Source organism: Trichomycterus rosablanca, chromosome 2, assembly GCF_030014385.1.
Source record: "Trichomycterus rosablanca isolate fTriRos1 chromosome 2, fTriRos1.hap1, whole genome shotgun sequence".
Lineage (NCBI taxonomy): Eukaryota > Metazoa > Chordata > Actinopteri > Siluriformes > Trichomycteridae > Trichomycterus > Trichomycterus rosablanca.
The window spans coordinates 48,058,699-48,176,874 of NC_085989.1; the positions used below are offsets into that span (position 1 = coordinate 48,058,699).

Sequence of the window (118,176 nt, forward strand, 5' to 3'; positions counted from 1 at the left end):
TGTTGTTGTCTATCCACCTTGACCCTTTCATGCATGAATTATAACAACATTGGTTTAATTTTCCTTTCAGGCTAATAAAACTATTGAATTGCTTATTTTAATTTTAAATGTAATTTATTAAGAGTTATTCATGTGTCCACTCAGGTGGACAGCATGCATTTGAGTTTCACTGAGAGTGATATTTCATTAACAGCCCAATGAATAGAACAATAATTTTTAGAAATAAATAAAGTAAAATACAAACTTTTAATGATGTACAACAATTGCTATCATGTCTTAACATGTACTGGACCTGCTATGAAAAGACATGAACAGTCTACTGCCCTGTAAAAACATAGAAAAAAATGAATTGGCTTGCATGTAAAATCTATTTACGATACGTTAGCCAAGCAGCCACGGCACAAAGGCACGACGTGGTATATGGCATAGAGCATCTTGGCATCTGTGTGCATTTTTGCTTCCTTGAGTTGAGGCCAGTAGTTTCCAGGCCCAAATCTGATCTCAGTACATCTCATATACAGTAGGTACAAATGGTAGAAAGAACACCTTGTGATTCTCTTCTGTATATAATCACAGAGACGCAAAATTAAAAATATGGAAAATGGAAAATGACTTTTAAATAGCTACCATGCATGAAAGGGTTAAGGTTCGACATGTGTGCTTTAAGATGATTTTTTGCTTAACATGACTGTATATAATGGTTATTTGAGTAACACCAGTCTAAATAACTTGTGTATTAAAATCCCAAGAGATGAGTAGTTTCTTCAAAACTCAAACCGATAAGATGGTCAGTGAATGTACAGGGGTTCCTAAGTAGTGTTTACATACCCTCAACGGTCAGGTTATTAGGAACACCTGTAAATATGTTCATTCAGCCAGTCAAACGGTATGCAGAACAGCTATCTGACAGAATGTAATGAATTAAATTTTGGTTTTTTTGTTTCTACTTTTTGTCTTCTATTCTCGAATGATCTCGGATTACACTCCAAACCAAACTGTGGCGGTAATGCACCAAAAACCGCCATGAAAACCAGTATAAAGAAGCACAAGCTACTGCTTGTTCTGTGATTCAAGTTTAATAGTGTCTGTTTATTCATCACGCTTAATTCTAATGCAATATAATATAATATAATTATTACATATGGTTATTTTGCGGATTTTAAGAGCTTTAATTTCATTATACATTGAACACAGGGTAAGTAACACTGGAATTGCTAGCTTCTCAGCTAACTGTCAACATCCCAGGTACATTAACAACCTGATGCAATATTATGAAGACCCCTGGTCCAACTCCATGTACTGTTGATTTATTAGGTATATAAATATTGCATGTTGTACATTTATAATGCTGTAAATTGCCAATCTTTCTCAGACAGGTGCATCACACAAGTTTATACAACATGCTCTCAGACAACTGAACACTCACTCCAGAGTAGTTGGACGACCTGAGAACAGCAGGAACAACAGTTACACAAACAACTATGAGCACTGAACTGCGGCATCTGCAATCAATTACGTCTCTTCATCCAACAAAAATACAGTATTACTCCACATCCACGTAAACGTTCCTGTTTTGTAATCTAGCTTCCCCATGTGTTTTTTTTTTTCAGTACTTTAGCTCCAATAATGTGTCCTTGTTCAGTACTGCAGCTTCGCCCATGTCCTTGTTCAGTACTTTAGCTTGTGTTTCAGGAAGAGTTTGAGTAATGATCAGGTATTCATGTGCCACTGTTCAGTATTCTTGTGTTCTTGTTCAGTACTCTAGCTTTAGCTCATTGTTCTTCAGTACGGTTCAGTTCTTTAGCTCTATTCATGTGTTTTTGTTCAGTAGTCTTGCTCCATTCATGTGTCCTTGTTCACAACAGTAGCTCCACCCATGTGTCCCTGTTCAGTAGTCTATTTCCAATGATGTGTCCATCTTTATTATGGTTCAATACTTTAGTTCTATTTATGTATTGTAGTTTAGTACTCTAGCTCCATTTATGTGTCCACCTTCAGTATGGTTTATTACTTTAGCTCCATTCATGTGTCCTTTTCAATATGGTTCAGAACTTTAGATCTAGTCCTGTCTTTGTTTAGTACTCTAGCTCCATTCATGTGTCCATCTTTAATATGGTTTAGTACTCTAGCTCCATTCATGTGTCCATCTTTAATATGGTTTAGTACTCTAGCTCCATTCATGTGTCCTTGTTCAATATGGTTCAGTATTTTAGTTATAGTCATGTGTTATAGTTTAGTACTCTAGCTCCATTCATGTGTCCTTGTTTAGTACTCTAGCTCCATTCATGTGTCCTTGTTCAATATTGTTCAGTACTTTAGATCTAGTCCTGTGTCTTTGTTTAGTGTTCTTGCTCCATTCATTTGTTGTTCTTCAGTATGGTTCAGTACTTTAGCTCTATTAATGTGTCCTTGTTCAGTACTCTAGCTCTATTCATTTGTTGTTCTTCAGTATGGTTCAGTACTTTAGCTGTATTAATGTGTCCTTGTTCAGTACTTTAGCTGTATTAATGTGTCTACAGTACTTTAGTTATAGTCATGTGTCCTATTTTAGTACTCTAGCTCCATGCATGTGTCCTTGTTCAATATGGTTCAGTACTGTAGTTATAGCCATGTGTCCTTATTTTGTACTCTGGCTCCATTCATGTGTCCTTTTTCAGTACTTTAGTTATAGTCATGTGTCCTTGTTTAGTACTCTAGCTCCATTCATGTGTCCTTCTTCAATATGGTTCAGTACTTTAGATCTAGTCCTGTGTCATTGTTTAGTGTTCCAGCTCCATTCATTTGTTGTTCTTCAATATGGTTCAGTACTCTAGCTCTATTCATTTGTTTTTCAGTATGGTTCAGTACTTTAACTATATTCATGTGTCCTTGTTCAGTACTGTAGCTCCACCCATGTGTCTTTGATCAGTAGTCTGTATCTAATGATGTGTCCATCTTCAGTATGGTTAAGTACTTTAGTCCTAGTGGGGGGCAATGGGGCTATTGGACGCGCTAAAAAGGGGAGAAAATGTATAAAAAAAATATATATTTAAGCAATAGAACACTTGAGGTCGTGTGTTATCGCGAATAACATCACGGCTGTGATTCGGTCGCAAGCACGAGCCGAAGGCGAGTAGATCATCACAGCCATGATGTTATTCGCGATAACACACAACCTCAAGTGTTCTATTGCTTTTATACAACAGTTTTTACAAAATAAAGAAAGAAAATAAATCAAAGAAGCCCTAAATTTAATAATAAATATGCTTTAATATTGACAATACCTTCCGCCAAAAAGTAGTTCCACAACGAATATAAAGTTTAACACTACAAAGCAGACATCCCAAGTTGCAAAAACTCATTTTAGGGAGGTAAGAACAAGAAGAAGAAAAAGGCAAGAACCTCCGAAGGGAAAAAAATAAATAAAAAAAACTTGCACACACACCAAAGGATTATGGGTGATAACAGAACTTTTAAGAGCTGCTAATTGGGTTATTAAGCTAACTGTTCGCGTTACAAACACATTAATGTTCCCTACATAGTGCACTAGATTGTGTATCAGATCACGGATATATGTTCCCTACATAGTGTACTAGATTGTGTATCAGATCGCGGATTTATGTTCCCTACATAGTGCACTAGATAGTGAATTAGACAATTGATTTATGTTCCCTACACAGTGCGCTAGATTGTGTATCAGATAACGGATTTAAAACGCGATCGGGGAAAAAGTCTGTGTCGCCTGCGTGCGTGTTTGTGTGCATGAAGCTTGTCGTTACTGGCAACGCGTCAGCGGAGTAATACAGTTGTGGTGTGAAAAGGCCGTGCTGTTATCACGAATATCAGCACAGTTAGAACGCTTCTCAACCAATCAGATTGTAAGGTCAGAACTAACTGTTGTATAATAAAAAAATAAAATAATTAGGTTGTTTTTGACACTTATGCATTGAAAATAACACAAATATAATATAAAAACACTAAAATACAATTAAACAAACTTGCACTTTAGCTTTAATTCCTTATGCTTCTTAATGGTGGAGATGCTTGATCTGGGAATATCGTACAGTAATCCCTCCTCGATCGCGGGAAGTAAAAAACGTGTTTATATGGTTATTTTTATAACCCGATTCCATCGGCTTTAGCATTTAGCATCTTGTCATTAAAACCAATGGATTGAGGTAGCACAGCATGCTAACGTCAATATAACATCTCTCTTCATGTAACGATAACGGTTACAAGCCCGAACTTGCAAATAAAAACACTCGGTACAAGTTTATACAAGTTAAAAATCAGTAATATTTTATTTACGTTTGAAAAGAACTCCATTCGTTTGTCCGTACCTTCAGCCATGTTTATTTTTCTGCGAGAGAGGAGCGCCTGACCCGCAATGAATTCTGGGATTGTCTTGATCACTAAGAAAGCGTCGGATGCACACTCATCTTTGAGTGAAAATAACGTTGAAACGTTAAGAAGTGAGGATATTAAGGCATCTAGGATTTGGAACAGCCTCCTAATCAGGAGCGCGCACAGGATGACGTAAAATGCGTCTATGTAGAGAGAGAGCTAGCTTTTCAAACACACCCCTTGTCTGCAGAAATCCGTGAACCAGCGAAAAATCCGCGTTTTATATTGCAAATAAAATCCGCGATAGAGTGAAGCCGCAAAAGTCGAAGCGCGATATAGCGAGGGATTACTGTATTCTGTTCAGCACCGGCTCATTCACATAAGAGGCGACAAAACCGCTTTTGCACTGCTGTGCTGCTATTTCCTATGAAGTGTGATGGTGCACAAAACGTAACGTATTGTACTAAAACAACGAGTGAGGATTTTGATTAGTGGAGGAACTTATGAGCAGTAATAATGAAGAGAAGTTTAGTGCTCCTGTCTCCTTCTTTTAGTACATTAAACAACATTAAGTTTTATTTTTAACCAGAAGCGTTTTAGACTCTGGGAAAAGCTGATTCTGATTCTCACCATTTCTCAGAACCTCGAGCTGTAACACAAGTTTAAAAGTGAAACAGGGAGGAAAATCCAGATAAACACAGATACACGTGGAGCTTTCAGACTGGATCTGATGGTTATTCCACACTAATGCAGATTCGTCTCATATTCACACTTTGATGAGGTTTTAATGCACCGCACCGCATGGCCTCACCCTGTGTCTGCAGACGCCCTGTGGTACCATCCGTACTAACAGAAGTTAGTACGGATGGACAGAATCAGCAAAAAGATCACAGCTGCTCAGATTGTGGAAAGAGCTTTACTTTCCAAAGTGCTCTGCTAACACACCAGCGCATTCACACTGGAGACAAACCATGTAAGTGCTCGAAGTGTAGGAAGAGCTTTCCTTTCCAAAGTGATCTTCTAACACACCAGCGCATTCACACTGGAGACAACCCATATCATTGCTCAGACTGTGGGAAGAGCTTTACTTTTCAAACTGGTCTTTTAAGACACCAGCGCATTCACACTGGAGACAAACCATATAAGTGCTCAGACTGTGGGAAGCGCTTTACTTTTCAAACTGCTCTCCTAAAACACCAGTGCATTCACACTGGAGACAAACCATATAAGTGCTCAGACTGTGGGAAGACCTTTACTTTCCAACGTGATCTCTTAAAACACCAGCACATTCACACTGGAGACAAAACGAATAAGTGTTCAGACTGTGGGAAGAGCTTTTCTTTCCAAAGTGATCTCCTAAAACACCAGCGCATTCACACTGGAGACAAAACAAATAAGCGCTCAGACTGTGGGAAGAGCTTTACTTTTCAAACTGCTCTCCTAAAACACCAGTGCATTCACACTGGAGACAAACCATATAAGTGCTCAGACTGTGGGAAGACCTTTACTTTCCAACGTGATCTCTTAAAACACCAGCACATTCACACTGGAGACAAAACGAATAAGTGTTCAGACTGTGGGAAGAGCTTTTCTTTCCAAAGTGATCTCCTAAAACACCAGCGCATTCACACTGGAGACAAAACAAATAAGCGCTCAGACTGTGGGAAGAGCTTTACTTTGCAAACTGCTCTCCTGAAACACCGGCACATTCACACTGGAGACAAACCATACCAGTGCTCAGACTGTGGGAAGACCTTGACGTCTCATAGTGCTCTTCAAAATCACCAGTGCATTAGTGGAGACAACCCATATCAGTGCTCAGACTGTGGGAAGACCTTTACTTTCCAAAGTGATCTCCTAAAACACCAGTGCATTCACAGTGGAGACAAACCATATCAGTGCCCAGACTGTGGTAAGCGCTTTACTTTTTAAAGTGCTCTTCGAATACACCAGCGCATTTACACTGGAGACAAACCATATCAGTTCTTAGACTGTGGGACGAGCTTTCCTTTCCAAACTGCTCTCCTAAAACACCAGCGCATTCACACTGGAGACAAATCATATCAGTTCTCAAACTGTGGGAAGAGCTTTCCTTTCCAACGAGCTCTCCTAACACACCAGAGCATTCACACTGATGTGAAGCCATATCAGTGCTCAGACTTTGGTAAGAGCTTTACTTTTCAAACTGGTCTTTAAAGACACCAGCGCATTCACACTGGAGACAAACTATATCAGTGCTCAAACTGTGGATTGAGCTTTAAGACATACAGTGTATCACAAAAGTGAGTACACCCCTCACATTTCTGCAAATATTTTATTATATCTTTTCATGGGACGACACTATAGACATGAAACTTGGATATAACTTAGAGTAGTCAGTGTACAACTTGTATAGCAGTGTAGATTTACTGTCTTCTGAAAATAACTCAACACACAGCCATTAATGTCTAAATGGCTGGCAACATAAGTGAGTACACCCCACAGTGAACATGTCCAAATTGTGCCTAAAGTGTCAATATTTTGTGTGACCACCATTATTATCACTGCCTTAACCCTCCTGGGCATGGAATTCACCAGAGCTGCACAGGTTGCTACTGGAATCCTCTTCCACTCCTCCATGATGACATCACGGAGCTGGTGGATGTTAGACACCTTAAACTCCTCCACCTTCCACTTGAGGATGCGCCACAGGTGCTCAATTCTGTTTAGTCCATCACCTTTACCTTCAGCTTCCTCAGCAAGGCAGTTGTCATCTTGGAGGTTGTGTTTGGGGTCATTATCCTGTTGGAAAACTGCAATGAGGCCCAGTTTTCGAAGGGAGGGGATCATGCTCTGTTTCAGAATGTCACAGTACATGTTGGAATTCATGTTTCCCTCAATGAACTGCAGCTCCCCAGTGCCAGCAACACTCATGCAGCCCAAGACCATGATGCTACCACCACCATGCTTGACTGTAGGCAAGATACAGTTGTCTTGGTACTTCTCACCAGGGTGCCGCCACACATGCTGGACACCATCTGAGCCAAACAAGTTTATCTTGGTCTCGTCAGACCACAGGGCATTCCAGTAATCCATGTTCTTGGACTGCTTGTCTTCAGCAAACTGTTTGCTGGCTTTCTTGTGCGTCAGCTTCCTTCTGGGATGACGACCATGCAGACCGAGTTGATGCAGTGTGCGGCGTATGGTCTGAGCACTGACAGGCTGACCTCCCACGTCTTCAACCTCTGTAGCAATGCTGGCAGCACTCATGTGTCTATTTTTTAAAGCCAACCTCTGGATATGACGCCGAACACGTGGACTCAACTTCTTTGGTCGACCCTGGCGAAGCCTGTTCCGAGTGGAACCTGTCCTGGAAAACCGCTGTATGACCTTGGCCACCATGCTGTAGCTCAGTTTCAGGGTGTTAGCAATCTTCTTATAGCCCAGGCCATCTTTGTGGAGAGCAACAATTCTATTTCTCACATCCTCAGAGAGTTCTTTGCCATGAGGTGCCATGTTGAATATCCAGTGGCCAGTATGAGAGAATTGTACCCAAAACACCAAATTTAACAGCCCTGCTCCCCATTTACACCTGGGACCTTGACACATGACACCAGGGAGGGACAACGACACATTTGGGCACAATTTGGACATGTTCACTGTGGGGTGTACTCACTTATGTTTCCAGCTATTTAGACATTAATGGCTGTGTGTTGAGTTATTTTCAGAAGACAGTAAATCTACACTGCTATACAAGCTGTACACTGACTACTCTAAGTTATATCCAAGTTTCATGTCTGTAGTGTTGTCCCATGAAAAGATATAATGAAATATTTGCAGAAATGTGAGGGGTGTACTCACTTTCGTGATACACTGTATGTGTTTCATCCAAAAGTTTGTATGTTGTGGTCAAAGTCCAACTTTTGCACATTGTAATGCACAATTACTGTTTATTTACTGGATTTATTATGATGAAATAAATAAAATGTAACTTGCAAAAAGCACGACACACTATGTTCATTCATGGATGTTTGTCTTCTGTATACATTTTGCATTTATATGTAAAAAAAATCCGAAATCTATTTAAAAATAGTAGGGAAAACATCTGGTACTTATTGCAAGGATGCCGTTGGTTATTACTGGAGCAGTCACACGATAAAAAATTTTAATCGAGATTAATTGTGATTAAGGAACCAAATTCATTGCGATTAATCAACTGCAAAAATAACTAAATTTGTATTTATGCACATTTTTATTGCAAGAACGTGTTTACCAATAAAAAATTAATAAAATTATGATATAATCATTAAATCAAATGATTTTTAGAAAGCCAGCCAATGCCTATATAGAATTGTAAACAGCTACCCATCTTTCAGTCAGTTATTCAGAATGAGTCTGTTCACATTATCTGACAAAAGTGAGGATCTGTTCCTGCTTATAACCCTGCCACTGAAAACAGGCACTCGGGGTAATAATATCAACCATTTCTAGATGCAACACGTATAACGTCATGTCGACCCACATCGTTAACTACACTATATTGCCAAAAGTATTCGCTCGCCTGCCTTCACACGCATATGAACTTGAGTTCATCCTGAAAAACTTACCATATAGAAGCACTTTGTAGTTCTACAATTACTGACTGTAGTCCATCTGTTTCTCTCCATACTTTTTAACCTGCTTTCACCCTGTTCTTCAATGGTCAGGACCCCCACAGGACCACCACCTGCTTTCACCCTGTTCTTTAATGGTCAGGACCCCCACAGGGCCACCATAGAGCAGGTATTATTTAGGTGGTGGATAATTCTCAGCACTGCAGTGACACTGACATGGTGGTGGTGTGTTAGTGTGTGTTGTGCTGGTATGAGTGGATCAGACACAGCAGCGCTGCTGGAGTTTTTAAACACATCACTGTCACTGCTGGACTGAGAATCGTCCACCAACCAAAAACATCCAGCCAACAGTACCCCGTGGGCAGCGTCCTGTGACACTGATGAAGGTCTAGAAGATGACCAACTCAAACAGCAGCAATAGATGAGCGATCGTCTCTGACTTTACATCTACAAGGTGGACCAGCTAGGTAGGAGTGTCTAATAGAGTGGACAGTGAGTGGACACTGTGTTTAAAAACTCCAGCAGCACTGCTGTGTCTGATCCACTCATACCGGCACAACACACACTCACACACCATCACCATGTCAGTGTCACTGCAGTGCTGAGAATCATCCACCACCTAAATAATACCTGCTCTGTAGTGGTCCTGTGGGGGTCCTGACCATTGAAGAACAGGGTGAAAGCAGGTTAAAAAGTATGTAGAGAAACAGATGGACTACAGTCAGTAATTGTAGAACTACAAAGTGTTCCTATATGGTAAGTTTTTTAGGATGAACTCAAGTTCATATGCGTGTGAAGGCAGGCGAGCGAATACTTTTAACAATATAGTGTATGTTAAAGCGTCTACAGTCCATTGAGATCGATTTAACATCAGTGTTTGTAATGTTCCCACGACGTGTTCAGTTCATGCGCTTTACATCCAAATTCATCTGAAATAAAGTTAGACTCAGTCTGAGCTCATTTAGCCTGTAACGCGTATCTGTGCACGCAGACGCCCGAGACAAATGCAGCTTTGACCAAAGATAATGAAGAGTCAAAGACTTCGATTTAATAACTGTAATTTTGTCTAGTGATGATTTCTCACGCTTTTTAAAAACAAAAATTATTTTTTTAAATATCCTGTATTTCCCAATATGTAGCAGCAGCAGCTCGAGTAATTTGTAACTCACGACCGCAAACTGGAGGTAGACCCGTGTTATCTATAGTCCCAGAGATCCTATATTGTAGTGGCAACGGAAAGAGACCCTGTCTGACTTCCCCTCTTTTGAAAAACGGCCAGTCGTGTTTGTGTAGATGCCCAGACATGTTGGTGGATCTGTGGGAGATGGACGTGCTAACTCTTTAGACAGCTTCACCACCCGAGCATCAAAATTAATAACAATTTACAGAGTAAGTAGTAACAATAAACATGAGTAAGAAGTTAAATGAAGAATAATGTAAAAAAGAAAAATAGAAAGAAAAAAAAAGAAAAAAAAGGAAGAAAAAAAAGAAAAAGAAAAAAAAAGTTTAAAAATAATTTAAAAATATTATGGTTACTTCATATCAATAAGAGCTTTAGTCAGACCACTTTACATTTACATGTTCAGTATTTAAAAGATTTTGCAATAAAAACAAAACGTAACATTTGAAGCACAATTTGAATTTGCACAATGACTAGGAAAGTAAAGGCACAAAGTAAAACGGCTAAATACAGTCACTAATCTGTTGTTGTTTTTGATCTGAACTTGCAGATTATTTGTTTATTTCTACACTACATTTCCAATATATGTTTTGTGTTTATTATATTGACTCGTGACTTGCCTGGGACTCTAGCCTAAAGACTTGTGACTTGACTTGGACTCTAATCTAAAGACTTCTGACTTGACTTGGACTCTAGTCTAAAGACTTGTGACTTGCCTTGGACTCTAGTCTAAAGACTTGTGACTTGACTGGGACTCTAGCCTAAAGACTCGTGACTTGACTTGGACTCTAGCCTAAAGACTCGTGACTTGACTTGGACTCTAGCCTAAAGACTTGTGACTTGACTGGGACTCTAGCCTAAAGACTTGTGGCTTGACTGACTCTAGTCTAAAGACTTGTGACTTGACTCGGACTCTAGTCTAAAGACTTGTGACTGGACTAAGACTCTAGCCTAAAGACTTGTGACTTGACTCGGACTCTAGCCTAAAGACTTGCGACTTGACTGGGACTCTAGCCTAAAGACTTGTGACGACTGGGACTCTAGTCTAAAGATTTGTGACTTGACTGGGACTCTAGCCTAAAGATTTGTGACTTGACTCGGACTCTAGCCTAAAGACTTGTGACCTGACTTGGACTCTAGCCTAAAGACTTGTGACTTGACTGACTCTAGTCTAAAGACTTGTGACTTGACTGGGACTCTAGTCTAAAGACTTGTGACTTGACTCGGACTCTAGCCTAAAGACTTGTGACCTGACTTGGACTCTAGTCTAAAGACTTGTAACTTGACTGGGACTCTAGTCTAAAGACTTGTGACTTGACTGGGACTCTAGTCTAAAGACTTGTGACTTGACTGGGACTCTAGTCTAAAGACTTGTGACTTGACTTGGACTCTAGTCTAAAGACTTGTGACTTGACCGGGACTATAGTCTAAAGACTTGTGACTTGACTTGGACTCTAGCCTAAAGACTTGTGACTTGACCGGGACTCTAGTCTAAAGACTTGTGACTTGACTTGGACTCTAGCCTAAAGACTTGTGACTTGACTGACTCTAGTCTAAAGTTTTGTGACTTCACTGACTCTAGTCTAAAGACTTGTGACTTGACTAGGACTCTAGTCTAAAGACTTGTGACTTGACCGGGACTCTAGTCTAAAGACTTGTGACTTGACTTGGACTCTAGCCTAAAGACTTGTGACTTGACTGACTCTAGCCTAAAGACTTGTGACTTGACTGGGACTCTAGCCTAAAGACTTGTGACTTGACTCGGACTCTAGCCTAAAGACTCGTGAACATCTCTTGTCAAGGGGGTGCCAAGGTTGAGAACCGCTGATGCAAAGCATCATAGGAGGGAAACAGAATTACCAACAAGCAAAACCGGCTCCTATATTCCAGTAAACAAGGATCTTACTCAGGATTGGAGTCATGGTTCCACCCAGTCCTACAAGACTTGGCGCGACTGGACGCTTCTACAGAGGTCACCCAAAGCTACCACTGCCCAGGGTAGATCTTTCCGCTTCAACTGTCTCGATTGAGGAACTCGCTGAACGTCATCACCTTCGCCGACTACGCGTTGGCGCACTTGTGACTCTTAAACGTCGTCGAATAATTAAAGTTTCGTCCGCAGTCCGAGCAGTAGTAGGGTTTCTCTCCCGTGTGAATGCGCTGGTGTACGTTCAGATTGCTTTGCTGACTGAAACTCTTCTCACAGTGTGAACACTGATAGGGCTTCTGTCCAGTGTGAACACGCTGGTGCAGCTGAAAAGTACCCAGTCGATTAAAACCCTTCCCGCACTTCACGCACCGGTACGGTTTCTCACCGGTGTGAATGCGCTGGTGTATTTTGAGAGTGCTCAGATGACTGAAACTCCTTCCGCAGTCCGTGCACTGATAGGGCTTCTCTCCTGTGTGAACGCGCTGGTGCTTTTTGAGTTCACTCGGGAAAGTAAAGCTCTTCCCGCACTGCGGACAGCAGTACGGCTTCTCACCGGTGTGAATGCGCTGGTGCGTCTGGAGATAATCCTGTCGACTGAAACTCTTCTCGCACTGTGAGCACCGATAGGGCTTTTCTCCCGTGTGAACGTGCTGGTGCTTTTGGAGATCGCTTGCTTGATTAAAAGTCTTTTTGCACTCCGGGCACTGGTACGGCTTCTGCCCCATGTGAACGCGCAGGTGCTTTTGCAGTTCGCTGGGGTAAATGAAACTCTTTCCGCATTGCGAGCAGGAATACAGCTTCTGCCCCGTGTGAATGCGCTGGTGTGTACTGAGATGACTCGCTTGCTTAAAACTCTTCCCGCACTCAGAGCACTGGTACGGCTTCTCTCCCGTGTGAACACGCTGGTGCTTCTGAAGCTCACATGGGTAGATAAAACTCTTTCCACACTGTGGGCAGGAATACGGCCTCTCTCCTGTGTGACTGCGCTGGTGCGTACTGAGGTGACTGGCTTGCTTGAAGCTTTTCCCACACTCTGAGCACTGGTACGGTTTTTCCCCGGTGTGAACACGCCGGTGCTTTTGGAGTTCACTGTGAAAAGCAAAACTCTTTCCACAGTGCGAGCAGTTGTACGTTTTCTCCCCAGTGTGAATGCGCTGGTGGATTTTAAGAGCGTGCTGGTTGTTAAAAGTCTCCCCGCAGTCCAAGCAGCCGTGTGCTCGTCCGAGACTTCTGTTGGGCGTCCGACTGTGGTGTTCAGGCTCTCCAGGTATCACCAGCGTGTGGTATTCATTATAGTGGCTCCTGCTGATGTGTTTGTGGAGAAAGATCTGGGATGTGAAAGAAATTGGACACCAGGAGCAGGAGAAGACTTGCAGCCGGGTGTCGTTCGGTTCTGGTGCAAAAAAACAAACGTTAAAAGTTAGAAAACAGCACCAACCGTTTATCTGAGGGTAAAAGTCTGTATACCTTTGGTCATTCAACACTTTTCAAAATGTAAAAGGGGAAAATTAGCTGTTTTTATTTAAAAAAAACTAAATGTAAAAGGGGAAAATGAGCTGATTTTATTTAAAAAAAAACAACATTTAAAAGGGGAAAATGAACTGTTTTTATTTAAAAAAAAACTACATTCAAAAGGGGAAAATGAGCTGTTTTTATTTAAAAAAAAACTACATTCAAAAGGGGAAAATGAGCTGTTTTTATTTAAAAAAAAACAACATTTAAAAGGGGAAAATGAACTGTTTTTATTTAAAAAAAAACAACATTTAAAAGGGGAAAATGAACTGTTTTTATTTAAAAAAAAACTACATTCAAAAGGGGAAAATGAGCTGTTTTTATTTTAACAAAACTAAATTTAAAAGGGGAAAATTAGCTGTTTTTATTTAAAAAAAAAACTAAATTCAAAAGGGGAAAATTAGCTTTTTTTTTTTTTTAAAGCAAAATTTTTAAGGGGAAAATGAGGCGTTTTTTTGTTTGTCATTAAAAAAACTAAATTGAAAACGGGGAAAACGAGTCGTTTTTTGTTTTAAAAAAAAAACTACATTTAAAAACAAGGTGGTTTTTTTTCATTTCAAGATCAAAAATCAAATAACAAACAGAAACTGAATAACGAACTTTAATTTAATTTAATTTTCTAAATTCAACATTTCTCATCATTTTAACCGGAAATTATTCAGCTAATTATAATCATGAAAGTACACAATTCAAGCCACAGAGGGTTAAGTACCTTGTTTAGGGGCCCAACAGTGGCATGCCGCAGTGGTGGGGCTTGAACCAGAAACCTTCAGATCTCTAGTCCAGTACTTACTACTGAGCTACCACTGCAAACCTCGACCCACCAAGACGCCACACATTTCCACTGAGAGACAAATCATTTAACCACAGACAACAATAAAATCTCACCAGTGTCATCATCACCATCATCACCATCGTCATCACCATCGTCATCATCATCAGGTTCTTCATCTTTTACAGGCTTCATGTGGAATTCTTCTTCCTGTTTTTCCACCAAGGTTGATGCTTCTCCACCTGAAATTCCATCATTTAGCATTAATGACTTAACAAGCTGAGAGGAAAATCAATAGTTGGACTAAATTGAATGGTTGTGAGTTTTTTTTTAAAATACAGATATGCGATGATAACTCGCTCATATTTAAATTTCATCCAGAATGGGATGTGAAAACCCAAGACAAAAAGTCACATAACAAAATGTTTATGAACCATGTTTATGTTTATGCTGAAACACACTGGTGAAAACGTGGTATAATAAAGCAGATTTACTTACAGACATAACCTTCATCTTCAGGTTCTTCCTTTATTAATTTCTGTAAATCCGGGTCGACATGGTCCTCAGGTTTAAAGTGTTCCACGCCGGAGGACGTCCCCTCACCTGACGTGGTGCACGTCTCTGTCTGCACGTCCTCACATACGAGAGAACACACAACAACAAAACCGGTTTAATTAAACAACTCAGTGCTCTTTATATCAGTCACACAGGAACAGTGAAGCTCCTGGAACCCAAATTCCATCCTGACGTTAGGACGCACTCAGATGAGAAGTGGCAAAACGGCTTTCCTGTGGAGTGTGGCGGTGCCGCTTTCCTGATGTGTTGGGCTCGTGATTTCAGCTCTGGCCTGATTGAACTTTGACCCGGTTTACCGCTGACCTAATTAAAGCTCCTCTAATGAGACCAACTGTTTAATATGACGTAGTAAAAGCGATTCAAACAGAACGAACAACACTTAACACGCTTTTTTATTCTTGTGAAACCTGTTATAAGGGAAAACCTACGCAGTAATTATTACTTTCCTTCTGGATCACAGGTTGGTCATTTCATTAGTGGAGAGAACTTATGAGCAGTAATAATGAAGAGAAGTTTAGTGCTCCTGTCTCCTTCTTTTAGTACATTAAGCCATTTTTTTCACGATAAGCATTTAAGACTATCAGAAAAACAGTTTTTTAATTTTTAAGAACCTCGAGCTGCAACACAAGTTTAAAAGTGAAACAGTGAGGAAAATCCAGATAAACACAGATACACGTGGAGCTTTCAGACTGGTTTGACGGATATTCCACACAAATGTATACAGTGGTACCTTGTGACTCAATGTCCCCTAAACTTGAAATCTCAAAAACGCACTTCGTCAATAGATTTGTACCCTTAAACTCTCTGTTTACCTTAAACTCGACGTGTGTGTGACAGCTGCTTTGTTCAGTGCTCGGCTTGAGCGGTAAAACATGAATATGAGACGAATCTGCATTTGTGTGGAATAACCATCAGATCCAGTCTGAAAGCTCTACATGTACAGTGGGGGAAATAAGTATTTGATCCCCTGGTGATTTTGTAAGTTTACCCCCTTACAAAGACTTGAACAGTCTATAATTTTTATGGAAGGTTTATTTTAACAGAGAGAGACAGAATATCAACAAAAAATCCAGAAAAAAAACAATAAATAAAAGTTATAAATTAATTTGTATTTAATTAAGGGAAATAAGTATTTGATCCCCTACCAACCAGCAAGAATTCTGACCCCCACAGACCGGTTATGTGCCCATGAGGCACACAAATTAGTCCTGTCCCTGTATAAAAGACTACTGTCACAGAATCAGTTTCTTCCGTTCAAATCTCTCGACCACCATGGGCAAGACCAAAGAGCTATCAAAGGACGTCAGGGACAAGATTGTAGACCTGCACAAGGCTGGAATAGGCTACAAGACCATCAGCAAGAAGCTGATGAGAAAGAGACCACTGTTGGTGCGATAATTTGAAAATGGAAGAAATACAAGATCACAGTCAATCGCCCTCGCTCTGGAGCTCCATGCAAGATCTCACCTGGTGGGGTAAGTATGATTCTGAGAAAGGTGAGGTCAGTCCAGAATTACACGGGAGGAGCTTGTCAATGATCTCAGGGGAGCTGGGAGCACAGTCACCAAGAAAACCATTAGTAACACACTTCACCGTAATGGATTGAGATCCTGCAGTGCCCACAAAGTCCCTCTGCTCAAGAAGGCTCATGTACAGGCCCGTCTGAAGTTTGCCAATGAACACCTGAATGATTCAGAGAAAGCTTGGGAGAATGTGATATGGTCAGATGAGACCAAAATTGAGCTCTTTGGCATCAACTCCACTCGCCGTGTTTGGAGGCAAAGAAATGCCCTGTGGGGATGGTGTTCTTGGGGTCATATCCAGCATTTCTCTGCTCCCAGCTCCCCTGAGATCATTGACAAGCTCCTCCCGTGTAATTCTGGACTGACCTCACCTTTCTCAGAATCATTCTTACCCCACCAGGTGAGATCTTGCATGGAGCTCCAGAGCGAGGGCGATTGACTGTGATCTTGTATTTCTTCCATTTTTGAATGATCGCACCAACAGTGGTCTCTTTCTCACCAAGCTTCTTGCTGATGGTCTTGTAGCCCATTCCAGCCTTGTGCAGGTCTACAATCTTGTCCCTGACGTCCTTTGATAGCTCTTTGGTCTTGCCCATGGTGGTCGAGAGATTTGAACGGAAGAAACTGATTCTGTGACAGGAGTCTTTTATACAGGGACAGGACTCATTTGTGTGCCTCATGGGCACATAACCGGTCTGTGGGGGTCAGAATTCTTGCTGGTTGGTAGGGGATCAAATACTTATTTCCCTGAATTAAATACAAATTAATTTATAACTTTTATTTAATGTTTTTTTTCTGGATTTTTTGTTGATATTCTGTCTCTTTCTGTTAAAATAAACCTTCCATAAAAATTATAGACTGTTCAAGTCTTTGTAAGGGGGTAAACTTACAAAATCAGCAGGGGATCAAATACTTATTTACCCCACTGTATCTGTGTTTATCTGGACTCTCCTCACTGTTTCACTTTTAAACTTATGTTACAGCTCGAGCTTCTGAAAAATTGTGAGAATCTGCTTCTCCAAGAGTCTAAAACACTTATCGTTAAAGCATAACATGGTTTAATGTATTAAAAGGAGACAAGAGCACTAAACTTCTCTTAATTATTACTGCTCATAAGTTCCTCGACTAATTAAATTCCTCACTCGTTGTTTTAGTATGTGTAGCAACTTAATTATTCACCCAAGTGAAGAAAGTAACTCACATCAGTGATGTTAACCTGTAGGTGATCAGAATCAGGAGTGTGTGCAGGTTTGCAGAATGAAGCTCGTCTCACTTCTGCTGATTCCATTCTGAACAATCTGAAACAGAAACAAATCCACAAATTATAAACAACAACCTTTATTTTTTAAATGATGAGGTCACGCGGCACAGCAGAGATTTTCATTTTGAATGAAACACACAGAATTTATTCAACTGTAAATAAATTATTAAATTAATACAGAAACTTCACTGCTTCATCCAAGAACCACTCTCATTAATACAGAAACTTCACTGCTTCATCCAGGAACCACTCTGATTAATACAGAAACTTCACTGCTTCATCCAAGAACCACACTGATTAATACAGAAACTTCACTGCTTCATCCAAGAACCACACTGATTAATACAGAAACTATACTGCTTCATCCAAGAACCACACTGATTAATACAGAAACTTCACTGCTTCATCCAGGGACCACTCTGATTAATACAGAAACTTCACTGCTTCATCAAAGAACCACATTGATTAATGCAGAAACTATACTGCTTCATCCAAGAACCACACTGATTAATACAGAAACTTCACTGCTTCATCCAAGAACCACATTGATTAATACAGAAACTATACTGCTTTATCCAAGAACCACACTGATTAATACAGAAACTTCACTGCTTCATCCAAGAACCACACTGATTAATACAGAAACTATACTGCTTCATCCAAGAACCACACTGATTAATACAGAAACTATACTGCTTCATCTAAGAACCACACTGATTAATACAGAAACTATACTGCTTCATCTAAGAACCACACTGATTAATACAGAAACTATACTGCTTTATCCAAGAACCACACTGATTAATACAGAAACTTCACTGCTTCATCCAAGAACCACACTGATTAATACAGAAACTATACTGCTTCATCCAAGAACCACACTGATTAATACAGAAACTATACTGCTTCATCTAAGAACCACACTGATTAATACAGAAACTTCACTGCTTTATCCAAGAACCACTCTGATTAATACAGAAACTTCACTGCTTCATCCAAAAACCACATTGATTAATACATAAACTTCACTGCTTCATCCAAGAACCACACTGATTAATACAGAAACTATACTGCTTCATCCAAGAACCACACTGATTAATACAGAAACTTCACTGCTTCATCCAGGGACCACTCTGATTAATACAGAAACTTCACTGCTTCATCCAAGAACCACACTGATTAATACAGAAACTTCACTGCTTCATCAAAGAACCACATTGATTAATGCAGAAACTATACTGCTTCATCCAAGAACCACACTGATTAATACAGAAACTTCACTGCTTCATCCAAGAACCACATTGATTAATACAGAAACTATACTGCTTTATCCAAGAACCACACTGATTAATACAGAAACTTCACTGCTTCATCCAAGAACCACACTGATTAATACAAAAACTATACTGCTTCATCCAAGAACCACACTGATTAATACAGAAACTATACTGCTTCATCCAAGAACCACACTGATTAATACAGAAACTATACTGCTTCATCTAAGAACCACACTGATTAATACAGAAACTTCACTGCTTTATCCAAGAACCACTCTGATTAATACAGAAACTTCACTGCTTCATCCAAAAACCACATTGATTAATACATAAACTTCACTGCTTCATCCAAGAACCACACTGATTAATACAGAAACTATACTGCTTCATCCAAGAACCACACTGATTAATACAGAAACTATACTGCTTCATCTAAGAACCACACTGATTAATACAGAAACTATACTGCTTCATCTAAGAACCACACTGATTAATACAGAAACTATACTGCTTTATCCAAGAACCACACTGATTAATACAGAAACTTCACTGCTTCATCCAAGAACCACACTGATTAATACAGAAACTATACTGCTTCATCCAAGAACCACACTGATTAATACAGAAACTATACTGCTTCATCTAAGAACCACACTGATTAATACAGAAACTTCACTGCTTTATCCAAGAACCACTCTGATTAATACAGAAACTTCACTGCTTCATCCAAAAACCACATTGATTAATACATAAACTTCACTGCTTCATCCAAGAACCACACTGATTAATACAGAAACTTCACTGCTTCATCCAAGAACCACATTGATTAATACAGAAACTATACTGCTTTATCCAAGAACCACACTGATTAATACAGAAACTTCACTGCTTCATCCAAGAACCACACTGGTTAATACAGAAACTATACTGCTTCATCCAAGAACCACATTGATTAATACAGAAACTTCACTGCTTCATCCAAGAACCACACTGATTAATACAGAAACTTCACTGCTTTATCCAAGAACCACACTGATTAATACAGAAACTTCACTGCTTCATCCAAGAACCACACTGATTAATACAGAAACTTCACTGCTTCATCCAAGAACCACATTGATTAATACAGAAACTATACTGCTTTATCCAAGAACCACACTGATTAATACAGAAACTTCACTGCTTCATCCAAGAACCACACTGATTAATACAGAAACTATACTGCTTCATCCAAGAACCACACTGATTAATACAGAAACTTCACTGCTTCATCCAAGAACCACACTGATTAATACAGAAACTTCACTGCTTCATCCAAAAACCACATTGATTAATACAGAAACTTCACTGCTTCATCCAAGAACCACACTGATTAATACGGAAACTATACTGCTTCATCCAAGAACCACACTAATTAATACAGAAACTTCACTGCTTTATCCAAGAACCACTCTGATTAATACAGAAACTATACTGCTTCATCCAAGAACCACACTGATTAATACAGAAACTATACTGCTTCATCCAAGAACCACACTGATTAATACAGAAACTTCACTGCTTCATCCAAGAACCACACTGGTTAATACAGAAACTATACTGCTTCATCCAAGAACCACACTGATTAATACAGAAACTTCACTGCCTTATCCAAGAACCACACTGATTAATACAGAAACTATACTGCTTTATCCAAGAACCACACTGATTAATACAGAAACTTCACTGCTTCATCCAAGAACCACACTGATTAATACGGAAACTATACTGCTTCATCCAAGAACCACACTAATTAATACAGAAACTTCACTGCTTTATCCAAGAACCACTCTGATTAATACAGAAACTATACTGCTTCATCCAAGAACCACACTGGTTAATACAGAAACTTCACTGCTTTATCCAAGAACCACACTGATTAATACAGAAACTTCACTGCTTCATCCAAGAACCACACTGATTAATACAGAAACTTCACTGCTTCATCCAAGAACCACACTGGTTAATACAGAAACTTCACTGCTTCATCCAAGAACCACACTGATTAATACAGAAACTATACTGCTTCATCCAAGAACCACACTGATTAATACAGAAACTATACTGCTTCATCCAAGAACCACTCTGATTAATACAGAAACTTCACTGCTTCATCCAAAAACCACACTGATTAATACAGAAACTTCACTGCTTTATCCAAGAACCACATTGATTAATACAGAAACTTCACTGCTTCATCCAAGAACCACACTGATTAATACAAAAACTTCACTGCTTTATCCAAGAACCACACTGATTAATACAGAAACTATACTGCTTCATCCAAGAACCACTCTGATTAATACAGAAACTATACTGCTTCATCCAAGAACCACACTGATTAATACAGAAACTATACTGCTTTATCCAAGAACCACACTGATTAATACAGAAACTTCACTGCTTCATCCAAGAACCACACTGATTAATACAGAAACTTCACTGCTTCATCCAAAAACCACATTGATTAATACAGAAACTTCACTGCTTCATCCAAGAACCACACTGATTAATACAGAAACTTCACTGCTTCATCCAAGAACCACACTGATTAACAGGAACCAAACTGATTTAATGATAAACCACTCTGCTTCATTCAAAAACCACACTGCTTCCTACAGAAACGTCACTGCTTCATCCAAGAACCACTCTGAATAATACAGAAACTGCACTGATTCATCCAGAAACTGCACTGATTTAATGATAAACCACTCTGCTTCATCCAGAAACCATACTGCTTCATTTAAGAACCACACTGCTTCATCCAGGAACCACACTGATTAATACAGAAACTTCACTGCTTCATCCAAGAACCACACTGATTAATACAGAAACGGCACTGCTTTATACAGAATCTGCACTGATTCATCCAGGAACTGCACCGATTTAATGATAAACCACACTGCTTCATTCAGGAACCACTCTGCTTCATTCAAGAACCACACCGATTCATACAGGAACTTCACTGCTTTATCCAGGAACTTCACTGCTTCAATGATAAACCACTCTGCTTCATTCAAGAACCACACTGCTTCATACAGAAACTTCACTTCTTCATCCAGAACCTGCACTGATTTAATGATAAACCATGCTGCATTATCCAGAAACCATACTGCTTCATTTAAGAACCACACTGCTTCATCCAGGAACCACACTGATTAATACAGAAACTTCACTGCTTCATCCAAGAACCACACTGCTTCATACAGGAGTACTCTATGTAAAGTATATAAATCCCTTCACTTATACTCTATGTAGTGCACTATGTAGGGAATATAAATCCCTTCACTTATACACTATGTAGTGCACTATGTAGGGAATATAAATCCCTTCACTTATACAATATGTAGTGCACTATGTAGGGAATATAAATCCATTTACTTATACACTATGTAGTGCACTATGTAGGGAATATAAATCCCTTCACTTATACACTATGTAGTGCACTATGTAGGGAATATAAATCTTTCACTTATACTCTATGTAGTGCACTATGTAGGGAATATAAATCCCTTCACTTATACACTATGTAGTGCACTATGTAGGGAATATAAATCCCTTCACTTATACACTATGTAGTGCACTATGTAGGGAATATAAATCCATTTACTTATACACTATGTAGTGCACTATGTAGGGAATATAAATCCCTTTACTTATACACTATGTAGTGCACTATGTAGGGAATATAAATCCCTTTACTTATACACTATGTAGGGAATATAAATCCTTCACTTATACACTATGTAGTGCACTATGTAGGGAATATAAATCCATTTACTCATACACTATGTAGTGCACTATGTAGGGAGTATAAATCCTTCACTTATACACTATGTAGTGCACTATGTAGGTAATATAAATCCATTTACTTATACAATATGTAGTGCACTATGTAGGGAGTATAAATCCATTTACTTATACACTATTTAGTGCACTATGTAGGGAATATAAATCTTTCACTTGTACTCTATGTAGTGCACTATGTAGGGAGTATAAATTTATTTACATACACACTATGTAGTGCACTATGTAGGGAATATAAATCCCTTCACTTATACAATATGTAGTGCACTATGTAGGGAATATAAATCCATTTACTTATACAATATGTAGTGCACTATGTAAGGTAAATAAATCCATTTACTTATACACTATGTAGTGCACTATGTAGAGAATATAAATCCTTCACTTATACACTATGTAGTGCACTATGTAGGGAATATAAATCCCTTCACTTATACACTATGTAGTGCACTATGTAGGGAATATAAATCAATTTACTTATACACTATGTAGTGCACTATGTAGGGAATATAAATCCTTCACTTATACACTATGTAGTGCACTATGTAGGAAATATAAATCCATTTACTTATACACTATGTAGTGCACTATGTAGGGAGTATAAATCCTTCACTTATACACTATTGTGGATATACAAATTGCCATGGTGATGGTGGACGCTGGCGCATTTGGCTGCCGCTACCGTTACCGTATTTTACCGTATTTTACCGTATTTTATTGTATTTTTATCGTTTTTCGTTTTCATCTTTTTACACACCTTGTGGATCTATTTCTTTTAAGTTACTTTTGATACTTTTATTTGTGCTTTTGATACTTTTTGTTCTTTCTACTGTACATCGCGTCTGCGGCCGGTGGTGAACGGTGGATGAGTTTTCCTGGGATCGGCACGATGTTGAACTATTCCGTTGACCAGCTGAGGAAGTTCAACAACTGCACTACTCCATCGTGTATTTCAGTCATCAAACAGCTTGGACTCCTTCCCCGGCCTCGTTATATTCACAGGGGCTCCCGGAGAAAGCTTGTTTATCTTCGAAACGGTAACGCTATTCCATCCTTCTGGTCAGCCGTGCGCACTGTCGCTCCGCAAACACGTCATCAGAGCGCTGCTGCCTTGCACACCAGTAGCGGTGTAGTCTCCATGACAACGCTGTCCACGGAGTGGGATGGGAAACGCGGAGTGGACTTAGCAAATCTCCGTTCTCTTCCTCGTTCCTCACAGCCAACTACACAACAATACCACTTGAAAATGGCATTGCTTAATGTTCGTTCACTCAACACAAAAAGTACTGTACTTAGTGAATTTATATCTGACAGTGAACTAGACTTTTTCTGTCTCACTGAAACTTGGCATAAACCCTTGGATTATTTTACGTTAAATCAGACCACGGCAATGGGATACTCGTATATTGATGAACCTCGTATGGAAGGGCGAGGTGGTGGTGTTGCTGCAGTCTATAGGGATGATATTAAAATAACCACTTTGTCTTTTCCTGCTGCTCTTTCTTTTGAACACCTGGCTTTCAAGTTGTCAGGGCCTTCTCCTCTGGTCACTGCTGTAGTTTATCGTCCGCCAAAGCCAAACGCTTCCTTTCTCTCTGATTTTTCAGATTTTTTAACCCAGCTTAGTGCCCTCTCATCCTCTGTACTGCTTATGGGTGATTTTAACATCCATATTGATGACAACAACTGTAAATTTGCCAGGGAATTTTTGGAATTGTTACAGTGTTTTAATTTCACACAACATATACATTTTCCAACTCATAAAAAAGGTCATACTCTTGACCTTGTCTGCTCTACTGGTGTCCTAGTTCATCAGCCGTCCAGCCATGACCTTACTGTCTCTGATCATTTGACAATCATCATGGACATTGAGGTCACTAGGCCCATCACTAGAGCTAAACGTAAAATATCCTTCAGGAATCTTCAATATATCTCTCCCTCTGCTTTCTCAGATTCTCTTGTTAAAAAGATGTCTGTCTGTCCTGTACTGTCTAGTAATTCATCTGACCTTGTCGATTACTATAATGACATACTCGCCTCATGTCTTGATGAGCTGGCTCCTTTGAGAACCAAATTTGTTTCATTTAGTCATTCCGCACCATGGTACACAATTGAGCTTCACCAAATGAAATCCCGTAAACGCCAGCTTGAAAGACTTTATAAGAAAACCGGTCTAACAGTACATTATCAGATTTATTCTGATTATCTTCAACATTACAAAGACGCTCTTACGGCAGCCCGATCCACTTACTATTCCGAACTCATACATGCTGGATCAACAAATCCTAAGACTCTCTTTTCCAGAATAAATAAACTTCTCAAACCAGTTGACAATACTACCAATTCCTTTACAGTTGACAAGTGTAACTCTTACCTCTCATTTTTTCAAACAAAAGTTGAGAATATCCACAATTTTCTGACAGTTTCCCCTGTCATCTCTGTTTCTCCGCCTATCTCATCTCAATTTATTACCCAGCCTCTGTCTCAGTTCTCACCTGTGTCTCTTTTGGACCTATCTGAGATCTTAACAGGGATGCGAAGCTCCACTTGTGTTTTGGATCCTGCTCCATCAAAACTTGTTAAGGGTTGTTTTCCAGTTATCTCATCACTTATCACAGAGATAATCAATTCCTCTCTTAGTTCTGGCTCAGTCCCTCAATCACTCAAATTGGCTGCTGTTACTCCCATACTTAAAAAACCTGGACTTGACTCTAACATTATGAGTAACTTTCGGCCCATTTCCAATCTTCCATTTCTGTCGAAAATACTGGAACGTGTTGTTGCCTCACAGCTCAAAGATCACCTAAATTCCAATAATCTATTTGAATCATTTCAGTCTGGTTTCCGCCCCCAGCACAGCACTGAGTCAGCCCTCCTCAAAGTCACAAATGACCTTCTTCTTTCCTCAGACTCTGGACAAATTAATATTCTCGTCCTCCTTGATCTTACTGCAGCTTTTGACACCATTAATCACTCCATTCTTCTGTCCCGCCTTGAATCCTCTGTCAACATCACTGGTACTGCCCTTTTGTGGTTAAGGTCATATCTCATAAACAGACAACAGTTTGTTAATATCAACAATTGTAGTTCTGCCATTGCTCCACTGTCCCAAGGCGTTCCCCAAGGCTCAGTGTTAGGTCCCCTTTTGTTTATTCTTTATATGCTCCCCCTTGGTGACATCATACGTCGGCATGGTTTACATTTCCACTGCTATGCTGATGATATTCAGCTTTACATCTCCTCCAAATCCATTAATACTGAACTTCACTCCACTCTGACAAATTGCATCACTGAAATGAAATTGTGGATGAAAGCTAATTTCCTCAAATTAAACTGTGAAAAATCAGATATGATCATCGTAGGTCCTACAACCCTGGCAAAAACCACAAAAAATTTTCAAATTACCATTGATAATGACACTTTGTCTCCGTCTTCTAACATCCGAAATCTTGGTGTAATTTTTGATAGCAACCTCTCTTTTGACCGCCATGTAAATCACATCACCAAAACTGCTTTCTTTCATCTAAAAAACATAGCACGTCTACGTCCATCACTCTCCTTTTCTGCCGCCGAAACCTTGATTCATGCTTTTATTACATCCAGAATTGATTATTGCAATAGCATCCTTTATGGTACATCTAACAAAATCCTAAAAAAACTTCAGTATATCCAGAATTCAGCTGCTCGCCTCCTTACTCATACTCGCTCCCGTGATCATATTACACCTGTTCTACAAAAACTTCATTGGCTTCCCGTTGCTCAACGCATTCAATTCAAAATTCTTCTATTCACTCACAAAGCTCTCCATAATCAGGCCCCATCCTACCTCACCGACCTGCTCCATCAGCACATTCCCTCCCGTAGCCTTCGCTCTTCTGAGGCTAACCTACTGTCCATACCCTCTAGGACCAAGCACCGGACCTGGGGTGACAGGGCCTTTTCCATAGCTGCTCCATCTTTATGGAATGCTCTCCCCAAACACCTACGAGATTGTCCTGACCTGTCCAAATTCAAGTCACTTCTCAAAACTCATCTATTCAGAGTGGCATTTAACTTGTAACAACACAAAATAAATGCTTTTATTTTTGCTATTCTTTTTAATAGTTTTTATACTTAGATCACGACAGAAATGTGAAGTCCTAGATCCTAAAACTTGTAAAGTTTTCAGTTTCCTGATTGCATGTAAATCTGTCCTGTTTCTGTCTAATTTTAAGAAATTGTTCTATATTTGTTGTTCTCTCTCATAATTTAGCTAATTTTTAATGAACTGTCTTATGCTGCTCTCTTTGTTTTTATCTTAATTATTCTTGATGTTGATGTACTATTTTGATTTTGTACTATGATTTGTATGGTGTATGTACGTATTTGTTTTGATTATTTGTCTTATGTAAAGCGTCTTTGAGTATCTTGAAAAGCGCTATATAAATAAAATGTATTATTATTATTATTACTATGTAGTGCACTATGTAGGGAGTATAAATCCTTCACTTATACACTATGCAGTGCACTATGTAGGGAGTATAAATCCTTCACTTATACACTATGTAGTGCACTATGTAGGGAGTATAAATCCTTCACTTATACACTATGCAGTGCACTATGTAGGGAGTATAAATCCTTCACTTATACACTATGCAGTGCACTATGTAGGGAGTATAAATCCTTCACTTATACACTATGTAGTGCACTATGTAGGGAGTATAAATCCTTCACTTATACACTATGCAGTGCACTATGTAGGGAGTATAAATCCTTCACTTATACACTATGTAGTGCACTATGTAGGGAGTATAAATCCTTCACTTATACACTATGTAGTGCACTATGTAGGGAGTACGAATGTATTTGGTATGTTGACAGAAGAGCAGCTCGCATTTTCAGTGTTACTTACCTTGTATGTTTAAGGCAGGACGAAGTGAAAGCTTCTCAGATCCTCACAACATTAATATTTAATTATTTAACGATATAAAGCTTAATAAGTTAAACCGTTATGAAATTAAAAGTGTTTTAAACTCCATTAAGCCTAAATAACAAGCAACTGCAGCTGTGCATCCGCCTCCATCTTCTTCTTCGTGTTTTGTTTTTGATGGTCGATCACATACTGTGTGCACATTCTGCCATCTACTGTTTACACGTGAGGCTGTCCAGGATCGCGGTGGACACGGTACCACCCAGAGGCAACGTGTGCAAGGCAGGAAGGCATCCAATCACTCAATCAATCAGTCAGTCAAATCCAAACAAATACTTCATTTCTCAAGTATAAAAATGTGTTTATAGTATGAAGTTGGTTTGCAAAGCTTCGTCTGTATAAATTATTGTATAATCTTCGGATATCTGTTCCTATTTTCTTTAAATAAATGTTTATTATTATAGTTTTAGAGTTGTTTTTTTTTATTATTATTTCGAACAGGCAGAGTTGTGGAGAGCCACAGGCGAGGTCCTTCAGACAGACTTCATCATGGCGGCCTCCATAGTGAAGCTGTTGAAACCTTGGACACCGAGGTAAATAAAACAGTCGTTTTTATTTAATCTTACATCAGTATTACAATAGAGCGTTAAACATTAAAGTAACGATGCACTTAGTACAAAGTTATTATGGAACATTTGAGGTACTATAAATGCAATGTCCCCGTGTGCTCAGCTCTTACTGCGCATGCGCATTAATTCTATAACATAATAATGATACAGAGTTTTATTATAAATTCTGTTTGTTTTACTTTATTGTGAGCAGAAATGGGGGATTAATGACTAACGTCTTATTCTCCACCTCAATGTCATTTTATGTCATGTCTCTATGATTATATGTTTATTATATATGTATCCGTATATGTATAGATGGATATATTCTACACAGTCAAGTCACATTATTATGAGCACCAGTTAATATCCAGAATAACGTGTGCAGCACGGACAGCAGCTAGACGGGCTTAGAGTGACTCAATAAGGTCCTGGTAGGTTGTCACAGGTATCTGGAGCCATACTGACTACAGTGCATCCCACATCTGCTGGAGGGGGTGTGGGGGAGGATCCAGGTGGTCCCACAGATGCTCAGTTGGATTGAAGTCTGGGGATTTAGGGGATAGTACTTGGAAGTCTTGGTCATGCTCTTCCAACCAATGTGGGACACTTCTAGCCGTGTGAGATCCCACCTGTCCCAGGGCAAACAATCAGCATGTATGGGTGTACCTGATCTGCATGGATGGATTCATACCCAAATATGCCTTCCACATGGATGAACGGGCCCAGAGGATGGCATGAAAACGTTCCCCAGACCATAACGCTGCCACCACCAGCTTGTTTTCTTCTAGCAATGGTTGCAGGGTGTTTGTTCTCTGATTTTTCCTTTCTGACACAGACACATCTATCCGTTTGATGAAGCAGAATAGAAAACGTGACTCATCAGAGACCCAATCGGAGGTTCAGTTCTGATACTGCCATGAAAATTGAAGCCTTGAAACCAGCCGTCTGCTTCAGAGCCCCATACACTGTAGGGTTCATTAAACTGTTGTTTTAGACAGACGCCTGGTAGCCCCCTGGTTCATTTTGGTGGTGAGCTGCTATATATTTATATTATATAGCACATTGCAGTTTTTGCACATCTTGATCACACTCAAGTGCTTTATTCTTTTATATTGCACAACTTTGTATTTTCTGTGTTTAATTTGAATCGTTAATTAATTTTGTAATTAATTAAATGAATTGTGTACATTTCTTTTTCTCTGTTTTTCTCACTCATTAACTGGGCAGCTATAAAAGGCATTTCACTGCTAGAGATGTACCATGTATGACCTGTATGTGACAAATAGTTGTTGTTTTTTTCATGCAAAAGTTTGTGCATCTCTGTTTAAATTCTATGAGATCATAGTCTGTGGGTCATAGTACCAGACGTCTGCAGTGCCAACATTGCTGCTCCTACTAGATGCACCAAAAATTTTCGGAACTTACAACGGACTTTATCACGGACTGGACTGAACAATGAAGAACTCCAATTTTTTTTGCTAGCTATATCTTTCAGTTCAATTTAATTCTGTGTTTGTATGATTTGTGTAAATCATATTTATTTAAAGTTTCCTCCAGGCTACCCAAAGCGGATGGAGGTCCCTGCTGTCTGGTTCCTCTCAAGGTTTCTTCTTGTCATTTTAAGGGAGTTTTTCCTTGCCACTGTCGCCCTCGGCTTGCTCAATAGGGGTTTTTGGTCTGTTGGTCCTGGATTCTGTAAAGTTGCTTTGAGACAATGTCCATTGTAAATAGCGCTATATAAATACATTTGACTTGACTTGTGTCTTTGTTTGGAGAGGCAAATGATTTCACTCAGGTTGACAGTTATGCCATCTGACCAAGTGTTTTGTTAGGGTTATTGATGTTTCCTTTTTATTTTGGCTTTAACAACAATATTGAAACTTTTGAATCTATCATTGTTTTTTGTTGTTTCACTCTGGGATCTATTCAGTAAAAATGTGTGTATATGTATGTATGTATGTATGTATGTATATATATACAGTGTATCACAAAAGTGAGTACACCCCTCACATTTCTGCAGATATTTAAGTATATCTTTTCATGGGACAACACTGACAAAATGACACTTTGACACAATGAAAAGTAGTCTGTGTGCAGCTTATATGACAGTGTAAATTTATTCTTCCCTCAAAATAACTCAATATACAGCCATTAATGTCTAAACCACCAGCAACAAAAGTGAGTACACCCCTAAGAGACTACACCCCTAAATGTCCAAATTGAGCACTGCTTGTCATTTTCCCTCCAAAATGTCATGTGACTCGTTAGTGTTACTAGGTCTCAGGTGTGCATAGGGAGCAGGTGTGTTCAATTTAGTAGTACAGCTCTTACACTCTCTCATACTGGTCACTGAAAGTTCCAACATGGCACCTCATGGCAAAGAACTCTCTGAGGATCTTAAAAGACGAATTGTTGCGCTACATGCAGATGGCCAAGGCTACAAGAAGATTGCCAACACCCTGAAACTGAGCTGCAGCACAGTGGCCAAGATCATCCAGCGTTTTAAAAGAGCAGGGTCCACTCAGAGCAGACCTCGCGTTGGTCGTCCAAAGAAGCTGAGTGCACGTGCTCAGCGTCACATCCAACTGCTGTCTTTGAAAGATAGGCGCAGGAGTGCTGTCAGCATTGCTGCAGAGATTGAAAAGGTGGGGGGTCAGCCTGTCAGTGCTCAGACCATACGCCACACACTACATCAAATTGGTCTGCATGGCTGTCACCACAGAAGGAAGCCTCTTCTGAAGTCTCTACACAAGAAAGCCCGCAAACAGTTTGCTGAAGACATGTCAACAAAGGACATGGATTACTGGAACCATGTCCTATGGTCTGATGGGACCAAGATTAATTTGTTTGGTTCAGATGGTCTCAAGCATGTGTGGCGGCAATCAGGTGAGGAGTACAAAGATAAGTGTGTCATGCCTACAGTCAAGCATGGTGGTGGGAATGCCATGGTCTGGGGCTGCATGAGTGCAGCAGGTGTTGGGGAGTTACATTTCATTGAGGGACACATGAACTCCAATATGTACTGTGAAATACTGAAGCAGAGCATGATCCCCTCCCTCCGGAAACTGGGTCGCAGGGCAGTGTTCCAGCATGATAATGACCCCAAACACACCTCTAAGACGACCACTGCTTTATTGAAGAGGCTGAGGGTAAAGGTGATGGACTGGCCAAGCATGTCTCCAGACCTAAACCCAATAGAACATCTTTGGGGCATCCTCAAGCGGAAGGTGGAGGAGCGCAAAGTCTCGAATATCCGCCAGCTCCGTGATGTCGTCATGGAGGAGTGGAAAAGCATTCCAGTGGCAACCTGTGAAGCTCTGGTAAACTCCATGCCCAGGAAAGTTAAGGCAGTTCTGGGAAATAATGGTGGCCACACAAAATATTGACACTTCAGGAACTTTCACTAAGGGGTGTACTCACTTTTGTTGCTGGTGGTTTAGACATTAATGGCTGTATATTGAGTTATTTTGAGGGAAGAATAAATGTACACTGTTACATAAGCTGCACACAGACTACTTTTCATTGTGTCAAAGTGTCATTTTGTCAGTGTTGTCCCATGAAAAGATATACTTAAATATCTGCAGAAATGTGAGGGGTGTACTCACTTTTGTGATACACTGTATATATATATATATATATATATATATATATATATGTATTGTCCAGCTCTGATGTACCCTGGTGTATTTGCTCTTTCAGTCTGTATCCGGTTCGGTGGAGCCGCTACAACCCGTACTACCTGGAACCAGAACCATGTAAGGATGTGTACTCGATCCCGGAGTCAGAGCTCACCCCGGAACAGAGAGAGGAAAAAGAGCTGAAAACTCTCAGACCAATTAAAGCTGCGACATCCAGCAGCACCAGCTCACCGTTCGACGATCCTGTCATCAGGTCACATGATCTTTACATCATCTTTACATTAAAGCTTTACGCCGCATCATTTATGAACCATACTGATTTGTAAATCCTGTCTCATCTACCCATCCATCTATCTATTCATCCATGCAATCATCCTTCCATGCAATCATCCATGCATCCATTCATTCCTCAATCCATCCATCTATTTATCCATCCATCTATTCACCCATCCAATCATTCATTCATTTATCCATCCAACCATCCATCCATTTATCCATCCAACCATCCATCCATCCAACCATCCATCCATTTATTCATCAACCTATCCATCTATCCATCCAAACATCCATTCATTTATCCATTCAACCATCCATCCATTTATCCATCCATTTATCCATCCAACCATCTATTCATTTAACCATCCATATATCTATTTATTCATTCATCCAACCATCCATCCATCTATCCATTTATCCATCCATCCATCATCCATCCATCCATCCATCCGTCTATTCATCCATACAACCTTTGTCAATTCCTTTGAGTCCATACATACAGTCTATATCTATTTATCCAAACACTTCAACTATCCATTAATCTATTCATCCAGGATACAGCGCTGGTGAGTGAATGAATGAATGAATGAATGAAACTCTAATATTAGTTTATGTTCCCTCACAGTAAGTTCACCAACATGATCATGCAGGACGGGGATAAAGTTCTGGCTCGAGGAATCATGACGCAGGTGAGAATAAAGTTCTAACAACACACAACATGCTGATAGATCAGGACCGACCGCTGAACTCAGACTGTATAAACACTCATTACTCAATACTTATTTTGGTTCATTTGGAATTCGGAACACTTCTATTGGAACTTGTATCAGTTATGCTGTATGATTGTGTGTATGAACTAGAGATGCATGAATACCGATACTGGTATCGGGTATTTGCCCGATACCGCGCTCATTAACTCGTACTCGTACTCGCAAACGAGGCTCCGATACTAAACATCCGATACCGTGTGCCTAGTGCACGTTGCTGCGTTATGCCCGGTTCACACTACACGACTTTTGCCCTGATTTTCGCTCGGCGACTGGTCGGCGCTAGATTTGCCGGCTCGGGAGCAACTCGGCTCTCGATCGCTAAGTGTGAACTATCCAACAGCTCGATCCGACCGGCTCGCCGAGCGCTTGGCGACCGGATCGAGTTTTCTAGCATGTCAGATATTTGATCCAATAGGTATTGGTATCGGTATCGGCAAGTACAAAAATACATGTACTTGTACTCGGTTGGGAAAAAAATTGTATTGATGCATCCCTAGTATGAACACACACTGTATTTAATATTTTTGCTCGTCGTATAGTGTATTAATACCTATACTAAATATACTTTTGTACTTTCCTGTAGAGGATGTTGTAGAGCCTAAATGTCAGCAGCCTAAATGTCACATTTCTTTTCCTCTCTCAGACTCTGGAGATGATCAAGAGGAAGCAGGTGGAGAAATACCACCGCGCTCCAGCAACCGACAGGGAGGCGATGGAGTGTAACCCGTACGCCATCTTCCACCAGGCCTTAGAGAACTGCAAACCCATCATCGGTCTGGCCAGCATACAGAAAGGGGGGAAGTTCTACCAGGTGAGTGAGGGTTAAATGTTTAATGTATCTAATGTATCTAGTCAGTAAACACACACACGATTAAATGTTTAGTAGAATGTTAGTGTGATCGTGCATCTGTTTATACCAATCCTCATAATGTAACAAAGAAGGAGTCATTCACTGAGTCATTTAGGGAGATCCTTAGCTTTCATGTATTCATTCAGCGTTCAGGGAGTCTTTATGGATTCGGATGCCTAATAATTAAAGAAAACATAAAGCATTGATACGAGAAATCAGTCCTGAAGTAATGTATGGAGTTATTCAGCACTCAGAGAGTCATTTAAGGACATCTTTAGCATTTATGGAGTCATTCAGCACTCAAAGAATCATTTGAGGAATCAGATGCATTTTTGGATTCGGAGCAGTAAAGGATCCAGATGCAGAATCATTTAAGAAGACATTGAGCATTCAAAGACTCGTTTGGGAAATCAATTCTGGAGTAATTTATTGAGTTATTCAATATTCAGGGAGTCATTTAGGGAATCAAATTCAGTAATTCAGGGAGTCGTTGAATCTTCAGGAACTCATTTGACAGATCAATTGTGGAATCAATCAAAGAGATATTTAGCATTTATGGAGTCATTCAGCACTCAAAGAATCATTTGAGGAATCAGATGCATTTTTGGATTCGGAGCAGTAGAGGATCCAGATGCAGAATCATTTAGGAAGACGTTGAGCATTCAAAGACTCGTTTGGGAAATCAATTCTGGAGTAATTTATTGAGTTATTCAATATTTAGGGAGTCATTTAAGGAAACGCAGAGTAATTCAGGGAGTCATTGAGTCTTCGGGAGCATATTTGGCAAAATATTTATGGAGTTATTCCACTTATAGGGAGTCATTTAGGGTGTCATTTAAGGAATCAAATGCAGAGTAATTCCTCGAGTCATTGAGTCTCAAGGAACTCATTTGGCAAATCAGTTATGGAGTCATTTAAGGAGAAATATAGCACTAATGGAGTCATTTAAGGTGATATATTGCATTCCATATATTGCACAGATGATTATATTGCATATATTGCATTTGGAGTCATTTAACTTTGGGTGAATCATTTGGGGAGTCATTTAGCTTTTGGACGGTAAGTGAATTAGGATTCAAAGAGTCATTTAGTTAAATATTAATCATAATTTAAGGAGTCATCTATTGAATCGTTTAGAATTTAAATACTCCTTTTCAAATTTGATAGTGCACTCATGTCCTTCGTCTCTCTCAGGTTCCGGTCCCTCTGACGGACAACCGGCGGCGTTTCCTGGCCATGAAGTGGATTATCACAGAGTGCAGAGAGAACAAGAACCGGCGGACGCGCATGTACGAGAAGCTCTCGCAGGAACTGCTGGCCGCGTTCAACAACGAGGGGAGCGTCATCAAGCGCAAACACGACCTGCACAAGATGGCCGAGGCTAACCGGGCGTACGCGCACTACCGCTGGTGGTGATGAGGTTTCGGATTCTTTGTTGGACCGGTCATGACGGGTGTTTGTGGTTGGACGAGCTTGTTTCTGTTCTGACTGACCTGCAGATGCAGGAGAAGGGAATGGGATGAATTAGAACCACGCTGGACTCTGTTTGATTAAATGTGAGACTCAAATCATCTCACATACAAGGAGTGTTTGTTTTTTCTATTTAATTTTAACAGTTACAATAAATAAAAGATTCAAATCGTCTCCGGGGATTTTTTTTCTATCTGTTAGTCTTTTCATCTGTTCGTTGTTAGATCTCTAAGCTGTGCTATCGCCCTGGCCGAGTGTCCATCAGATACAAGTGGCCAGGCGGGAGAGAGGGACGGATAAGGCCAAAAGTATAGTGTTGGCTGCAACTTTGCTGATATTACAACTTACTCTATTTTGGAAAAGCTTTTAAGCACAGTCTGTAAGAACTTGTGCCCATGAGGTCAGAAACTGGTGTTCTGATCTCTTCCCTGGGTGTTCAGTAGTGCTGAGGTCAGGGCTTTAAGCAGGCCACCCAAGTTCATTTCTTTATTATTCTTGCTCTGTGTACGAGGCACAGTCAAACTAAGGCAGGAAAGGGCCTTCCTCAAACTGTTGGCACACAGTTGAAAGCATAAAATACGTTTTCTGTCAATAAGGGCCCAACAGTGGCAACTTGGCAGGGGTGGGGTTTGAACCAGCGACCTTATGGATTACTAGTCCCGTACCTTAATCACTATGCTCAGAACATCTGAACTTTTATAGATTCAGCTGTTTATAAACCAGTAAGAATGCAGACACCCTGAACACAGCACCAGCCAATCCACCTACTGGTATAAAGTTGAGGAATTCCAAGGTACTACTAGGTAAACACGTCAAAAGTATTTGGACACTTGTTGGACGTGCCATTTCAAAAACAAACAATTCACATAACATAACAGAGTGACCTCTATGTGATCTGCTCATCTTTAACAACAGTGCAATGGATTAGGACCCTGTCCAGTGTATTCCTGACCTTTCGTGAGACTGGACCCACTGCATCCTTGACCAGGATGAAGTGGTTGATGAGAAAAAAAAATTGTATGGCCAAATGTATGTGGACACCTGATCATTGTTGGTCAATGCTTCTCACAAGACTTTGAAGTATGCAGACATCCCAAGTGTCCCGGAAGTTCCGGGAGTCTCCCGCATATACACAGCGGCTGCCTGATGCCCGCAAGTCAGATAAAATCTCCCGGAATCTAGAACGAGCGGCCAAGAGCGCACGCACGCGTATTAAATCCGTTATCTGATATACAGGGTGGGCCATTTATATGGATACACCTAAATAAAATGGGAATGGTTGGTGATATTAACTTCCTGTTTGTGGCACATTAGTATATGGGAGGGGGAAACTTTTCAAGATGGGTGGTGACCATGGCGGCCATTTTAAAGTCGGCCATTTTGGATCCAACTTTAGTTTTTTCAATGGGAAGAGGGTCATGTGACACATCAAACTTATTGAGAATTTCACAAGAAAAACAATGGTGTGCTTGTAACTTGTAACTTTATTCTTTCATGAGTTATTTACAAGCTTCTCTTTGTTTACAGCCATTGACATGTCGCAGAGGTTAACACGTGAGGAGCGGATAGAAATTGTGTTGATGTCTGGTGAACGCAGTACCCAGGTCATTGCAGCAGATTTCAATGCAAGACACCCTACGAGACCACCCATCTCCCATGCTACAGTTAGCAATCTGCTAGCCAAGTTTCGTGAAACTGGTTCAGTGTTGGATTTGCCAAAATGTGGACGCATGAAAACTAATGAAGAAACATCAGTGGCTGTCCTAGCTTCATTCAGCAAGAGCCCACAGCGTAGCACTCGCCGCATGTCACTGGAGAGTGGCATCAGTCGAACATCCCTTCGGCGGATATTAGCTACTCACAAATGGCACCCTTACAAACTCCAGCTGCTGCAGCATCTCAACGAGGATGACCCAGATCGGCGCACTGAATTTGCAGAATGGGCAAAACAAAAATTGGAACAGTACCCTCAGTTTACACAGAATATTTTGTTCAGTGATGAGGCAAACTTTTATGTGAATGGTGAAGTTAACAAACAAAACCACCGCTATTGGTCTGACACTAACCCACATTGGATAGATCCCTCCAAGACTGTTGGAACACAAAAATTGATGGTGTGGTGTGGTATATGGGGTACAAAGATAGTGGGGCCATTCTTCATCAATGGAAACCTCAAGGCCACTGGATATTTGAAATTGCTACATGATGATGTGTTTCCCTCTTTATGCACTGAAGCTGGCACGTTCCCTGAGTTTTTCCAGCAAGATGGTGCACCACCACATTATGGGTGTCAGGTCCGAGCATTCCTAGATGAACAGTTTCCTGGAAAGTGGATTGGTCGTCGTGGGCCAGTCGAATGGCCCCCAAGGTCTCCCGATCTGACCCCCTTAGACTTTTATCTTTGGGGTCATCTGAAGGCAATTGTCTATGCTGTGAAGATATGAGATGTGCAGCACCTGAAACTACGGATACTGGAAGCCTGCGCTAGCATTTCTTCTGCGGTGTTGCTATCAGTGTGTGAAGAGTGGGAGAAGAGGGTTGCATTGACAATCCAACACAATGGGCAGCACTTTGAACACATTTTATAAGTGGTCAGAAACTTGTAAATAACTCATGAAAGAATAAAGTTACGTTAAAACCAAGCACACCATTGTTTTTCTTGTGAAATTCTCAATAAGTTTGATGTGTCACATGACCCTCTTCCCATTGAAAAAACTAAAGTTGGATCCAAAATGGCCGACTTCAAAATGGCCGCCATGGTCACCACCCATCTTGAAAAGTTTCCCCCTCCCATATACTAATGTGCCACAAACAGGAAGTTAATATCACCAACCATTCCCATTTTATTTAGGTGTATCCATATAAATGGCCCACCCCGTACAATCTAGTGCACTATGTAGGGAACATAAATCTGTTATCTGATATACAATCTAGTGCACTATGTAGGGAACCTAATTAATTATGTAATACACTATCTAGTGCACTATGTAGGGAACCTAATTAATTATGTAATACACTACCTAGTGCACTATGTAAGGAACACAAATCATCATCTAGTTATACTTTCTAGTGCACTATGTAGTGAACATGAATGCGTTATCTAATATACAATCTAGTGCACTGTGTAGGGAACATAAACCAACTGTCTAATTCATTATCTAGTGCACTACGTAGGGAACATAAATTCATATCTAAAATACTACCTAGTGCACTATGTATGGAACATAAATCCGTTATCTGATATACAATTTAGTGCACTATGTAGGGAACCTAAATCCGTTAACTAATACACTACTTAAAGCATTATGTAAGAAACATAAGTCTATTATCTAGTACACTATCTAGTGCACTAAGTAAGGAACATAAATTCTTTTCTAATATACAATCTAGTGCACTATGTAGGGAACATAAATCTATTGCCTTTCACGCTATCTAGTGCACTAAAGCATTAACACATTAATGTGTTTGTACCGTGAACAGTTAGCCTAGTAGCTCACTTAGCAGCTCCTAAAAGTTCTGTTATCACCCATATCCTTTGTTGTGTGCGAGAGGTTTTTTAGCTTTTTTTTTCCCCCTGTCCAGGGGTACCTCCATGAAATTAGTTTTTGAAACTTGGGATGTCTGAGTATGTCTGTGGGAATTTCTGCCCATTCAGTCACAACATGATGGCATTTGTGTATCTGGGAAAGTTGTAGCCTAGCGGTTACGGTACTGGACTAGTATTCAGAGGGTCACTGGTTCAAACCCCGCCAATGCCAGGTTGTCACTGTTGGGCTCTTGAGCAAGGCCCTTAACTTAGAGACTTAGACAAGCTTTATTGTCATTCATTACACACCCATAATTGCTTAGACACTATACGGTCACAGTACTGTAGGTCGCTTTGGATAAAAGCGTCTGCTAAATGCCGAAAATGTAAATGTTTGACATTCCAGTTCATTCACACAGGTGCAGTCATGCTGAAACAGGAAAAGACCTTCCCTAAACTGTTGCTGCAAAGTTGGACGCATATAATTCCCTTTATATGATTGCTTTATTACACCTGATAAGGATTGCCATGTCTGAAGGACATAAATACAGAAATCAAAAGGGGCGTCCAAATACTTTTTTTCCCCACATAGTGTGTTTAGCAAGTTCTGGTTCCACAGGTAAATAAAAGTGACGCAGATAAAAAGGTACAAAGGCCGGTAGGCATCGTTCAAAATCCAGCATCATGTTAGATTAACTAACGAGGTTAAAAACTGTCCGTGGGTCCTCCTGCCCCCTCCTGACTGGCGGGGGCGTGGGGTCAGTCGCTCACTTCGCTGTAGTAGTACTTCTGCGCTGTGTCGCTGAGGTTCCAGCCCCCCGCGTGGTACTCCAGGATCTCCAGCAGAAGGAGACGGGAGAGCGAGGAGAGGCCGTCCTGTAACAGGAAACCGTCCCGCAGCAGGACGAAGAGCTCGTCCATTTGGTCAGCATCCATCTTCTCTAACTGATCGCCGATACGGTGAAGCTGCAGGACCAGACAGTCCACCTGGAACAGGAGAAAACACCATGTGATGAGGTTCCTGCACGATGACCCTCGCATGTTATAACGGTCACTTTCAGCTCTGTAACGCACTATTCAAACCACGTGTATACTGTATATACACCCATCAGCTTCTCCAGTCAATGGTCAGGACCCCCACAGGACCACTACAGAGCAGGTATTATTTAGGTGGTGGATCATTCTCAGCACTGCAGTGACACTGACATGGTGGTGGTGTGTTAGTGTGTGTTGTGCTGGTATGAGTGGATCAGACACAGCAGCGCTGCTGGAGTTTTTAAACACCTCACTGTCACAGCTGGACTTACAATAGTCCACCAACCAAAAAAAAAAAAAAAGCACCCCATGGGCAGCCAACTAGGTAGGAGTGTCTAATAGAGTGGACAGTGAGTGGACACGGTATAATAAAAACTCCAGCAGCGCAACACACACTAACACACCACCACCATGTCAGTGTCACTGCAGTGCTGAGAATGATCCACCACCTAAATAATACCTGCTCTGTAGTGGTCCTGTGGGGGTCCTGACCATTGAAGAACAGCATGAAAGGGAGTAACAGAGCATGTAGAGAAACAGATGGACTACAGTCAGTAATTGTAGAACTTAAGTGGAGCTGATATAACGGACAGTGAGTGTAGAAACAAGGAGGTGGTTTTAATGTTATGGCTGATCAGTGTATATCGATCATCATGTGAACGTTTATTTTTATATTTTTTATATAGTACCTAGTTATTTATACAGAGGTACCTTGTAACTCAACGTACCCTAAACTCAAAATCTTCAAAACTCAACACCCTTCGTGAAGAAATTTGTTCCCTTAAACTCGACGTGTGTGCAACTGTTGTGTTGTTCAGCTCTCGGCTTGAGCGGTAAAACCTCATCAAAGTGTAAATATGAGACAAATCTGCATTTGTGTGCAATCACCATCAAATCCAGTCTGAAAGCTCTATATATACAGTGTATCACAAAAGTGAGTACACCCCTCACATTTCTGCAAATATTTCATTATATCTTTTCATGGGACAACACTATAGACATGAAACTTGGATATAACTTAGAGTAGTCAGTGTACAACTTGTATAGCAGTGTAGATTTACTGTCTTCTGAAAATAACTCAACACACAGCCATTAATGTCTAAATAGCTGGCAACATAAGTGAGTACACCCCACAGTGAACATGTCCAAATTGTGCCCAAATGTGTCGTTGTCCCTCCCTGGTGTCATGTGTCAAGGTCCCAGGTGTAAATGGGGAGCAGGGCTGTTAAATTTGGGTACAATTTTCTCATACTGGCCACTGGATATTCAACATGGCACCTCATGGCAAAGAACTCTCTGAGGATGTGAGAAATAGAATTGTTGCTCTCCACAAAGATGGCCTGGGCTATAAGAAGATTGCTAACACCCTGAAACTGAGCTACAGCATGGTGGCCAAGGTCATACAGCGGTTTTCCAGGACAGGTTCCACTCGGAACAGGCTTCGCCAGGGTCGACCAAAGAAGTTGAGTCCACGTGTTCGGCGTCATATCCAGAGGTTGGCTTTAAAAAATAGACACATGAGTGCTGCCAGCATTGCTGCAGAGGTTGAAGACGTGGGAGGTCAGCCTGTCAGTGCTCAGACCATACGCCGCACACTGCATCAACTCGGTCTGCATGGTCGTCATCCCAGAAGGAAGCTGACGCACAAGAAAGCCCGCAAACAGTTTGCTGAAGACAAGCAGTCCAAGAACATGGATTACTGGAATGCCCTGTGGTCTGACGAGACCAAGATAAACTTGTTTGGCTCAGATGGTGTCCAGCATGTGTGGCGGCGCCCTGGTGAGAAGTACCAAGACAACTGTATCTTGCCTACAGTCTAGCATGGTGGTGGTAGCATCATGGTCTTGGGCTGCATGAGTGCTGCTGGCACTGGGGAGCTGCAGTTCATTGAGGGAAACAAGAATTCCAACATGTACTGTGACATTCTGAAACAGAGCATGATCCCCTCCCTTCGAAAACTGGGCCTCATGGCAGTTTTCCAACAGGATAACGACCCCAAACACAACCTCCAAGATGACAACTGCCTTGCTGAGGAAGCTGAAGGTAAAGGTGATGGACTAAACCCAATTGAGCACCTGTGGCGCATCCTCAAGTGGAAGGTGGAGGAGTTCAAGGTGTCTAACATCCACCAGCTCCGTGATGTCATCATGGAGGAGTGGAAGAGGATTCCAGTAGCAACCTGTGCAGCTCTGGTGAATTCCATGCCCAGGAGGGTTAAGGCAGTGCTGGATAATAATGGTGGTCACACAAAATATTGACACTTTGGGCACAATTTGGACATGTTCACTGTGGGGTGTACTCACTTATGTTGCCAGCTATTTAGACATTAATGGCTGTGTGTTGAGTTATTTTCAGAAGACAGTAAATCTACACTGCTATACAAGCTGTACACTGACTACTCTAAGTTATATCCAAGTTTTAGTTCTATAGTGTTGTCCCATGAAAAGATATAATGAAATATTTGCAGAAATGTGAGGGGTGTACTCACTTTTGTGATACACTGTATCTGTGTTTATCTGGATTTTCCTCCCTGTTTCACTTTTAAACTTGTGTTACAGCTCGAGCTTCTTAGAAATTGTGAGAATCAGAATCAGCTTCTCCCAGAGTCTAAAACTCTTATCGTTAAAAATAAAGCTTAACGTGGTTTAATGTACTAGAAGAAGGAGACAGAAACACTAAACTTCTCTTCATTATTACTGCTCATAAGTTCCTCCACTAATCAAATTACTCACTCGTTGATTTAGTACAATAAGTCACGTTAAGCTTTGTGCATAAGTGGTTTTGTCACTTCTCATGTGAATGTGAACTGAAGGGAATACAGTATTCCAAGATCAATCATCTCCACAATTAAGAAGCATAAGGAAACAATAGATAAGTAAAGCTGCATGTTTTACTGTATTTTATACAATAAAACAACGAGTGAGGAACTTCATTAGTGGAGGAACTTATGAGCAGTAATAATGAAGAGAAGTTTAGTGCTCCTGTCTCCTTCTTTTACTACATTAAACCACATTAAGCTTTATTTTTAACGATAAGTGTTTTAGACTCTGGGAGAAGCTGATTCTGATTCTCACAATTTTTCAGAACCTTGAGCTGTAACACAAGTTTAAAAGTGAAACAGTGAGGAAAATCCAGATAAACACAGAGTGGATTTGATTGTTATTCATCTCATATTCGCACTGTGATGACGTTTTGTCGCACCGCTCAAGCCAATCGCTGAACAAAGCGACACTTCTTTGTTTATTTTAAATGAAATAAATAAAATGTATTAAAAGGCTGAATACATTGAGTTTAAGACGACAAATTTCTCTACAAAGGGCGTCAAGTTTCAACGATTTTGAGTTTAGGGGACGTTGAGTAACAAGGTACCGTGGTATGTTATTTTTTTATATTTTTATATTTTTAATCTTAGCTCAGGGGTGTCCAAACTATAGCATGGGTAATTTAGAAATTAAATGACCTGGCCCACAGGTGTAAAAAAAGTAACTCCTAGTATAAATCAAAACGGCTACGACGTTACACCTGCGTTAATGTTCCTGAACTTCATGGTGGCTCCAAAAAAAAGATTTTCTCTCTGATTTCAGAGGGGAAGTGGGTATGTTTAATGTGTCAGGAGGCTTCGTAGTTGGCGTTCGAGTGGCGCAGCGGTAAAACACGCTAGCCCACCAGTGCTGAGATCCTGAGCTCTCAAGTTCGAATCTCAGCTCTGCTATCATGATTGGCTGTGTGTCTGTAGGGGCGGGACAATGGCTAAAACAGGGCCAATTATGACCTCTGCCGACCGGTCGAGGCGCCTGCACGCGATTGGTGGCGGCCAAGCTCAAGCATAACAAAAAAAATAGCCAATTGTGACTGTTCTCCTTTACACTGAGAAATGGTGAAGCAAAGAATTGTGGGTAACCTGACCTCCTCTTCATTACTGAGTGCATCGGGTTGAGCGAGTCTGAGAAGACAGTCGTAGACCGGGTGAACCAGAGCCACCATCGGTGTGTTGTTCACCTGCACAACACACACACACACACACACACACACACTTTTAATAAGTACATAAATACATACAGTGCCTTGCAAAAGTATTCAGCCCCCTTGAACTTTTCAACCTTTTGCCACATTTCAGGCTTCAAACATAACAATATGAAATTGTAATTTTTTGTGAAGAATCAACAACAAGTGGGACACAATCGTGAAGTGGAACGAAATTTATTGGATATTTTAAACTTTTTTTAGAAATAAAAAACTAAAAAGTGGGGCGTGCAATATTATTCAGCCCCTTTACTTTCAGTGCAGCAAACTCACTCCAGAAGTTCAGTGAGGATCTCTGAATGATCCAATGTTGACCTAAATGACTGATGGTGATAAATAGAATCCACCTGTGTGTAATCAAGTCTCCGTATAAATGCACCTGCTCTGTGATAGACCTGTGATAGACCTCTGCTCATGATGCATCATGAAGACCAAGGAACACACCAGGCAGGTCCGAGATACTGTTGTGGAGAAGTTTAAAGCCGGATTTGGATACAAAAAGATTTCCCAAGCTTTAAACATCTCAAGGAGCACTGTGCAAGCGATCATATTGAAATGAAAGGAGTATCAGACCACTGCAAATCTACCAAGACCCGGCCGTCCCTCTAAACTTTCAGCTCAAACAAGGAGAAGACTGATCAGAGATGCAGCCAAGAGGCCCATGATCACTCTGAATGAACTGCAGAGATCTACAGCTGAGGTGGGAGACTCTGTCCATAGGACACAATCAGTCGTACACTGCACAAATCTGGCCTTTATGGAAGAGTGGCAAGAAGAAAGCCATTTCTCAAAGATATCTATAAAAAGTCACCTGGGAGACACACCAAACATGTGGAAGAAGGTGCTCTGGTCAGATTAAACCAAAATCGAACTTTTTGGCCACAACGCAAAACGTTATGTTTGGCATAAAAGCAACACAGCTCATCACCCTGAACACACCATCCCCACTGTCAAACATGGTGGTGGCAGCATCATGGTTTGGGCCTGCTTTTCTTCAGCAGGTACAGGGAAGATGGTTAAAATTGATGGGAAGATGGATGGAGCCAAATACAGGACCATTCTGGAAGAAAACCTGTTGCAGTCTGCAAAAGACCTGAGACTGGGACGGAGATTTATCTTCCAACAAGACAATGATCCAAAACATAAAGCAAAATCTACAATGGAATGGTTCACAAATAAACGTATCCAGGTGTTAGAATGGCCAAGTCAAAGTCCAGACCTGAATCCCATCGAGAATCTGTGGAAAGAGCTGAAAACTGCTGTTCACAAACGCTCTCCATCCAACCTCACTGAGCTCGAGCTGTTTTGCAAGGAAGAATGGGCAAAAATTTCTGTCTCTCGATGTGCAAAACTGATAGAGACATACCCCAAGCGACTTGCAGCTGTAATCGCAGCAAAAGGTGGCGCTACAAAGTATTAACGCAAGGGGGCTGAATAATATTGCACGCCCCACTTTTCAGTTTTTTATTTCTAAAAAAAGTTTAAAATATCCAATAAATTTCGTTCCACTTCACGATTGTGTCCCACTTGTTGTTGATTCTTCACAAAAAATTACAATTTCATATCGTTATGTTTGAAGCCTGAAATGTGGCAAAAGGTTGAAAAGTTCAAGGGGGCTGAATACTTTTGCAAGGCACTGTACATCAATGATTCTTAACCTTTTTTGGTCATTTTTATGACCTCCATTACAACCAGTGCATTATCACACTGTGCCAAAAGTATACAGACACTTTTGTTTGTTTGTTTGGGTTTTAACGCCATGTTTAACACGTGTGTCATTTAATGGCAACAATAGGTATCATATTTTTATGGCTGCGAGGTAGGTTAGGACTGTTCTTGTGTTGTCTTGTGTAAGAATTTCTTTTATGGTTTCAGGCATGTGCACTTGTTCTCTTTCCTTGGTGCACTTGGGGCATTCCATCAGAACATGTCTTACTGTTACAGGTGTTTGGCAGGTTGGGGGGTTTTCTCCTTTTACCAGGTGTTGGTGGGTTATTCTGGCGTGGCCGATTCGGCACCTTGTGTATATGACCTGATCTGTGCGTCGTCCCTGGTGAATTCTTGGTTTAGCATTGACATTTGGGTGTATTTCACTGAGTTTGTTGGTGGTCTGGGCATTCTATTAATTTTGCCATTTTTCCTTGATGTAGAGCTTTATTGATGATTTTAAATTTGTTGATGGGATTTTGATGTTTCTTGTATTTTGTCATGTTTTTTCTTCCTGCTTTTTTATTCCCTGCGATCCCGCTGTGTCCTGGTACCCAACATAGCTGTATGTCATATTCCAGTTCTGTTAAATTGCTAATTGTCTTTTGTATGTTATTATGATGGGGTGCTTTAAGGCATGATTGCGAGTTTGTGCATATTAAGATTTTGTGTTTTTGTTCTTTTTCTGCATACTTTAGTGCCATAAGGGTTTCTGAACTGTAGATGTAGGTAACTTTTCTTTGTCTGTGTATCTGTTTGTATATACAGCTGCTGTTGTCTGGTCTGTGGTGTTTGGAGCCATCTGTGTAGATTGGTTGGTGGTGTGGTATTTTTCTCTGACTCTGAGAAAATTGTTAAGATATATGTTTGGGTGTGTGGTTCCTTTCCTCTTGTCTGCATTGTCGAAGATGATGTTGGGTTTTCTGATTTCCCACAGAGGTATGGTATTGTTAGGGTTCTGGGCGATTATATTTCTTCTTCTTCTTCCTTGGCCTTTGTCCCTTTCGGTTGTGGGGTCGGATCTTGGCGGATGGTGATCCGCATTATTGATTTGGCACAATTTCTACGCCGGATGCCCTTCCTGACACGACCCTCCCTATTTTGTCCGGGCTTTGGACCGGCACCACAATGCACTGGTTTGTGCATCTAGCGTCCGGGTATCTATAGGACAATTCAGTGTCTCCAATTAGCCTGGTGGCTTGTTTTTGGACTGTGGGAAGAAACCCGAGCACCCGGAGGAAACCCACGCGGACACGGGGAGAACATGCAAACTCTGCACAGAAAGGACCTGGACCGACCCACCCGGGGATCGAACCCAGGACCTTCTTGCTGTGAGGCGACAGTGCTACCCACTTAGCCACCGTGCCGCCCTTCTGGGCTATTATATTTGAAATTAGTTTTAGGTCATCAATGTATAGTTTGATTCGAATCCCAATATCTGTTGAATTGAGGTTGGTTGTATTATTCTGTATACTGAGTTTTTGGGGTTGCAGACAGTTGTATAAAATTCATGATACAGCAAATTCAGAGACTCTGAGACTTTTTGCACATTTTATCTACATGTCATCACCCGTAATGAGAAAAAGAAAACATGTTTTTATTTATTCATTTATATTATAACGTCATGTTTTACACACTTTGGTTACATTCATGACAGGAACGGTAGTTACTGGTTACACAAGATTCATCAGTTCAAGTTTAATGTCAAACACAGTCATGGACAGGGATGTAACGATGCACCACAAGACAGTTAAAAATCTATTCACATGTGTAACGATTCAAACCGGTTTATATATATAATAAATCGATATTCATTTTAAACAGCAGAGGGCGCTGGCGCTATTCACCTCGTCTGGTTGATGTCACTACAGGGTTGCCAGGTTCGGAATTTTCCAGCTAAATTTATTGATGTGAGGATACTTTCTTTATTTGTATTATTCATTTATTTATTTAATGTGGGATTTATTTTATTTCAGTTTTTTTTACACAAAAAGGGAAATGTGCAGCATTGTTTTGCATAGTTTGTACCTACCTCAAAAATAAAAGTGCATTCATTATTTAGATAAATAAAGGATAAGGACAAATACAGTATTTTATTTATTTTTTAAGAGAAATAATAAAAGGAAACTTTATATGCATAATTTGTCTTTAATTTCATTTTGTTTAAAAAAATCGTGAACAAATCATATCGTGAACCCAGTATCGTGAATCGTATCGCATTGTGGGTAGTGTACCGTTACATCCCTAGTCAAGGACAATTTTGTATCTCTAATTCACCTCACTTGCACGTCTTTGTACTGTGGGAGGAAACCGGAGCTCCCGGAGGAAACCCACACAAACACGAGGAGAACATGCAAACTGCACACAGAAAGGACCCCCACCCGGGGATCAAACCCAGGACCTTCTTGCTGTGAGGCAACAGTGCTGCCCACCGAGCCACCGTGCCGCCCAAAAAGCAAATAATGTAATTTATATAATCAATTTTATACACGTCAGCAACTACTAGTGTTACTGAAACACCCGAACTTAATAATAAGAAGAGCTGTCCACATACTTTTGGCTCTATTCTGCTCTGAAATATAGCGGTCGGCGTCTCACCTTCAGGTAGTCGAAGATGTTGCAGATGAAGGAGACGAGACAAACCCACTCCTGCGTGGATCTCCTCCTGGTTTCCTCTCGGCTCCCGAACTCCTGCTGGAGTCGGATCAGGAGACACCGCCGGAACGCGCTGCTGCCGTTCTGTTTCGCCTCGGCCTTCGGGGGAACACGCCGGAGAATTAGATACGTCTCAAACCAGAGTTCTTACAGACAAAGGAACTAAAATCTGCTGAATAATATACACCGATCAGGCATAACATTAAAACCACCTCCTTTGTTTTTACACTCACTGTCCATTTTATCAGCTCCACTTACCATATAGAAGCACTTTGTAGATCTACAATTACTGACTGTAGTCCATCTGTTTCTCTGCATGCTTTAATAGCTCCCTTTCACCCTGTTCTTCAATGGTCAGGACCCCCACAGGACCACCACAGAGCAGGTATTATTTAGGTGGTGGATCATTCTCAGCACTGCAGTAACACTGACATGGTGGTGGTGTGTTAGTGTATGTTGTGCTGGTATGTGTGGATCAGACACAGCGTTTTTAAACACCTCACTGTCACTGCTGGACTGAGAATAGTCCACCAACCAAAAATATGTGACCACTGATGAAGGTCTAGAAGATGACCAACTCAAACAGCAGCAATAGATGAGCGATCGTCTCTGACTTTACATCTACAAGGTGGACCAACTAGGTAGGAGTGTCTAATAGAGTGGACAGTGAGTGGACGCGGTATTTAAAACCTCCAGCAGCGCTGCTGTGTCTGATCCACTCATACCAGCACAACACACACTAACACACCACCACCATGTCAGTGTCACTGCAGTGCTGATAATGATCCACCACCTAAATAATACCTGCTCTGTGGTGGTCCTGTGGGGGTCCTGACCATTGAAGAACAGCATGAAAGTGAGCTAACAAAGCATGCAGAGAAACAGATGGACTACAGTCAGTAATTGTAGTACTACAAAGTGCTTCTGTAAGGTAAGTGGAGCTGATAAAAAGGACAATGAGTGTAGAAACAAGGAGGTGGTTTTAATGTTATGCCTTATCGTGTGTATATCTGTTCTTGTTTAGTCATGTTCAATTCCCTGTTGCACTCATGACTTCTCTTTTCAGCATGTACTGAGGAACACACTACGCTCTCTGTATTCTCCATCGTCTCTGCAATTACCACAACCAGACAGCTGGAGGTGCTGTTCAGCAGCAAAGCGACTCCCAATCTGACCCTCCCTCCCTGACATGACCAGCTGTGTCTGTAGGGCACCGAGGCGGTGGACTAGCACACGCAATTCGTTGGCTAAGTTTACCTGGACGATAGTGAAGCAGATGCGTCCGGCCTCTTTACTGAACGCCTGTTCCTTCAGCGACTGATTCACAACGATGTCACACACCTTCTCCAGATCCACCGAGCCTGGATCTAACACACACACACACACACACACACATTCTGTCATCACAACAGCTTCAGGAAACGTTTACCGACACTGAATGAATCCACAGATCTGATCTGAGCATAAAGAAGCTAACTGCTAGCCTTTTTATTTATTAAAATGAGTCTTTTTTTCCCCCTTTTTCTCCCACTTTGACGCATCCAATTTCTGCCTGTCAATCATCCTCTCACTAATGCTGGTCCCTGCTCCTGATTGGGGAGGACGAGGCTGTTCCCCGCCCCCTCCAACACGCCCAAAATAAGATTTTTTTTTTAATGCATTTTTATCTTATCACCCGCACATTCACGAGTGTTGCGCCACCTAGCGTTGTGTACGGAGGGACACACCCTAAGAGCACTCCTTCCTCATCTCTGTGTAGTCACCTCTAATCAGCCAGCAGAGGTCGTAATTGCACCATTCTGACAGAGAGAGACCCATATCCGGCTTTAGTCCCACCCATCTGAACAGCAGGCCAATCGTTGTTCATGTAGCCGCTCAGCCGGCAAAGGCAGAGCTGAGATTCGATACGATGTATTTGAGATCCAGCTCTGGTTGCAGCGTATGTTTTTACCGCTGCGCCACCTGAGCAGCTCAAAATAAGTCTTAACGTCATGTTTAACACATATCTGTGTCATTTATGGCACGATCGGTGCTATGTTTTATTCTTTTTATTATTTCTTGTCTTTATTCAGCTATTATCACGGCTGAAAAACAGATTCTGTCTTCAAAACGTTGGGGGTCCATTTGTTTACGTGTGTACCCCAGAGATGTTCACAAGTCACAAAATACGAGTCCCAGTCAAGTCACGAGTCTTTAGACTAGAGTCCCAGTCAAGTCACGAGTCTTTAGGCTAGAGTCCCAGTCAAGTCACGAGTCTTTAGGCTGGAGTCCGAGTCAAGTCACGAGTCTTTAGGCTAGAGTCCCAGTCAAGTCACGAGTCTTTAGGCTAGAGTCCCAGTCAAGTCACGAGTCTTTAGGCTAGAGTCCGAGTCAAGTCACGAGTCTTTAGGCTAGAGTCCGAGTCAAGTCACGAGTCTTTAGGTTAGAGTCCGAGTCAATATGATCTACACAAAACATATATTGGAAATGTAGTGTAGAAATAAACAAATAATCTGTAAGTTCAGATAAAAACAACAACAGATTAGCGACTGTATTTAGCCGTTTTACTTCGTGCCTTTACTTTCCTAGTCATTGTGCAAATGAATGTAATTTCTGTAATAATAAGGTACCAGTTAAAAGCTTAAACTCATACGTTTTGTTTTCATTGCAAAACAAAAGCGCTCGATAAATCACGGCACAGCGGCCAACATCCAAAACACAGCAAAAAAATCATAACCACTGCTTAACTTAGCTTCTGTTCTTCCAGATGCTATTAAATTTATAACCGTGTGTCCCATTAGGAATAGAATCCGTTATTTTGTAAATGTGCTTATAATTAAAAACCTCCAAACTTTTCCCGGTCGTGAAGTAAAACACGAACTCGTTAAAAAGCCGATCAAGCGTTTTATTAACATCATCTGTGTGACGCAAACTGAATAAATGCAAATAACAGCATTTCTTACTAAAAATTACAATCAGAAGGTCCGATTGGTTCAGAAAGCGGTCTTCAACCATTAGCGCCAATTTTGTAGGAGCGTTCCATTCACCCCAGCTGTCAGGGCTCTAGACTAACTTTTTGCACTGGTTGCACTGGTGCGCCTAACTTTTTTTCTTAGGTGCACCAGCACAACAGTTAGGTGCACCCAAATTTTCAACCACATCGCATTTAACACTGCAGTTTTACAGTTTTTTTTTTTTTTTTTTTTTTAATTCGCTGTCCATATAGGCAATATTGACTTGTAAATAACTAACAATCTGGTCAATATAAAGTTCTTTATTTGAAGCACAAGTCTACAAGAAAGGGGTGGCAGGGTGGCTAAGTGGGTAGCACTGTCATCTCACAGCAAGAAGGTCCTGGGTTCGATCCCCAGGTGGGGCGGTCCGGGTCCTTTCTGTGTGGAGTTTGCATGTTCTCCCCGTGTCTGTGTGGGTTTCCTCCGGATGCTCCAGTTTCCTCCCACAGTCCAAAGACATGCAAGTGAGGTGAATTGGAGATACAAAATTGTCCATGACTGTTTGAAATAAACTTGTGTGAAATGATGAACCTTGTGTAATGAATAACTATTGTTCTTGTGATGAATGTAACCAAAGTGTAAAAAACATGACGTTAAAATCTTAACAAACAAACAAACAAACAAACAAACAAACAAGAAAGGGGGGGGGGGGCAATACCTGTCTGGGGGAGCGCGAGTGCCTGTCCAGGGGGCGTGGCATTATGAGATTTTTTTTTTTTTTTACTTTTAAAACTAAAGCAATTCATTTTTCATCCACAGGAGACACATTTGATTAGTCTTGCTGACCACGCACAAACGCACGTTTAATGTTATCCAGATTAAAAATACGGCTAACTGTGAAGGATGGCGAGTTTGCGCGTGCGTGCGGGCGTGTGCATGTGTGTGTGCGTGCAAATCCGCGGTCGGCACACGGAGCGGGGCGCATGTCCAAACCCCTGGTTTACAGTCGCGGACACTTTCTTCCCTCGAACGGCTGGTCGCACCGGTGCGACCTCAGATTTTTTTTTGTCGCACCATTGAGAAATTAGGTCGCACATTCGACCAAATTGGTCGCACTCTAGAGCCCTGGTTGTTCTTGTGAAGTGCACTACGTTGTGCATTCCACCATTTAAAGTGAGATTCCAATCCAGAGGTAATGGAAATGTTCAAATGAAGTGAACTTCAAACTGTGTAGGGAGTAGGGAGCGACGCTTCATCACTACACCGGAAGCTGGTTGTAACATTTACCCATTGCGTGCGTTGCGGGTAAAGACGGCCAGATATATTATATATGTTCTTCCACATATACATATACATATACACACATGTATACACACACCCATCTCTGGTGTACCCAGGGTGTCATTAGCTTGACGTGAGGGTGTGTGCCTGCAGTAGCGACATGTGCTAACCTTTCAGAGCGGTTTTGAGCAGTTTCTGCGTCTCTGCGTCTAAGGACTGGATCTTGTAGTCATGACTGGATGAATCTTCCATTCTGTGTGTGAGGCTGAAACACAAAAATAATATAAATAGTCAGATATGTACTGTACAGTGATTTATAGTGAGAGTCTAAAGCAGGGGTTCTCGACTTGATCCCATGATCCTTTTACACCCCTAAGCAACGACACTAATATGTAGTTCTATGTTAAAGGTCTAGAGAATTATTTATAGTAACCTACAATAGTGTAGTGTTTTTAAAAGCATTTCTAAATACAACTGGTTATTCTTAAATTATATTCTAAATACGAATACAAATTACAACTCCACATGTAAAACATACTAGATCTAACACCCCAGCATTACATTTATCATCACCCGTTTCTCCCCTGCTAATGTCAGACCTGTGGAAACGTGACTTTTTTTTACTCTGTAGTCATAGAATAACCTACAGTATGTAAATTAATCTGTATTAAGGTGATTCACAGTACTAGATATCAGTTAACAGTAATGATCCTCAGTACTACACATGGATCTACAGTAATGTCTAGTGATCTATAGCACAGTACATTGATCTGCAGTAATGTGTAGTGATCCACAGTGCTACACATCAATCTACAGTAATGTGTAGTGACCCACAGTGCTATAAATAGATCTACAGTCATGTCTAGTGATCCATAGTACTACTGTATATATAGATCTACATAAATGTGTAGTGATCCACAGTACTATATATCTAGATCTAGTCATGTGTAGTGATTCACAGTACTATATAGTGATGTACAGAAATGTCTAGTGATCCACAGTACTACCGTATATATGGATCTACAGAAATGTGTAGTGATCCACAGTACTATATATGGATCTACAGCAATGTGTAGTGATCTACAGTACTATATATCAATCTAGTCATGTGTAGTGATCCACAGTACTACATATTGATCTGTAGTAGTGTGTAGTAATCCATAGTACTACTGTGTGTGTGTGTGTGTGTGTGTGTGTGTATATATATATATATATATATATATATATATATATATATATATATATATATGTATGTATGTATGTATGTATGTATGTATGTATGTATGTATGTATGTATGTATGTATGTATGTATGTATGTATGTATGTATGTATGTATGTATGTATGTATGTATGTATGTATGTATGTATGTATGTATGTATGTATGTATGTATGTATGTATGTATGTATGTATGTATGTATGTATGTATGTATGTATGTATGTATATGGATCTGCAGTAATGTTAAGTGACCCACCACAGTATTATACAGTAATCTACTGTCATGTGTAGTGATCCTTATACTGTATAGTGATCTATAGTAATGCATAGTGATCCACAGTACTATATATGGATCTACAGTCATGTGAAGTAATCCACAGCACTATATATTGATCTAGTCAAGTGTAGTGATCTACAGTACAATATATGAATCTGCAGTGACATCTAGTGATCCGATGTACTATACAGTGATCCACAGTACTATATTTTGATCTACAGTTGCCTGTAGTTGTACACAGAACTATACATTAATCTATTACAGTAATGACTAGCATTGATCTAGTATTGATATTGATCTACAGTGAAGTGTAGTGATCCACAGAACTATAGTGATCTACAGTTGTACCATATATAGATCGTCATGTTTAGTAATCCACAGTACTATACAGTGATCTACAGTCGTGTGAAGTAATCCACAGTACTATACTGTACAGTGATCTAGTCATATCTAGTGATCCACAGTACTGTATAGTGATCTATAGTTATGCATAGTGATCCACAGTACTATATATGGATCTACAGTTGTGTGAAGTAATCCACAGCACTATATATTGATCTTCAGTCAAGTGTAGTTATCCACAGTACAATATATGGATCTGCAGTGACATCTAGTGATCCAATGTACTATACAGTGATCAACAGTAAAGCATAGTGATCCACAGTACTATATTTTGACCTACAGTTGATCTAGTCATGCACAGTAATCCACAGAACTATACATTGATCTGCAGTAATGACTAGTTATTCACAGTACTGTATATTGATCTACAGTAAAGTGTAGTGATCCACGTTACTCTACAGTGATCTACAGTAATGTGTAGTAATCCACAGTACTATACTGTACAGTGATCTACAGTCATATCCAGTGAGCCACAATACTATGTATCGATCTACAGAAATGTGTAGTGGTCCCAGTACTGTATAGTGATCTATAGTAATGCATAGTGATCCACAGTACTATATATGGATCTACAGTCGTGTCAAGTAATCCACGGCACTATATATAGATCTACAGTCAAGTGTAGTGATCCACAGTACAATATATGGATCTGCAGTGACATCTAGTGATCCGATGTACCATACAGTGATCAACAGTACTATATTTTGATCTACAGTTGACTAGTGATCCACAGTACTGTATATTGATCTACAGTAAAGTGTAGTGATCCACGTTACTATACAGTGATCTACAGTAACGTGTAGTAATCCACGGTACTATACTGTACAGTGATCTACAGTCATATCTAGTGATCCACAGTACTATGTTTCGATCTACAGAAATGTGTAGTGATCCACAGTCGTGTGTAGTGACCCACAGCAGTATATATTGACCTATATGTTTAAGTACTGTATCTTACTGGGATTCCAGAATAAACACTCTTACATGTGCAGTGTGTATACAGGAGGAATAAATCAGGATCAGAAGACCCAGCTCAGAGCATTTCAACACTTTTACAAACACTGAAGCAGGAGGTGAGATCCGGGTCACATTATATACCATTATATACAATCACCAACAATCACACATCAGCTGTTTCATTCTGATGGTGCATTCATTAACACTTTAACTGATTTCTCACCCGGTTACAGACTTGTTTGATTATTTTACCCTGTTTTACTTTGTGAGTTTAAATCTGAACAACTGTTTTTGAAAAGCAGCAGTTTCTTTTGTTATAAACTACCTGTGACCTGAAACAATGGGCTCAAACTCGCTAAACAAAGTTTATAGTTTAACAAAACGTTTATTTCCTGCTTTTGGAATGCATGCACAAACTTAATCCTGCTTTTATTTTCATTAAAAAGCTTTATAGTAAAATAAAACACTTACATTAGTAAAAGTGGAGCATCGAACTGTCTGGTGGCTGCAGGATGTTTGGCTTCCTAGTATAGGATTAGGCTGTGTTCCAATCCTACACTCGACTCCTAGCTAGTGCGCCTACATAGTGAGTAGTGCGGTTCTGTAAAAAAGATATTAACGCCGTCCTGATTGTTATGATCGTTTTTGCTTATTTGTCGCAATTAACGATATAAAATCATTAAATTAAACAAAATTGCACAAATAACAAAGTTATTAAACACTTAAATCACTCTTTTGAAAAAGTAATTGCACCCTAATTTTAATTTAACAGAGTAGTGGTAGCTTAGTGGTTTAGGTACTGGACTAGCGATCAGAAGGTCATTGGTTTAAACTTCACCACTGCTAAGCTGACACTGTTGGGCCCCTAAGCAAGGCTCTTAACCCCCAATTACTCAAGTTGTATTCTGCTTTAATCAGACAGACAGACTGCTGTATTTTAGGGATGACCAGGGCTCTCAAGTTGTCAAGTTTGCTTGGAGTGAGAGTGGTGGGGGTAGGGGTAGGGGGTGGGGGGTGTTGTCAGAGGTTGTTCTGTCCCATTCCGGGGGGCGGGGGCTGGTCAGGGGGGTTTGCAGGTGTGCGGTCCCTCCCAGTGTCCCATCAGCATAAACACAATTTGCCCCAAATGGGCCCCTTGAACAGCAGTGGTCATTGTCTCTTCACTTTACACTAAATTCTGTAATATTACATAAATTGTTTTAGCTATGCCTTTCTAAACAAACAAACAAAAAACCAGACAAATTAAATAAAGAAAAACAAATGGGCCCCTTGAACAGTGGTGGTTATTCTGTCCCTCTGTGTGTGTTTGTGTTTATGAGTGATGTTGTGTGTTGTAAGTGTTTGTGGCAGATTTTGATGCCTTGATGACCGATATTGGGGGCTCCCATTTAAAGCACTGTGGTTCAATGTCAGCCATTTTCACCAGAGCCATCCAGAGCCAACGCATTCCTGGTTCATTTGAGTGTGGCAGAACTAATACCAGTTTGGTAATCGTAGACAGCCTTGGAAATCTGCTCATACCAGTCAACTTGAAAATGAACCAAGGAAGCCTAATTACTCTCCTACATATTTTTGCAGTTATTAAGTTGCTCATGTCAATGGGTGTGTGCTGAATATTTCTTACCCTATTCTTCAGTGAGGTCATATTCCCCCAGAAAGCCTTAATGTAAAACATGACTGGGTCTTGGGGCATAGGGATGTCCATCAACTGGTAGTCCAGGAACTCCTCACCCAGCAAAAATAAATTCTATTTTCTGATTGGCTGAGAAATTCTATTCTTCTGATTGGCCGATAGGTCGTTAATTCAAGACAGCGGTATGAACTCAGAGTAGTCTGCCTTTGACTTGTGTGTAGGATAGGTTATAATCATTTCTGTGCGGCGAAGTTAATCATTTCTCAGCGTGAGAAATGCCATGTTTGGCGTGTGAGCTTGTGAGCTTGTTGAAATGCGTGTGTCTCACGCTCAATGCGTGAGACTTGAGAGCCCTGGGCATGACCCTCTTGCTGAATGTCTCAGAGCAGATATGTATTGAATTTGTCTGGACTTGGACTAGGTCACTTTAAAACACACACACACACACATATGGAGAGATGATCTTACATTCTCCTTAAAACATTCTGATCAGAGGAAATTGTAGCAAATCGTCCAATTTCTATATAATGCAGTGTGGTGGAAAACACCTTAAATTATTAGATTAGAAAAGAGTTTAATTCTTGTTTGAAGAGAAGAATCACACTGACAAAACCTCACATTGCAAGCAATGCACCTTTTGTTACGTACGGCACTTACCAGTGACATTCAACTGTATTCTTGATAAGTAGGACTATATGAGGGTTCTTCAAAAAGTTTTGCCTTTTTCTCCCACTTTAGCGCATCCAATCTCTGCCTGACAATCATCCTCTCACTAATGCTGGTCACCTGCTCCTGATTGGGGAGGACGAGGCTGCTCCACGCCCTCTCCGACACATGCACAGCAATCGAACATCTTATCACCTACACTTGACAAGTGCAGTGCAGTACAGTGCTGTGTACGGTGAGCCACACCCTCTACCGCACTCCTTCCCCATCTCCGTGCAGGCGCCACCAACCAGCCAGCAGAGGTCGTAATCGCACTAGTCTGAGAGAGAGTCCCCATCCGAGAAAATGCATGAATAAAACAAAAACAAATAACTTCAAAAACAAACTCCATCACTTTTCTACAGTCACCTTCCGATGCATTTTCCCAGTGTCGTACCAACTTTTTGATGCCATCAGTAAAAAAATGTTGTTGGTTGAGCTCGTAGCCACTGATGCAGCGCTGCTTTCACATCATCATCACATTAAAATCTTCTTCCCCTTAAAGCTTCTTTGAGCGTCCGAAAAGGTGCAAATCAGATGGAGCAAAATCCGGACTTTAAGCGTCTCTCAGACACGACCGATTACTACTCCTCCCACTCTCACCGTTTATAACCAAAATATAAGTAAGTAAAGTAAGTAAGTATAGCACTTTCTAAGACAAGCTACAAAGTGCTTCACAATCAGTAAGATACGATATGAATAAAAGAAATAAAACAAAAATAGAACAAATAAAAGACATATAAAACCAGAAAAACAACCCAGCTACATCCATGGGTGGAATAAAAGCAGATGTTATAATATAAATTATTATTGGGCATTACAATATTGGTCTAAAACATTTTGGTATTCAAGGAATGTGATTGGAGTTGGGCCAAACCGCCACGTGGCATAAAACCGGTTAGAACTGGCTGAGCGAAAGCCTGGAACAAAAGGCATACCTTATATGGAGTAGTACTACACCTGGCCACTAGGGGGGGGGGGTAAAACTATAAATAACAGCTGCGCGCTCTACTCGAGGTCTGTTGCATTCTTCACTTAGACGGAGAGGCTCCAGAACGCAGCTGCTTGTGACCTGGAAGACGAACCAACCTTTTCTGAATAAAACTTTTAAAGAACGTCACCTTGCCTCCTGATAAATTCGGATCGATTCTAACAAAAGATCCATGACACAGACATAAACTATCCAAACAGTGCAGCTTCATCTAATAAACAATAAAACAGGAAACGTCATCTAGAGTCCATTCTCAAAGGCTAAGGTATAAAAAAATGTCTTAAGCCTTCTTTTAAAAATCTCCTTTGACCCAGCAAGTCTAATATCCAAGGGCAGGGTATTCCACAACTTACATATTCCACAGCATACGCGGAAAACACACCTCCTTTCCGTTTCCGCTTTGTCCTAGGGACAACTAAAAGCCCCTGAGTGGAGGACCTCAGAGCCCTGGCACCGGAATACGGAACTAAGAGGTCAGAAATATATTCTGGTCCATCACCGTGCACCGCCTGGAATGTTAAAACCAAGATTTTTTAACTGAACCAGTGCAACGATGCCAGTATCGGGGTAATATGCTCCCGTCTTTTTGTCCTAGTGAGTACTCGGGCGGCTGCGAGTTCTGCTATTAGCCAGGTGGCTAAAAGTGTGGAAACTTTATGAAAATCCCTTGTAACTACTGCAAATTTCCCTATAAAACTATTAAATAGCACTGAATTAACATATTTATGCAAAAAGCACCTGTTGTTCATGGTATAAGATGCGATATTTACTTTTCACCAGGTGCAATAAAACACACTAGCTCAACAGTGCTGAGATCTCGAGTTCTGGTGGTAGCCAGGTTGCTACACAGACACATGATTGACTCTGTGTCTGTAAGGGGCAGGACAATTGCTAAAATAGGCAATAAAATAGTGGCTGATCACGAATAGCAGTGCACGGCTCTCTGCATATGACACCGCGCTCTGTGAGACCCCCGCCCCTAGCAGGTAAAGAAGTTATTGGACCCAGTAGTGTCAATTTGGCAGTTGTGGGGCTTAAACCAATGAACTTCTGATCGCTATTCCAGTACCTCAACCACTAAACCTCTACTGCTCTATTAGATTAAATTTAGGATGCATCTGAATCTAATTAATCTGAACGGAAAGGTTTGGGGATCATCCAGGGCTTTGATGAACACCAAGGCTAAAGCCATGAATTGAACATAAACATAAAAAGAATTGAACTAAACACACAGCTGACTTGTACTGATTTACTAAAAAAAAATTACAGGTTTCAGCAGATTTGTGCTCTTCGACTGTTGTTTACTTAAACTTGAGAAATGTAATGTTTACTATGGAAGCACTTCTGTAAGTCGCTCTGGATAAGAGCGTCCGCTAAATGCAGAAAATGTAAACATGTTCCAAAACATTCCTGCCATCAGTAACTGACATATCCTAACATTAGCAATGCTAGTAAGTGGAATATGTTTATGATTTTTACATCTGTATATTGGGGGGCATTTTAAACATATCCTAATATGGGAAGGGGAACATGTCCCCTCAATATACATTTTGATTACGGCCTCGATCAGCACTTGCTTTTTCACTTTCGGCAGACCCTTTTAATCCAAAGCGACCTACAGTACTGTGACAGTACACAGTCTAAGCAATTGAAGGTTAAAGGCCTTGCTCACGGGTCCAACAGTGGCAACCTGGCAGTGGTGGGCCTTAAACCAGCGACCTTTTGATTACTAGTCCATTACCTTAACCACTAAGCTCCAACTGATGTTGCTCCTGGTGTGCAGTGGTTTCCTACATGCTACCCTCGTCGTATTCCATAGTGAACACCTCAGCTGAAGCTAGAGATGTCTTCGGTTCTTTAGATGTTTTACTGGGATCTTCATGACCTCCAAATTTCCTTGATGAGTTGCCGTTGAGCCCTTGGAGGTACCACTCTTCCATGTTTTTTGGTGTTTATGAATGGCTGAGTGTCCCAGCTTCACTCGCTGGATATTTAAACCAAGCATTTTATTTGGAACACTTATCTGGTATTTACATCCATTGATTATTTTATAGGTCACACCTACCATACAGATGAGCTTTGTGGGTATACAATTACTGACTGGAGCCCATATGCTGCTCTGTACACTTAGTCCCCTCCCATCAATCAATAGGGACCTGAATAACACCCCCACTGACCAGATGATGTTTGGGTGCACTGCACGTACACTAACATGATAATGGCATGGTAGTGTGTGTTGTTCCGGTATGAGTGTAGCAGGTGCAGCAGTGTTGTTGGGATTTTTAAACCCTGTTTAAATCTACTAGTCTCTTTATTAGGCACACACGGACGATTGGAGATCACAGAACGCTGGTGGTGGTTATATATTTTTGGTCGGAGCGCATTAAGGTGTTTAATGGTCCTAATAACACTGCTGTACCTGCTACACTTATATCAAAACATCTACTATGTTACTACCATGTTTGTCTCATTACAGTGCTGAGAATGATTCGCCACCCTACAGGAATCCCTTTCTAATTGATAAGAGGTACAGAGGGGAGGCAAAGTGTGCAGATGGGTTAGAGTCAGTAATTGTATACCCACTAAGTTCATCTTTACATTAGGTACAGCTATAATAATCAACGAATTAATGAACACGAATAAACAAAGTGAATATAAACAAACAAAACAAACCCAAACACACACACACAGTCTTTTATTGATATTATTGGTATAAAATATGAACACTTTATTAAAAATGACTCGGCTGAAGCTGCCAGGCCACCGATCCCCATCTCCAAAATACACAAACACACACTGGGAACCAGCATGCAGGAGTCCCTACCAGCTGACAGAACCAGTAATGTGCTGAAAAAAACCACTTTAAACCACAATATACAGTATAAACCTGTTTATACCCCTTACATACAGCTTATGACTGAATAAGGTCACACATACACAATCACCAACTCATGGCACTATGATGCCATTTCCTTTTCTAATTTTAATATGTTATTTATGTATTTCCTCCCCAATTCCACCCCGATCGCGTCCGAGAAGGGTACTGACCCCTTCTTATTCGCCTGTACTTTGATGGATTCACACATGAGGCCAGTCTCGCGCATGGAGAGTCACACACTGACCTCTACGTTCCTCCACTTCTGTACAGGCACCTCGGGGTACTAACAAAAGTCCTTACACGGCGTAGAAGACCTGCCCACTTCTTTTTAGTCCGGTCTTTTTCCACCCAGCAGACTAGTGACTGATTTTGTCTGCCAGTTGTGTTTGCTAGGGGGCGCCGGAGAGTTCAGACCATGACGCCATATGAGTTTGTAGCATCAGTGATTATTATTGACCTCACCTTTGTGCTTTTATACTGTATATACATATACATTTCTCCCGATTTAATGTAGTCAATCTGTCTTTCGCTGCTGAGGGATCCCTGATTGCAGTCGAGGAGGGTATATTGCTGCTCACGCCTCCTCTGACCCGTGCGCAGCCCCCAGCGGAATCCTTTTTCACCCATGCATTCTGAACAGGCGCCTCTCTATCTGCTAATCAGGGCCCTTATACAGCGTTTGAAGACCCCACCCACATAGTCCGATCATCCCGGTCATTGGCACTGCCAATTACGCCCGCTAGATGGCACCCAGCCGATCGGTGACAACGCGAGTTTCGAACCGAGGAGTTCAGAATCTCGGCGCTGGTGTGCTAGCGGAATATCCAGCTGCACCACCTTTGTGCTTTTCAAATAGGGTTTGGTTGACTGATCCTGTTACAAACTACATGGAATAGTGGCACAGTGCTCTCTTACCAAGGTTGGACAAAAAAAACCACCAAACTGACCTTATTTTACTAAGATGAAATTTGTCTGGACGGTCAAAAGTAAATCTAAAAAGCACCAAAAATCTGCTATTCATGTGAGTTCATGAAAATCTCAAACAAAACAAACATGACACTGTCCACAGTCAGACAAGCTTTACATTTTACTATTGGCTTAGATAGAGCTCCTGTTCCAGAATCAGAGCCCTCAAGCTAGACTAAAGTCTGCTGCTGATCACATGAACAAAGGGCTTCTTTTTCTGTACAGTAGACCCTAGGCCTAGGCGAATTAAAACATACTTGACTGGGGACAAGTTCCAAGTTCCAACACCATTTAAATCATGACAGACCCTAATTTTGTAGAATTATATATCAGAATATATTCCCAAACTTAGTAAAAAAGACTGTTTATATGGACACATACCTACCAAATTATTCATCAGAGTTGCTGTATGTATATTCTGTCAGCAGATTTCTTAGGAAACCCACAATAAACTGATTAAATGAACTTGGGAAAGAGTTTTTTGTAATAAAACGTGTGCTCAAATCGTTTTAAAAATCGTCCTAAAAATATTAACGTATTTTTTTTATTTATTTATGCATTTTCTCCCCATTTTCCTCCTGATTTAGAGCATTCAATGTTGTCTTTTGCTGCTGAGACACCAGATTGCATCCAAGGAGAGCACGTCACTGTACACGCACGCTTCCTCCGACACGTGCACAGCCCTCCTCTTCTCGCCCCTGCATTCTGCACAGGCGTCTCTTCCGCCAATCAGGGTCCTTACACAGCGTATGAAGACCCACCCACACATAGTCCGGCCCCCACCCTGCAGATACGGTGGCCAATTAGTATCTGCTGCAGTCACTGCCAATTATGCCCGGCAGATGGCGCCCAGCCGACCAGTGGCAACACCGAGTTTCGAACCGAGGAGTTCGGAAACTCTGTGCTGGTGTGCAAGCGGAATATCCCGCTGGGCCATCTGGGCGCCTAGAATAACGTATTCTTAATACTCATAATCCGTACCTGCCCAACCCTGTTAACAATCTAAGTAACATAAAATAACTCACAGACTTGCAGGAGCTCAGTGCATGCTTCAGAAACAATAAAACAACAACCTAAAAACAGCCAGCTCACTTACACTATATGAGCAAAAGTATGTGGACATGCAGCTGCAGACGTATCAAATAAATTCGTTTAACTTGGGGATGAATCGGAACACCGATCACAAGCCTGACCTCGGACATGCTCTTTAAAATGAACAACGGGCCGCTCAGGTGGCGCAGCGGTAAAAAGACACGCTGCAACCAGAGCTGGATTCTGAGTACCTCGTATTGAATCCAGCCCTGCCTCCCCGGTTCGAGGCTGAGTGGCTGTATGAGCAACGATTGGCCGGTTGCTCAGTTGGGGGGCGGGACAAAGAACCGGATGTGGGTCTCTCTCCGTCAGAATGCGATTACGTTCTCTGCCGGCTGATTAGAGGCGCCTGCACAAGAGATGAGGAAGAGTGCCCTTAGGGTGTGTCTCTCCGCATGCAACGCTAGGTGGCGCCAAACTCATCAATGTGTGGGTGGCAAAAATGCATCCGGCTGCTGCCCATGTTTCGGAGGGGACAGCTTCAATCTCCTCGGTCAGGGCGGGGTTTGGCATAGACAGAGAGGAAGCACGATGCAAACTGAACAATTGGATGGGGAGAAATTAAAAAAATAAAATAAATAAAAAAATAAAATAAAATGAACAACGGCGCTCCATAATCCCATGGGAAGCCTTCCCTGATCAGTGGAGGCGACTGTAGAGAATACGGAGAGTGCTTTTGTACATCTGGTGTCCACATACTTTCGGCACATGCTGTACAACCTAAAATAATAAACGGAAAATCTGTAGGCACTTGTAAGCACCAAGCGATGATAAATGTGCTGATAAAGTAACAGCAGTTCCACGTTAGCTGAGAGGCCAAGAGCGTACGTCGCTAATACAACAGATATGAAGAGCGCAGAGACCCAGGTCGGGTGCTCGATAAACATAATTGGTGGTGTTTGAGAGAGGACAATCTGGTGCAACAGCGCCTCTTACTGTCTGCTCGAGGCATTGGCACGAGTGGTGGAGGAATACAGAGAGCATAGCGTATCCTTCCAGAAGACGCCAACCTGCCGCCCTCATCAGCCTGAGAGCAACAGGGAATTGGTAATGACTAAAAACCTCTAATATAAGCCGAATAAAGGAATGAGGTACAGTACATGTGCGTATAGAGCGAAGAACATCAGTGCATCAAACCACCATCACCCACGTACATTAGCCGTTCTGTAACAGTCCCTGAGTCGGGGGGCAACAGTAAACGACGGACAGACCGGACGCTGCATATTTACAGCGCTGTGAAAAAGTATTCGCCCCCTTCCTCTCCCCTCGGAAATGATAACAAATATAAAATCGTACACAAAGGGAACTGGAGTAAAAGCACAGCAGCGGTAACTGTATCCAAGCTGTAATGAATCAATTATGAATAGGAAACGACAACCTTTCAGCCTTGCAGCAACCGTTTAGGGAAGGACCTTTCCTGTTCCAGCATAAAGCAAGCTCTATAAAGACATCCCGACCTCAGCCCCACTCAACAGCTCTGGAATAAACCGGAACATCACAGCCACACAAATGCTGCCATCTTTTAACTGAATGGGCACAAATTCCCACAGACATACTTAAAGTCTTGTGAGAAGCCCTCTTAGAAGAGTGGCTGTTGTTCTAGCTGAAAGATCACACACAGGTTTGTTCCAACAAGCCCATGGTCAGGCGTCCAAATACTTTTGGCCGTACAGTGTAGTATGTTGACACCCGAGTTTGAGCTTGTTGGACGTCCCATTCTCAAGATTATGGCCATTTATATGGACTTGGCTGTCCTCTCTGCATCTATAATAGCCTAGACACCAGGCGTCCAAATACTTTTGGCCGTACAGTGTAGTATGTTGACACCTGACCGTGAGCTTGTTGGACGTCTCATTCTTAATGTTATAGCTCTTAATACGGACTTGGCTGTCTTGTTTGCATCTATAATAACCTAGACGTCAGGCGTCCAAATACTTTTGGCCATACAGTGTAATATATTGACACCCGAGTATGAGCTTGTTGGACGTCCCATTCTCAATATTACAACCATTAGTATGGACTTGGCTGTCTTGTTTGCATCTATAATAGCCTATACATCAGGCGTCCAAATACTTTTGGCTGTACAGTGTAGTATGTTGACACCTTTGTTGAGTATGAGCTTGTTGGACGTCCCATTTGTAACGTTATAGCTCTTAATATGGACTTGGCTGTCTTGTTTGCATCTATTATAGCCTATATACCAGGCGTCCAAATACTTTTGGACATACAGTAGAGAGCCTGGAGCGCAAGACTCTTCATGCTGGCCGGTAAATACAAAGCGATCGGCTAATACTGGGACTGGGAACAGAAAACACGCAGCAGGGAGCCGGAAATGACTAAATTGGGTGTCGTTAACAGCTCTCGGTGTGGTTCGGTGGAGTCCTAGCAATTTAGAAACGTCCCTGTAATCGTGTGATCTCTCAGCTTTTCTGATTTAGTTGCAGTGCAGTTGTAGACTAGCGGTTAAGGTCCTGGACTAGTAATCGAAAGGTTGCTGGTTCAAGCCCCATCACTGCCAGGCTGCCACTGTTGGGCCCTTGAGCAAGGCCCTTAAGTCTTGATTGCTTAGACAATACATTGTCACTGTACTGTAAGTTGCTTTGGATAAAAGTAAATGATTTATTTACAGGGGTGATATAGGTGTTGGATAACTTTGCTCCCTCAGTTACTCAACTTCCCTCTGTGTATCATCGTGTACATGATCAATCACGCCGCTTATTTAAAAACAGATCAGGATGCGTATAAAATCTTTAAAAGTCAAAGTTTTGGCACACGTCGCCCCTCGTCTTACGTTCGGGTCACCTCCTCCTCTTCATGTTGGAGACGGTGTTGGTGAAGAACTCGTACCAGAAGAAGGTGAGTCCGGTGGACATGGCGGCCTTCAGCAGGCTGGGCGAGAGTCCTTTAAAGAAGGCGGACGGTCCCTCCTCTCGGGCGACGCTCACCATGCAGTCCAGGAAGCTGTGATACGTCCTTACCTTCAAAAACACACTAATTATTACCCAGGTCCATCACTGAAACTGGAGCATCAAAGCTCATAGCCATACAAATCCCTTCACTGTGGGAGTTCCAATTCACTGGGCAAAGGGCAAGAAAACACCCTCTTACACTAGCTCAGTACTGCTGAAATGTGGGGTTCAAATCCCCAGCCTTGATGTTTGTCTGGGAGGGGGATGAGGACGGAGTTACTGCGTTTCGTCCAGTGTTTTCAGGGAAATTATATCCACCACAACCCTGACCAGGATAAAACGGTGGTAAAACATAAAAAAGGAGATGACATCATCATCTCACCATATACACTGATCAGCCATAACATTAAAACCACCTCCTTGTTTCTACACTCACTGTCCATTTTATCAGCTCCACTTATCATATAGGAGCACTTTGTAGTTCTACAATTACTGACTGTAGTCCATCTGTTTCCCTGCATGCTTTGTTACCCCCTTTCACCCTGTTCGTCAATGGTCAGGACCCCCACAGAGCAGGTATTATTTAGGTGATGGATCATTCTCAGCACTGCAGTGACACTGACATGGTGGTGGTGTGTTAGTGTGTGTCGTGCTGGTATCAGACACAGCAGCGCTGCTGGAGTTTTTAAACACCTCGCTGTCACTGCTGGACTGAGAATCGTCCATCAACCAAAAACATCCAGCCAACAGCGCCCCTTGAGCAGCGTCCTGTGACCACTGATGAAGGTCTAGAAGATGACCAACTCAAACAGCAGCAATAGATGAGCGATCGTCTCTGAGTTTGTGCTGCTGTGTCTGATCCACTCATACCAGCACAACACACACTAACACACCACCACCATGTCAGTGTCACTGCAGTGCTGAGAATGATCCACCACCTAAATAATACCTGCTCTGTGGTGGTCCTGTGGGGGTCCTGACCATTGAAGAACAGCATGAAAGGGGGCTAACAAAGCATGCAGAGAAACAGATGGACTACAGTCAGTAATTGTAGAACTACAAAGTGCTTCTATATGGTAAGTGAAGCTGATAAAAGGGACAGTAAGTGTAGAAACAAGGAGGTGGTTTTAATGTTATGGCTGATAACTTGACCTAGAACCCCACCAACCCTAACCCCAAACATATTCTTTTGTTGTGTATTATGACAGAATATGTTACTGAATACGTTAAGGACCCCAAACACTTGGTAGAGCGGTTTACCTGTCCGAAGTGTGCCCGGGCCTCCTCGAATCCCCCCACTTGCAGGCGTTTTTTAAACAGGTCAAACGGGTACGTCATGGTTTTGCTGATGACTCCAGCCACGCTTCCAGCCACAAAGCTCTGCAGACCACCTGAGAGGAACGAGACACGTCACGTTTAGGTTAAACTTACTGTGCTTTCGTTCGTCTTCTCAGCCACATTTTAGAATAGAACAGAATAGAATGCCTTTGTTTGTCATGTATACAGATACACGTGTACAGTACAACGAAATTCTTTCTTCACTTATCCCAGCTTGTTTGGAAGCTGGGATCAGAGCGCAGGTTCATCCATTGTACGGCGCTCCTGGAACAGAGAGGGTTGAGGACCTTGCTCAAAGGCTCAACAGTGGCTGCATGGCAGAGCTGGGATTCAAACCCTTAATCCTTTTTTTTTGTATTTTGTTTTATGCATTGTCTCCCCTTTTTCTCCCGATTTTAGCGTGTCCAAGGGCCCGATTGCATCTCACTTCCTCTTCACGATTGAAGAGAATGAAGGTAACCCACGCCCCCTCCAACAAGTGGGCAGCAGCCGTATGCATTTTTTCATCACCTGCACTAGGCGAGTGCTGAAGAGGATCAGCCCGTGTACGGAGACACACCCTGATCAACACACTCCTTCCCTGCCCCTGTGCAGGAGGCATCAATCAGCCACCAGAGATCATAGTTGCATCAGTTACGAAGAGACCCTATCTGGCTTACTACTACCCCACCCCTATATTTAACAACAGGCCAATCGTTGTTCATGTGGCCGCTCAGCCCAGACGGATGGCAGAGCTGAGATTCGATACGATGTATTCAAGATCCCAGCAGACAGGTGCTTTTACCACTGCGCCACCTGAGCGGCCTCGAACCCTCAATCTTTTAGTTGATAGCCCAAAGCTCTACCCACTAGGCTGACGCCATTTAAATTTTCGGCATGTAGCAGACGCTCATATCCAGAGTGCTTCCATAGTGAATAGAGTGGATAGACAGATAGATAGATGGATGGATGGATGGATGGATGGATGGACAGATAGACCAATGGATAGATAGATAGATAGATAGATAGATAGATAGATAGATAGATAGATAGATAGATAGATAGATAGATAGATAGATAGATAGATAGACCAGCCGACCAATGGATAGACAGACAGACAGACAGACAGACCGACCAATGGATAGATAGACAGACAGACTGACCAATGTATAGATAGACAGACAGACAGACAGACAGACCGACCAATGGATAGATAGATAGACAGACAGACAGACTGACCGACCGGCCGATAGATAGATAGATAGATAGATAGATAGATAGATAGATAGATAGATAGATAGATAGATAGATAGATAGATAGATAGATAGATAGATAGACAGACCAACTGACCAATGGATAGATAGATAGACAGACAGACTGACCAATGTATAGATAGACAGACAGACAGACCGACCAATGGATAGATAGATAGACAGACAGACAGACTGACCGACCGACCGACCGACCGACCGGCCGATAGATAGATAGATAGATAGATAGATAGATAGATAGATAGATAGATAGATAGATAGATAGATAGATAGATAGACAGACCAACTGACCAATGGATAGATAGATAGACAGACAGACAGACCGACCGACCGACCGACCGGCCGATAGATAGACAGACAGACAGACAGACAGACAGACAGACCAACTGACCAATAGATAGATAGATAGATAGATAGATAGATAGATAGATAGATAGATAGATAGATAGATAGACAGACAGACAGACAGACAGACCGATAGATAGATAGATAGATAGATAGATAGATAGATAGATAGATAGATAGATAGACAGACAGACAGACAGACAGACAGACAGACCAACTGACCAATGGATAGATAGATAGATAGATAGATAGATAGATAGATAGATAGATAGATAGATAGATAGATAGATAGATAGACAGACAGACAGATAGATAGACAGACAGACAGACAGACCAACTGACCAATGGATAGATAGATAGTTAGATAGATAGATAGATAGATAGATAGATAGATAGACAGATAGACAGACAGACAGACAGATAGATGGTGAAAGACTCAGAGGTTCGTACAGACAGGGGAACTGGGTGCTAGTATTAAAAGAGCCTTGATGTGTGTCTTTCTCAAGTTCTGGGTGGAGGATCAAGGCGAGCTCGGAGGTTACAGGGTACAGAACGGGCTGTGATCTCTATAAGTGAGTTTCTCTACGGTAGTTTGGAGCTGGTCCACTTTAGGACCAGTTCTACATCTTCATAAACAAACTGAAATGTAATCATGACGATGATCATATCTAACAAGTAAAAACATTTACACGTTAGTACACAGGTAGGCGTGACTCACTGCAGTCGGCTCTCGCCTGACTCACCCCTGGACGTCTTTCCGTCTTGCTGGAGCAGCTTTCTCAGGACGTTGTAGCAGAAGAACTGAAGGCCGGCGTAGGGGAACACAGCCACCAGCGTGGGCGTGAGGCCTCTGTAGAAGGTGCGCGCCCCCTCCTGGGTGTACATGGTGCGCACGGCATGGCGCAGGTTCCGGTACACCTACTCACAGGGAGAGTATCATTTAATATTAACGTATCGAGTTGATACGCTCAACTGCTGTTCAAGGCTATTTAAGACTCTTATGCTTGGAAGAGCTGAAGGTAAAAGAGGAAGAGGACGGTCAGCAATGAGATAGATGGCAATCATTAGAGGAACAACAAACGAGCCTGACCTCGGAGTAGACTTGACGCCCCTTTTAATACAGCTACATTATGTGGGTATACATGTACTGACTGTAGCCCCTGTGTAGCTCTGTACTTCATTTATTAATAAAAAGAGACCCCCATATGATCAGACGTCACTAATACGGTAATAACACGGTTCTGTGTGTTGTTTTGTTTTGAGTGCAGCAGGTGCAGCAATGTTGTTGGGATTTTTGAACACATTGAAGTCAATCCTGGGAGAAAAATAGTGCTCGCTACTAAAATAAAGCCAGCTGTTTAAAAAAAAACAAAAAAAATAGAAGAGAACAGTGCTTTCCAAAGCGACTCACGGTACTGTGACAGCATACTGTATAGTCTAAGCAATTGAGGGTTAAGGGCCTTGCTCAAGGGCCCAACAGTGGCGACCTGGCAGAGGTGGGGCTTAAGCTAGTGACCTTTTGATTACCAGTCCAGTACCTTAACCACTAGGCTACAACTGTCCACTGAATTAAGGTAGCATAGTCAAAAACGGTTATATGGCCAAAAGTGTATGGACACCTGCACCCACGTGGCGCAGCAGGATATTCCGCTTGCACACCAGCACCGAGTGTCGGAACTCCCCGGTTCGAAACTATATGTTGCCACCGGTCGGCTGGGCGCCATCTAGCGGGCGTAATTGGCAGTGCCTGCAGCAGATACTAATTGGCCACCGTATCTGCAGGGTGGTGTGGTTCTTACATTTACATTTTCTGCATTTAGCAGTGTTTATCCAGAGCGACTCACAGAAGTGCTTCCATAGTAAACATTTAATTTCTCAAGTTTTAGTAAACAACAGTCGAAGAACACAAATCTTCTGAAACCTGTTAGAACCAAAATGTTAGTAAATAAGTACAAGTCAGCTTAAGTGTTTAGTAAAAAGGTGATGAAGGTTTTTAATCGTTTTTTAAAGACAGCAAGAGACTCAGATGTTCGGACAGACAGAGGAAGTTCATTCCACCACTTGGGTGCTAGAACAGAGAAGAGCCTTGATGCTTGTCTTCCTTGAGTCCTGGGTGGAGGATCAAGTCGAGCGAGACTGGTGGCTCGGAGGTTGCGTGGTACAGAGCGGGGTTTGATTAGACCATGAAGGTAGCTTGGGGCTGGTCCATTTTTGGCTTTGTAGGCGGGCGTTAGTGTTTTAGACTGAATGCGTGCAGCTACAGGAAGCCAGTGAAGAGAACGCAGCAGTGGGGTGATGTGGCGGTGTTTGGGCTGGTTAAAAACCAGACGGGCAGCTGCATTACGTCTTCATACGCTGTGTAAGGACCCTGATTGGCGGAAGAGACGCCTGTGCAGAATGCAGGGGCGAGAAGAGGAGGGCCGTACACGTGTCGGAAGAGGCGTGTACAACGACGTGCTCTCCTCGGATGCAATCTGGTGTCTCTCAGCAGCGGAAGACAAAATTGAGTGCGCTAAATCGGGAGGAAAATGGATAGAAAGTGCATTAAAAAAATAATAATTATATGGACACCTGACCATGAGCTTGTCGGACGTCCCAGTTCAAAAACACGTGCTATTAAAACAGAGTGACCTCTGTGTGATCTATTTAGCTAGAACAACAGCCGCTCTTTTGAGAAGGATGACAGCATTTCTATGGCTGGGAACTGATGTTGACGTTCCGGTTCATTCCAAAGCTGTTGAAAGGGGCTGAGGTCAGGATCTCTGTGCACAGGGAAGGAAATGACCTTGACTAAACTGTTGCTATAAAGTTGTAAGCACATCATTTCCTTTATATAACTAATTTATTACACCTGTTAGCAAGAAACACATGAATTCAATAATTAGAAGGGGCGTCCTAATACTTTTGGATCTGTGATTTGATCACTGATCAGTTGTCGCGCGGTACCTTGGGTTCTCCCTGAGCGGCGAAGCGAGTGCGCAGGGTGTCGAGAGGTTGGCAGGCCACGGTGGCTGAACACGCTGCCATTCCGCCGCACAGGAAGTGGATGCCGCCCGCCTGGCTGTTGTAGGGAGTCGTGTTGTGGACGAGCTCGGTCAGAGCCTGGAAACTCGCAAACTACACACACACACACACACACACACACACACACACACACACACACAATATAAACCAGTAACAAACTCATCTCTACTGAGGCAGCATAGTCCAGGTTTAACTTCTGTACTGGTTTGCTATGTCGTTCACCTGTACGGCTCCGTAGCAGACGGAGAGCAGCTGGGCGGCGACGTGACCTTTCCAGAACGCGGTGACTCCTTCCTCTCCCAGAATGCACCGCCACGCCTGGACGATGCCTCTGTACTTGCCTTCGGGTCTGGAGGATGAGACGCGCTCCACCTGCAGCTACACACACAAACATACACGTACATGGATCAGTTGTCGTTGAGATAAGGACGTAAGCAGTCCTGTACAGAACTAAGCTATTAGAAGTTGGATTTGCAAGTCAAGTACCTGCAGTCTTTTTACCAAATATTTCTGTCAAATTGGGTTAGAACTGTTTCTAGACACTTTGCTCTCATCTCCAAGCTGGTACGCTGTGGTACAGGACTTTTTTAAACCCATAATCCCACATTTAGTGGCTGTTTCCATTGCCAAGTGACCCAAGTCAAGTCAAGTCAAATTTATTTATGTAGCGCTTTTTACAATGGACATTGTCTCAAAGCAGCTTTATCAGACATCCCAAGTTGCAAAAACTCATTTCAGGGTGGTACCCCCGACCCGGACCTCGACCCCCCAAGCCCCCCAAAAAAAGCTAAAAAACCTCTCGCACACACCAATGGATATGGGTGACAACAAAACTTTTAGGAGCTGCTAACAAACACATTAGTGTGTACTACATAGTGCACTAGATAGTGTGAAAGATAATAGATTTATGTTCCCTACATAGTGCACTAGATTGTGTATTAGAAAAGAATGTATGTTCCCTACTTAGTGCACTAGATAGTGTGCTAGATAACAGACTTATGTTTCTTACATAATGCTTTAGGTAGTGTATTAGTTAACGGATTTAGGTTCCCTACATAGTGCACTACATTGTATATCAGATAACGGATTTATGTTCCCTACATAGTGCACTAGATAGTGAATTAGACAATTGGTTTATGTTCCCTACACAGCGCACTAGATTGTATATCGGATCACGGATTTATGTTCCCTACCTAGTGCACTAGATAGTGTATTAGATAACGCATTCATGTTCACTACATAGTGCACTAGAAAGTATAACTAGATGATGATTTGTGTTCCTTACATAGTGCACTAGATAGTGTATTACATAATTAATTATGTTCACTACATAGTGCACTAGAAAGTATAACTAGATGATGATTTGTGTTCCTTACATAGTGCACTAGATAGTGTATTACATAATTAATTATGTTCCCTACATAAAGCACTAGATTGTATATTCGATCATAGATTTATGTTCCCTACATAGTGCACTAGACAGTATATTAGACAATTGATTTATGTTTCCTACACAGTGTGCTAGATTGTATATCAGATAACGGATTTAATACGCGATCGGGGAAGAAAGTCTGTGTCGCCTGCGTGCGCGTTTGTGTGTGGCGCTCTTGGCCGCTCGTTCTAGATTCCGGGAGATTTTATCTGACTTGAGGGCATCAGGGAGCCGCTGTGTATATGCGGGAGACTCCCGGAACTTCCGGGACACTTGGGATGTGTGCTTTACAGAATCCAGGCCCATATTGTACCTACATGTCCATTCTAAATCAGCTCACCCTCGTATTTTTCTTTTAAATATATTTTTCCCACTTTTCCCCACCAATCGTGTCCAGTTACCCTGACTGCTCCTCTATACTGATTCGACCCCTCACCGCTGACTGAGGACGCCTCTCAACTGACATACGCCCCCTTTGGTACGCACAGTCAGTACAGACTGCATTTTTTACCCACACAAGTTGAGTTCATACACTGACGGGCACTGTGTACGGAGGGCCACACCCCCATCAGCATTATTCCTCAGCCCTGTGCAGGCGCCATCAGTCAGCCAGCAGGGGCCGCAGTTGCAGCAGTTATGAGGACCTATGATCTGACTTTTTTACCCCAAACCCTACGAACAACAGCCAATCGGAAGGCAGAGCTGAGATTTGATACGATGTATTCAAAACCCCAACTCTGGTGCGCTAGCGTACTTTACCGCTGCGCCACCTGAGCGGCCTTCAGTGCACCCTTCTTGAGGTGGAGCAAAAAACACTGCGGACTGTCGATCGACCAAACACAATCATCACAGAAGCACCACTGAAGTGGAAAAATAAAAGGACTTTATTTAAAACCAGCCGAGATTAATATGGTTTGCTCGACTCTTGAGACGGAGTCTGTTAACAAATTCAGTTCTGAACGTTGAGAAGTGTTTTTGCTCAGCTGACGAGACGCAAGCCTTCATCAGAGTGTGATCAGAACAGAAGGATCACAGTTCCAGAGTGGGGTGGATCCATCCAGGCTCCTGGAACATCCTGTAGAATTCCCCACCAGAGGGAAGAGTGAGTCATAAGAGAGTGAGTAATGCTCCAACCATTTAGTTCTTCAGGCTCTGGGGTCGTACACATGAAGTTGTTGCTGTATAAAAATACTCCAAACCTGATTATTGGCACCGGTCTATTCCCAGATACCTTTCTGTAAGATTCTGTACCTTGAAACTCAACGTAAGTTGGTTCTGTGCGTGGCGTAGAGTTTTAAAGACGTTGAGGGTTTTTTTATGCATTTTCTCCCTTTTTTCCCCCTTTAGTGCGTGTAATTGCCCAATTTGCATCACGCCTCCTCTCTGTCTATGCCGATCCCTGCCCTGACCGAGGAGATCGAAGCTAACCAACATCCCCTCCGACACGTGAGGAGCAAGCCGCACACATTGACGAGTGTTGCGCCACCTAGCATTGCGTGCGGAGAGACACACCCATCTCCGTGCAGGCGCCTCAAATCAGCCAGCAGAGGTTGTAATTGCACCATTCTGACAGAGAGAGACCCACTTCCGACCTTAGTCCCGCCCATCTGAACAACTGGCCAGTCGTTGTTCATATAGCCGCTCAACCTCGGTCGGTAAGGCAGAGCTGGATTCGATACGACGTACTCGAGATCCAGCTCCGGTTGCAGCGTGAGTTTTTACCGCTGCGCCACCTGAGCGGCCCAAGACGTTGAGTTTTAAGGTATTTTTTCCCATAAGGATGTTTGGGAAACCTGTTAATGCGTTCCATGGTCACGTGGAACTGCATATGTTTTAGGCTAATGTAAAATAATGAGGTTGTTTAAGACACGTATACACTGATAATAACACAAATACAATATAAAAACACTAAAATACAATTGAAAACAGTTAAAACTCAATAAAACTGGCACTTCAGTTTCCTAAAAAGTGAGAAATTTCATTAGTGGAGAGAAACTTATGAGCAGTAATAATTAAGAGAAGCTGATTCTCACTATTTCTCAGAACCTCGAGCTGTAACACAAGTTTAAAAGTGAAACAGGGAGGAAAATCCAGATAAACACAGATACATGTGGAGTTTCAGACTGGTTTTGACGGTTATTCCACACAAATGCAGATTCGTCTCATATTCACTTTTTGATGTTTTACCGCTCAAGACGAGCGCTGAACAAAATGACGCACACACGTCGAGTTTCAGATAAACGTCGAGTTTAAGGGTACAATTCTTCTGACCAAGGGCGTCGAGTTTCAAAGTCATTAGTGAATGAATCCTTTATTGTCTTTGCACATTGTACTTGTACACTTGCACAACGAAATTGAAATACAACCCCCCCCGTGCAAGAAAACAACAATAGCAAACAATAATAGCACTATATATAAATATACAAATATAAATGTACATTTAAACAAAACAAAACAGAAGCTGAACAGTAGCTATTGCACATGTCCCATTGAAATATTTTAATTTAAGTTGCACATTGGCCCATTAAAGTGAAATATGAAATTGCACGAGACCCATTGAAATGACACACGATGTGTCAAATGTTTGTGTTTAACAGAGCTATGGCCCTGTTGTAAAAACTCTCAGACTATTTGTCCTTGTTTTAATTTGCCTGTAACGTCTACCAGAGGGCAGAAGTTAGAACATCCGGTACCCTGGGTGTGTACTGTCTTTTTAAATTTTTTGTGCCCTCCTGAGACAGCGGGTGCTGTAGAGCTCCTTTAGTGATGGGAGAGGGTGCCCGATGATTTTCTGGGAGGTGTTGATGACCCTCTGTATGGCCTTCTTGTGTGCTGTGGTGCAGCTGGAGAACCACACAGAGATGCAATAAGTCAGCACACTCTCCACGGAGCAGCGGTAGAAAGCAGTCAGCAGATCTTTCTTCAGATTGAGCCTCCTGAGGATCCTCAGAAAGTGGAGACGCTGCTGGACCCTTTTCATTACCACTGAGGTTTTAGAGCTCCATTGGAGGTCTGCGTCCATATGCACCCCCAGGAACTTAAAGCTGGGTACCCTCTCCACACACTCCCCATTAATCCAGATTGGTTGCAGATCAGACTTCCTCCTCCTGAAGTCTACAATCAGTTCTTTAGTCTTGGAGGTGTTGATGACCAAGTTGTTGTCTGCACACCACCCCACTAGCCTTTGGACCTCCTCCTTATATGCCGTTTTCGTCGCCATTATTCAAAGAGCTTGGTGTGGAGGAACCCAAACTGACATCAACATTACTAAAAAGCATCGGGACGAATTGGAACATGCTTTGCCTAAAAAGCTTTGTTGACTAAATTAGGCACAAATTCCCAGAGACACACTCTAAACTCTTGTGGAAAGCCTTCCAAGAAAAGTCACAAAGAGCCCCAGTTTTTTTCAATGAGCAGGTGTCCACATACTTTTGGTCATATCTCTGCTCTCTGCTCTTACCTGGAAGCGGATCTTCAGTACGTCCAGCGGGCTGATGATGGCGCGGGTCACCATGCCCGCCGCTGACCCCGCCAGGGCGGCTTCCTCCGGAGAGAGGGTGGCACTGCCTGGGTCATAACCCACCATCACCACTCAATTCCTCCTCAATTCAGCTCCTGCTAACAGCACACACAGTGCAGAGACAGACAGGGGTTAACCGGGTCACTAACGGGTCACCGATGAACACAATCAGGAGCAGGACGCTTGGGTCGTTTGTTATGCGTTCAAATCTCAGCAGTGCTATTGGCCGGCTGGGTGTCTAGACAGACATAAGTGGCTGTTTTTGGGAGGGAAACCAGATGACGGTTTTATAGGTGTTGGACAACTTTGTTTCTGACATTATCGCTAAAAATAACAGAATCACTCTCAATGTAAGGAGTCGACTCCAAAGCAAATGAGTCATCTGGTTATTTCTAACGCTGGGAATCGGGGAATCGATTCACTATATAGGTATCGGCTCCTTGTTGTAACTGACATTCCTCTCACACGCTTTACAGACACTCGAATTAAACGCATACACACACTCACCTGTATCTGTTCTCTCTCTCAGAAGGGAAATTCTCTCTCACCGGTCAGTTTCAGCCGCTACATGAGCTAAATTTACAGTTTGCTGACATTTTTTCTCCTCTTATTTCACCCAGTCTCTGACACACGGACGTCCGATGACAAGGTGTTTTCCTACCCGTATTTAGATCAACCCCGCCCCCTAAGCGCTGATTGGACAGCTTGGCAAAAATTCACACCCGTTTTCTGGTAAACCCCGCCTCCCGAGCTTCGATTGGATAACAGGGCAAGCCCACGAACAACCGTCACCCTGGCAACCACGCCCAACCAAGAACAACGTAAACAATGTCGTCGAAAATATTGAAATGATATTAAACACAAACTAGCATTAAAATTAAATAAAAAATATATAGTTAAAATGTAATAAAAATATAGTTTACATTTAAATAAATTAATAACATTTATATAAAATATAGCGCAACTGTTCTAAAAAGCACTGCATTAACAACTCCCAAACGCTTTTTGTTTTTTATTTAGCATTAAGTAACATATTAAAATGGTCTTTTTTCCTCTATAGTATTAATACTGATTCTAAATTTAGTCTTCCATAGATTCATAAATACCAGCGTTTACTTTGCAGTCTCGTGTTTCTTTAATTTTGAATAACTCAATCCCTTCCACATTAGGTGGGGTTTGTCCGAATACAGGTGTGGAAAACACGTGCTTTAGTAGTCCGTCAGTATTTTGTTCCGTCAGTCTCCGGTTTTTCAGTTCCGCCAAACATCAGTCGCTATCACATTCACACAGACGGATTTAAATCCGAATATGTATTCATTTTTACTAACCGTGTTATTCTGGTCAGGGTCGCAGTGGGCCATGTATCACCCGCAAACACTGGCTGCAAGGCAGGACGCATCACACCTAGTGGCAGCTTAAGAACAGCCAACTCACCTTCTGCAACGAAAACACATTTTTTAATTATTGTACTTATTATTTAAAGTGGCTACAATAATTTACACCCAACTTGACACATAAAACTATGTAAATAAAAAAACTAATAATAATAATAACAATAGTAGTTGTAATAGGTGATAAAAATTATAATAAAATAGTAATAAAAATATAAATAATAATAACAATGGTAGTTGAAAGATAAAATAATAATAGTATATATATTTATTAGTATATATAGTATATATATATAAATAGTATATAAAAATGACAGTAGTTAAAATATTATTATTATAATATACTAATAAATAATATTAAATGAAATAATAGTGATTAAGTGGGTTACCTCTGGTTGGAACTATGTAAATGAAGTTAAAGTAGTTGTTACAAATAATCATAAAATAACAAATAACCAAAAAATAATTAAAAAATATATACATAAAAAATCAGTAGAAAAATGAAATTAATAACAATAATAAAATAGATTAAAAACCGAAAATTACAGTAGTAAAAAAATAATGATAAAACAATAATTATACGTAGATGATCATTAAAATATATCAATAATAATAACTAAATAAAAGAGAAATTATAAATATTGGTAATAATAATAATAATAATAATAATAATAATATCGGATGGTTTATAAATAGGTTAGTGCTGCCACCTAACAGCAAGAAGGGCCTTGATTTGATTCCCTGGCTGGGTGGCCAAAGTCCTTTCTGTGTGGAGTTTGCATGTTCTCCCTGTGTTCACGTGGGTTTCTTACGGGTGTGCCGTTTACCTTCCTCAAGTTCAAAGACATGCAGTCAGGCCAATTAGAGCTACTAGAAATTGCCCAAGTGTGTGTTTGTTTTGCCTTGTGGTGGACTGGCAAACTGTCCAGGCTGTTTTCTGCCTTTCACCAATCAATCAGACCCACAGCAATCCTGACCAGGATAAAGTGGTGGTAAAATTGACAATGAATTTATGAATAAATAATAAACTAATAGCATCACTGTTAGAACATTTGCTCAACTGTGCTACTTACAGCAAAGTTTCAGCAGCTTTTATTGTTTGTTTTTAAGGATTTTTAACGTCATGTTTTACACTTTTGGTTACATTCATGACAGGAACGGTAGTTACTCATTACACAAGATTCATCAGTTCACAAGGTCATATATCAAACACAGTCATGGACAATTTAGTGTCTCCAATTCACCTCACTTGCATGTTTTTAATCAGCTGTAGTTAATCCTAATCACTAAGAGGGAATAAGGAGTCCATATGCCACAAAGTTACAACATTAAAGAACGTTCTAGCCATATATATCAACCCAGCTACTTTTCAGAAAAAAATACAATAAAATAAAATAATTGAATATATAAAAACAAAAAGTATGCTTGTGTAAATATATTTGTATAGCGTTTTTACAATGGACATGGTCTCGAAGAAACTACAGCATCCAAGACCAAAAAATTCTGAGAGAGAAACTTGGGTTCTGGGTTCAGTCTGTAGTAGAATAACTGTTTTTAGACTAAAATGTGTGTTTTAATTAATAATTTACAGAATAAGTACAGCTACAGAGCCATTTATTTACATTTTAAATAGGTAACGCTGCTCTCTCTGGTCATGAGAATCACCGTGTGTCTGCTGATGATTGGTTACTGAAGCTAGTAAAGGCGGATGTAGAAGGGAAACGTTTCAAATACCTCCTTGATTTCTACATAGGTGCCCTACAGCCAGAGAAATGTACACCCTATGCAGTGCACTATATACCAGTTGTGGCTGTATTTGGAACACAATGTGTTTGAATCAGTGCTAGGCGGGTTTAGTGCAGAAAGAGAAACGGTAGTGTGTGTAAGGTGTGTGTTAGATGTGTGTGTGTGTGATGCTGTAACACACATGGAGAGAACTGTGAGCTGTAAGTGCTTCATACTTCTGATCCTGCTGTTCCTGGATTCATTACTGTGTACTCAACGCGACAACGGAGGCTGGTACAGTACTGAGTGTGTGTGTTGTGTGTGTGTGTGTGTGGACCACAAGATTTGGAAGTGTATCTGTAAGAATTTCCAGCTCATCTCAAAGATGTTTGATGAGCTGGAGGCCAGGACTCACCAAACTATTTCTTTATGGTCTTTGCATTGTGCACAGTGATACAGTCATGCTGGTACTGGGAAGGGCCTTCCCCAAACTGTTGTCACAAAGTTAAATACATGTAATTTATTTTATATAGTTGTTTTTAGACATTTAGGAAGGGTGTGCACAGACCGTTGACCATATAGTTTACTTATGTATGTGTGTATTAAAGGGGGTGTCCACACACCTTTGGCCATGTAGTGTATACATGTAGGTGTGTGTATGCAGTGTGTGTAGTTGTACACTGATAATCTAAAACAATGTGATCAGGTCCATGTGATACATTCGGCTCATACGTTTTGATCCACAGTAGATTTTCTGTTGGTCCGTACCAGACGCCACAGGCTTCATGTCCCCTGGTATCAATGAGTCTTGGCCGCCCAGCAACCTGTCAGTGGTTTTTGCTTGTATTTCCTTAGGCCGCTGGGGTACTGGGCTGCCTCTGACACCCCTTGATGTTTTTATTTTTTGGATTTTCTCCCAATTTAGGTGTTTTCACTTCCCGACTGTATATCCGCTGGCGCTTGCACAACCGCCGATCTGATCAAGGACAAAAGTCCAATTTTTGGCTTCTTATCACAATGAGAGCCATGCTAAGCTCTGTGTGACTCTTCCCTCCACTTGCACAGGGGTCTGGACCAGTCCTGGAGATCACATTTAAAAGTGACAAGTGACAGCAGGAAGAGACCTTCCCCACAAAAACACACGGCCAGTTGTGTTTGTGTGGCTCACCCTCATATGCACGTTCTGTGGTGTGGTACTAATGTTTTGGCTCATCAGTGTATGTGTGTAGTGTATGAGTGTGTGTGTGTGTGTGTGTGTGTGTGTGTGTGTGTGTGTATTATGTCAGTAACATTGTGTGTGTATTATGTCAGTAACATTGTGTGTGTGTGTGTGTGTGTGTGTGTGTGTGTGTGTGTGTGTAAAGGGGACTGACCTCTAGTCTTACTGATGAAGGAAACTGCAACATCGACATCAGAGACGCCAACACCATCTCACACACGGAGTTCCTGCAAGAGTGAGTTCCTGCCCACATCCAAAATGAAAAATGAACATATTTTATAATGACCGCGGTCTGCATTAGATGTCCCAGCGTGCTTCTAGTCAGATGTCCATGTACTTTTGGCTACATATTGTACATCAGCAGATATTTGTGGGCTTTCTTAGTACAGAAGTAAACTTTACACAACCAGTTTAGCTCATTATAATTTTCTTCATTATTATTGTTATTACAGGACATGTATAATGAATCGATATTCACTTTAAACAGCAGACGGCACTGGCTCTATTCACATCACCTGGTTGACGTCAGTACAGGGTTGCCAGGTTCAGAATTTTCCAGCCAAATGTATTTATGTGAGGATACTTTCTTTATTTGTATTATTTATTTATTTATTTAATGTGGGATTTATTTCATTTCATTTTTTTTTTTTTACACAAAAAGGAAAATGTGCAGCATTGTTTGGCATAGTTTGTACCTACCTCAAAAACAAAAGGGCATTCATTATTTAGATAGATAAAATATAAGCACAAATACAGTATTTTATTTTTTTTATTTTTTTAAAGAGAAATAATAAAAGGAAACTTAATTTGTCTTTGTTTAAAAAATTGGGGGAAATCGTATCGTGAACCCAGTATCGTAAATCGCATCACATCGTAGAGTGTATCGTTACATCCCTAGTCAAAACAGCAAAGCCTGCCAGCCAAGAACAGGAATCCGAGGCTACAGTGGGCAACTACACAGTTGTAAATTGGAATTAAAGTGTGACATGCAAATAATAGTTTCAGAATTAAGCAGAAACGGTGCTCAGTTGTGCTCAGTGCACAGTTTACACAACCAGTTTAGCTTATTATAATGTTCTTCATTATTATTGTTATTATTGTTGTTATTATGTAATATCTGTGTGTGTGTGTGTGTGTGTTACAGTTATGCCTACAGTAAACCTGTGATATTAAGAGGTATTACAGATAACACAGTAAGTACTCACACACACACACACACTTAGCTGGAAATTACAGTCTGATTTTGACATACTGCAACGGTTTGATTCTGTGTAATTGGTCTGATTTGTGTACGCCTTACTGTGATTGGTCTGTTTTGAGTATGCCTCACTGTAATTGGTCTGATTTGAGTATGCCTCACTGTCATACTGTGATGTGATTGGTCTGATTTAATCATGTGATGTTGTGATTGGTGCTTTCAGAAATTCCAGTTCTTATGTTCGAAGCAGAGCCTGCTGAGAGAGTACCGGGACCGAATGGTCCGTCTGAGCACGGCCAACACACACTCCTACAGGAAAGGTATACACACACACACACACACACACTTTCTCTCTGAAGTACACCACATGGACACCTGAGTTGTGCCTCTGTTCGGAGATTGAATTGTACCCCAGCCCCAAATCTCCGCCAACACCCCATCTATTTTTCATGTGTCTGTGGTTTGTGAGTAGTGGACGTGCGGTTTGAGGAGTTCGTCACGGCCCTGTTGACCCCTCAATCTGAAGACACCTTGGGAAGTGGTAAGTGCCCCACACGTGCACACTCACCGGTCACTTTATTAGGAACTCCTGCCCAGTATTATTATGGTGTTCCTAATAAAGTGCACGTAAAAACAGGTATATAACGTTTGATCGTGTGCTTTCAGTGATCAGTGTGTGTGTGTGTGTGTGTGTGTGTGTGTGTTATAGACACGCTGTACTTCTTCGGCGATAATAACTTCACCGAATGGCGTGCTCTGTTCGAGGAGTACGAAGCCCCGTCCTACGGTCTTCCACACACCAGGCCGGCGTACAGCTTCGGCATCGCAGGTACACGCCCACATCTTCAGGTCTGATGAAACGTATTCACACATACAGTACTTACACAGTTACCTATGTCTGGGGGAGGAGGGGTCAAGTGGGGATGGCGGAGGTGTCAGGGCAGTGATAGCTCAGTGGTTAAGGTACTGGACTAGTAAACAGAAGGTTGCCGGTTCAAGCCCCGCCACCACCAAGTTGCCACTGTTGGGTCCCTGAGCAAGGCCCTTAACCCTCAATTGCTCATTGTGTAAGTCGCTTTGGATAAAAGCGTCTGCTAAATGCTGAAAATGTAAATGTGTCACATGGCAGGCAGGGGTTACCAGAGTGCATTGGGAAATCGGGTATATCCAAATAATCTAAAAGTAATGAAAAATATAGGTATTTGGTCTATCATCTAATTCCAATGCCATAGACATCCTTGGCCGGGAGTCCAAGACAACCTAATTGGTGCCGCTGTCTGGGTATTGGGGAGGACACCTCCAGTTCCTCTGCTGATCAAAAACAGGCACCTCCTAATCTCAAACTTCAAAGAGGTGGAGTTTAGCGTGCCTCGAAGTGCCTTCATCTGCAAAATGACGTTTTTGTATAATTAACTGTATGATCTTCCATCTCTCAGGTCCTGGTACTGGTGTTCCGTTCCACTGGCACGGTCCTGGCTACTCTGAGGTCATCTATGGTAGAAAGGTAGGTGTACACATTTTGGGAAGTGGTGCTGGTGCACCTTTTTAACCAAAGATATAACGAAAGGTGTGTGTGTGTACAGCGCTGGTTCCTGTACCCTCCTGATCAAGCTCCCGAGTTCCACCCCAATCATACCACGCTGATGTGGATCAAACATTCCTACCCCAACCTGGAGGAACACAACACACCACTGGAGTGTACCATTCGACCAGGAGAGGTACACACACACCCACAGAAATCCTCACCCCCTTCAGTTCCGGTTCCTGTACCTGGTGTAACCTGTCTGTGTGTGTATCAGGTGCTGTATTTTCCAGATCGATGGTGGCACGCTACACTGAACTTGGACACCAGCATCTTCATCTCCACCTTCCTGGGCTGAACGCTCGAGATTTGGACTGACCACATGATGGGTCAACCACAGCTTTTCATTTACTTACATCATTCCAAGAAGAGCTTCTAATACTGACCAACAAGACCCCTCAACGTACCAATTTCTGACTCACTGACGTCAAAAGAACCAATCAGCTCCTGTTCCTTCGTGGAACATCACCCAGTCAGTGATATATGAGAGCTTATGTCCAGATGTGTCATTTGGACCACCAATTCGATCATTTATCATGTGCCAACGTACCATGAAGGTACCAGCTACCAGGTAGCTGTTTGCATGGACCAGTTATAGCTTTTGAATTAGTAACATTACATTAAGTGGACCAATCAGCGCTCTTTAATGACAAACAACATACCTGGTAGGGCCACCAAGAGCTCCAGTCAGAGCTCCTCACAGAAGGACATCATGCTTGGCTGGACCAATCAGAGCTCCTCACAGAATGCTTGGCTGGACCACAGAAAGGTCATATCGTGCTGGTGGTCCAACAAAACCATTAAAGCTCCTTTCTGATAGATGTCATTCCTGGTTGGACTACAAGAGCTCCAACTGAGCTCCTTACTGACTGACATGCCTGGTTGGACCACAAGACGTCCAACGGAGCTCCTTACTGACTGACATGCCTGTTTGGACCACAAGACCTCCAATGGAGCTTTGTACTGACTGACATGCCTGTTTGGACCACAAGACCTCCAATCAGAAGCTCAAGAAGACCAATTAGACCAGCCACAGCTCCTTATTTCAACAGCACCAGTGATCACCACTTTCAACCATCACACCAAGATGCTCTCCAAACTGAGCTCCACTAAATACCGGGCACGTGTACCAGTCTTGGTATGTAGGCATTGTTTTTATTTATTTTTAAGCAGCTAAAGCACTTATGAAGTGACATTGTATCAAGAACACCAATCAGAGCTTCAGCTTTACAGTAATTACACCTGGAGGACCAATCAGATGAGCCGGAGAGTTGACCAAGATTTTTAATGCCTTGTTAGTCTTTAAATCAGTGAAACTGAGTCGTTTTTTGTGGTCTTGGTTTAGGATAAATCGTTAGTTATGATTTTATGATCCAGTAAATATATGGAAAGCTGTTTTTTTTATTGTTGTACCCTGAAATGTGATTTTTAAACAATTAAAGATAATTTATACTGAATAATGAAATGTCTGATGTTCTTTATCATCAAGAAAACTGCTAACAGATCTTTGTCTACTTGTTCCTTTATATGTGTAAAGACTGTGTGGGTACATTCACCACTCAATAGCTCTTCCCTATCGCTCCTGAGTCCAGTTGTGGTGTGTTTTACACTAATACTTATTGAGTATGTTGTTATTACCTACATATTTTAACACTATAGTTGCTGTTGAACTGCTGTTCTGTGATTGTGTGGCTTAACAGCCGAGCCGTTGTTGCTCCCTGAGGTAACCACACTTAGTATGTACATTGCTGAAAGTCATGGAGACTCTTCAGTACAACAACCTGGTCATGATAGCTGCGGGTCTGGTTCCACCCGGAAACACTAGGAATACCCTGGATAGGGTGTCAATCTATCTCAGGGCGTCTGCCTCCCACCAGACATAGCCAGTCACGTCTGTGTAGACATTGGCCGTCTGATAGCACAATTGAGATTCGGGACAATGACAGCCAAACGAATGCGTACACCCCTACTTACTAATCTAAGTGTCTTACACACCCATGGCTAACAGGTATAACAATATAACCTACATATAAAATTCTAAGCTTTCAACAGTGAGTCAACAGTTTGGGGAAGGTCGTATAGTGTCATACCAAGACTGTGCCCTTGTGCAAAGAGCAAGGTCCACGAAGGTTGGTTTGATAAGTGGAAGAAATCCAGTGGCCTGCACAGAGCTTTGACCTTAAGCCCAATAAACACCTTTGGAATGAATTGGAACGGTGACTGTGAGCCCAGCCTTTTTGCCCATGTCAGTGCCTGACCTCCCTGACTGAATGGACACAACTTCTTGACTGCACCCTTTTAAAAAGTACCTGGACCCGAGCTGCTCAGGTGGTGCAGCGGTAAAAACACACGCTGCATCCAGAGCTGAGCTCTTGAATACATCGTTTCGAACCTCAGCTCTGCCTTGCCGGCTGAGGCTGAGCGGCCACATGAACAACGATTGGCCTGTTGTTCAGATGGGCGGGATTAAGCCGAATGGGGTCTCTCTCTGTCAGACTGGTGCAATTACGACCTCTGCTGGCTGATTAGAGGTGCCTACACAGAGATGAGTAAAGAGTGCTCTTAGGGTGTGTCTCTCCGTACACAACGCTAGGTGGCACAACACTCGTCAATGTGTGGGTGATAAGCTGCATACGGCTTGCTGCCCACGTGTCGGAGGGGGAGTGGGTTAGCTTCGATCTCCTCGGTCAGAGCAGGGATTGGCATTGGTTCTGGCACCAAGAGAACTGCAAAGGCCTAAACTCTTGACCCCCTAGAATAATAAAGGAGGACTGAGCAGCACAAGGTTATCCTGATGGATCGCTGTCCTGATGGGTGTGGTCTCTTCCAGGATGAAAAATGATGTAAAACACGCCAGATCTCAACACACGTATTGGATTTTGGTGTCTTGTCCACCATCATAAACACACCAAACAAGGGAAAATCTTTCAGAAGACCAGTGTTCCATCAATCCAGAACTGGTCCAGAGACTCGAACCGAAGCCCTGCTGAACTGAAGCTCCTCTGGTGGCTCGTGATGACCCAATACCTCACAATGTCACACTTTCCTTAAATAATTAAAATCCTTGAACGTTTTGGTCAGTTTATTAATTGTCACCCCTTCCCTTCCCCATAGATCGGCTTCCAGCGATAGAAGCCGTCCAATCAGAGAACACTATCCAGATGACATCACTTCTTCCAGACCAGTTGGCCAGCGATGTAGGTTTCTCGAACTGCCAGTGTGTCTTCCAGTACGACGAAATCTGCACACAGAGACCACAATCATGACAAAATCGATTACTCCACCTCCTGAAACATGCAGAGGGTGGATTGGCTGCTCCGACCGCCCCTCGCTGTGAGCGCCCGAGCAAAGCACCAGGGTGCCAGTGATGTGGGTTTGAACCCTTACTTCCAGTCACTGTCTGATTGAAGTTTGGCATGTTTTCCCCACATTTACTTGGCCTTACTTTTATTTTCCGTCTACCTCTGAACAACATACAGAAGGCAAATACCAGCATGTATTCCTCGCCCTGTGTCTAGTATTTCCAGGTACGGTCTGGACCCACCACAACCCTGATCAGGATGACTGGTTAGTAATGATGACTAGGTAAATTATTTCCATAATTCTTGATCCCAGCAGACTAGACTAGATAATAGATTCCATTGCAATACTAGTGAAACATACAGTGTAGGTGCTGCAAAGCATCATGATCCCAGGGATGTGGGTTTGAACCTCACTTTCAGTCACTGTCTGATAGAAGTTTGGCATGTTTTCCCCACATTTACTTGGCTTTAGCACAAACTGCGGCCGCAGTTCTTTTCACCTGCTGGTGTTTAGCCCCACACAGAGCCGTATCACGTACAAAGAGCCACGCTAAGCTCCATGTCACCCCACCACCGCTATTCTTTGTCAATGTGATCAGCAACAAATATCAGTCAAGCTTCACATTCCCAATTTTGGAGACTTCTTCTTTTTACAGAAGCCTCTATACCCACGGTGATTCAACGCTTGCTTGACTGTGGGCAGAGTCACCCATGTACCAGGAACAGACACATTTTAGTGGTTTGTGAATTATATTTAACCATGTGAAAAAGATGTTTCTTATTTTCCCCATACATCTTGGCAGAGAGACTACTGTTCCATCTACTTCTGTTATTAAAACTGCTCAGTTATGGTCAATCATGATCATTGCCACCGCTTTGGTGGGTCATATTTACTGTACAGCGGTGCTACAGGACAGTCAGGCGTCTACAAACAGACATATTTCACTATGTCTAAGAGAAGAGGGCGGCCAAAGTCCTTAGAAGGATTAGCGTCCTGTCTGGATTGTGTGATGCTGGGAAAACTGGACCCACTGCAACCCTGACCAGGATAAAGCGCTGGTAAAACATAAAGATGAAATTAAATGAAATAAAATTAAGTGCCCAAGCACCACAGGTACAGCAACCACCTTTCATTTTGATTTATCTTTTACAGGTCTGTCAGGTTTACTGACCTATAACACAGTGATACATGCATTAATACAATATTACACAACCTGACAACAAATAATTCAACAATAATGTAAGAATGTGGTAAACAATCAGTCTGGAGGCTGAATGATATGATTAGAATGTCTAAATGTCTGTGGGTTTTTATCATTATTTGTTATGAGGGCCTAGTTAGCTTAGCTTAGCTTGCTAATAACTGTTCGTACAGGAAAGGCAGATGCTGACAAACACCTAATGTGTAAAACGTGTAAATGTAAAACCTGTTTTAGTTTTCTAAATGAATTAATAAATTACAGTCATAGAGCTGCAAAATGAGTCAATTCCAACATCTCAAGTTTTACTTGGATTAGCTAAAATGCTAAGTCAAATTTCATGTAAGTTGCAAAAAGTACATCGTAGAAGCAGAGCTTGTTTTGATGTTGCTGATACAATCACACACTTTACAAAACAACACGCTTTAATTTTAAGGTTTATTCACTGAAAACAATCATTTAGGAACATTTTGTCACATAAATAACAAATATATTGTTGCAGCATATATAATATATATATATATATATATATATATACAGCATGTATATATATATATATATATATATATATATATATATATATATATATATAAATATATAAGTGCAGCATCCAGACCAAGAATAAAGCTAATCAATCATACATTTACATTTTCAGCAGATGCTTTTATCCAAAGCGACTTACAGTACTGTGACAGTATACTGTCTAAGCAATTGAAGGTTTAGGGCCTTGCTCAAGGGCCCAACAGTGGCAACCTGGTGAGGCTTAAACCACTTAACAACCTTCTGATTACTGGACCAGTAATTTAACCACTAGGCAACACCTGCCCTCATCATAAAACCGACTTTTATCTGAATGTGATCTACAGAACCATCAGTTTTACAAATATGTTGTTGTTGCTGACTCTCAAAATCCGTATAAATATACAATCTGTTTTATTTTGCTTTAGACATTGAATTTAGAGCTCATTTGAAAACAAAAATATAAGTGTCATAATTAATGAAGTGAAAAGTATGATAGAATGTACTTGCAATCATTTGATTAAAGTATGACATTAATATACTTTAACATGTTTGAAATAAGTACAGACTTAAAGTAAAATAAGTGGCTGAAAGTGTTGGCACCCCTGAAATGTTTCCAGAAAATGAAGTATTTCTTCCAGAAAATTATTGCAAATGTTTTGTTATACACATTTTTATGTCCTTTGTGTGCATCGGAATAACACAAAAAACAGAGGGAAAAAAATTTATATAATTTTACACAAAATTATTGGCACCCTCAACTTAATATTTGGTTGCACAACCTTGTGAAAAAATAACTGAAATCAATCACTTCCTATAACCATCAACAAGCTTCATTCACCTCTCAACTCAGTATATTTTAAATACACTTAAGTTGATTTTTTACTAGGGCAGTGTACCAATAAGTCACTTTCTAAACAAATCACACTTAATCAGAATCAGAATATCTTTATCATCTCTATACCAGGTATAACGAAATTAGGGTGCAATACTCTCTAGTGTTTGTTATAAACAATAAATTTAAAAAAATAGAATTTACAAAATACCAGAAATTTGCATTAACAAAAATTAACAGAATTTACAATAACAATTACACATTATAAACATTGCCCGAAAATTGCACAGTCCCATGTGTTAGTCCTTATCTAATTATTATATAATAATAAAATATAATATGATATATTAATATAATATAATAATAATAATTAGTATGTGTTAGTATAATCTTGAGATAATGCTAGTTTATGTGAGCATTTGGTGTTACTTAATGAAGTTTCTTTGTTTGAATAAATTGTCAGTTAAATTTGTGATGTTTGATTTGAGATAATTAAGCTGAAGTAGCTAATAAACAAAAAGTAAATGTAACCTGATGCATAAAAATGAGTTGTTTTGAATTAAATAAATTAAGTTTGACTAAATCCAAATACTTTTATAAGGTATAATAAACATGATTAAATTGAGTTTTAAGTATTGTATATTTGTTTTTACTCAAAAACCATGTGTTTGTGACATAATCTACATCATTTAATTAAGTTTGCTGGACCTGATTAAATTGAGGTAAAATTAGATATTTTTAAGTAAATAAAACAAAATATAATGAGGCTGAAATCCATTATAATTGTGTTGTGTATAAAACTGTTGTTTACATCAGAATCTGATCCTGCAGTTTTATGTGTTTTTGAATGTTTATTAGTCGAGAACGAGAAGAAAGAAACTCGAATATCCGATATAAAACTAACTTTACCACGGTGAATCTGAAGAGGAGAAGCAGGTATACAGTAGGTGTGGTTTTGGGTTTTATGCTGCTGATCTGGGTCGCGGTGCGCTTTCATTTTGCAATGATACCAAAAACATGATTAAATGTTGAACTTTTTCTGGATTTTTTATGCTCATTTATTTGAAGTAAAACGGACAGCATAAACAAATAATAATAATAACAATATTAATACAAATGCAGCCGTATAATAATAGGAAATAGAAACACTTAAATTCTGGGGGAATTTAGCAGAGCTACAGTATTTTGTGTTTTTAAGAGAACTTATATATTTTTATATCCTAAATTCTGTGCTACCATGTATCAAAGCTTTCTTTATCTACTTGTTAAACTCCAGGTGAGCTACCTGAAACGACATTTGGTTCTGCTGTACACTTGTGTATAATGAATGACAATAAAGTCTAAGTCTTATTTAGCAGTAAGGGACATGTTGATAAGAAAACGTACAGATATCAATTCTTGTTCATTTTAGGGCCAAGGGGAGCAAAGAGCTTCTCTCTTCTTCTTCTGCTAGTGGGTCATTCTATAATTTGGGGTACATTTCACATCACCAAAAAAGTACAAAAACAATGTTCTTTCTCAATAGAACAATCAGTGGTTCAAGTTAATATATTCCTTTAGTGTAACATATCCACTAGTTGCAAAGCTTAAGCATTATTATTTTTTTTTTAATATTAAATAGACAGTAGATGTAGACTACTAGGTAACTTAGTTGACAGGTAACATAGTTGACAATTTCCCTATTTTCACCCATAACTTCAGTGGTAGACCTTGCCTGGCTGACCACATGTCATTTCTTGAACAGAATAATGTCTAATTTGAACAAACATTTGAATTCAAATGAAAAAAAATCGTAACCATAACAATGTATGTAACATAGTTGACAGTCAATTAATATACTCATTGACAATGTTCTATTATAGATCAAATATTTAAAAAAATAAGAGGACATTCACCACAGTTTGTTCAATACACCCTCCACAGAGAAAAATGATATCATGTAATGCTGGTCACATAGTTTTAGAACAAACCATTTTTGAGTTGCTGAGTGGAGTTCTATAACATAGTTGACAGAACTTTTGCGGACATTAATAAATAAAGATATTTAAATTATTTAAAAGAGGAACTCATTATTTTTCTTTAGTATTTAAACTTTTGAAATAAATAAAAAAAACAGATGTTGTTGCCCTTAATGATTTTATTCATTATTTTGAAACCAAGGCACCCTCAACTTAAAAAACGGACACAACAAAAACTGTTCATTTAGGAACATCATGACAAATTTCAAGCTAAATAAAGCATATGATGCACATAATGTTTTTGTGATATTACAACATGTTTCCATTAACAGGTAAAATGTGACATTTTTAAAGAAAACAGTTAGAATAAATATAATTATTATCATTGGACATGGAATGTACCCCAAATTATAGAATGACTCTAGTACTTTCTTTAGCGCCTAGGGGCTCCGGACACTCCGCGACACTAATAACAGTACAGGGGTGCGTTACTCTGGGATTCCTGAGTCCCTGAATTAGGATGACGTCAGGCTAGCGGCGTGACGTCAGGCAGATGGAGGCTTTATGACGCAGTGAGGATTCCCCTGCTGCAGGTATAAATAGAGGAGAGAGAGCGATTCTCCACCAGTCGCTTACAGACACTCAGACGAGACACACGCAGTAACTCATTCTCTTGTATTTACGATATTTCAGTCATGCCGGTTATTGATTTTGAATGGGAAGGCGGACTGCGCTCTGTAGCAGTTCAGCTCGGCATTACAGCTGTTGCTGCTGCCGGTTATCTGCTCCTCCAGATGTGGGATAGAGAACCAAAGAGCACCCGAGATATGGCGGTGCAAACAGAACCGGAGCAAAGCAGCAGCGAGGAACAGCTCAGTCCAGATTCACGTCCATCTGTTGGTGGTCAGGGGAGCCAGAAACCAGAGTCCTCGGTTGCCCCCATCATTGGGGGTCAGAAGGGCAGCACCGTGGAGCCGGACCAAAAAACAGTGTCCTCGGTTGCCCCCATCATTGGGGGTCAGAAGGGCAGCACCGTGGAGCCGGACCAGAAAACAGTGTCCTCGGTTGCCCCCATCATTGGTGGCTTTTTCCGGGCTTGGAACCTGGTCAACAATGCACTGCGTTATGTGGCCTAGCTGCGAAGAGAGACCATAATGTTGGGACAAATAAATTAGAAACTAAACATTGTGATCAGATCAAACTTCTGATCACTAATTAAACTAAACTAAAGAAAGAAAAACAGACAATCTTCAAGTCATTGCTCAGGGACCCAACAGTGGCAACTTTGCAGCAGTGAGGCTTGAACCAGCAACCTTTTGATCACCAATTAAACAAAAAAAAAAGAAGGAAAAACAGACAAGTGTTTAAATCATTGCTCAGGGGCCCAACAGTGGCAACTTTGCAGCAGTGGGGCTTGAACCAGCAACCTTCTGAACACTAACAAAAAAAATTATTCAGATGATTCAATTGTGGTGACCCTGTAAAAGGGGGGGTGGTGGAGAGGCCAAATATATACATTTGGTCCGGGACCAAATAGATAAAAAACTAAAAGGTCATTCATTGCTCAGGGGCCCAACAGTGGCAACTTTGCAGCAGTGGGACTTGAACCAGCAACCTTCTGATCACTAATAAAAAAAATAATTCAGATGATTCAATTGTGGTGACCCCTGTAAAAGGGGGGGTGGTGGAGAGGCCAAATATATACATTTGGTCCGGGACCAAATAGATAAAAAACTAAAAGGTCATTCATTGCTCAGGGGCCCAACAGTGGCAACTTTGCAGCAGTGGGACTTGAACCAGCAACCTTCTGATCACTAATAAAAAAAATAATTCAGATGATTCAATTGTGGTGACCCCTGTAAAAGGGGGGGTGGTGGAGAGGCCAAATATATACATTTGGTCCGGGACCAAATAGATAAAAAACTAAAAGTTGTAATCAGATGCGCACTGACCCCAACTTCCAAACAAGCTGGAATATGCGAAGAAAGAATTTCTTCTTTTGGAAGCATGTTGATGATAAGTGGAAGGACTGGGGTCCATGGTTAAAGTTTTTGCTGACCGATTGGGCTGCATCTAACGATAAATGGAGTGATTTGGGTCCTTGAATGCTGGACCTGTTGTTGAACAGACATTGTGGATACTGATTGAGAATAAACGAATGTCTGATTACTGTATGAAGTTGAACTGGGTCTCTCATGTGGAGAGGACAGTTGAGTTGTGTCCAGATGTGTACAAAGGACATGGTTGTTAGTGTCTCAAAGGTCTTGGTGGATGATTTTTTTTGTTAGTTAAATTCTTAGGTCACCTGGTTTCTGATGAAGATAAAAGATTAGAAAACAGCAAAATAGAATTGATTCCCAAGCCAAAAAAACTAATGTTAATCTTAGGTATGTGATTTTAATAAAGAACGTTCATCCTTAAATATGAAGTTCTCAAGGCTCCTTTAAGCAGAATTGCTGGTGGGAAGGGCCTACAGGCCCAAAGTGCACTTAGTTGGAACATTTAAGCAGACAAGGCCTTTGAAACATCAAAAAGAGTTCTGCAGACAACACCAACACTGGGAATCTCAGATCCAAACAATAAAAGACGCTCTACCCACACCAGCCACACAACCACTCACTGCATGACCTGAAGCCTGGAGATCGTGGTGAAGGACGACAAGAGGTTAAGTTCTTCTCATCAATGAAACAGCTGTAAAAGCTGCTGAAAAAGAGACGTGGATACATGCTTCCCACTGCAGGTGAGAAGCTGAACCAGACGAGGAAGAGGTGACCACACCTCCAACCAAGCCAACAGCAACCGAGCAGACTTAATCAGACATCAGTAGGGGTGTTTTAGCATCCGGGTGAGGTGGAACGAGGGCTGATTGGGCGTACCCGTCCTCCGAGCACCAATATCCGTCAAGAAGGATTAAGAATCACCCTGATCTGAATTAGGTTTGGCCAGGAGATAGTAGGTGCCATCTTTTGACTGTCCAACCTATTGAGACCTGTTTTCTGCACCATCCTGTCACTCCCTTTTTGTTTTGTTTTACTTCTCGTATAATTTTGGACTATAAAAGGCACTTTGCCCCTCTCTTTTACCGACCGCTCTTGAGGGTGTGAGTAACTGAGATGCCACCAGGGGTAAGATCTGGTTCAATAAAATTCGTTCTTTGCTCAACTTAAACTTATTGTTTTGGTATTTATTTAATAGTGTTGTCAATGAATGATGTATTGAAGGTTATTCCAGGTTTTTCCACGACAGTTGATGGTATAAATTGGTGATTAAATTCATTCTGTGTTTCTGACAAAAGCAACAGCGCAGCAGCGTCGGCCTCTTCAGATCAAACATGCGGCTTAAACAGGACCTGCTCTGAAATCACCCACATGACACAGAGCTACTTGTGATGTTCACTGCTTTTCCTTCTATTTGTAATATTTTTTATCTTCATTATTGTTTCCCCACCTTGTATTGTATATTGTGTTGATTTAAAAAAAGAAAACAGCTTCACTATAGAGAGCGCCATTATGAAGTCTCGTCTGTGCCTCTTCACAACACTGCCTGTTCAAAATAATAAAAAACACTCTACAATTATAATAATAAACTTTTATTTAAAGATATACTATAAACACATTTTATACTAGAGAAATGAAGTATTTGTTTGGATTTGACTGATCGAGTGATTGGATGCCTTGCTGCCTTGCACACGTTGCCTCTGGGTGGTACCATGTGGTACACAGTATTTCAGGCCTGCAACACGTTCCAAAAAAAAGTTTGGACGGGGGCAATTTAGGGCTAGTAATGAGGTAAAAAAACTAAATAATGATGTGATTTTAAACAGGTGAAGTTAACAGGTGATTGTAATCATGGTTTGGAACAAAAGCAGCATCCAGGAAAGGCCGAATCTTTGATGAGTAAAGATGATCAGAGGATCCAGTTTGTCCACAAATGTGTGAGAAAATGATTAAAATGTTTAAAAACAATGTAACTCAAAGAAAGATTGGAAGGGATTTGCATATTCCTCTCTCTACAGATCATAATATCATTAACCCCTTGACTGTCCAGCCTATTTGTGTGCATTTTTTGCCTGAATGACAATCCTAGTTTTTAAGGCTTTTATTTAGAAGGTTATTAAGATAACACAAAATCTATAGTTTAATGTTATATAAAACCCCTTAAAGCATGGGAAAAAGCAGCTAAATGCCATGATGATAAAACCCCAAAACATTTAGGCGCTTTTTACATTTTCTTTAAATCCAAAGTTTCAGTGAGTGTAAGTAGGAATGCAGGTATGCAAAACTATTACCTAGTATAACTATTATACTATTATACCAGGGGTTTTCAACCTTTTTGGACATGCGCCCCCCTTCGTGTGCCAACCGCGAACTCGCTACATATAACATTAAACGTGCTTGTGTGCGTGGTCAGTGAGACTAATGAAATATGTCTCCCGTGGGTGAAAAATGAATTGCTTTAGTTTTAGAAGTAAAAAAAATCTCATAATGCCACGCCCCCTGGTCAGGCCACACAGGTTGAAAACCCCTGTATTAAACTATTATATATTTAGCTTCTAACTAATTCTGACCTGGGGTGATTGAAGTTGGAGTAAAAGGAGTTCATGTTGGTCTCCAAATGTCTCCAAAGCTTTCCAAACCAAAAGAAACAGATGATTATTATTTTTATTAAATGTAAATAACATTTGAACATAGTTATACAGTAAAAAGTAAAACATAAGTTTAATATTTATCAACAGAGAAAGAAAAACAAAAAAGATAAAAACAAAAGACAATAAACAAAAAAGATAAGATAAGATTAGATTAGATAAGATTAGATAAAATAAGATAAGACTTTATTGATCCCCTTAGGGAAATGAACTTGTTACAGCAGTATGAAAGAAAATAATCAGAATAACAGAAAGAAAATAATCCCATTTGGAATTCAGATACAATTAAAAAGCTTTAACAATGAAATAGATCTACAACACTTCTTATTTTGCTTCTGTCTGAAATTTACCAGTGTATCTATATAGTCACACAAGTCCGTTCTAACAGAGTATATAAAATTTGGCTGATCAGCTTAATTACAAAGCGTTCTTCTGGGTTTAAAAAAAGTGTAATTGATAATAAATAAAACATATTGGCCTTTCAGAGGAATTTCCTTACCACACCTTCTTTTTAAGTCTAGGAAGAGATCAACCCAGAACAAAAAATAAGTGTTCAATGGATTCTGTAGCCCCTTTATAGAGAACACACGCATCACTCACATCATATAATTTACTCAAAATTGCAGTAACCGGGTAACATTTGTGTAAAATTTTAAATCAGCTCTTTTATTTTGTTATTTAAAACATATTTGTAAGGTCCAAATTGAGCTGCTGTTTTTCCTTTGTTGAGCTGACCACTGGAAAGTTAGTAATGGAGTGGATTTAAAGGAATAAGAGCTGCCTTATAAAATTATTATTACAGTTCTCATCTACGATATCAACCTTATTCAAAGATATACCAGTTACATAAAGAAAAGTCTGTTGTTACCTTATCATTACTTATAAGTAAAGACAGATAACCATCAGAAATAGAGTAAAAGAAACAGATTATACTGCAGACAGAATGTGTACGATGAATTATTTGTACTCTATAATGTCATTGTTTAATACATCGTGCATTTTCGGCTCTAAAACTCTCCCGGACTCTCGTCCATACACATGACATGCATTCCTCTCCCCCCTCTCCTATCTGTTCACACCAGTCTGTGAAAAAGCATCACTGAATCACTTAATGAAACGAGTCCGGAATGACATTTTTAAATGATTTTTTTTTATTAGAATGGATTGAGGGAGCTGTGCTCTTATCTAGGGTAAAGATTCATTCATTTTGCTCACTCTGTTTAATTATGGTGTTGTGCGTAAACGATTCAATGGATCCTCTCTCCTCATTGGCTGTAAAGGTACAAGTGACATTATAATTAACGAATTACCAGTTTTAGCTTTTTACTGGTAAAGTTGATAGTATATATATGACACGTCTGAGGCGCTTTTTTGTTTGTTTGTTTGTTTATTAGGATTTTAACGTCATGTTTTACACTTTGGTTACATTCATGACAGGAACGGTAGTTACTTATTACACAAGATTCATCAGTTCACAAGATTATATCAAACTGTCATATCATAATGACAAAGTGAAAACATGTTTTCAGACATTTTTGTATATCTTTTAAAAATTTAAACATTTAAACATAATAGGTACACACTTGTCTATAAAAGGTCTCACAGTTGACAGTGCATATCAGAGCAGAAACCAAGCAATGAAGTCAAAGGAATTGTCTTTAGACCTCCGAGACCGGATTGTGTCAAGGTACAAATCTGGGGAAGGATACAAAAAATTTTTGGCAGCACTGAAGGTCCCCAAAAGCACTGTGGTCTCCATTATTCGGAAATGGAAGAAGTTTGGAACCACCAGAACCCTCCCTAGACCTGGCCGCCCGAAGGGCCTTGGTCAGAGAGGTGACAAAGAACCCAATGGTCACTAAGGCAGAGCTCCAGTGTTCCCTTGTGGAGATAGGACAACCATCCAATAGGTCAACCATTGCTAACACACTCCACCAATCAGGCCTTTATGGTAGAGTGGCCAGATGGAAGCCACTCCTCACTAAAAGGCACATGGCAGCCCGCTTGGAATTTGCCAAAAAGCACCTTAAAGATTCTCAGACCAGAGGAATCAAAATTCAAAAACTTTTTGGCCTGAACTACAAGCGTCATGTCTGGAGAAAAACAGGCACTGCTCATCGCCTGGCTAACACCATCCCTACTGTCAAGCATGGTGGTGGCAGCATCATGCTGTGGGGATGTTTTTCTGCGGCAGGAACTGGGCAACTAGTCCACATAGCGGGTAAGATGACAGCAGCCAAATATAGAGAGATTCTTCAAGAAAACCTGCTCCAGAGTGCTCTGAAACTCAGACTAGGGCGACGATTCATCTTCCAACACGACAATGACCCAAAGCACACAGCCAAGTTAACAAAAGAGTGGCTTCAGAAGCAGTCTGTGAATGTCCTTGAGTGGCCCAGCCAGAGCCCAGACTTGAATCCAATTGAACATCTCTGGAAAGACCTAAAAATGGCTACCAAAATACAGATGCTGCCCATCCAACCTGACTGAGCTTGAGAGGATCTGCAGAGAAGAATGGGAGAAAATGCCCAAAAACAGGTGTGCCAAGCTTGTACAGACATACCCAAGAAGACTTGAGGCTGTGATTGTTGCCAAAGGTGCTTCAACCAAATATTAAGCCATGGGTGTGAATACTTATGTACCTATTATGTTTAAATGTTTACATTTGTAATAAATTTACAAAAATGTCTGAAAACATGTTTTCACTTTGTCATTATGGGCTATTTCATGTAGATTAAAAAAAAAAAAAAACTACTCAAATCGGTTTTCAAATATGTCTGTAACGTGACAAAATGTGGAAAAAGTGAAGGGACTGTATATACACTGCCCAGCCAAAAAAAGGTCACCACCTGGATTTAACTAAGCAAATAGGTAAGAGCCTCCATTGGATAATTACTGCATGGGTGATTATGTTTCAGCTGGGAACAAGGGTAAGAAGAGAGGCGGCTGAAGTGATGCACCATCATGCCAAGTGTCTACCGTACAAGCCTGTGGGGGCAGTGCTATGATCTGGGGTTGCTGCAGTTGGTCAGGGTCTAGGTTCAGCGACATTATGTGCCCAAAGAATGAGGTCAGCTGACTACTTGAATATACTGAACCACCAGGTTATTCCATCAATGGATTTTTTCTTCCCTGATGGCACGGCCATCTGTCTGTCTGTCTGTCTGTCTGTCTGTCTGTCTGTCTGTCTGTCTATCTATCTATCTATCTATCTATCTATCTATCATCTATCTGTCTGTCTGTCTGTCTGTCTGTCTGTCTGTCTATCTATCTATCTATCTATCTATCTATCTATCTATCTATCTATCTATCTATCTATCTATCATCTATCTGTCTGTCTGTCTGTCTGTCTGTCTGTCTGTCTGTCTATCTATCTATCTATCTATCTATCTATCTATCTATCTATCTATCTATCTATCTATCTATCTATCTATCTATCTTAGATTAGATTAGATACACTATTGCCAAAGCGGTAAACAATAAACAGTAAATAGAAATGAGAAAATAAGATACATATATATAAAAAAAACAAAAAACCAAAAAAAAAACCGAATAAAACATTAAAAATACAACTCTAGAATTTAAGTTATTTACAGGATTATTAGTGATCAATAAAGAAAGTCAAAGAAAAATTTATAAAATAAATCAAAATAAAAAACTATGTAATACCAATAATAGTCAATAATAATTTGTGGTCGGTCTCACTGGTTGTCCCTCAGATTGTGACAAGCTGCTACAAATTGTGCAGCGTGTGTGATCAGTCGGCTCTTCTCTCCCAGTATATAGGGCAGTTTGTGTGTGTTACTGCAGTGTAGGAACTCAGGGGAGATGCTGCTGATCTTCCCATAGTACAGACTCCTGATAGAGCTGTACTTGGGGCACTCTGTTAGGAAGTGCAGCTCTGTCTCCACCACTGCCAGCTCACAGTGAGAGCACAGCCTGGCCTCTCTGGGTGTCCAGCTCTGTCTGCGCCGCCCGGTTTCGATGGCCAGGCTGTGCTCACTGAGTCTGTACATCGTCAAAACCTTCCTCAGTTTTTTCTCTTTTATTTCTGTCAGGTAAGCAGCCAGAGAGTAATCTCGGTTCAGGGCTGAATAGCACCGGAGTCTGTGTTGTTGTTGAATTGTCTCAGTCCAGTATTTAATGTAATTTTGTTTTTGTTTGGTCAGAATTTGGTTGGGTCTAATGTTTTGGGCGAGTGTGTGGTGAGGCTGATTGGTGTGTGTGATGTTAATGTGTTTTAGGTCACTGAGACTCAGGACCAGCTGGGTTAGGGAACTCCTTTCGATGCTCAGCTCTTGGCATGTCAGTGCTTTATAATGGAGTGAGTGGGGTTCACTGGATTTGATATGTTTCCAGAAGTTTAGAGCTCTTTTCTGAATGCAGAATATTAGTGGGTATTGCCCAGTTCTGCCCTGCAGGCCATGTTGGGGGTCTTCCTCTGCACACTGTGCAGAGTTTCAATTGGGTGCTTGTCCCAGTTAGAAAAATCATTTTGGGTTAGGGGCCCCCACACCTCACTACCATACAGTGCAATGGGTTCGATTACAGATTTAAATATTTTGAGCCAAATTGTAATGGGTATTTTAAATTGAATTGATTTCTTAATGGCAAAAAGAGCTCTCCTTGCTTTTTCTTTAAGTTCCTTCACAGCCAAGCCAAAACTTCCAGTGGAGCTTATTGTTATGCCCAAATAAGTGTATGCTTTTGTATGTTCTATTTGTGTGTTATTAATTGTAAAAATATAATTCCCCTGACTTTTACACCTTTTTTGGAAGACCATTATTTTGGTTTTTTGGTGGTTTATTTTCAAAGCCCATGTCCCATGGAAGTTCTCTAACAGTTCTAGACTTAGTTTTAGAGGAGACATTTTATGCTGGTGTCACCTAAAGTGAGACCAGGTATGTTACTGGATTGATCCAGTTTTTCAGCAAATTCATTAATATATAAATTAAACAGAGTGGGGCTCAGGCTACAGCCTTGTCTTACTCCTCGTGACTGGTGAAAGAAATCAGTTCTAAGCATTCCGATTTTTACTGCACATTTGCTCTGTGAATACATTTACCCCCCCCCCCCCCCCAACACCATTCTCAATAAGTTTATAAAATAATCCATTATGCCAAATGGAATCAAAAGCTTTATGAAAATCCACAAAGCAGGTAAAGATTTTGCTCTTATTTTGGTTTACATATTTATTAATGAGTGTGTGGAGAGTGAAAATGTGGTCTGATGTTCTGTGATTTGGTAAAAAACCAATCTGAGTTTTGTTTAGAACATGATGTTCTGTTAGAAATTCCGTAACTCTGGTGTTCAGGATGCTGCAGAACACCTTTCCCAGGTTACTGCTTACACAGATTCCTTTGTAATTGTTTGGATCAAATTTGTCGCCACATTTAAAAATAGGAGTTATGAGTCCTTCATTCCAGACTCTTGGGAAGTGACCAACATTTAAAATAAAATAGAATAGTTTTAGAATAGCCAATTTGAATTTATAGCTTGTGTTTTTTAACATTTCATTTAAAATACCATCTGCGCCACAGGCTTTCCTGGATTGCAGTTTTTTTAGTTTGTCCTCTAATTCTTCTTCTGTAATTGGGAAGTCCAGGGGGTTTTGGTAATTCTTAATTATTGTTTCAAATGTTTGTAGTTTTTCAGATATATCTAATTGTTTCACATTCATTGAAGGATTACTGTATAATTTTTCAAAATGGGTTTTCCATGAATCTCCATTAATAATTGTTAAATTGTCCTTTTGTGTTCTTTTTAGTGATTTCCAGTGGTTCCAGAATGAATTGGAGTTAATGGATTTCTCCAGGTCATTTATTTGACTTTGTATATATTTGTATTTTTTTATTTTAAGTATGTGTTTATATTCTTTAAGTGCCTCACAGTATTTTGTGCGCAGTTCCTGATTATGTGGTTGGATATATTTCTTAACTCTTTTCTCTTGTTTTTGCAGTCCTGATCAAACCATTTGTTTTCTTGGGTTTGCTTTTACCAATTGTCAACTTTGATATTTGAGTGGCATGGTCAAAAATACTGTTTAGATTTTCCACAGCAACGTCAACTCCCTCTGTATTTTGGGGATAGGTGTCTGACAGAAAAAAGTCAAGAAGTGTCTGAATTTGCTGGCTATTAATTGCGTGAAGATATTTTTCAGTGCTGTCCTGAGCCCACCTGGGGGGTTGTTTAAATGTGTATAGTTTGCTGGGTTTTTGCCAATTAGTATTTACAGTTTTGTTTGTTCAGGTATACTGTAATTTGGCTGTGGTCAGAGAGGGGAGTTAGTGGCTTGACTGTGAAGGCTCTCAGGAAGGTCAGGTCCAAGTCTGTTATGATGTAGTCTACTGTACTGTTGCCAAGAGCTGAGCTGTATGTGAACTTACCGAAGGAGTCACCTCGCGTCCGCCCATTCACAATGGACAGACCCAGGCTTCGACAGAGCTGCAGTAGATTTCTTCCATGTGCATTTATTGACTTATTACAGTTTTCCCTGGGGGAGTAAGTGGGAAAATGAATATCATCTCCTGTTATGAAATGATCACCCTGTGTGCTGATGAAATCTGGTTGGTCTCCTGTTCTAGCAATAAGGTCCCCGCAGATCATTACATGGCCTTGTGTTTGAAAATGACTAGTTTCTTTTTCTAGATTTGGGAAGGTTTCTTCCTTGAAATAAGGGGATTCTGCTGGGGGAACATATACTTTACAAATAAATAAGTCCTGAGGTGTTGAAATTGTCTGTTTGTTGATTTTTATCCACACATAGTTTTCTCCTTTTTTCACTACTTCAATAAAATGTGATCATTCTGATTTAAACCATATGAAAATTCCCCCTGAGCTCCTACCCTGAGTCACTCCTTTCAACTTGGTAGAAGGGACCACTAATTCTCTGTAGTGTGGGGGGCAACCAGTGGGCTCTTCTTCTTTACACCATGTCTCTTGTTATATTAAAATGTCAATATCTTTAATTTGATTAACAAATTCAGGGTTTTTACTTTTTAAACTAAACAAAGAAGAGTTTAAACCTTGAATGTTCCAAAGTGAAATTCGAAATGATGCCATTCTGTTTGAATTTAAATGTCATTTAAATTTGGAAATTAGAAAAATCTTGAAATGATAAGTTATTTATATGTTATATATAATTATTAGTTTTGCACTTTTTTTTTTATCATACTTCATTGGCAATATATCTGTCAATCTATGTCCATTGCCTGTATGTATCTCTACCTCATCACAGACCATGTCCCATCAGACGTGTGCAGATGTGACTGAGAATCTGCTGTATGTTCAGACACATTAGGATTTGCCCCTCTACTGACAACCTGAGCATAGGTTCCAGGCTGGGTCTGGAGTTTTTGAGCAATTGATGCTGGGTCCTGGGAGAGTGATGCACTGTGAGTATCCATGGTGACTGTTGGTGCTGATGTTAGTAGACGACCAGTGTTCCCATGGTGTCTCTTCTTCCTGCCTGGCTGTGGAAGATAATGGGGGATGTGGTTCTGTGGCATCAGATCGGGGACTTGTGGAGATGCTCCTTCTGTAGGTCTTGGGGTGCGTTTTGGTGGTGGTGGGTTGTTTGGATTTCGTCCAGCATTGTGTAGGAAGGTGCTGAAGTTGCGGGCCAGTGTGATGTCTTTAGTGTTTTTGCAAAAACAGGAACTACCTCTTTGAATAGATGGATGTGGTCATAGAGGCAGGTGGTATCTAGAGTCGGGTGATGGGCGAGGTGAGTGTTTGGCCGGAGAGCACATTCCCTGGAGATACTGGTGTTGATCCTCTGAATTGTGTAAGGATGGAAATCTTTGGAAATCTTTGCGAGGCAGCAGGGTGGAGACGATGATCTTTGTATTAGTGAAGGTATTGCTTGTTGAGCCCTGAGGTCATTTGTCCCAGTGTGGATTATGATGTGGCTTGGTGATCCTAGTTTTGCCTCTGTGAGTAGCTCCAGTGCTTTTTGAGTAGATGGGCACCAGAGCTTAACCACTCTGTGTCTGGGGAAAAGTTTTTTCTCATTTATAAATTTTCCATTTGAGTCCATTAACAAGACAATGTCATACTCATCTGGAATTCTCCTTTCTCTCTTTGTATCCTGGATGTTGGGCTCTAGATGTTCTTGTTGGCTGACAGGAGGTTGTTGAGAGTTAGTGGTTGGAGTTGGAGGAGGCTGTTGTGAGCTGGTGGTTGCAGTTGGAGGAGGCTGTTGTGAGCTGGTGGTTGGAGTTGGAGGTGGCTGTTGAGAGCTTGTGGGGGTTAGATGTGAGTGCTGAAGCTGGGTGGAGTTCTCTGTCAGATGAGTCTGGTGCTGACTAAAGGAGAGTAGCTTTTCTCTCAGACACTCAGATTCTTGTGGTTGTCTCTGTCTTTCTCTCTGTCCCTTTGTAGTTCTCTCACCTGCTCTCTTAGTCCCACCAGCTCTTTTAGTTGGTTCTCCTTGTCTTTCTTTGGTTGTTCAAATGGCTGCTACTTTTGGACCATCTCTCGAAGCTGTACTAACTCTACCTCCAGTTGTGTGAAGTGCTCCTTCATCAAGTTAATGGAGGTGTAGAGTGAAGCATGTTGGTTCTTCTGCTCCTGAGCAGGAGGCTCTGTGGGCTCTGTTGTGGTACTGTATAGGGAGGCACAGTCTTCTTTCTGCAGAGTGTTTTCATTTAACTTTTCTTGCTCTGCAATTTCTTTAAGATTACTAAATGAGCCCTGAAATTCACTCAAGTTTCCCTGTATCATGACAGTTCCGTTTTTGTATATGTTGACTGTGGTCATAACTGTCTCAGTGTCATTAGGGTCTTTTATTTTCACTTTCCATCCGTTACAGATCCCCTCTTTTTTCACAGATGAGTAGCAGGAGATTAGAGCTTTATGCCATGAGCTTGGATAGTCTGAATAGAAGATGAGATTGCTGGCTTCTCCAGTTTTACAAAGATCTGCAAACAGAGTTTCTCACTTTTCCTTCAGGAGCTTCTGCTTAAACTGTTTTTTGGCATCTATCTATCTATCTATCTATCTATCTATCTATCTATCTATCTATCTATCTATCTATCTATCTATCTATCTATCATCATCCTTCTATCTATCTATCTATCTATCTATCTATCTATCTATCTATCTATCTATCTATCTATCTATCTATCTATCTATCTATCTATCTATCTATCTATCTATCTATCTATCTATCATCATCCTTCTATCTATCTATCTATCTATCTATCTATCTATCTATCTATCTATCTATCTATCTATCTATCTATCTATCTATCTATCTATCTATCTATCTATCTATCTATCTATCTATCTATCTATCATCTATCTATCTGTCATATATCTATCTATCATGTGCACTAGTAAAAACATATTAATTGTTTGTTGTTGGTATGATCCAAGGGAACTAAGATTTAGAACTAAGATAATATTTTTTGAAACATTATTTTCTTGGTATTAAGGATTAATGAATCAATTGTTCATTAATTAGAGATTTTATTGCCATTATGAAAAAGATAGAAGTAAAGACTCTTTTCATGGGATTCAAACCCCCACTCCCGCAAACACGTGACACTGCCTTCAGCAGTTTATCCTCTTGAGCCACTATGGACTGATATGGAGATGGGAATTTAAATGTATTAAAATAGCTAGTTCTTCTGGGTTTTTTTCTTTTTAAGAACAAGATTTGTATATAATTCGAATTACTTTACTTATGATAATTATATTAGTATTAATTATTTTTACGCATATTTTAATATAATTGTTATTTCTATTAATGCTTTTGTTGGTGGTGGTGGCGGTGATATGAATATATATTATTAGATTAAATAATAGTGATGTTATTTCAATATTTGACCTAATATTACAAAGTTTGTGATTTTCTGCACGTTTCCCGCTGTGGAAATCAGAACAAACACGTCTGGAAACATTGTAGTTCAGACTACGGTGGTTTAAACCAACGTGGTTCGAATTACTGTGGAACCAACATGGTCCAGTACGGAATCCAAATGCAATCCTGATTTGGTCCCTTGTGTAAGTGAACTCCGAACCAAATCTGTTTTATGGATCCGTTGCTATCTGGTAGCGAATGTTGGGGCTCTGGAGAAAGATATTATTGGTGTTCATGATACATTTGCATTAGCCTAACATTACATTATAAGCTTTAGGCTCAGGAGAATGCGATCAGAAGCAGCTCACACAAGATGTACCATTAGAAAGTGGTCTGTTCACGGTCCACTTAGTCTGAAGTCTCGCTGTATGTAGCAGAGAACCTGAACACCGTGACTGATCCTAAACACAGAAGCACACCGCCAAATACAGACTCACTCAACACAGCCTGACCATAGAGACGGTCGCTATAAGAAATACTGTAACTTAATATGGTCACGCCACTAAAGCTTATTAAAGCTTATTCACTAACATGTTCAGTCTAGTTACACCCTGCTCACAGCTACAGGATCTACCCTCCTTTCAATTCTGGTGGGTCTCTGTTAAAAGGTATTTCTACCAAAACACTGGTGTAGCAACTTTGCTGTAGAGAAATACAACCCAAAATAACAAATAATAGTTGAGAAAGAATAGAGAGAAGAAATAAAATAACCACAAAGTTTATTTCAATACAGACAGAACAAACCTGAGAACAAACATTTTAAACAAGTTATTACAGAACAATTCAGGGCTTGTAATGAGGTAATAAAACTAAATAAAACTACATTTTGAGATAACTGTTGATAAACACTTTTCCCACACTATGAACATTGATGAAGTTTCTCTCCAGTGTGAATGCGCTGGTGTCTTTTGAGAGCACTCTATTCATTAAAACTCTTCACACACTGTGAGCAGTGATATGGTTTCTCTCCAGTGTGAATGCGCTGATGTCTTTTGAGAGTACTCTGTCAATTAAAACTCTTCTCACACTGTGAGCACTGATATGGTTTCTCTCCAGTGTGAATGCGCTGGTGTCTTTTGAGAGTACTCTGTCGATTAAAACTCTTTTCACACTGTGAGCACATATATGGTTTCTCTCCTGTGTGAATGCGCTGGTGTCTTTTGAGATGACCCTGTTGATGAAAACTTTTCCCACACTGTGAGCACTGATATGGTTTCTCTCCAGTGTGAATGCACTGGTGTATTTTGAGATCACTCTGTTGATTAAAACTATTTCCACACTGTGAGCACAGATAAGGTTTCTCTCCAGTGTGAATGCGCTGGTGGATTTTGAGAGCACTCTGTTGATTAAAACTCTTCCCACACTGTGAGCACTGATATGGTTTCTCTCCAGTGTGAATGCGCTGGTGGATTTTGAGAGCACTCTCATCATTAAAACTCTTCCCACACTGTGAGCACATATATGGTTTCTCTCTAGTGTGAATGCGCTGGTGTATTTTGAGATCACTCTGTTGATTAAAACTCTTCCCACACTGTGAGCAAAGATATGGTTTCTCTCCAGTGTGAAAGCGCTGGTGTATTTTAAGAGCACTTAGAGAACTAAAGCTCTTCCCACACTGTGAGCACTGATACGTTTTCTCTCCAGTGTGAATGCGCTGGTGTATTTTGAGATCACTCTGTTGATTAAAACTCTTTCCACACTGTGAGCACAGATAAGGTTTCTCTCCAGTGTGAATGCGCTGGTGTATTTTAAGAGCACTTAGAGAACTAAAGCTCCTCCCACACTGTGAGCACTGATACGGTTTCTCTCCAGTGTGAATGCGCTGGTGTTTTTTAAGAGCACTTAGACAACTAAAGCTCTTCCCACACTGTGAGCACTGATACGGTTTCTCTCCAGTGTGAATGCGCTGGTGTATTTTAAGAGCACTTAGAGAACTAAAGCTCTTCTCACACTGTGAGCACTGATAAGGTTTCTCTCCAGTGTGAATGCGCTGGTGTATTTAAAGAGCACTTAGAGAACTAAAGCTCCTCCCACACTGTGAGCACTGATACGGTTTCTCTCCAGTGTAAATGCGCTGGTGTTTTTTAAGAACACTTAGAGAACTAAAGCTCTTCCCACACTGTGAGCACTGATACGGTTTCTCTCCAGTGTGAATGCGCTGGTGTTTTTTAAGAACACTTAGAGAACTAAAGCTCTTCCCACACTGTGAGCACTGATACGGTTTCTCTCCAGTGTGAATGCGCTGGTGTTTTTTAAGAGCACTTACAGAACTAAAGCTCTTCCCACTCTGTGAGCAGACGTTACTTCTGTTCTGTTCTCTGGTGAGAGAGCTGTTAATGCTGACAGCACCAGTCTGCTGATCACTGGAGCTTCTGGTGGGCGTCAGATCCTCATGTTCAGTCTTAATCTTCACCAGGGTCTCATATTTGACACTGTGGGGGGTCTTGATGTGTTTGTGGAGATGATTTGGGGTGGTACAGGAACGTGGACTCGAGGAGCAGCAGGAATCGTTGTTCAATCCTGAAGAAGAAAAACAGAAGCTGCTCTTGTAACACCATCAATTATAAACACAATAAACACAGAGCAGATCAAATGATTTTCAAAGCTAAAAGTGAAGAGGACCAAAGACACAGAATATAGAGTGAGATAAAGAGGAAATAACCTCAGCACTTTTACTTTCAATAGAACAATACACAATAGTTACTATTTCACACCTCTTATTTATTGGATTATACTGTATTATTAATATTATAAATATCATTATTATTATTATTATCATTACTGGGTCTACTGAGATGTGCTACCTACAGTTGATAAAAATTAATAGATCTATTGAGATGTGCTACCTATAGTTTATAATAATATATAGATCTATTGAGATGTGTTACCTATAGTTTATAATAATATATAGATTTATTGAGATGTGCTACCTATAGTTTATAATATTATATAGATCTATTGAGATGTGCTACATATAGTTTATAATAATATATACAGTAGATCTATTGAGATGTGCTACCTATAGTTTATAATAATATATAGATCTATTGAGATGTGCTACCTATAGTTTATAATAATAAATAGATCTATTGAGATGTGCTACATATAGTTTATAATAATATATACAGTAGATCTATTGAGATGTGCTACCTATAGTTTATAATAATTAATAAATCTATTGAGATGTGCTACCTATAGTTTATAATAATAAATAGATCTATTGAGATGTGCTACATATAGTTTATAAAAATATATACAGTAGATCTATTGAGATGTGCTACCTATAGTTTATAATAATATATAGATCTATTGAGATGTGCTACCTATAGTTTATAATAATAAATAGATCTATTGAGATGTGCTACCTATAGTTTATAATAATAAATAGATCTACTGAGATGTGCTACCTACAGTTTATAATAATAAATAGATCTATTGAGATGTGCTACATATAGTTTATAATAATATATAGATCTATTGAGATGTGCTACCTATAGTTTATAATAATATATAGATCTATTGAGATGTGCTACCTATAGTTTATAATAATAAATAGATCTATTGAGATGTGCTACCTATAGTTTATAATAATAAATAGATCTATTGAGATGTGCTACCTATAGTTCATAATAATAAATAGATCTACTGAGATGTGCTACCTATAGCTTATAATAATATATAGATCTATTGAGATGTGCTACATATAGTTTATAATAATATATAGATCTATTGAGATGTGCTACCTATAATTTATAATAATATATAGATCTATTGAGATGTGCTACCTATAGTTTATAATAATATATAGATATATTGAGATGTGCTACCTATAGTTTATAATAATATATAGATCTATTGAGATGTGCTACCTATAGTTTATAATAATGAATAAATCTAATGAGATGTGCTACCTATAGTTTATAATAATATATAGATCTAGGTAGCACATCTCAATAGATCTATATATTATTATAAACTATAGGTAGCACATCTCAATAGATCTATATATTATTATAAACTATAGGTAGCACATCTCAATAGATCTATTTATTATTATAAACTATAGGTAGCACATCTCAATAGATCTATATATTATTATAAACTATAGGTAACACATCTCAATAGATCTATTTATTATTATAAACTATAGGTAGCACATCACAATAGATCAATATATTATTATAAACTATAGGTAGCACATCTCAATAGATCAATATATTATTATAAACTATAGGTAGCACATCTCAATAGATCTATTTATTATTATAAACTATAGGTAGCACATCTCAATAGATCTATATATTATTATAAACTATAGGTAGCACATCTCAATAGATCTATTTATTATTATAAACTATAGGTAGCACATCTCAATAGATCAATATATTATTATAAACTATAGGTAGCACATCACAATAGATCAATATATTATTATAAACTATAGGTAGCACATCTCAATAGATCAATATATTATTATAAACTATAGGTAGCACATCTCAATAGATCTATTTATTATTATAAACTATAGGTAGCACATCACAATAGATCAATATATTATTATAAACTATAGGTAGCACATCTCAATAGATCTATATATTATTATAAACTATAGGTCATAATCATCAATAGATCCATTGATCTGTATCTCAGACATATATCTCACATGTTTTTATTAGGATTGTAATTAAATTAAAATGTATTTTTATAGTAGTCAGTATTAGTGGAGGTAAATTCGGTTCCTTTTATGGACTTGAGTTAATCTGAATCACTCAGTAATCTGATCTGGTTCACTTGAGTCACTTGTACTGACATCTTGATTGCGATTGATTTACTGCATGAAAATGCATCCAAATATCACTTGTCTTCCGTGCTCTCATCTTCTGTAAATCAATCCTTCTCTTTTAATTCTCTTTGCACCTCACACTTCTCCTGTCAGAGACAAGTCGACACTTTTTTCTAAGTGGAATCTTGATCATGGTCAATATGGACAAGGAGGGGGCAGAGGGGGGTGGACTCACCTACCAATCAGATGGGTATATTAATAAGGCAGGGGTTCAAGATTGGATGGTCAACAACAAATTGCCATGGTAACTTGACCCAGTCAGGCAGCCACAGTGGCACCAAAACAAACAGTCAATAAATTACCATGGGGGAAAGGACTATGATACTCTTTAAGTGGAACAGTACTAAAGTATCCTGTAAGCATTTGCATTTTAATAATGATATAACTATATTTTGTTGTTGTTTTGCTTACAAGAAAATATCAGAGGACTCATAGGATCCGGGTTAATAGAGATCTCAGACTCATGATTCCTGATTCAGTACAAAGATTCGAATCATTAACCCGGGTGATTCAGGAACCGCACAGCTCTAGCCAGTATACAAAACATTTGGTAGTAAATAATATGCTAAACCCTCTATGAGGAATATCTTCTAAGGTTTTTGTAGTATATTAGAATTGTATTTGGTGATATCTAACTGTAAGTTAGTTAACGGTCAGAAGGTGGCAGTAAATACTTAATGACTATATAATGATAATGATGGTAGATTTAATAAGCATGAATGTGTGTGTATGTGTGTGTTGAGAAGAATTGTACATAGTTAAACGGATTCTCTCTCTGCCTTCATCCAATATATCACAGTTTTGCATTTGTGATTGATCAAACCCTGTTGGATAAGATCCCAGTGAGAAAACTATAGATCACACAGATCTTTTCTATAGTTACAAACACGTGGAATAAAGGACAAATAATTAGAACGGAACTGACAAGGGAAAAGCAACTAAATTGTTTTACATATAACAGCTAAGTAGAATAGAATAGAATCTTTACTGTCACTATACACAGGTACAATGACATTTTGTATGGCATCTCTCCAATAGAGAGGTAATAGCAGCAGTAAAGAAAATAGCAGTAACAAAAAATCACAAAAAATAATTTACAGTCTTAAAGATAAAAAAAGTAAGAAATTTAAACTCTGCAAAAGCAATGTACATGTGTATTTATAAATATGAAATATTGTATTTGTGCAAATGCTGCATAGTCCGCATGTGAACCATGGTGTGTGTGTATGTATGTGTGTGTGTGTGTGTGTATATATGGATGTGTGTGTGTGTGTGTGTGTGTTTGTGTGTGTGTGTGTGTGTGTGTGTGTATGCACTCAGTCTTTCTCAGTCCTGCAGAACTTGTACCGATTGGCCAGACAGAGCAACAGATCTTATATGGATATACAGCAGGTTAGAATGATACAGGATACAGATGGAAATGTGCTGACAAAAGAGGAGAGTGTACTGAGAAGGTGGAAAGAGTATTTTGAGAAGCTGCTTGAATAAAGAAAATGAGACTTCGCTTCATGCTGATGCTCTGTGTTTTGTGATGTTGCACTAAACTTTTCCTACTAAACAACCAGATGGGTGTGCGCTTCAATCACTGACAGATAACTGAGCAAAAAAACATCAGTTCTTTAAGGTTCAGGCTTCACTTATTTCTGTCCAAAGTTGCATTCATTTTCCCCTTCATTTGCATTCATCTTGTATTGATGATGGGAGATTTGGACCACTGCGCAAAGTCTTCTCCAGCACATCCCAAAGATTCTCAATGGGGTTCATGTCTGGACTCTGTGGTGACCAATCCATGTGTGAAAATGATGTCTCATGCTCCCTGAGTCTCATCACTCTTTCACAATTTGAGCTCGATGAATCCTGGCATTGTCATCTTGGAATATGCCCGTGGCATCAGGGAGGAAAAAATCCATTGATGGAATAACCTGGTCGTTTTAGCCACTACAATTATTAACAGGTGCAGCTATGAAATGAACTGGAACGTCGACTGATGCTTTCTTGATCAACATCACTACACATAAAATTTGACAGAACCTCTAGGCTACAACTGCCCTTCTCTGAAGAAAACATCAGATTCTAGCTATCTACTGTAGTTGTAGCCTAGTGGTTGAGGCACTGGACTAGTAATCAAAAGGTCGCTGGTTCAAGCTCCACCACTGTCAGGATGTCACTGTTGGGCCCCTGAACAAGGCCCTTAACCTTTAATTGCTTAGACAGTACACTGTCACAGTACTGTAAGTCACTCTGGATAAAAAGCGTCTGCTAAATGCCGAAAATGTAAATGTTAATGAAAAAACAAGCTCATGGTCAGGTGTGCAAATACTTTTGGCCTTATCATCCACTTTATCCTGGTCAAGGATGAAGTCGGTCCAGTCACTGAACATAGGTCAGGTCAGAAGAGTGAATAATGAGAGGTCACTCTATTTTTATAATGTTTGTTTTTTAAATGACGTCCGACACACTCATGGTCAGGCGTCCAGATACTTTTGGCTTTATCTGTGTGTGGCTTACAGGCAACATGGCATTGAAGAGGTGTGTGATGAATGAAGCTCCGTTCATGACGGCCTCCTCAGCCTGAGACAGATCAGCCATGGAGTGACCTAACAACAACAAACAAACATCATTACGAGTGGCGTCCACATACTTTTGACCTTGTAGCTTATATTAGTAGAAATTTAGGCATTTACCCAGTGACATCGCGATGTCCATGGCGACATTCTCCAGCTGCCCGTAGGTCTCCAACAGGTCGTCCATGGCCCCTTTTGTAAAGGGTTTGAGAAAGCGGGGAGGGTGTGCACCCCTCTTCTCCCCACTGATGAACGGCCCCTCCAGATGAAGACCTGAGAAAGAGATCATCATCATTAATTATGTAGCACTTTTTTCTACAATTCCTCTGCCGCTTACTGCTGAGGAGAGCTGCACACTAGCACCTGCAGCCTGTGACACGTCTAAAATAGCATCATAGTATTCAACGGTAGTCCAGTCTGTTATAAAGTCTAACCATTCCCCAAACTGTTGCCACAAAATCTAGAGTCTAAGAGAAGAGGGCGGCCAAAGTCCTTTGAAGGATCAGCGTCCTGTCTGGAATGTGTGATGCTGGGGAAACTGGACCCACTGCAACCCTGACCAAGATAAAGCGCTGGTAAAACATAAAGATGAAATGAAATGAAATAAAATTAAGTGCCCAAGCACCACAGGTACAGCAACCACCTTTCATTATGATTTATCTTTTACAGGTCGGTCAGGTTTACTGACCTATAACACAGTGATACATGCATTAATACAGTACAATAAATACATTTTAAGGTTTATTCACTGAAAACAATCGTTCAGGAACATTTTGTCACAGAAATAATAAATATATTTTATAAGTGTAGCATCCAGACCAAGAATAAAGCTAATCAATCATAAAAACGACTTTTATCTGAATGTGATCTACAGAACCATCAGTTTTACAAATATGTTGTTGTTGCTGACTCTCAAAATCCGTATAATAATAATAATAATAATACATTTTATTTATATAGCGCTTTTCAAGATACTCAAAGACGCTTTACATAAGACAAATAATCAAAACAAATACGTACATACACCATACAAATCATAGTACAAAATCAAAATAGTACATCAACATCAAGAATAATTAAGATAAAAACAAAGAGAGCAGCATAAGACAGTTCATTAAAAATTAGCTAAATTATGAGAGAGAACAACAAATATAGAACAATTTCTTAAAATTAGACAGAAACAGGACAGATTCACATGCAATCAGGAAACTGAAAACTTTACAAGTTTTAGGATCTAGGACTTCACATTTCTGTCGTGATCTAAGTATAAAAACTATTAAAAAGAATAGCAAAAATAAAAGCATTTATTTCGTGTTGTTACAAGTTAAATGCCATTTTGAATAGATGAGTTTTGAGAAGTGACTTGAATTTGGACAGGTCAGGACAATCTCGTAGGTGTTTGGGGAGAGCATTCCATAAAGATGGAGCAGCTATGGAAAAGGCCCTGTCACCCCAGGTCCGGTGCTTGGTCCTAGAGGGTATGGACAGTAGGTTAGCCTCAGAAGAGCGAAGGCTACGGGAGGGAATGTGCTGATGGAGCAGGTCGGTGAGGTAGGATGGGGCCTGATTATGGAGAGCTTTGTGAGTGAATAGAAGAATTTTGAATTGAATGCGTTGAGCAACGGGAAGCCAATGAAGTTTTTGTAGAACAGGTGTAATATGATCACGGGAGCGAGTATGAGTAAGGAGGCGAGCAGCTGAATTCTGGATATACTGAAGTTTTTTTAGGATTTTGTTAGATGTACCATAAAGGATGCTATTGCAATAATCAATTCTGGATGTAATAAAAGCACGAATCAAGGTTTTGGCGGCAGAAAAGGAGAGTGATGGACGTAGACGTGCTATGTTTTTTAGATGAAAGAAAGCAGTTTTGGTGATGTGATTTACATGGCGGTCAAAAGAGAGGTTGCTATCAAAAATTACACCAAGATTTCGGATGTTAGAAGACGGAGACAAAGTGTCATTATCAATGGTAATTTGACATTTTTTTGTGGTTTTTGCCAGGGTTGTAGGACCTACGATGATCATATCTGATTTTTCACAGTTTAATTTGAGGAAATTAGCTTTCATCCACAATTTCATTTCAGTGATGCAATTTGTCAGAGTGGAGTGAAGTTCAGTATTAATGGATTTGGAGGAGATGTAAAGCTGAATATCATCAGCATAGCAGTGGAAATGTAAACCATGCCGACGTATGATGTCACCAAGGGGGAGCATATAAAGAATAAACAAAAGGGGACCTAACACTGAGCCTTGGGGAACGCCTTGGGACAGTGGAGCAATGGCAGAACTACAATTGTTGATATTAACAAACTGTTGTCTGTTTACGAGATATGACCTTAACCACAAAAGGGCAGTACCAGTGATGTTGACAGAGGATTCAAGGCGGGACAGAAGAATGGAGTGATTAATGGTGTCAAAAGCTGCAGTAAAATCAAGGAGGACGAGAATATTAATTTGTCCAGAGTCTGAGGAAAGAAGAAGGTCATTTGTGACTTTGAGGAGGGCTGACTCAGTGCTGTGCTGGGGGCGGAAACCAGACTGAAATGATTCAAATAGATTATTGGAATTTAGGTGATCTTTGAGCTGTGAGGCAACAACACGTTCCAGTATTTTCGACAGAAATGGAAGATTGGAAATGGGCCGAAAGTTACTCATAATGTTAGAGTCAAGTCCAGGTTTTTTAAGTATGGGAGTAACAGCAGCCAATTTGAGTGATTGAGGGACTGAGCCAGAACTAAGAGAGGAATTGATTATCTCTGTGATAAGTGATGAGATAACTGGAAAACAACCCTTAACAAGTTTTGATGGAGCAGGATCCAAAACACAAGTGGAGCTTCGCATCCCTGTTAAGATCTGATAGGTCCAAATGAGACACAGGTGAGAACTGAGACAGAGGCTGGGTAATAAATTGAGGTGAGATAGGCGGAGAAACAGAGATGACAGGGGAAACTGTCAGAAAATTGTGGATATTCTCAACTTTTGTTTGAAAAAATGAGAGGTAAGAGTTACACTTGTCAACTGTAAAGGAATTGGTAGTATTGTCAACTGGTTTGAGAAGTTTATTTATTGTGGAAAAGAGAGTCTTAGGATTTGTTGATCCAGCATGTATGAGTTCGGAATAGTAAGTGGATCGGGCTGCCGTAAGAGCGTCTTTGTAATGTTGAAGATAATCAGAATAAATCTGATAATGTATTGTTAGACCGGTTTTCTTATAAAGTCTTTCAAGCTGGCGTTTACGGGATTTCATTTGGTGAAGCTCAATTGTGTACCATGGTGCAGAATGACTAAATGAAACAAATTTGGTTCTCAAAGGAGCCAGCTCATCAAGACATGAGGCGAGTATGTCATTATAGTAATCGACAAGGTCAGATGAATTACTAGACAGTACAGGACAGACAGACATCTTTTTAACAAGAGAATCTGAGAAAGCAGAGGGAGAGATATATTGAAGATTCCTGAAGGATATTTTACGTTTAGCTCTAGTGATGGGCCTAGTGACCTCAATGTCCATGATGATTATAAATATGTATTATTATAAATGTATAAATATACAATCTGTTTTAATTTGCTTTAGACATCGAATTTAGAGCTCATTTGAAAACAAGTATATAAGAAGCATAATAAATGAAGTAAAAAGTATGATAGAAGTGTACTTGCAATCATTTGATTAAAGTATGACATTAATATAATTTAACATGTTTGAAATAAGTACAGACTTACAGTCATGGCCAAAAGTGTTGGCACCCCTGAAATGTTTCCAGAAAATGAAGTATTTCTTCCAGAAAATCATTGCAATGACACATGTTTTGTTATACACATGTTTATGTCATTTGTGTGCATTGAAATAACACAAAAAAAACAGAGGAAAAAAAGCCAAAATTGATATAATTTTACACAAAACTCAAAAAATGGG

The 118,176-nt window shown here is 40.5% G+C and overlaps 4 protein-coding genes and 1 pseudogene across 5 annotated transcripts; 2 read left to right on the top strand and 3 right to left on the bottom strand.

Annotated features, from left to right (window-relative positions):
• Positions 1 to 12,087: 12,087 nt before the first annotated feature.
• Positions 12,088 to 114,447, bottom strand: LOC134301883 (zinc finger protein 850-like; annotated as a pseudogene).
• Positions 28,209 to 35,485, top strand: mrps7 (mitochondrial ribosomal protein S7). Its single transcript, XM_063016814.1, has 5 exons — positions 28,209 to 28,294; positions 32,012 to 32,203; positions 32,852 to 32,915; positions 33,640 to 33,807; positions 35,041 to 35,485. The coding sequence occupies exons 1-5, from the start codon at positions 28,251 to 28,253 to the stop codon at positions 35,260 to 35,262; spliced, it is 690 nt and encodes a 229-aa protein (XP_062872884.1). The 5' UTR covers positions 28,209 to 28,250; the 3' UTR covers positions 35,263 to 35,485.
• On the bottom strand, positions 39,312 to 55,843 carry mif4gdb (MIF4G domain containing b). The gene is made up of 6 exons (XM_063016827.1): positions 55,803 to 55,843; positions 52,647 to 52,741; positions 49,520 to 49,629; positions 48,206 to 48,361; positions 43,784 to 43,876; positions 39,312 to 39,829 (listed from the first exon to the last, which is right to left on the bottom strand). The coding sequence occupies exons 2-6, from the start codon at positions 52,726 to 52,728 to the stop codon at positions 39,602 to 39,604; spliced, it is 669 nt and encodes a 222-aa protein (XP_062872897.1). The 5' UTR covers positions 52,729 to 52,741; positions 55,803 to 55,843; the 3' UTR covers positions 39,312 to 39,601.
• On the bottom strand, positions 65,054 to 78,088 carry slc25a19 (solute carrier family 25 member 19). The gene is made up of 7 exons (XM_063016781.1): positions 77,923 to 78,088; positions 77,356 to 77,510; positions 72,686 to 72,841; positions 72,386 to 72,556; positions 70,183 to 70,357; positions 67,766 to 67,896; positions 65,054 to 66,574 (listed from the first exon to the last, which is right to left on the bottom strand). Exons 2-7 carry the CDS (start codon positions 77,479 to 77,481, stop codon positions 66,395 to 66,397), a joined length of 939 nt encoding a protein of 312 aa, XP_062872851.1. The 5' UTR covers positions 77,482 to 77,510; positions 77,923 to 78,088; the 3' UTR covers positions 65,054 to 66,394.
• jmjd8 (jumonji domain containing 8) lies at positions 80,689 to 85,989 on the top strand. Of its 2 annotated transcripts, none has more exons than XM_063016792.1 (9): positions 80,689 to 80,825; positions 81,896 to 81,985; positions 82,895 to 82,943; positions 83,172 to 83,268; positions 83,421 to 83,489; positions 83,658 to 83,777; positions 84,385 to 84,452; positions 84,532 to 84,666; positions 84,748 to 85,989. In XM_063016792.1, exons 1-9 carry the CDS (start codon positions 80,734 to 80,736, stop codon positions 84,826 to 84,828), a joined length of 801 nt encoding a protein of 266 aa, XP_062872862.1. In that variant the 5' UTR covers positions 80,689 to 80,733; the 3' UTR covers positions 84,829 to 85,989. The 2 variants fall into 2 exon arrangements, with proteins under 2 accessions (XP_062872862.1, XP_062872870.1); XM_063016800.1 differs by lacking the exon at positions 80,689 to 80,825 and adding an exon at positions 81,615 to 81,719.
• Positions 114,448 to 118,176: the final 3,729 nt, after the last annotated feature.

Excerpts from the sequence above, each read along its gene's own strand:
- mrps7 (XM_063016814.1), top strand. The coding sequence starts at position 28,251 with ATGGCGGCCTCCATAGTGAAGCTGTTGAAACCTTGGACACCGAG. Across the intron at positions 32,916-33,639 it reads CTCGAGGAATCATGACGCAG|ACTCTGGAGATGATCAAGAG; the intron begins GTGAGAATAAAG and ends TTCCTCTCTCAG. Across the intron at positions 33,808-35,040 it reads AAGGGGGGAAGTTCTACCAG|GTTCCGGTCCCTCTGACGGA; the intron begins GTGAGTGAGGGT and ends CGTCTCTCTCAG.
- mif4gdb (XM_063016827.1), bottom strand. The coding sequence starts at position 52,728 with ATGGAAGATTCATCCAGTCATGACTACAAGATCCAGTCCTTAGACGCA. Across the intron at positions 49,630-52,646 it reads GCTCAAAACCGCTCTGAAAG|ATCCAGGCTCGGTGGATCTG; the intron begins GTTAGCACATGT and ends TGTGTGTGTTAG. Across the intron at positions 48,362-49,519 it reads TCTGCTTCACTATCGTCCAG|GCCGAGGCGAAACAGAACGG; the intron begins GTAAACTTAGCC and ends GTTCCCCCGAAG.
- slc25a19 (XM_063016781.1), bottom strand. The coding sequence starts at position 77,481 with ATGGTGGGTTATGACCCAGGCAGTGCCACCCTCTCTCCGGAGGAAGCC. Across the intron at positions 72,557-72,685 it reads TCTGCTACGGAGCCGTACAG|TTTGCGAGTTTCCAGGCTCT; the intron begins GTGAACGACATA and ends GTGTGTGTGTAG. Across the intron at positions 70,358-72,385 it reads CCGCTCAGGGAGAACCCAAG|GTGTACCGGAACCTGCGCCA; the intron begins GTACCGCGCGAC and ends CCCTGTGAGTAG.
- jmjd8 (XM_063016792.1), top strand. The coding sequence starts at position 80,734 with ATGGAGAGAACTGTGAGCTGTAAGTGCTTCATACTTCTGATCCTGCTG. Across the intron at positions 81,986-82,894 it reads CACACGGAGTTCCTGCAAGA|TTATGCCTACAGTAAACCTG; the intron begins GTGAGTTCCTGC and ends TGTGTGTTACAG. Across the intron at positions 83,490-83,657 it reads TGAAGACACCTTGGGAAGTG|ACACGCTGTACTTCTTCGGC; the intron begins GTAAGTGCCCCA and ends TGTGTGTTATAG.